General features: G+C 39.6%; 2 long non-coding RNA genes across 5 annotated transcripts; one reads left to right on the forward strand and one right to left on the reverse strand.

Moving 5' to 3' along the window:
• The first annotated feature begins 6,435 nt into the window (after positions 1 to 6,435).
• On the forward strand, positions 6,436 to 75,866 carry LOC116584711. Its single transcript, XR_004283297.1, has 4 exons — positions 6,436 to 6,491; positions 12,776 to 12,879; positions 74,465 to 74,513; positions 75,712 to 75,866. It is a non-coding gene; the product is annotated as an uncharacterized LOC116584711 (long non-coding RNA).
• On the reverse strand, positions 48,230 to 95,344 carry LOC116584710. 4 transcript variants are annotated; one of them, XR_004283295.1, is made up of 4 exons: positions 95,210 to 95,344; positions 88,980 to 89,120; positions 78,219 to 78,279; positions 73,087 to 74,247 (listed from the first exon to the last, which is right to left on the reverse strand). It is a non-coding gene; the product is annotated as an uncharacterized LOC116584710 (long non-coding RNA). The 4 variants fall into 4 exon arrangements; XR_004283293.1 differs by lacking the exons at positions 73,087 to 74,247; positions 78,219 to 78,279 and adding exons at positions 82,773 to 83,208; positions 86,938 to 86,972; XR_004283296.1 differs by lacking the exons at positions 73,087 to 74,247; positions 78,219 to 78,279 and adding an exon at positions 48,230 to 49,624.
• Between the last annotated feature and the right edge of the window lie 48,835 nt (positions 95,345 to 144,179).

Below are 144,179 nucleotides of genomic sequence, written 5' to 3' on the forward strand. Positions count from 1 at the left end.
ACTCTCACATGGCTGAAAGGGGCCATCTTACAACTAGAACTTTTTTCCTTGGTGTTACATGGATGGTAGTCAAAATATTTCAGGTACAGGAAATATTTTAAGTGATAATTGGTATTTCATAACATAAATTCTCTCCTACTTCTAGCAATTAATTTTTACCACTTCCAGCTGAAGTTATAGCATTTCTACTTTTTCAATTGTGGGTTGTTGTTTTTTTTTTTCTGTCAATAATGCATGGAAGTACTTTCCTGTAGTAGCCCCATCTTGGTTGCAGTGTGTGCTCATTCTGTGCAACATTTCCTCTAATGAATGGAGCAAACCTGTGAGCAAACACAGCACTAAAAAAATATATGAAGTCAGATCTGTGGTCCCAAAATAATCACAACGAAAGTGATTAATAGTTTGTTTTAATGAGGTAACTGGGATTTAATAAGTTATTGATTTTTCTTAGCATCTTACTAAAATACTTTGGAATGTAAAAAAAAAAAATCTTCCACTCATATAGGGCAGTATTGATTAAACATGAATTCATACATTGGGATTCTGGATGCTTTGTTATCTCAGGGCCAGTGCATACTACCTGATTAGTATTGATTGCACTGTGGCCATCAGTGAATTCTCAAGGCATCGTTTTTTGTCAAGGAAGAATGAATTGTTTAGTGTGACCCTGAAATCACTTTGTAGTAGATCCAGAAAAAGTTGAGTTGTTGATGACTCAGAGCAAGAGGCCATGGATTTAATTTGTTGAACTGGATTTAATTTGTTCCAATGGTTTCAGTATTATAGTTATGGTTAGGAGATGTTCTCTTTTGATATTCTTTTACTTCATTTTTCTTACACATTTTCCTCTGCCCTGTATATTTCTTCTCCTATTTTCTGCTTGGCAAACTTCTACTCATCCTTTAATACCCAACTCAAAAATCATCTTCTCTGTGACTGCATTCTTGATCCCTTAGAAAGATTCTGTTCTCCTGGGTCACGCTTTGTTGTGCTTAAGTTTTCACTACTGAGTGATAAGTGCTAGTAATTATGTTTTATATCTGCTCCCTACTAAACCACGAATTTCTTTTGGACAGGGCTGTATATTATCTCTTATGAGTTGCTTGGCCCTTAAAATGCCCCGTATTTAAGAAGGTACATGGTTGGCAGTGTGTAAATGCTTGCTGCTGTTACATATTGGGTAGGTATCCCTTATTAACACTCAGAATCTGAAACTTCTGGTACCACAAGATTTAAATGGGCTTTACTGCCTTGGAATTGGAAGTTACAGGTACCATAATACTAAGTACCTTCAATAGTCACACCACCACCTCTACATACAAATGCATCACATTCGGTGCTGAACACTTTAAGTACAAAATCTCATTAATTTCTCACATTGGAGCAAAATCATTGCTCCATTTTAGAGGCAGAGAGAGACTTAATAAGTCATTTTCCCAGGGCCACATCGCTGATTAATGGTGAACCAAGAAGTCAAACCAAGTCCTCTCTGACTCCAAGGCCCATGTCTATAGTGTGATTTAAGAAACTCTGAGAAATGCCCATCCAAACCAGGAACCTAAAATTCCACCCGTAGAGATTTTTTTTTTTTCCAGTCTTCAAGGCTTTATAGGGGGAACAGAAGTGAGAATGTGAAATACACCCAAATAGAGTATTCTAATATTTTGGAAAATAGTTGGTGAATAATATTTTTAAGTTCCTACCAACTAACTTCTTAACATGGCTCAGTTGATAATGAGAAAAAGTTTTCCCTTTAATGGTAGTTCATATGAGAAAGAGGATACAGAAAAGAGAGCCAATGAGGGGCCAGAGAGAAAGGGGGTGTCTAAAGTTCTAAAGAGAGCAGAACATACTAAAGACCAAAAAAGGTGGTTGTGGGGGTCCTTTTTTGTTTTTATAAAGGCTGACCACCACTGAGATAATGGGGTAACTTTGCGTAGATCAAAATGAGGGGTAAATACAATGCCCATCCAGGACCTTATATCAACTTCCTATTGCTGTTGTAAAACCTAAACGCAAATTTAGTGGCTTCAAACAACACAAATTTATTCTCTTGTAGTTTCGCTGGGCTAAAATCAAAGTGTCTTCAGGATTGCATTCCTTCTGGAGGCTCTAGGGAAAAAACCCATTTCTTTGCCTTTTCCAGCTTTTAGAGGGCACGGGCAGTTTCTGCCTTGTGAACCCTCCTCTATCTTCAAAGTGGCTTCTAATCTCTGACTCTGACTCTGACCCTCACTCTCCTACTCCCTCTGTGACTTATAAGGACCCCTGGAATTACACTGAGTCACCTGGATTAACCCAGGATAATCTTCCCATCTCAAAAATCCTTAATCATATCTGCAAAGTATCTCTTACCATGTAGGGTGCTGTATTTATAGATTCGGGGAATTAGGATAAATAGACATCTCTGGGGTACATTATTCTGCATACAGTAAGTATGTTGGAGTGGAAATTAGAAATCAAGAGACAGTGTTCCAATCTTGGTGTTGCCATTGAGGAGCTGTATGCTCTGGGGCAAATCTCAATCTCCCTGGGCCATTGCTTCCTCATGGTATCTTTAACCTAAACAAGAGGAGGCATGACTCTAGCTAATTAAAAGCCAAACCTGTTTTACACACCTGCAGATGACACCATAGCATTTATTTAAGGGCGCTCCTGAACAAGTCATTAGTCCTTCTAATGGTGTTTCTGCAGGTTCTCAGCTGATTTTTGCTTACCATCCTACATTTACTTACACCTTGCCTACAAAGCATGTAAGTTTTCAATTTTTCATTTTAAATAGGGGGCTCCAATTCTGTAGCATGGCTGCTGTATTAAATATCCACAGCCAAATTGCTTAACGCCCAGGTTTTTTATCCCCTTCAAATTAAAGCTTTGAAAACACCCAGACTCCATGCTGGCTGAATGACACACACAGACTTTCTGCCGACTTTTGGGGGCAGGCGATACTGGTTCCTGTCAAGTTCTAAATCTGGATGCTTTTTTATAGTGGAACAACTAAAAGGAATTGCTGCCTTATGATATATAACTACTACTTATTATAGACTGATCCATTTTGCAGCAGGAAGGTGGAAAGCAGGGCTGGAGGAAGAACAAGAACCAGTCTTAAACCTGAGAGAAAGTAACCTGCTAATTGCCTTTTCCACGACAGCGTCATAAGCTTCTTTTTTTTTTTTTTTTTTAATTTTTTTTTTTGTTTGTTTATTTGACAGACAGAGATTACAAGTAGAGAGGCAGGCAGAGAGAGAGAGAGGGAAGCAGGCTCCCCGCTGAGCAGAGAGCCCGATGCGGGACTCAATCCCAGGACTCTGGGATCATGACCTGAGCCGAAGGCAGCGGCTTAACCCACTGAGCCACCCAGGCGCCCAGCGTCATAAGCTTCTTTATGGCAGCTTTATTTCACAGTGACCTGCCACACTGCTCTAATTTTTCTGGTGTCACTCATGCAGGTTTAAAACATGATTGGTTTTATGGCTTTTATTTGGGAATCTTTCAAGGTTTCACATTTGTGGAAGCCCTGAAGCAGTAGCCTAATCATCCATAATTTGGTGTTTAAAGGAATATTGGTGGGTAACCTGCTTTGGGCCACAAGTGCCTACACTGATCATGTCCTTATGCCTAGCGGGAAAATCTTCATAATTTCTTTTACGCTACAGTAAACCTCCACTGTCAGAAAACTCCATTGCGGGTTCCAGATCACTCCTGGCATCCTGAGATGGGAGAAAAGCCTTTCAGGCTTCATGATCAGGTTGATACTTAAACCTAATTCCCATGAAATGTACTTCAGGTGTTAGTAAACCCAGACTCGGGTCAGTGTATTCTGGCAATCTGGATTTACGCACTCTTTTTTATGACTCACGGTCTGGAAATGAAAAGCTCTGGACTTGGAGTCCAATCTCTCTCTTACTCTCTCTTTCTCTCCTTAGGATCTCAAAGCCCCTAACAGATGTTTTTAAAAGCCTCACTTTTGAGGACTGTTTTGGCCTTCTGCCACTGTGTGTACTTTTAGGTTTAATGAAAATTGGTGCCTCCCAAGCTCTCCTAAGAGGGAAAGCAGCTACTCTTGCAGTGAACTCGCTTTCCTCGCTCAGCCAGAACACAAGGGACTAGCAAGGGTATGTGTAAACACACACACACACACACACACACACACACACACACACACACACACACCTGCTTCACTGGGCTCCTTTCTCTTCCAGTTGCCTGGGTTGGCCTCGGTTTGGTGCATACCTGCTAGGGTTTATCACAGTTGGCGTTTCTCCCCCTCAGTGTGCCTCAGCATAGCCAGTGCTTATTTGAGCAGCAGGCGATTTTTCTGAAGTGACCTCTGCGGGGCGGGAGATTTATGGTGGCGTTTGCTTTCATTATGTGTCGAGGCTGCCTCATGAGCTTACTGCGTCGCTGTCAGAGGAAGAGCAGAACGCTTCCCAGAATAAGCCTCCGGTATTATCTTTGAACATATGTTCTTGATTAAATGAGAAGAGGAAAGTCTCTTCGTTTTTCCCATTTGGAGGTTAAAGTGGAGGGTTTGTCTAAAAACAGATTGCAGTAAATTGTGGGTTTATTTGAACAGTATGTCAACATTATTTACTCATGGAAAAAAAATCTCAAATTGATAGGTTTCTTTTAATTACCTCATCCTGAAAGCTGCTCTCAACAAACAGCAAATATTTCAGAAGCCATTTGGATAAGTCTGGAAATGTTGAATTACTGGAAACCTGCCGAGAATAATACCTTTGAAAATGTTTCCATAGTTCTGAGTATAAGAAAACTTGATTAGAAAACAGCTTGTCTCTGAGCAAACGGGGTATTTGCCTTCTGTGATCTTGCTGGCCTCCTTGTAAAAGATGGTTTGCAAGATTCTTGCCTAATACTGATCACACCACCCTGAAAAACAGGTACTCTTTTTTGGAGCTAGGTGTTCCAGTCCATCACTCAGACCAGATGACCTTGTTTAACCCCAGTATAATAATATGCTTCTCTTGGGTTCTATCCAAAGCTGAATGAAAGAAGATCCAGTAATTGGGTGAGTTCTGGGCAAGTCCAAAGAGCTCTTCCAGCAAATCCAGGCCAAAACACATTTTACCAGATAATGTCTTTTGACTTTATTGCATGGTTCTGACTAAATGAAAAGATGATCTGATAGATACAGCCATTTCCAGGGCCTAAACCTGTTTGGGGAAGTAACTGAAGGGAAGAGGACAAAGAGGTTTACATGCAAGCGAAGGACCCTTGTACACGTACACCCCTAGACTCATAGATTTTTAAAATTGCTTGTTTGAGGGGCGCCTGGGTGGCTCAGTGGGTTAAAATTGCTTGTTTGCTTTTTTTGTGTCTGTTGAAGGGATTGAGGTGGGGGTGCTTTATAAGGAGGTTGGGGTGGATTTAGGGGCCTACGCATGATGATTTATCTTAGGCCTCAAGTTCTTTGAGTATATCCCACACTTAAGGAAACATACTATGCAGCACCATTTTGTATTAAGTTTACTACTCTGAGACTTAGAAGCTGAGTATCTCATTAAGAGTATTTAATCTGAAATGCGCATATGCGGGGCTGATTTCAGGACTGCTGTATGTGCTGGTACAGTTGTTTGGTTAAATATTATTGTTAAATATTGAAATCTCTGCCAGTTGGTATAGCACTGCCTGAGATCCACTATCAGCATGAAGTGGGGGCCTCCAGGACTGTGGTGGGGCACTGCCACGGGTACTTGCACCTCAGGGTGAATCGTGGCCCTGGTTATATGTGCAGCTGCCGGTAGCCTGGGCCTCAGAGAAACAAACTCTCTTGTCCAGACCCTCTAGGCAGCCAGAGTGCTGAGCTCCCTTGGCTGCGGTTTAGGTTTATGTGGAGGAGGTCGGACAAAAGAGACTTGCCAGGGCAGTGCTCCCAGTCATGCCAACAAAAATCACTTTTTAAAAAGAAGTTTTGAGCCATTTGGGAGATCAAAGCTTCTTTCTTCCTACCCTTGCAACTCTTTTCCTCCACATACCAGTGTGAAGTCCAGAAGCCTTCACCGTGGAGACCAGATGTAATTCTAGTCCCGGCTCCAACACTTAATAACTCCATGACCTTGGGCAAGGGACTTAACCCCTCTACACTGCAGTTTTCTCATCTGTAGACTATTGATGTTGGACTCAATTTCTTCCAGCTGTAACAACAAATGATTTTCAGCCCTTAAATTTCTGTTTACTAGCCCATTCACCCACCCTATCAATGGATATGCCATTTTCACTTCGAGGAGAAAGAAAAACAATATCATCTGCTACCAAATAATGTTTGAACCCAAGTTAAGGTAAGAATGATGCCAAGTTCTCCGATGTGGCCTGAAAGAGGGAGTTGACAGGCACCGGATGCGGCCAGCTTATTCCACCCCTGCTTGCCACATCCGTCACCACAGGTGTGCTCTTTAGCTGAGCTCAGTTGAGAGAATTTCATGCTAACGAAGCTATGGCCACTGGTTCAATTCCTGCTCCACCTGGCTAAGGTCATTTGTCTTGTGGTCCTACCGTGGTGGCCACCTTTAAAATATGTCTTGTGGAGGGGCTCCTGGGTGGCTCAGTGGGTTAAAGCCTCTGCCTTCAGCTCAGGTCATGATCCCAGGGTCCTGGGATCGAGCCCAGCATCGGGTTCTCTGCTCAGCAGGGAGTGCTTCCCCCTCTCTCTGCCTGCTTTTCTGCCTACTTGTGATCTCTGTCTGTCAAATAAATAAATAAAGTCTTTAAAAAAAAAAAAAAAAATATATATATATATATATGTATGTCTTGTGGAGCGCCTGGATGGCTCAGTCTGTTAAGTGTCTGCCTTCAGACCCAGTCATGATCCCAGGGTCCTGGGATTGAGCCCCGCATCGGGCTCCCTCCCAGCTCACGGGGAGCCTGCTTCTCCCTCTCCTCCCTGCTCATGCTTTCACTCTCTCTCTCTAATAAATAAAAAAAAATCTTTTTTAAAAATGTGTGTGGCATGGAGCACTGGGTGTGGTGTATAAACAATGGATTTTGGAACATAAAATAAAATTTTTAAAAATGCTATGATGTCAGGAAAAAAAAAAGTATGCGTTTGACTTGTCAAGGGTCCCTAAAAATATGTGGATGGGTTAATACAGATCCAGTATTATTATTAGGGAAAATTATCTCAACATAGGCAAAACAGTGTCATTGGGTTGATACAGAATGACATTGTGTTGTTTATGGAATTTGCAGTGTTTTTTTATTTTGTGCCAAATCTTGAGTATTGGTAGCTATAATTTATATATTGTGTTATTTCTTTGTGATTTTTTATGAGTTTGGTCTTTTTTTTTTTTAAAGATTTTATTTATTTACTTGACAGAGAGAGATCACAAGTAGGCAGAGAGCAGGCAGAGAGAGAGGAGGAAGCAGGCTCCCTGCTGAGCAAAGAACCCAACATGGGGCTCCATCCCTGGACACTGGGATCATGACCCTAGCCAAAGGCAGAGGCTTTAACCCACTGAGCCACCCAGGCACCCCGAGTTTGGTCTTTCAAATTGTAATTTTTATATCTTGGGGGTAATTTTGGAGTGAGAAGAGGAGGGAAAGTTTCCACCTCTTCCATTTTAGAATAAATATCAGTCATAACTTCAGAGCTAATATCTAGAAACTCATTTTATGGACTTTTTAAAATCAACTTTCCCCTACATTGAGATTGTTCTTGGGTAACATTATGGTCATCAGTCATCAGGTCATCAGAAGATAACTAGGACTAAAATACCATGATACTTTCAGATGTCTGTTGTTGGGAGGATTGTTTTATGCTTGTTAGGAACTGAATTTATAGATACATGTGTTAGAGTCTGTGGTTTTCTAGAAGTTTGAGCTCTGGCCTAGCTTTATGTCTAAGTGTTTCAGTGCCATGGTCTCGATTGACAAAGGGTTGTGGTAGTTTTTTGGGTCCCTCTTTTAGAAAGTGAAATTTTTAATCTGGATTCTTATCTCATTTCCCTATCTCACTTTGGTTTCTCTTTCTATCCCCATAAATGAAAATCTACCGGTCTTGAACCTCAGCTTGGTTTTAGGAAATACATTCAATTTTTTTTTCACAAGCAACACTGCAGACACTTAATGAAAGAATTTAATCTGAGAAATTTAATACTCTTGAATTAGGAAATTCTGGGAGTTGTCCCTATTCAACCCTTTCCTTAAGAAGAGCTAAAAAATTGATAAATGCCACTTCCAATTTCATGTATTAAATTCAATCTATAATAATGCCAAAGTACAGTTTGAATAGATTATTGTTCCTTCAGCAATTTAACCTCCTCAGGATCTCATGCTGAGGGTTTGTCAGTCATTGTCATGATTACATTTTAGCTTTGATCCTGACTTTCCTATAATGCTAAACTTACCAGCCAATCCACTCCCCCTCTTCCTCACTTGTTCATACAGGAACCTGCAAGACCCGTTGGTAAATCAAAGCCAGAGTCACCAAGAGTTAGCAGTGAAGGAAGAGTCTTCACCTTGGGAGGAACAGCCAAGTAGTATGGGCAGCATTTGTTCCCAGGATTCCTCTCCCCATGGGGATTTCTTACTTATGCTATTGTCACCACATTAATTCCTGTGGAATTTTCCTCTTCCAATAATGTTTAAGCCGAAGGCAGACCCACTCCTTAATTCTCCAAAGCACAAAACATTATCTGTAACCAAACTAGAACAAAAGTTTTAGTTCCCCTAAACTTTGGGAAAACAAAAAGGAAATAAATACTAAGGTTTACATAAAAACAGATGATCTGGTTTGCAAGGTTCAGCTCTCTGCTCTCTTTCTACCTCCTTTGGAGGAAATCTTCAATTTCTTCCACCAGGCCATGGCCTTAGGCCAAATCCCAAAGAAAGATGATTCATTCCTTCCTACCCATCTCACAGTAACTTTTTCCAGCCAGAGACCCTTTTCCTTCGATGGCACATATTGGGAATGTCCACCCCTGCAGGACTATGTTCTGTGGCTTCCACAAGATCAAAGTGTACCTGGATTAGCCCAGCAGACCCCTGAGACCTCCAGGAAGAGGCTGGGGGTGGGTTTGGGTACTGTAGGAAAGTCAGGACCAAACCCCAAAGGCTTTCTTTTTATGAGGATCGTCACCCTTCTTGTGTTTACAACATACTTGCTAGTGTTAGGATTTTTGTCAGTATACTTGAAGAAATTAAAAATTAACAAGTTAACAATAACTAAAAAAATTGTTTCTATGATATAACAGCTCATATTGGTTGCATTTTTGCTTCTGTTGAGCAGAACAATGTGTTTATCTGACTTACTCTCTTCAGGCCTCTAAAGACAAAGTTCTCCCTTTTTTCAGTAAGTACTTTTTTGTTTTGGTTTGTTGTTACCACCACATATGTCCCACTCCCAGCAACTGTCTGTTTGCCATTGAGCTCTTTGGGCCATCTGATGGACATCTTAATAATAGCCTTCATATTCAGATGTAGCCAAGATAGATTTTGCACACTGTTCAAGATTTGTTAGGACACTTGAAAGCTTTCTCTAACATGTCAGAGTCCTACAGGACCCTGGTTGACAATCACTGTACTACAGTATTAGGATAAACTAAACAAGATCAGAATTTTTATACTGTATATTTCTGATTAATCTTGTTATATAAACTTGTTTCGATATGCATATAATAGGTATGCAAAAAGGTATTTACATTCAGATCTACAAGTATGTGAATTTAGGTGTATGCTTATGTTTTATATAAACAATATGGCAAGGAAGTCTGGCCAAAATACAAAGAATTATAGATGCCTTTCTCAGTATGGGCCCTTGGGTTTTGTGGTGTTGTGACTACTTCAAAATAAAGGGAAATGTTTTGCTATGAATTTCCTGTTCCTGGAAAACTACATGGTGGAAAAATCTCTTCTTGCCTCTTGAGAACTATCTGTGTGCCAAAGTAAGAAGAAGCCCTTGAAAAGATTATTCAAGTTCCCCCTACATCTTCTCCTCACCCCCAAAGTCTAATAATTTTTTAAAAAGAAGAAATGGAAGAGCCCTTGTCACTAAACTTCTTAGCATTTAAAATAGCCAAAATGCATTGCATGCAACTGTGTCATGTTTGGACCCACACCAACCATGAAGATACTTTGTCTTTTTTTAGGAAGTAAATTACATACAGATTACCAAGTGTATTCAGAAAAGTGGTTTCCTTTTTGCTTTGTCTGAAGTACTTGCACATCAGTTTTAACCATGCTCTGGGTCCATAGACATATTCTTCAGCTTGCCAAACTCCACCAACCTCTACTTATTTGCTAGAGTGGCTACGCTGTATGGTTGGCTGCTGGGAGGGCAAGACCACTGAATCTGGGGCTTGGAAGGAACATTGAGATGGGTCATAATATGCCCTTATTTTATAAATGAGGAGATTGACTGGCTGGCCCGAGGCCCCGAGCCAATCTGTAATACACTAAGAGCCAGGCCTCCTCAGCTGATTCAAGGCTGTAACTGCTATACCTTGGGTGAAGCCCTTTCAACACTGTCTGGTGCTCTATAAATAGAAGTTATCCATGGAAGGCTGAGGAAATCACTGTTGCACTTCATCCGTCAAAAGTAAAGGAATCGTAGGCAGCCTGGGTGACTTAGTCAGTTTTTTAAGCATTCAACTCTTGATTTCAGCTCAGGTCATTATCTCAGGGTCATGAGATCAAGTCCCAAGTGGGGCTCCATGCTAGGTGTGGAGCCTGCTTTAGATTCTCTCTCTCTCTCCCATTGCCCCTCCCTTCCCCTTCTCTAAAAAACAAAAACAAGAAAACCCAGAATTTACCAAAAATATGTCTGCTTCAAATGCAGGTTTTAGGGTAAAAAGGTCTCCTTTCCTTCACCCAGTCCCCCACTCTGTCTTTGTGAAATGACTGAGAAAAACAAGGACAAATGCACCTGGATGGCTCAGTTGGTAAAGTATGATTCTTGATCTTGGGGGTCATGAGTTCAAGTCCCAAGTTGGGCACAGAAATTACTTTAAAAAAAGAAGGAAAGAAAAGAAAGAAAATATAAGAACACTTCAGCCTTATTACTTATTAAAAAAAAACAAACATAAGAATTTAAGATTTCTGATAATCTAGATACAAATATATAATTCTTATAGAATAACTTCAAAATAAGCATTTGTTTCAACTAATATATACTTATAAGAGGAATTTGGCTTAAAATTAGTAGTTCGGGGCGCCTGGGCAGCTCAGTGGGTTAAAGCCTCTGCCTTCGGTTCAGGTCATGATCCCAGGGTCCTGGGATCCAGGCCCGCATCAGGTTCTCTGCTCAGCAGGGAGCCTGCTTCCTCCTCTCTCTCTGCCTGCCTCTCTGCCTACTTGTGATCTCTTTCTGTCAAATAAATAAATAAAATCTAAAAAAGAAAAATTAGTAGTTCAGAGAATGAAGGATCTTATTAAAAGGACTTCACATTCTAGGTTCATTATCTAATTCTATAAAAAAAGAGAAAATACAGTGTTTATTTTATTATATACTTTTAAAAATATATATATACAGTGTATTTATTATATAATACAGTGTTTATTTAAATATTGTCCAACAATATTTTAACATTACCATGCAACATTCTGGGGCCCATTGATATGTGGTGATTTTCATTTATATTAATCTTAAATTTTCTTCTTTCTTTAAATATGTGCTGTTTGATATTGTGATCACAAAAAAAAAAACCAACAAAATAAATGATTTACTCCCCTAATTCTGAGACTAGCTTTCATAACTCATTGTTCTATTGAACCCCTCACTTACCTTTTATCCCTTCTCCTAGTGCATCCATATGATCGAGGTTCAAATATGCATTATTTTCTCAATAAGTCAGAAAGAAATCCTCTAGAAATAGAGGCAATAGAGCAGAGCCACTTTTATGACAAAGATCCTTAGGAAGCACCTTTTGCACTACCTGGGTTATATCAGACATCTTCTAAAGTATACTTCCTGTGGGTTTGATTTGGGGTGTGGTATCATAAGTCTATAAAAACATGAACCATGAGATTTGTTTTTAATTTGTTTGGAGACCATATTTCCTTACTTCCTTGTCCAATGCTAATTTCCATGCTGCTTCATGGAATCATACCCAAGTTTATGCAGAATAATTTGAGACAACTATGAAGTAGGGTCAGCATGCTTGCCTTTTGGGTGAGAGTAACTTGTTTATTGAATGGCCAAAACTCAATGAAGTTTTTTCTTCTCCTGTCATTATCTGCAAACATGCTTTTAGATCTCCTTTCCCACACATAATTTTCTAGTCACTCTCAGGTGTGGTTTAGAGGTCCCCTTAAGTAAAATCTGCCTGTTTCCATATCAGGCCTATCCCATAGCTTTGGTGTCCCTGAGAAGGAAAGAACATGGTCTTTTCTTTTCCCTTTTCTCTTTTTCCTCTCATTTGTTACCTTTAGTTCTTTCTTCTCTGTGTAGAGCCAGGGAAGAGGGATCAGATGTAAATGTATTTTACCTGTCAGTGTTGTTATAATCTCATCTCTGTTCTCTTAGGCTTCTTCCAGAGCACTTGACTCTGTGACTGACTAACTGTATGACCCACAGCAGTATTCCAAACCGCTAGGGTCTCCCTGTATGCTCCTAAATCCTGAAATATAACCTATTCTTCAGCCCACAACCAGTTCTTGGATTATTATGAGCACCTGCCTTCAGAGTAATTTTGTCCTTCATGTATATGCACCTACTTGCTGTTTTACTTTCAAATCAAGAGCTTTGTTATTTTACTTTGGCTTTGTTTTTTCTACCCTAGGTGCTTATCTACCTGTGTAATTAAAATTTTGTTTCATGCAGGATCAAGTTGTCGTAGGATTCCCCAGTGTATCAAGTCTGCTCTACTGGGGAAGCAGAAGTTGGACCTTTGAGTGTGGGAAGCTTTACAAGTATCCAGGTGGGAAGTAAGATGACCATCTCTTCTCATTGCAGGCTTGCCTGTCCCTATGAATACGTCTCTTGGAGAGAGGGGTTAAAGATCTCTCTATTTGTACATGGTCCTTTCTGATAATCTATTTAAAAATGTCTAGTCTTGGGGCACCTGGGTGGCTCAGTAGGTAAAAGCCTCTGCCTTCAGCTCAGGTCATGATCCCAGGGTCATGGGATCGAGCCCCACATTGGACTCTCTAATCAGTGGGGACCTGCTTCCCCCTCTTTCTCTGCCTGCCTCTCTGCCTACTTGTGATCTCTGTCTCTCAAATAAATAAAATCTTAAAAAAAAAAAAATCTTCAAAAAAAATAAAAATAAAAATGTCTTGTCTTTGGGGCACCTGGATGGCTCAGTTGGTTAAGCGTCCAACTCCTGATTTCAGCTCAGGTCATGAACTCAGAGTCATGAGATCGAGCCCCACTTAAGATTCTCTCCCTTCCTCTCTATCACTCTGTGCACATGTGTGCATGCACTCTCCCTCCCTCTCTTGGTAACTGATGGACTGTTTTTTCCATGTTTTATTAAGTCTTCTTTAAAAAAAGGTTTTGTGAGTACTTGGTACTTACTGTCCTCAGTTTTGGGGCCTTAGCCAAAATTCTGAGACAACAGGAAATGTCCCATCTTGTTCTGTTACTTAGAGCATAGTTGGTCCCTAGAGTTTTTAGGCCATAGTTCTTCGTCTCATTTAGGAACTCCAAATACCATTTAAGCCAGTAAATTTCAGCCTTCCTAAAGACCTGGACTCTACCATTGATTGAGTTGTCTGGTGAAAACTTGGGTTGGTAAAACTGGTTATATGTTTACTTGAAGTTTCTGGTGCCTTCTTACAAGGTGTAAGGATTTAGAATATAATGACCATGGCATATTTAGAATCTTTAACATAATTTCTAGAAAAGGAAAATCAGAGCAGTCCATCCTACAGTGTTTCCAACTTGACTTTGGACTTCTCTCAGACAAGACTCTTTTTTTTTTTTCCCCTAAGAACATTCTTTTTTGTTTGTTTGTTTAAGATTTTATTTATTTATTTGGGAGGGGGCGGGTAGAGTACAAGCAGGAGGAGCAGCATGCAGAGAGAGATGGAGAAGCAGGCTCCTGGCAGGGCAGAGAGCCTGATGCAGGGCTTGATCCCAGGCCCTGGGATCATGACCTGAACTGAAGGCAGATACTTTACTGACTGAGCCACCCAGGTGCCCCCTCTGCACAGCTCTTAGTTTCCTAGTGATTTTTCCTTTTAGATGAAAGGTAGCTCAGGTTAATGGCTCCTATTTAAAACCAAGACAGCCTTGACTAAGACAGATAGCCCTCTAGTTTGGTAGAATTTCTTACAGTAATTTATGTGATTTTTGTAAACGTGGTTATATTTTGATTTATGTTTTGAGAGGAGGAGAAACAGGAGTAGTGGAGAGAGGTTTACTGCATTGGTCAGAGTTCTGAGTTACAGACAAAGACTCCACTGGAGTCAGTCTAAACAGAAAAGGAAAATTAAAAGTATATTAGGTAGTTCATGGAATCTCTGAACAGAAGAGGCTTGGAGGTTATGTGACTAAGAACAAATCAGCTAAGTACAGCACATCCAGAAGAACCACTCAGTTACATTATGGAATTATTCTTAGAGGCAACCGTGATGTTAGGAACTGAGAACAGAAATGCTTCCACAGCAAAACCAGGAAAAGCCAAAGACGACTTCTACCATATTTATTAGAAGAGCCTGTCTCACTGTAGGTTCAGCCACTGCCTCAAATTACTTCACCTCCAAATGAGTGGTGCCGTTTGTACCTGAAAGGAGTATACAGGTTAACCAGTGAATCTGCAGGGACCCGGGGGAAAAACGAGAAGGTCACAAAAGGTGGATGCCTCATACCTGGAGGAAATGGCAGGGACCCGTGAGTCTAACCAGCAATGGGTTCCAGCATAACCCCTACAAGACCAACCAAGATTAACTATACCTTGTGGATACCAGCAGAGAGCACTCAGAGACCAGACCAGACTCATAAAAAAAAATCTGCTAGTGGGAAGACCAGAATTCCCATTCCTGACTGGGTCACTCTTTAGAGGCCATCTTGGGAAGGAAGGAGAAAAGAGCCCTCTTGAGGGATTTCAGAAAATCAGCCCTGAGGGGAGATTTAACTTTGCATTGATTGAATATTTACCTCAAACAGAGAAAGTTAAACTGAAAGAGATTTTTTCTAAAAGCAGACTGAAGTTTAAGTTTTTAAAAATTCTCTCTGCTGCTGAGTGGGAATAGGGCCCCATAGCAAGTTGAGATCCATCATAGAAAATAAGGGAGAACAACATTTTTGCTCATCTGCGATGTAATGTTTAGATTTCAACCTCCCTGAATGTAGACTGGGAATACCATAAGCTCCTTTGGAGAAGCATCTGGTGGTGGTTTAGATATCACTTGGTAGCATGATGAGAGTCAGGAAAGGACAAAGGTAGTCTTTTCCTGTTTATTGAAGCTGACATTGACATTACAAGGATTCCAAGGTTTCAGTGGGCCTAGAGAAGACCAAGAGCCTACTCAGCAGGTTGAAGGGACTCAGTGCCAAAGCTGAGGGAGTAGATGGTTGAGGTGGAGAGTTGACACACCTCCACAGAATCCTTAGTGTCCGCAGGCTGTAGTAGAAGTGCCCTTCTGTCCACTAATGACCACTCTCTCATGGCATGAAATAGCCAGCTACTAGACACTGCCAGTGCTAGAGACCAGCCAGGCGAAGAGACCAACAAAGAACAGACTATAGAACTTCCCAGCTATACTCTCTTATGGTGATGTCTACTACATGCACCAGCAGGGCCTCTGTCCTGGACACAAGGACATGACTGAGCATTTACCCAAAAGAGACTGACTTTATTTGAAGGAGACTATTTACACTTGACATGAATAGATCCTTTTAAAATTGGCAATTTTAATTTTATTTCTCACAGTTCCTCATAGTGAGGAAGGGCATGAACTCTGGAGCCAGATTACCTGGATATGAATCTCCTCCATTTGGGAGCTATATGGCCTTGGGCAAATAACTTAATTCTCTAACATTGGTTGCTCATCTGCTAAATGGGGATCCTAATAGCTCCACCTCCTAGAACGTGTGAGGTTTAAATGGTTGCTATATATCAAGTCATTAGATGAGTTCCTGGAACAAAAACCAGTAAGGGTTTGCTATGATCATTTCTCTACACAGGATGACGGTTCATGAAAGAAGTTAAAATCTGTTAGAGAGAGTTTTTAAAGCTCCATGTTTGCTCTGTATCACCTATGCTTTGCAAATTTTGGGCCCCACCAAGATAGATACTTGGCTCCAACAGAGTCACACCTAAGAGACGAGCCCCTGGCAATAGTAAGTCAAAAGTCCTGCTTCCTTCCAGAGGCTAAGCTCAGAAACATAGGCTGCAGAAGTCTGTTACATGCACTCATTCACCCCTCTATAGAGTGATTTTTATCTTTTAGCATTCAGGGCCATTTTTCAGCCCAGAGACAACAGATCGCTTCCCTGCCTTGGTCTGACTGCCTATTTTAGCTACTATTCTTTCATCTTCCACAACTGGGTGACGTTGCTCTCTGAATTTTTATAGCACTTCAGGATAAGGGAAGCTATTGTTACCAGAACAATCTTTAAGTGCATTGTTCATTCCTTTGAACAGAGATTTGTGGTTGTTATTTTAAAATGCTAAACCTTTGGGGCAGTAGTGAGAGTTTTAGGAGAATAAACTCTTCAATGTATAATGAGAATGGATCTGTGCCATTGTAAAGTAGAAGAATCCTTGTGTCAGTTGCTATGGTACAGCCTGGTGTTAACAAAACTCAGGTCAGGCTTTTGTCTTACATGGGCTGAGGCTAACCATGCTCCCTGCTCCCTGGCAGCAGACTCTCAGGAAGCCACCTATGGATTCAGATGAGTATTTACTCATTGAGGAGCTAGTGAAGACAAGTGAGGAACCCACTGTGTACCACCATTTGCTGAGCACTTGTCACATACCAGCATCATACCAGGCACTCTGCATGAGATCTTGTGTGAGTGTCCTAGGGCTCTGAGAACAAATTACCATGAACTTGGTGGTTTAAAACAACAGAATTTTAGGAGCTGCTATGACCTTCAATGGATAAATGGATAAAGAAGATATGGTCCATATATGCAATGGAGTATTATGCCTCCATCAGAAAGGATGAATACCCAATATTTATATCAACATGGACGGGACTGGAAGAGATTATGCTGAGTGAAATAAATCAAGCAGAGAGAGTCAAGTATCATATGGTTTCACTCACTTGTGGAGCATAAGGAATAACACAGAGGACATTAGGAGATGGAGAGGAGAAGTGAGTTGGGGGAAATTGGAGGGGGAGACAAACCATGAGAGACTGTGGACTCTGAGAAACAAATTGAGGGTTTTGGAGGGGAGGGAGGTCGAGGTTGGGTGAGCCTGGTGGTGGGTATTATGGAGGGCACGTATTGTATGGAGCACTGGGTGTGGTGCATACAAAATGAATTTTGGAACACTGAAAAGAAAAGAAAATGGGGGGAAAAATGAAGTTTAGGAGCACCTGGATGGCTCAGTCTATCCATTGAGCATCTGGCTCTTGCTATTGGCTCAGGTCTTGATCTCAGGTTTATAAGTTCAAGCCTGCATTGGGCTCCATGCTGGGTGTGGAGCCTAATTAAAAACAAACAAATAAACAAAAAAGTGTATTCTTTCACAATTTGGGAGACAGAAGTCTAAAATCAAGGTATTGGGAGGGCCATACTCCCTCAGTAGGCCCTAGGGGGGGAATTCTTCCTTGCCTCTTCTGTTCCTTAGGATGTGTTTGCATCACTCTAATCTCTTGCCTTGTGGTCACATTGCCTTCGCCTCTTCTCTGTGTCTTCTCCTCTTCTGTCACTTATAAGACCAATCATTGGATTTTTTCCCCCAAGATTTTATTTATTTATTTGAGAGAGAGAGAGAGAGCGAGTATGAGTTGGGGCAGGAGGTAGGGGCAGAGGGAAAGGGAGAAGCAGACTCTCGACTGAGCAGAGAGCACAATGTGAAACTTGGGACTTGATCTCTGGACCCTGGGATCATGACCTGAGGAGAAGACAGATGCTTAACAAACTGAACCAGCCAGGTGCTCCAAAGACAGTCATTGGACTTAGGACCCATCCAGATAATACAGGAAAATCTCATCTTGGGATCCTTAACTTAATAACATCTGCAAGATCTTTTTCCAGATAAGGTCACATTTACAGGTTCTGGGAATTAGGACATGGATATATCTCTTGGGGGACCACCACTCAATCTACTATAGGTATCTCTGAAAGTCTCACAATTACACTCTGAAGACATCATTGTCTCAAAACTCAACTTCAGAAAGTTTTAAGTTGCTTAGGGCTATGTTCCTTGTTAGTGACAAAACTGATTTAAATACAGGATTGTATAGTTTCAAAGCTGTTCTTCTTTCTACTGTATCATGCTAAAAATAACAACAGATACTTACAGCTGTTATTTATTGAATACTAACTATAATCAGGTGTACTAGAAATATTATTTCTAAACTTTGCAACGATCCTACAAATTAGGTCTTTTACTCACAATTTATAGATGAGGAAACCAAGGATCAGCTAAATTAAAAGGCTCCAAGTCATACATATAGTAAATGGTTTGGCTGGAATTTGAAATCAAAGGCAAAGCAAGTCCAGTGCCACTAGAGAAATCTTCAAAGCACTGAGGAAACCTACAAACAGGTTAGCAGCATGACTTTTAGTAGATGAAGGCGTGGCTAAGTCTCTTAGGCATTTAAAATTTCTAAAACATTTAGGATCAGTTTAATGCTATCTGATGCGGTGTGGTTTGGGCCTTTTTCCACACTGTGAGTGAAGCAAAGATTTGAGGCTTTTTTTTTTTTTTTCCAGCCCTTGAGCCAGTCTCAGTTGTCAAGTTCTGTCCATGCTTTGACTTCACCCAGTTAAAGAGGACTGCCTTTAACTTTACAGAAAGCACAGTAACCACTTTGAAAAGCACTTTAGTATTTTCAGAGTTCTATCTCATTTAGTTCTTCAAACAGTCCCTGAGGTTAGCTGGGTAAGTACTATTATCTTCATTTTCCAGTCAAGGAGACCAAGTTTCAATGTGAGTTGTTCTCAGCTATTTGCTTCGCACAGAGGCAGAAGCAACTTGAGGCTGACTGTTTGACTGGAATTCTAATTCCTTTTTCAGTGCACCAGGCCTATTTTAGATTAGAAAAAAAAAAAAATCCAAGGAAAAAAATAAGGATAAATTTGGCTAGTGTCAGCTTTTGGTCGGTTAAAAAGTAGGAAAAGAGTCTCCTTTCCCTCTTCAGTCTTGAGGGGGAACAATTACATTTTGGCACTGGTACTCAAAAGTGATCTGCAATTGAGATTTTTTTCTTACAGAGGGCTCTTTTGTGACCTTATTGTCCTTGCAAACAAGAGAGCTTAAGTGTGCTCCACTATGTCCAGATTAGTGTTTATAGTCCCATCCTCATACGGATGATGAACTTCATGATGCTGAACTTGATATTACACTGTTCTGAACCCCTCTTCCAAAGACTGGGTCCATACATGCCAAAATTTTATGACAAGTCATAGAATTGAAATGGGAAAAAAATGTAATACTGAAGACACACTAACTCAGATAATTTACAGGAATATTTTTTAAAAAAATTTTTAAGATTTTATTTATTTATTTGACAGAGAGAGAGCTCAAGTAGGCAGAGCAGCAGGCAGAGGGAGAGGGAGAAGCAGGCTCTCCACCAAGCAGGGAGCCTGATGTGGGGCTCCATCCCAGGACCCTAGGACCATGACCTGAGCTGAAGGCAGCCGCTTAACTGACTGAGCCCCATATATAGGAATATTTTTAAGCCAATGGTTCTCAGTCTTCAAACTTGAGAGGGAAGAGATTTTCTAAATAATGTTGCAGGAAAAAGAGTTTAACTCAAGGAACATGATTGCCCACCAAAATAATTATTCCCTAACTATGATATGAATAAATGCTCTTCTTTTCTCTTGAATTATTATTTCCAACATAAAGCATAAACACCTCCTTAGATATCATGGTCACGGCTCACTTATAGGACCTTCAGAAACTCAGATAACATCTCCTACTTGCTCTCCTACCCAACACTGGCTGAGATTGACCAATCACTTGTCTTGGTAGCCCCTTGACTCCTGAACTCTCAACTACACACACACACATCACACACACACACACACACACAGCCAAGCCAACCAGCACTCACCTAGAATTGTCAGCTCTTCCTATAACATCCAGACTTAGATGAAACACCATACATTAGGCTGTGGAATCTGGTGACTTTAGGAACTGGGGACGTCACTTGATTTCTGAGGTAATTAATTCTCAGTGGGGCCAATTTTGACCAACAAGAAATAGGCAGTGGGAGGTAGCTGAGAAGTAGACTCCCTCTTTTTTGTCCTTCCCAAGGAATACTAGAGCAAGGTTTTTCCTTGTACCATATTTCAAGATGTTTCATGGCCAGCCAGGAACAGACCTGCTGAGCTACTCACTTTGCCTCATCATGGCTTCTCACAAGTTAGACGCTAATTCTGACAGGCATCTTTCTTTGCATTACTTCATATCCTTCCTGCTGTTCTGTCTTTCTTCCTTGCCTCACTGGCCTAGGTTTGTATTACCCAAATAATGTATCAGTATTTTAATCCTTGTTTCAGGCTCTGTTTTCTAGAGAATCTAGGCTATTTCTTATTGGTTTGTTGTAGAATGTCCAGTGTGTTGGTATTCTCACTTCCAGGCTCCTCCTTTTCCAATTTAGTCCAACAGACCCCTGAAGCACACACTGCATGTGGCATTCCCCTACAGGGGACTCCATTGTCTGTAAAATAGTCTACATTCCAATCATCTGGCATTAACAGCCCTGTGTGTGTGTGTGTGTGTGTGTGTGTGTGTGTGAGTGTGTGTGCTCTCAAAGTAATTTTCCAATTTTATTTTCCATGATCTTTCATTTATACACCCTGTTCTCTGGCCAAACTGAACTACTTGAGGCTTTTTATTTTTTTTTTTTTTGACCCATATTTTCTGAGTTCCCTGCCCTTAATCATGCTATTCTGTCAATCTGTAATGTCCACACTTACATCTTCTTTCCACATGTTTAAATTCTATCCATCAAGAGCAAGTTCAAATGTCACTTCCTTCTCAGATTAACCGTCAGTTCCCTTCTCTTTGCCTCCAGCCCACAAAATTTCAATAGTGTCTCTTTTCTGAACATCCCCTCATCCCCGCCCTAATCATCTTGTCTATGCTTTTCTTATGGTACTTCCTACTTTTTACCTTACATTGTAGTATTTTGTTATATTTGTTTTCCCCAATTAAACCATAAGCTCCTTGAGGGCATATCCGACTTATTTACCTTTGTTTCCCTGACACATAAAATGGTAATGTGCACATTAATTGGTGCTTAAGAAAATTTCATGAAATGAATAAACAGTCCATACATTATATAAAAGCCTAGGATTATGGCTTAAAACCAAGTAAATTAAAATATTTTTTATCTCAAGCCCTAGGTTCTTGGCTTTTCAGAGATATACAAAAGAAAGAAAAGGCCACAGAGATGCTTCTATTTGTAAATCAAAAGGTCAAGAGATATTAATAGTGAGAATGCTGTGGTTTTCTGCCTGGGGCCATCAAACAGAACATGCCATAGCATTTTGCTGACCTTGGACAGTTGGCTAAAACACATTACCAAATGATCTATCTTCTTAAGAAATAATTAGTCTACAAGTTTCCTGAATAATTATTCCTTCTGAAAATGGAAGAAAATTTTGATTAAAAAATTCCAGGCTGAGGGTATCTTTACAGTTCTTTTATGGCATTATAAAGTCTAACAGGTTAAAGCCCACAGCAAAAGAATAACTACACAGAAAATGTATCAACTATTTAAGCATACTATTTATAGTCACTCTGTATTAATCATTTCTAAGATAAGTGAAATCTTAACAGGAAGAGTAGGCAAAAACATTGGCTGAGTATTCCTCTTTTTTTTTTAAGATTTTTTTTTTTTTTTTTTTTTTTTTTTTTTTTTTTTTTTTTTTTTGAGAGAGAGAGAGACAGTGAGAGAGAGCATGAGCAAGGAGAAGGTCAGAGGGAGAAGCAGACTCCCCGTGGAGCTGGGAGCCCGATGCGGGACTCGATCCCGGGACTCCGGGATCATGACCTGAGCCGAAAGCAGTTGTCCAACCAACTGAGCCACCCAGGCATCCCAACTGAGTATTCCTCTTGTATGAAATGACAAACTATGAAATTCAAATATATTTTGGAATCTAATTTATTTATTTTTAATAACAATTAAACTCATTCAGAAATTTAGTAGCATTGGAAAGGTAAATGAACACACTAATGGGCATTATTATTTTCCAGAAAATATTAAAACTATGGTATTATATGCTGACCTCTGTCGGATAGTATTTGAGATTAGGAAAACATTTTATTAAAATAAAGATAAATTTTACTTAATACTTAGTATGAATGGAAAATTAAGACGTTCCACTTTATACCACATAGGCATAATGATGTGATCATACATAGTTAAATTTTATTGGTAGAAACTGACTATATTAAATCAGTAGAATTGGGTAAAGAACACATGGTGGCCAAGACACTTGGAAAAGTAATCACGGTGAAAAGAAAGGGATGGTCAAATTTTCATTCTTATAACCACCAGAGAGAGGGAAGAAATGGGGTTTAGTTGGAACAATAACAGAATATGTAGAAATGGTTGGGCTGGGGATCAAAGAGGATCCAATGAGCCCGTGAACTCAGGAATTTATGGACAGATCATTGTCTCTCATTCTCCCATTGGCACCATCATGGCCAACATAAGCAACCCAGGTGTTTGTGGGTCTGTGTTGCCGTACTACTCCTACCTACAAGTGTCATCCACTTTCATGGGAAACAGCACAGCTCATTCTTTTCAGGGCCCTTTTGTGGGCTGAGCCCTCTTGGGAATCACTACGATAATCTGCTGCCCCAGTGGTTCTCCTTCCCTCTGCTAGAAATGGACAGGTCCCTCCCAGAGGAGTTAGTCCAGGTTTCTCCTAAAGGAACCACACGACTTCAGTCTGGGGATAAGCTCACAAAGGCCCAGTTCTGATTAATCCCCTTGTGTTTTATAACTTCCTCTTAAAATGGTCAAAACATTTTTTTTAAGAAGATACTTCATTTCTTATAGTTATGTACAAAGTTAGTTTCACAACCACTTTTTTTTTTCTAGAAATTCAGAGAGAACACAGTATTTGAAACCGTTTCAGTACCTCCTTGATATGCTTTTTTCTGTCTTTTCTGATGGTCACTCTCATAGGTTCTCTGCAGTGTTTATCATACAACCAAATCAATTCACTAAATTAAGTATGCTCTGTGTGAGATGCGAGCAAAGAAAAACCTACTGGGGACAGAATGAGTGCAAAATAAGATATGACAATCCTTTTACCCTAACACAAAACCAAAAATTAATATCTTGAGTTTCACTTATTGTGGTTCTTTTTAAAATTCCAGAATATTCTTTATGGATTAAATAGAGACAGTGCCAAGGTTCAAAATTAGATTAAAGACCAAGAATTCTAAAAAGTAAATCCAAATAAAAAGTATAAGCTACTGATAGAAAAGAACTAAGAAATAGTTGGGCAGCAGCAGTCAGATAATTTTGGTGAATTTGTAGGGTTTCTAATTTTCTGGTTGTGTTTGTCTTGTCAGTAATAGACCCTTTGTAGCAGAAAAACCCAGGTCAGAAAGCACAACCCCCACACAAAACTGTCAGTGTAACAAGTTTTCATTATTCCCAAAAGAGTGAGATTGGCTGAGACCAATTTAAAACTGGTAGTCATACTATTGAAGAAAGTGCATTCTAAGAATGCCTCACAGAGGGGCATTTGGGTGCCTAAGTTGGTTAAGTGTCTGACTTCGGCTCAGGATATGATTTCATGGTGCTCAAACTGAGCCCTCTGTTGGGCTCAACATGGAGTCTGCATGTCCCTCTGCCCCTCCCCCTGCTCATGTGCTCTCTCTCTCTTTCAAATAAGTAAATAAAATCTTAAAAAAAAAGAAGAAGAAGAAGAAGAAGAATGCTTCAAGGAGTGACTCTTCTATTATGTCTGTGAGATGTTTTTCTTATGTATGCACTTTATTTCAGGATTCAAGTAGTCAGTCAGTGAATGTCTAAATCTACACCTCCACAGAATCTGGTCCCCCAGAGAAGAGTAAGAATTAAATATTAAACAGTGGGTAATAATGCTAATCTCAAAGAGTGTCTAAAGTTTAATGTTTCTTACTATGTTCTAGAGTGCTTGTGCCAAATACCTGTCCAGTAATAGTTACATGGGCAAACCCTTATGTGCTCCTTTAGTTGTGATGCCTTCCAATTGTACAGCTCTTTGAGAAACACTTTCGTTGAAATAATCTCGTTTAAACCTTATAGCATTGCTCCCTGCATGTTATATATTATTATTATATTTTCACAAACGAGATCTAAGAGAGTAGGTGATTTGCCAAAATCTCACAGCTAAATAGGTGACGGAGCGGAGACGTCAGCTATTGCGTATGACTCCAAGTTCAGCACATGCTACAGCCAGAGTCGCCCCCCATATAATTACTCTCAAGACATAGTCTCAAAGGAATGCTCTAAAGGAGCCAAGATGATGGCCAACTAGGAGGACCCTAGGCTGGTCTTGTCTGTGGAACACAACGAGATAACTACCAAATCATCCTAAATACCCCATAAATAGGCCTGAAGACTAACAGAACAAACTCCACAACCTCACCAAAGAGGGTAGAAGAGCAGAGATGTGGTTTGGGGCAGAAAGGGGTCAGGACTGCTACAGAGGAGAAGGAGCCATGGTCGTGGAAGCAAGGCAGAAACAGAGAGAAAGAGAGAGAGGAGCACACAGGGGAACCCACAAGGAGAACATTTCCCCAAAGCCATTTGCTGGGAAAAAGAGAGGGGCAGATTTCATGAGTTCTTGGAATAAGCAGGGCTTCAAGCCTAGAGTTTGAAAGGTTTATGGGCTTAGCTGGCCTAGAGCTCTGAGGGTCCTGCCCCGCTCCAGAGAGAAGGCAGGCAAATACCCTGAGGGCAGACGCCATAGGAACAGCCAACTGAAGAACGCGTCTAGCACACAGCGGGGGAGATCATTTGCCCTTCTTGGAGGAGTCACTGAGAAGTAGTATTCCTGAAGACGCCTCTCTGGGCGCACAGGAGCGGGCTGGCCCCACTTCTCTTCCCCACCCCCAGCAGAAACACAGATGCACCAGCAGGAGGCAGCACTGAACCAGCACAGACTGTGTCTCATGCTCCCACCAAACCCCACTTCCCAGCTCAGTGAGAGGCCCCAGAAGAGCAGCGCAGGCTCCTGCCCCTGTCACCTCCCTCAAGATGGCGTTTGGAAAGTCAGCAGGCTTGGCTGGGATAGAAGCTGCAGGGCTCTGTGCCTCTCCTGGTGAGCGGACGAGGCAGGTTAATAAGCCAGAAGCAGATGGTGTGGAAACAGTGATCTGGAAAAGGCCTGGGACACACCTGGGGGAGATGATTTGTTCTTCTCAGAGGGCTTTCCTGAGAGGCAGCAGGCTGGGTACAAAAGAGGTGGCCAGGGCCATTTTCCTCCCCTGCCTGTTAGCATCAACTCAGAGCCATCTGGGGTAGTCAGCCGCACAGCAAGGACAAAGGGTGCCTAACCTGCTGACACCAAGTCCCAACCCCTTATAATATGGTGGTGCTGCTCTTCTCAGTCAAGCTTGCCTCAGTCCCAGAGTGGCCAGCCCCGTGTCCAGAAGAGCAGTATGAGGCCCTGCACAGGCTGCGTCCCCTGACTAGAGAGTTCTGCGGGGTTGCAGTTCTAATGCAGATAGCGTCAGGTCCCATTTCATGAGCAGAGCAGAGCTCACCTCGTCCAAACTTGGGCCACATTCAGACCAGGGACAAAACACTGTCCACAGCAGGCCAGGAGAGCCTCTGCAGATGACCGGCCCGAAGGCTAGAGCAGCAGAGTGCACACAGCACATTCCAGAGATGTTAGCTCAAGTGCCAGACTCGAGTACTGCATACCCTCTTCTTCATAAAGCCATTTCTCTCCAAAGTGGGAAACAAATGGACTTTTCTTGCACCCAGAAGAAGGCAGATACTTAGACAAAATGCTAAAATGGAGAATTCATCCAAATGAAAGAAAAAGATCATGGCCAGAGATCTAAGTGAGACAGATAGAAGTAACATGCCTAATGGAGAATTTAAAGTAACAATCCTAACAAAATTCACTCGGATTAAGGAAAGAATAGATGACTTCAGGGAGACCCTTACCACAGAGATAAAAAGAGTTTTAAAAAAATCAGTTGGAAGTGAAAAACTGAGATGGCAAACAGGCTTGATGCAATGAATGCAAGGATGGAAGGAGCAAAGCTCTCCAAAGACATTTGGCAAACCAGAAGGGACGGCATCATCTCTTCAGTGTGCTGAATGGGAAGAATACTCTGACCACAAGTGGTTAAGATTTCATATTTTTGGTGCTTTTGTAATATTCCATGAGACAGACAGATAGGTAGATCTATCTGTCTGTCTCATGGAATATTACTCAACCACCAAAAATATGAAATATATATAAGATATATATATTATTAGAGAAGATGTGGGATATATTATATAGATAATAATATTATCTTCTTTGTCCACTCATCTGTTGATGGACATCTGGACTCTTTCCACAGTTTGGCTATTGTGGGCATTGCTGCTCTAAACACAGCGGCGTAGGCATGCCTTCTATCACTATGTTTCTGTCCTTTGGGTGGGTGCCTATTAGTGCAGTTGGCTCATAGAGCAGCTCAATTTTTCACTTTCTGAGGAAATTCCATACTGTTTTCCAGACAAATGTGGAAATTAAGAACAAAACAGAGGATCATAGGGGAAGGGAGGGAAAAATGAAATAAGATGAAAACAGAGGGAGACAAACCACAAGACATTCTTAACTCTAGGAAACAAAGTGAGTGTTGCTGGAAGGGAGGTGGGTGGGGGCATGGAGTGACTGAGTGACGGGCCTTAGGAAGGCACTTGATGTCATGAGCGCTGGGTGTTACATGCAACTGATGAATCACTAAACTCTACCCCTGAAACTAATAATACACTATATGTTAATTAACTGAATTTAAATAAATTTTTAAAAAAGAATGGGGAAAAAAACCTGCAGACAAGAAGACTCTATCCAGGAAGGGCACCATTCAGAACTGAGAGATCAAGAATTTCCCAGACAAACAAGCACTAAAGGAGTTTGTGGCTTCTAAACCAGATCTTAATTATTACTGTCAAATGGGGTTCTTGTCAGTTCCCATTCTATTCTTTGTCGGGTGATAATTATTACAAAACTTCTGTTTTGTTTTGTTTTGTAGAATCTATTTTTTCTGTTATCTAATAAATCTTTTTCTCTCTAAAAAAAGGAAAAAAGAACACTGAAAGGAAAGTTTTATATATGTATCTATCATCACAAATAAAAGGGACTTTAGTACCTAAGAGACGTCAACAGTTTGGTGGAGACTGCCCTTAAAATTCAAGTGACATAACCAACCTGGTTGGAAACAAAAGTAAGACGACAGAGGAATGGGAGTATAATTTGAGAAAAACCAAGTGGTTGCTTTTTACTGCTTGATTTTAATTTTTTTTAAAGCCAAATATTGGGGTGCCTGGGTGGCTCAGTCATTGGGCATCTGCCTTCAGCTCCAGTCACAATCCCAGGGTCCTGCGATTGAGTCCTGCATCATGGGAGAGCGAGGTGGGGGTGGGGGGCTGGGGGGGGTGAGGGTTGGGAGTGTTTGTCCCTGCTCAGCCGAAAGCCTGCTCTCCCTCTACCACTCTCTCTGCTTGTGTTCACTCTCTTGCTATCTCTCTCTCTCTCTGTCAAATAAATAAATAAAAATCTTTAAAAAATAAAGCTAAATATTGGGGTCCCTGGGTGGCTTAGCAGGGTAAGCATCTGACTCTTGATTTAGGCTCAGGTCATTATCTCAGGGTTGTGGGATGGAGCCCCATGTTGGGCTCTGTGCTGGACATGGAGCCTGCTTAGGATTCTTCCTCTCTCTTTGCCTCTGCCCCTCTCCCCCTTCAAAAAAAGCTTAATGTTTAGAATTCTTTAAAATCATGTGAAGTTGATACTATAGTTTCAGCACAATGTTTTAGAGGTCTCAAGAATATTGGTTTGTTTTCACCAGCAGGGGGCAGTAGGCATCCCTCATTGGTTTCTTATGCATCCTATAGGGGCTCCCCACCTCCAAATTCCCCATTTGAGAAGTCTAAGGAAAATGGACTGAAGTGTGCTGACTTAGTTTAATTCTTAAAAGTACTCCTAAATGTCTGGAGCACTAAAGCTTTCTAGCAGAATGTATCCGAGTATTGAATTTCTCTACAAATTTTAGATAAATTACAGGAATTGGGGAAAAGAAATTCAAGAATGTGCAATTAACTTTCATTATTCAAGATCAGAATAAGCTGTTTAAATACTTTTTATTATTGGAAATTCAATTTGGACTTATCTCTAAATAAGGGATACCAGGGCCTGCCAGGGACATTGATGGTAAATAGTCTGCTCACTTTCTATAGAGAATCCTTTTCCCTCTACCCTCCCCCGCCACACACACATGCAAATGCTGAATAAAGAAAATCACAAATTTATATCAGTCTGGATAGTTGAGTTATGAGTTAATTATGTCAAGGCTAGCAAAAATGGCGGAAAGCCTAGATGGTACAAATTATGTTGTGAATAGGGGGAAAGCACGAGGAATGTAAGAAGCAGACATAGCCCCCAAAGAGGTGGTATGCAGATAAACCTACAGCAGCCTGACCTCTGAAGAATCCTGACCCTTCCTTCACATCTTCAGCCTCTAACCCTTCACTTTCCATACCTCCCCAAATACAATCAGGTAAGATGTAAAACCTTAAAACGCACAGTCTATCAGAAAGTGCTGATGTGTTTTAAGCTCCTGAGAGAATTTCATGCAGAAACAGGCTAATACCGCAGGGCTCTTGGTTCCCAGGCTATGAGCTGATCCTGAAGCCAAAACTTAATTCACAGAGAAGTCTCAGCATCTGTCACAGAAGCATTTTAAATTGGAATGTGTGGTGCCTGAAGGCCTCTTTCCCCCATTCATTGGGGGCAACAGTCTCCAGACCTGGGCCAGACCCATCACTGTTACCTTTTAGGAGAGCTACTTAAAAGTATGAGAAAAATAAAAAGTAGGGCTTGCTCACCAGAAAGATTACAGGCTCTTTCAAGTGAATCCTGATGAGGAGAAGGTATGGCTTTAGGCTTATGGGCTCTACATAAGGCCAGAATTATTACAGGTGGAGGTTTAAAAGTGCATCTAAAGAACGGCAAATGCATTCTGTTGGGGCGGGGGGAGCACTTTTAATGTTTGAGTGGGCATTAGCACCGTGAATTAGATATAATCTAAAACAAAGACACTTTCTTCTTTAATATGCCACATTTGACATCTAATGTTATTCTGTCTCTGGGAACTGGATTCTGAGTTTTACAGATTCCCCCTGCCAAGTCCATACCCCCTAGCTACCCCAGTGTGACACTAGTGCTCTACTGTCCAGATATGTCAGCATCACTGAAAGAATGCCCTAGCATCCAAACCATTACTGGTAAAGAAGATCTTGGAAATCAGCTAGCCACTGCAGGGGAAGCAATTGAAGTTGTTAACTTGATTTCTAACAACATAGAAAAGGGCATTTCCTTTGTCCTCAATTGACCAAAAATGCTTTTAAATACTCAAGCGGGAACAGTTTTGCAAGTGACCAGTATGCTCATGGTTATCAATTCAAGTCCTGTTTCCCAGGCTGGAGAAGCCCATGTGTGCAGTTGCCTTTCTGAAGGCATACCTCCTGCAGAAGTGTTGACAGGAAAGAGGAGGAAGGGAAAATAATGTGACCTGCTTTCACCAGGAAGCTTCAGATCATTTCCCTTTGTCTCTGCGCCTCTTTGGGAGATTTTGATCCAGTCTGCTGTAGTGAGAAGAAACTCTCAACATTAAAAAAAAAAAAAATCCTCAACTTTCATTTTCCTCCTAAGAAATGGAATTTTATTTCTGGATGACAAGGGCTTTGGAAGGCCATGGTGTGGTATATGAGTGATCCTTTCACAGCTGTTGAACATCAGTAGACTACACATCCAAAGTATAGAGATAGCTCTTAAAATATCAGCCAAAGAGTTTAGAGAGAGAAGTATGTCTTTAAGGAACGATTGAATGTTATTGAATCTTTCAAATAATGGTGTAACCTTGGTGACAGGGCAACAATCTTCATGGGCTGTATTCAGACAGAACTGAGTTCATGGAGACAGCACAGGGGGGTCTGACATGTGGGGCCCCTGTTAGTCATTTATCTATTATTAGTATTGTCCTACACCCATTATCTACTTTTTCTCCAGTCCCTCGGCTACTCAGCAGAGATGCTTTAAGAATGTCTATAACTTAATCTCCTGCCTGGCATGACCTAGAAGTACAGTTGTACAGTGATGGGGGTTAACTAAACTCTTAAGAAAAGGTTCTATGGACACAGAGGTACAAAATGGTGGAGGGACACTTCCCTTGATGACAGGGAAGAAGAAGGCTGAAATCCCAAAGTGCTTTCTGACATTTGCCACCCACATAAATTGATGAGTTAGTTATTAAGGGCCTTTCTGCTTAATTAGAAATCCAACCAAAGACCCTGGTGTCATAATTTATTCTCCTGCAAAATGATGTGACCCAGAGGTTCTAGCCATAACCACAGAGGAATTGGAGGTTGGTAAATGACACTCTGAGTAAAAACTTCAAAGACACAGGAGGGGTAGAGGGAAGAAAATGTATCATTAATAAACAGGATGAGGCAAGTAGACAAACATTCACCTATGATGTCACCTGCTTCTACATGATGACATATTACACAGCCAGTTTCAGAACACTATCTATCATAGGATTCCATTTTTCATTACTTCAGCAATGTGAGACACTAAATTAATGTTTCATTATTCTTAATAGTTAAATTTAAAAAGAGCCCAATTCTGTTAGTTGAAAGCCACAATGAGTGAAGTACATGGTAGGAATGTACCCTGGTTTTCTCAAATACTGCCCTGTCAATGGGTGCTGGCATTGGTCCCAGTTTTACAAACATCCTTGTTCATGGAATCTTACATATCAAAACTTTTAATTTTCTTTATTTCAAACATACAGGGGGAAAAAGCTGAAAATCCAAAAACACTGAAGTACCTAATATATTTTTTTAAATAGTTGTTAACATTTCCTCATATTTATTTCAGGATTTTTAAAAATGTTATTTATAAAGACCTCTTCATTACTCTTTCATTTCACTTTTTCCCCTCCTTAACCATTATCTTTAATCAGCTACATATTGTTCTCAACCACATTTACCATGTATATATAGTTCTGTGTAATTTTGAAATTCATATAACTAGTCTCATACTTTAGGTATATTTTGCAATTTGTTTTTTATTCAACATTGTATCTTTTAAGACTTATCCACATTGAAACATGTAGATCCAATTCTTTAATTTTGACAGATTGACTCTACCACAGTTTATGTATCTGATATTTATTTATAAAATACCCTGTTACTGGGGCACCTGGGTAGCTCAGTGAGTTAACCGTCCAACTCTTGGTCTCAGCTCAGGTCATGATCTTGCGGTTATGGGATTCAACCTGGCATTAGACTCTATGTTCAGTGCACAATCTGCTTCAGATTCTATTTCCCTCTCCCTCTTATTCACTCTCTCTCTCAGATAAATAAATAAATATTAAAATCTTTTTAAAAATACCATGTTATTCATATTGTTCCCAGTTATTCACTATTATAAACCATGCTCCATTAATCCTCGTTGTACAAGTCTTCTGAGGTTCTAGTTGGTGTGTATATCCAGCTATGAAGTTGATGGGTCAGCTACTGTGCTTTTCATCAACTTCACATGGTATTGCCAAACTGGTACCAATTTGCACTCCTATAGCGTATAAAAATTTCTATTTCCCCACATTTTTACCAGTATATTTTCATCTTTGTTAACCTTTGTAATATGAAACACTATCTTAGCATAGATTTTTTTTTTAAGTAGGCTCTATGCCCACTGTGGGGCCCTTATCATAGCTTTTATTTCACAGATTTCTAGTGAGTTAAGCATATTTTCATATATTGGCCATTTGGTTTTCCTCATCTGTGAATTTATATCCTTTGTCCAATTTATTCTGCTTGGGTTGGTTATGTTTTTCTTATTGATTTGGAAAAATTCTTGGTAGTAGATTGAATTGCATGAAATTGCCATTTTTGTAGCTAAAAAATTACTGATTATTGGCAATTTTATATAGATAAAACAAATATTTCTTGACATTAAGTTTCTGCTCCTTATATGAATGACAGCTATCTTTTGCCAGTTTATAGCTTTTCTTTCAAATGTGTTCTGGACATCCTTTGGCATGTAGAAGTAAATATTAATAGAGCCTGTTTATCAACATTTTCCTTTATGTTTCATGCTTTTTCTGTGTCTTATTACAGGAATCTTTTCCTATTCATATGCCCTAATAGTTCTGTGGTATAAATTTCCCAGAAGTGGGATTTCTGGGCTAAAGGTATATGTGTGTGTTTAAATTTTACTTAAATTTCTAATATCAATGTGTGAGTGTATCTCTTTCAAAAAACTATCTAATGAATGAGAAGAAAAATATCATTGTCATTTTAGTTTACATTTCCCTGAGAACTAGTGAAATAAAGCATCTTTTTATGGGTTTAATCATCATTTGGATTTGTTCATCTGTGAATTTTCTATTCATATTGTTTGCCATTATGTCTGTTTCATTGTTTATCTTTTCATATTAATTTGTGGAGTTGTTTGCATTTTACTGATATTAACCCCTTATCTGATGTATCTATGCTAGTTTTCCCTTCATATAGCATTTGTTTTAACTTCATCAATCATATGTCTTTCTACACCAAAATTTTTACATTTTTATGTATCATATATACATCTCTTCTTTTATCACTTATAAATTGCTTTTTTAAGTTTTTATTTAAATTTTAGTTAGTTGACATACAGTGTAATATTGGTCTCAAGTGTATGATATAGTGATTCAACACTTCCATACATCATCTGATGCTCATCACAAGTGCCTTCCTTAATCCCCATCACCTATTTCACCCATCGCCCCTACCTACCTCCTTTTTGGTAACCATCAGCTTCACTTCTAAATTTCTTGTTTTGATATAAATCATATAAAGTTCTCTCTGATCCATAGCTTATACATACAGTCTCCTAAAATTTCTTCTGAGGTTTTTGTTTACTTTTGAGTATTTAATCTCTCTTGAATAAATTTATCTATTTAATGTGAGGTAGATAGATGTTCAAATTGAAAGAAATAATTTTTACATCACTAGGTATCCGGATACATAAATAAAATCTTACCATGTTATATCATATCACATATATATTACATGTTTGATTTACTCCACAACTCATAAAGCAAAGAATCATCATATGCCTTTAATTTTCTAAGTTCATTTTTTTTTTTACAATTTTATTTATTTATATGTCAGAGAGAGAGAGACCACTAGCAGGGGGAGTGGCAGGCAGAGGCAGAAGCAGGCTCCCCACAGAGCAGGAACCCCATGCAGGACTTGATTCCAAGACCCTGGGATATATAACCTGAGCTGAAGGCAGTCACTTAACTGATGGAGCCATCCAAGTGTCCCTCTAAATCTATATCAATGAGATAGTCCCCTCCATCAGAGTTGTTGAGAAAACTAATCACGGTCATCTTTCAGGGAACTCCTTTCATCCTTTTAGGATCATAAAAGAACTCTAGGGCTTGTGATTAAGGATAATTGGGGGTGAAGTCCCTGATTATCAGGCAGTTGGGTTTATCTCTGGAGTGCTTGGTCTTCGTGCCCGCATAATCTGTTTGTGGATTGGCAACTCCCCTGGCAGTGTCTAGCTCTCCTTGTGCAAGCCTTGGCACTACTATTTTTAGTGTCCCATTTGGGGTGCTGAGTTCTTGGCCTACCTAGACACACACATCCATCACTACCGGAGCTCCCACCAGCTCCTGGGCTTTAGAAACATGCAATATCCCATCCTGCTGTCTTCTGGAAACCAACACTTTCTCCAGTCCCACTATCTTCTTATTCTCAGAGTACACAACCTTGATCCCAGCCTAAATTCCTGTCTTTGGACCTAAAAACCAATATGTTAAGAATAGGGGTGGTAAGGGGTGAGGGTACATTGGAGTGGTGGTGAAGAGAGTATAGACTTAAAAAAAGAGAGAGAGAGAGAGAGAGAGGGAAAGAGTATAGACTTTATAAACCGAGTCCTGGCCAGTCATTCTCTGAGTAGGAAATCTCACTCTTTAGATATTCAGTAGCTCATCTCCCATCCACCAAGAATAACTAGTATGCCTCTTCTGAAACAGCAGAAGCTTAATAATGTGATTGAGTTTTCCTATCTTGCTGCATTAAGGTATAGACAACTCATATATTAAAGCATATATTTTATATCTTTATACATATATATTTATGATATATGTTTAAGACATACATAAAGTCTGTTATATAACAGATATTTTATATATAAAATGTATATAAAGAAGATCTAAAAGATGTATACCGAATCTTTTTTGTGGCTATCTCTAGAGGTTGGGAATTATGAAAACTTCTTTTTTATTATTTCTATATGTTTTGAATTATTATTTTCATCTTTGCAGTTAGAAGAATAAATATATTTAAGAAAATGTCACAAAATGTTAGAAAGGATGTTGGCAGCAAAGTGAAAAGCTTCTAAACAAAACTTGTAAAATCTTTCTAGATATTTACCCTCAGAGACACCCTTTTCAGATACTTGGGGCAAGGGAGCTATGATGACTGGGCAGTGACAAGAGAGAAATGTCTTATATATTCACAAAAGCTGTTAGAGATAATGAAAAGATCCCTGGATTCGCAGTCAGGCGATGTGGGTTTTCATCCTGGCTTTGCCATGAGAGAGCTGTGTAATTCTGGTGTGTCTCAAACTCTCCCGATTCTTTCCTAACACTAGACAATCTCCAAAGTCCCTTCTGCTCTAGAATTTCATAATAAAGATGATTTAAAGAATCTTGGTTGGTGGCTATGACTCTGGTGACAAGTATCATAGTGTAACTAGCCATAAAACATTCAAATTAACTCTTCTTTGAAAGGGTAGATATATCTGCCTGTCATTCTTTTAGCCCTTCCTGATTTGCACAGACCATTGAACTGAATGCTTACCAGAGCTGGAAAATGCCCCGCTGACTAGAGAGCTGGGATTTTGCTCCCAGTATCATCAGGAGCAAAAAATAGACTGCCACCAGACCCAACAGCTGAGCTGCCTCCTTCTGGGCAGGCTGCCAGCATGTAAGTACAGGGACACATTCGCTGGGCACTGGGATCTCCACAAACATGCTCGCCTCTGCTCACTCTCTTTCCTTAGGCCCTCAAGGCTTGAGCAGCTATGCGCCTCATGTCCTGCTCACTGAGAAAAGCCACCTTGGTTCCATCTGGATGGCTTTGAGACACTCTTCTCCACAGCTAATTGCATTTCTGTAATAGATTTGTTCTCAGTTTCTACCTTTTAATAATCTCACTGAGCTCTGCCCTAGGCAGCACAAATGGTTTTTCAGTCTCCTATCTGACCTAATTGAGGAGTCCTTCTCAACAAGGTAGAAGAAGGATCTATTTCCACCTTTCTAACACCAAGCCCAACCCACCTTGCTGTTTGCCTTTCTACCCGGGGCTTCTTAAAAATAGCATTTTGGAGAACTAGACTGGGGATAGCAAAAGATAATGCTGCTTCTCTATAAGAGAATCAATAGGCTTTTATCCCTAAAGATGAAACTGCTATTATACTGGGTGGTTTGGACTAAAATCATAGGATTTTAGGTCAGGTAGAGTCTCAGTATCACATTATCTAACTAAATTTCCATATACTCTATTGGTTCATGTTAAAGCATGAATATATAACCTGCCCCAGGTCTTGCTGACCAATCCAGCTTATGAATATAACATTTTAATTTATTAATCAACAAGTATTTACTGAACATTGTGCCCTACTTAATAGTGGAAGACAAGATAGAAAGTGATATGATTCTAGAGTCACTTATAGAGTTAGAAATGCCTAGAGCCAAGATGACAGAAGATTCAGTCTCATTCTCAGACACAGAGAGGTATTAAGCATAGAATTAAGAAACTGAACTTCTCATTTCTCTTGTCTTTTGGTAAGTATGTTGCATATCCAAGCAAACTGTTGTGTTCTTTCAGCCCACTGAAAAGAGAGCCATAGGAATGACAGAACGAAGAATGGGGTCCCACATGCATTTCAGTTATGAAAACTCAGTATGTATTTCTTCCAGTATAGAGAGAGAACCATTTTAACGGTGCTGGTGATTCTTTCTGCCATTTCACTTACTGAAGGTATGTTTGAGAGAGTGTGACCTGGGAGACAGGTGTAACTGACTTATAACGCATTGACTATTCCTGTGAGCGAAACTGAACTTTGTTTTCTATAACTGAACATAATTTAACTCTCAGGCCCTCATTTCTGTTACAATGTAAACATATTGTTATGTCAAAAGTAACTCAGTCTCCTCTAGTTTAATACACTGCCTGTTTGGGTACATAGGTAGGCAACTGCTGGATTCTTCTCCATCCTTCTGCCCTTTTGTCCAGGAGAGACCCAAGTTATGCGTCTCATCTGAGCACTCTTCTCTGGTCTTTGCTGACCTCAGTTGAGATGTGACTTTTTCCTTCCTAGTGTCTGGGCATTGTGACAATATCCCACTGCGGATGGTTGGCAGTCCAAGCTCCAGATCCACTCTCAACACATTGTCTTCACCCAACTCAGGCATCTTCTGGTCTTCTAAGCATGTCTGCACCTTCCCTGGGGGACTCAGGAATGCTCAATTGCAGAGAGTGAGGCTACTTTCAGATCCATCCCCATAGACACTTCGATGCATTGACTCAATGGTTGGGAACTGCAGGGCCATTAGAATTATTAAAAGCAAATGTAACCCATCAGTTACTATTTCAAAATAGCCTACATATTGATCTGCTGTTCTCTCAATCTGTCCTAGTGTATCAGATGGTGAATGTAATTCTAGTGTTATAAAGATGCATTTTCATCAACAATATTGCCCCTAAATGCAAGTCAACCATTTAATTTAGTACCTAACCAAAGCTGGAGGGAACAATGGCTGAGTTAGATTTATTTAGAAACGGTGTGTGTTGGTTTCCAGCATGGTGCCCTCCTAAGGGAATTTCAAAGCAACTTTTGCTTACTCATGATTTTCACCTTATATTCTGATTTTATAAATGTTTTGTAACATTTTAAAGATGTAATGCCACAGAATCTGTGGTTAATGACTTCGTTGCTAAAACAGGGTGCAGTGCTAAAAGAAAACTAATGACAGCAGTGTTCTTAGAACATTTCTAGAAGCAGAATTTCTTTGCTGGAGTTCAGAGAAACCCATTTAAGAAGCCCAGAAAGATGTGATCTATATCAACTTGCTGGAGAGCAGTGGCCTCCCTGTCTTGTCCTCCGGATCCTAGCATGTATCATTGTACTTTGCACATACTGGGTGCTTAATATATTTGTTGAATAAGTCAATTAACAAACTTCCAAACAGCATTTTTATCTCAGTGGAACATAGAATATGCTGGTTATTGAAGTAAAATCGTTCAATTTGAGCAAAGCTAGTGGAACTTCCAAGGAACTGTTCATCAGAGTCTGTATGTCATGACAGAGATACTGACTTAAAAAAAAAAAGAAGGCTGGGCACCTGGCTGGCTCTGTTGGTAGAGATGTGACTCAATCTGCAGGTCATGAGTTCAAGCTCCATGTTGAGTGTGAAGATTACTTAAAAAACAAACAAACAAACAAAAACACTATTTTTAAAAAAAGAAAGAATAGATCATATATTTCCTGGATATGCTGGATACCCTGGACTGGACTGACTCCTTTAAATTTACAAGCCAGGCAAACTCCCATGATGCCTGGCCTTTTGATTTTATATTAAAGAATTACGTTTACTTCATACAGAATATTCTGTGATGCCTAACATTTCAGCCAACTCAACTCACAGAAATACAGACACAATCCTTAGAAAAAGCCTCTGAGTAACCCAACATAGCTCGAGGTGTAAATGATCCCCCCTTAAACTCTCATTCAAAGTCATATTCATGCTTATATGCCTTTAAAGACCTACTTACTGGGTTGCTTGACCCACAGAAATTCGAAGAAGCAAACCTCAGAGGGATGGGGAAGGCTGCCAAAGCCAAGCACACCAGCCACTAAAGATGTGGCCGTTAAAGGAAAAGGAAGTAAAACTAAGGCCTCGGCGCGGAACTGCAACTCTGCTTCCAATGGACATTTTTTCCTAATGCAGCTTTCTTTCCTTTGAGGCACCTTCTTCTCTATATGGTTCTGGTGTCATCTTTCCAAGTGTAATACCCCCCAACTCCAACCACTGCAGAGGTAAGCACAGAAGTGATGCTTAGCCCTCCTCAGAACTCGGAGAAGCACAAGCTGGCACCAGGAGCAAGATGCATCTAAACCTTGCTAGCGTAGGAGGATGTTCGTGTGGCACAGCGGGTGGCCCCACAGAGACACTTGTGGAGGTTCTCTATGACAAGCAGTCAGGCCAGTTAGGAAGAAAAGGTGTTTCGATGTCCCCAGGCCCACGTGCAGTTCCAAAGCTCTCATTCCTCTTTTCCAGCTGAAATGAAAACTGGGATTACTGATGTTTTTCCCCAGGCAGTTTTCAGTAGCTCTTGCCATTTATACCTCATAGCCCACATCAGGTCCAACACCTCTGGCTTCAGATCACTCTGTTATATACCCACCCACACTGCTTGTCTGTCCCCGCCTCTCCCTGGCAGCCCTGGCCTGTCCTCTAGCTTGACTCCCACAGCCACCTAGCCACACTCTGCTCTCTGTACCCCATGCGTGGGAAGACCTGCTCCCCCACTCCTATGACCTCCTTCTTGCTCACCTAGATCACAGAATTTTCCCACGATACTTTCAGTCCACATTCGTTTTTCACCTTCTCTATCTTCTGTTGCGCTTTTTGCCCTTACCTCATAATCAGCAACTTGTTACCTACTGCCTCCCCCATCACTCGTCAGCCTCTTACCCTGCTTTATTTTTCTGTATAACACTTAACACCTTTGACATAATATGTGCGTGTATGTATATACATGTTCTTCCGGGCTTTTTGGTCTGTTTGTCTGACACACTAGGAGGATCTAAGTGCACACACGGAAGCATCACCTGCCATCCAAGGCCCAGGGCATTGCTGTGACTTCAGATACATTGAGGACCATCAGAGAAAGTAGACTGGTTTCTCTTCCTCTGCAGGACAAGGCCTGACATGTCTTGGGACCTGTATACCTCACAGGCTTTGAACTAAGCCACTAGAATGCTCAGCCATTCCAGATTCACTTCTCTCCCATTTCTTAACTCCATAATACTTATAACCACCAACTGCTGGTGAGTCCTTGCCATAATGCCAGCAATTATTTACTGCTTTGCATACATTTTCTCAATTAATTCTTACTTGAGGCATAGACTATCGTTATCTTCCTTTTACACAAGTGGAACTCAGGCACAGAGAGATTAAGCAACTTGTCCAAGGTCACACAGTGAGTAATTAGTGGGATGAGAGTTTGAACCCAGACAGACTTCTCCAGAGTCTGCTCTCTTAATCTCTTTGCTCTGTTACTGCCATGTTGTCTGGTTAATATTCAGTGACAAACGCTCTAGCACCCAGATTAGCTTCCTGTTTTATGACTAATCTCTGAAGGTAATATTAGATGACATGATTAAAAGTTTAAAACAAGGGGCACCAGAGTGCTCAGTTGGTTAAGCGTCTGCCTTTAGCTCAGGTCACGATCCCAGGGTCTCGGAATCGAGCTCCGCATCGGGCTCCTTGCTCAGCGGGGAGCCTGCTTCTCCCTCACCTTCTGCTGCTCTCTCATTCTCTCTCTCTCTTAAATAAATAAATTGAATATATATATATATATATATATATTTTTTTTTTAAAGTTTAAAACAAAACAAAAACTCACAGCTGTAATTGAGTGGTTCTTCAGCTACAGTGTACAGGGAACACAGGCAACCGTGCACTACCTGGACCCCAACACTCTCCTGGTCCAAACTCCCACAACAAGCCCAGGCCTATCTATGTTTGAAATCTGCTTTTCAGTTCTGCATTTGTGATTTTATAATGACTTCCACATGCATTAGCATCCTATTAATTGGCTAGTATATAGGAACAGTTGTCTTATGAAGGGAAGGGATTTTTTTTTCTTTTCTTTTCTTTTCCATTAAAACCACGGTTCCACAGAATGAAAATACTTAATCTAACGAGTGCAACCTGGAAAGTAATTTCATGGGCTGTAGTACTTTGATGGTGATAATTCTTGGATGTCAAAAGGATAAGGACACAGTTTTCTGCTTCTAATTTTATTCTTAGAAAATGATGATATTGAGCTATCCATAGAGTGCCCCTGTAGATTAACTCCAGTTTTTCTTTTGTAGAGGAGATTTAAAGGAAGTCTTAATCTGCTTTATATTTAACTCTTATCTCCACACTCTGAATTAAAAATAGAAAGCTGGACTCTAGCTAGTCTCACCGCCACAGACTCTCAGAAGGTTGAAGTTAACCCTGGGGTAAGGATGGGCCTCGAGCCACTCACTTTAGTTCTCTCTCTGGTTTAGCACCTCTCACTGACGTTCCCAACAGCCCCTTCTTTCTAATTTTCAACCCAAGAACCTCATACTAACATGTCTGAAATGAGCAGTTCTTATTCTGTGATTCTTGAATGGCATGTAGCATGCTGATCAGGTACTTTTCATTTGTCACAAAACTTGATGAATTCTGAATCCTTTCAGAATCTGCAATCTTGGAATGTTCTGCCTCCTTTAATTGTTTTCTCCTGAATCCATACTTAAGGTGGGAAGAGAAATAAAGAGTACTTTGATTTTTTTTTTTTTTTTTCCTTCTGCAGCTGGTGAAAACTGCTCTGGAGTACTTCCTCCTCCTCCCTTCGCCATTTCCCAGCACCATGTCTGCACCCCCTCATTTCCCTTTCCTTTCTCCTACTCTTTGCCCTTCCTTTTCCCATCTCACTTCTCCGAATCCTCTCTTTTCTTCCCCTTTTCTCTCTTCCCTTGTTGCACCAATGTCTGAAGCAGCAGGAAGGGCAGGAAGAGTTTAGGAGTTGAGGGGATCAGGAGTCAGTGGTTCCTTCTTACCAACCTGCCAGTCTCCTTCCTGAGCTTCAGAAATACAGTGGAGGGTCACCGGTCTGAGAACTAATAATCTAGTCAGTCTAGGGACGCCTGGGTGGCTCAGTTGGTTAAGCAGCTGCCTTCGGCTCGGGTCATGATCCCAGGGTCCTGGGATCGAGTCCCACATCGGGCTCCTTGCTCGGCAGGGAGCCTGCTTCTGCCTTTGCATCTGCCTGCCTCTGTGTCTGCCTGTGCTCGCTCGCTCGCTCTCCCTCTGTCTCTGGCAAATAAATAAATAAAATCTTAAAATAATAATAATAATAATCTAGTCAGTCTAGATCAGAAAGGGTAAGATGCCTCTATAGAAATTTCTACAGTTCTGGGTTTCTGGCATTTTCAACCCGGTGAAATTAGCAAGCCTGATGAATTGTAGGATGTATAAGGGCAGGGGGAAAACCAACAGCATACATCTGTGTATGTTATTCCTGCCCTCAGTTCACATATACTCTCCCTCCAGCATGTTCTTCCTCCTGGTCTCTCCCCAGTAGCATGTTTTCAAGTCTAGAGTCTTAAACCCAAATACCAAAAGGAGGCTATTTTATGCTTTGTTAATTGCAAAAAAAAAAAAAAAAAAAAAACCAGCTCTTAGGGGAAAAAGAGCCTTTGTATCTTTTCTCTATTCCTTCTTCTTCACCACCACAATCATGAAAGTATCAGTGGAAACCACTTCCTGAGTGCCTGCTGTGTGCCTGTGGGGGTTCTGAACGTTCATTCAGAGGAAACAGAGCCCCTCGAATCGTGGGGTCACACAGCCTTTTGAACAAGTACCAGTGGGTTCCAGGACAGTGCTTTTCAAATGGGATTATTTAATAGAACATGAAATTAAGTTAGTTGTGAAGACTGGCATTTTTAAAGAATTAAGAGCATAGAATGGAATGGAATGGAACAAAATAAAAAAAAATTAGAGGATATTACATGCAGTAGGAATAAGTATTATTTTGTGAAAATTTGGTTTTAGTTAAATACACAGCTCTACCTATCTAAAATGGAGAGTCTGGTGGTGCTTACTGATATCTGGGAGCTTCTCTATATTTCCCAATTTCCTTTACAACCAGCAGTATGACTGAGATCTGGCCGCAGGAGTATATCCAAAGGGAAAATGCCACTTCCAGATCCGGCACATAAACTCTCCCACATAGGCTTCTCCACTCTTTTGTCCTGCCGTATGCCAGCTGAATGACGCCAGGCAACCTTGAAGCCACAAGCTGTCAGAGCCACAACATGGAAGCAGCCTTGGGTCCCTGAGTCATTTGGAGGAGGGCCACTCACCAGAATCCCCTGACAAGGGATATCAGCTTTGGGCTTTAATGTGAATGAAAAATAAACTTCTACAATATTAAGCCAGATTGTTTCACCTACCCTCTACATATGTATGTGCACTTGGCTTATGCCATAGTACGTATTTCTTTATCTACATTTTGGTTGAAAATATTTGAAAGCCACTATCCTGGATACTGTGTTTCAAAGGTGGTTTTGGATCAACTATAGTTGAATCACTTGGTATGCTCATTATATATGCAGATTTCTGGACCCTATAGAGATCTACTGAGTAAGGAAGGATCTTAGTGTTGGGGCCCAGGAATGCTTAACCTGCTTGACAAACCCCACAGATGAACCTTATGAACACTAAAGTTTGAAAACAACTATTGCCCTAGCATGGTAGAAACATACTTTCTTGGCAACCCTGGGACTGGTTTAATCCACCAAGCTTTATACCTATTTTTTTGGTCACTGTCCAAAGTGTGAGTTTCTCCCTATTCCCCAGCCTATCTCTCTATATAATCTTATGACAATAATGCTCTATAATGATTCACGTAATCCTTCGTTAAGAACACCTCCCAATCTTTTCCTCCTTCCTAAGCACTTTAACTGTCCTCTAAAAAGCTTATTGTGTAATTAACAAACATACTTATCTCTGAAACCATTTTCCTGAACATTTTCTTAACCTTCTGGCTCTCCCCTGAGTTATCTGTTCTGCTTCTCAATGACAGCTGTTTATTTCCCACATTTTATAGAGAATTCTGAGGATTTGCAAGTGGAACTAGTACCTTCATGAATACTCACAGCCACTTCCCAACCATGACTGCTCTACTCTTTTGGATCAGGCTATATCAATTAATATGTTTTGGTTACCAGTAAAAATATATCCAGGTAGATAAGTGATAAACAATAAGGAGATTTAAAATCTCACATTATAAGAAGTCAAAAGTTTTAGTGATAACTGGCTATGCAGCAACTTTTTTCATATTTCTACTCTATTCTCCCCAGCATGTTGAGTTTTATCCTCAGGCTTCTTCCCTTATGATCACAAGATGGCTGCTGCAACCCCAGGCATCACATCCTCACAGCTTTATCAGTATTAGTTTCCTATGTCTGCTGTAACAAATTATCACAAACCTGGTGGCTTAAAACAATAGAAATTTATTCTCTTCTCTCTCTTCCGGCCTGTCTCTCTCTCTCTGCCTGCCTCTCTGCCTACTTGTGATCTCTGTCAAGTAAATAAATAAAATATTTAAGAAAAAAAAAAAAAAAAAAAAGAAATTTATTCTCTTACTGGTAGGAGACCAGAAATCTGAAATCAGTATCATTAAGCTGAAATCAAGGTGTCAGCTGGGCCATACTCCCTCCAAAGGCTCTAGCAGAGAATCTGTTCCTTGCCTCTCCCAGCTTCTGTTGGCTGCCCATATTCCCTGGCTTATGGCTACATCACTCCAATCTCTGCCTCCATCTTCACATTGCCTTCCCCTCTCTGTGTATCTTCTGTCTGTATCAAACTTCCTTCTTCCTCTCTTTTGTGAGAGACATTTAGGGTACTTGTCATTGCATTTGGGGCCCACCTGGATAATCTAGAATAATCTCCCGATCTCATGATCCTAAAATTAATCACAACTGCAAAGATTCTTTTCTTAAGCAAGGTAACATAAATTCTAGGGATAAGCAAACTAGATTTTTCTGAGGGCTGTTATCCAACTTACGTGTATGTCCAAAGGTAGAAAGGATATTTCTCCTTATCTATAATTTCTTAACAGGGAAAAAATCTTTCCCAGGAGCTACCTGTCTTAGTCTATTTGGGCTAGTATAACAGAATACCATATACTGGGTGGCTTAAACATCAAATGTTTATTTCTCACAGTTCTGGAGGCTGGAAAGTTCCAGATCAAGGCACCGTAGACCCAATGTCTGGTGAACACACTCTTCTTGGTTTTCAGACTGCTGAATCCAGTTGTATCCTCATATGGCCAAGAGAAAATTTCTCTCTCTTGAACTTCTTTATAAGGGCACAAATCCCATTCATGAGGGTTCCATCTTCATGACATTAACTACCTCCCAAAGCCTTCACTTCCTAATACCACCACATTGTGGGGGGCAGGTAGGATTTCAACATATGAATTTTCAGGGGACATAAACATTCAGTCCATAACACCCCCTACACTAGCATATTGCCTCCTTGTTCTACTGGTTGAGGCTGGGTTGTGAAATCATGTATGTGGCCTCTTTGGGTGTGGAAGACTCTATCAGTAAAAAAGAAATGATGAGAGACTGTCATTTTGATTGATGGTGTGTTGATTGGACACCATCGATGTCTGCCTCCAAATTCCTGTTCTTTTGAGGCTCCTATCTTTAGAGCGCTCTCTGTCCTTCTGTTTTTCTCTTTTGTTTTCTGCTCACTTCTCCTCAGTATTGAAGACTTCAGCATTTGTGTCAGAGTCTTTTTCTGTGGTCCATCTAACCACTAGCCATTCAGTTCTTTGACCTCTTCATGTTCCAATAACCATCCCCAACTCATCCCTGCCTTCCATTTCCACAACTTCTCCCTGGACCTGGATAACACCTGAAGCTGCTCCCTCCCTGAAATAAAATCTACACAAAACTGTCCCTCTGACCACATCCTTCCATCTTTCCAGCTTACTCATTTCACACCTCCTCTCTCCTTTCTACTTAGCCAGCAGCTGTTCTTGCCTCGAGTTTCTTCCTATTCAGAATATATTGCCCATATTTTTAAGTTACTGTGATCTTTGGTTCTTCAACTGAAGTCATTTAGCAAAACGCCAGTCCTGGATGTATCCTACTATCTGCTTGCTCAAATTTTTTTTCATCATCTTTAATTCCCACTCCTTCACTCTCAGCAGATAACTTTACTTCATACTTCACAATTAAAATGGAAGACACGGATTTAAAAAACAAACAAACAAACAAACAAACAAAAAAAACCCTCCTCAACTTCCCACCACTACATTTACCTACATTTACTTGTCTATGTCCCGAGATGCTTAATCTTCTGTTCCTGTTAAAGTAGAGTGGAACTTCTTCTATTAGAGGGCAATCCATCTGCTTGTTCACATGGAAATGTAACTAAGTTCTAGTCAATGAGATGTAGGTGGTATTGTAGTATAAAAGACTTTAGAAAGTGTCATTAAAAGATAGTGTCCTTTCCCTATTCTTATAGTCCCTTCTTGCATCCAGATCCCTGGAATATGGATGTGATCACTGGAGTTCTTGCAGATGGATTTTAAGAATGATGCCCATTGAATTGCAGAGGAGTGAAACAGAATTACATTTACCTTCTTTAAATCATTCCAGAGGTGCCTGGGTGGCTCATTTGGTTAAGCATACAACTCTTGATTTTAGCTCGGGTCATGGTCTCAAGGTTGTGAGATCGAGTCCCAGGTTGGGCTTCACACTTACTGGGGAGTCTCTTGAAATTCTCTCTCTCTCTCTCTGTGCTTCTTCCTCTGCTCGCACACTCTCTCTCTCCCAAATAAATAAAACTTTTTAAAAGATCATTCCAATTTCTAACTCAAACAGGTGCAACTCTTCTGTTTCTAAAACTCACACTCTTAGGATGTTCTTAAAATTTTGTTACACTAAAATTACTTCATTTTTATGTTAAAAGAGCTATCTCTTTTCCATCCTTCATATATATCACAAAGTCTGCTTCCATTGACTTGACTCTGGAAGATTCCATGTCCCATTGTCCTTTTCCAATGCCTGGCTTTCCTCTCCACGACAAAGGTGATAGGGTTTCCAGAGTAGGGTTGGGTATGGAAGAAAAAAATGTAGCCCCATTACCCATACATAATTCTAGTCAGTTTTTCGTAATATTTGTATCATCCTCTCTATCCTTATTATTCTCCCTCTTGTTCTTCTTTTGTTGCTTTTGTTTCTATGCTCCTTTTACCTTGTTTAGAAGTTGACCCAGAGGAGGAAAGATACTAAAACCATACATCAACATCATCAAGCTTTCATTCCTACCTCCTGTATTTTCTTTCTGCTTTCTGACTTAGAGAAAATATTAAAAGTAGAAAGAGCACTTATTGTTTGATAGCCTTCCACAGGGACTTTGAAAACATCCTCTTTTTTTAAATATTTTACTGATTTATTTAACAGAGAGAGACAGAGAGGCAGGCAGGGGAAGGGGGGGAAGCAGGCTCCCCGCTGAGCAGAGAGCCCGATGTGGGACTCGATCCCAGGACCCTGAGATCATGACCTGAGCTGAAGGCAGAGGTTTAACCCACTGAGCCACCCAGACGCCCCTGAAAACATCCTCTTGAAGGAAAATACAATCGGATGATTTGTCTCAGAGTCTGAGCTGAGTAGAGAAATGTTCTTGCTAAGGGTGGCCAACAAGGAAGTATGAGTAGATGATTAAACTCTCCCAGCCCTGTCATCATCTTTCACTTTGCTGCCCAAGTGGCAACTCTGAGAGACAAACATGATTTGTTTATTCTCTTGCTTGAAACCCCTCAGTGGCTCCTTTCCAACTTCACCTTTCACCCTTGGCCCTCCCCACACCCTGTGACTCCAGTTAGCTTGATTGCTTATAGTAGTCTGGGCTGTTTCACATCTCTGTGCTTTCTTCCTGTTGCTCTTTTCTAGCCTGACCTCCCACCTCAACCTTCTAACAAATACAAACCCATTCACCTTCAAGGCTCAACCCAAGAACCTCCTAGTCATCTGTGAAGCTTCTTGTGCCCTTTGACCTCCATTCTCCCAACTGACCTTTCCCTCATTTATCCCCCTCTAAAGAAGCATTTTAACATGTGACACCCTCTATTACAAAATTATTTGACACGTTTGTATCCTTTAATTTAAATTCAATTAATTAACATATAATGTATCATTAATTTTAGAGGTAGAGTTCAATAACTCATCAGTCTTATATAATACCCAGTGCTCATTAAATCATATGCCCTCCTTAATGTCCATCACCCAGTTACCTCTCCCTCCACCCCTCCCCACTCCAGCAACCCTCAGATTGTTTCCTACGATTAAGAGTCTCTTATGGTTTGTCTCCTCTGTTTTCATCTTGTTTTATTTTTTCCTCTCTTCCCAGATGATCTTCTGTTTTGTTTCCTAAATTCCACATATCAGTGAGATCATATGATAATTGTGTCTCTCTGGTTGACTTATTCTACTCAGCTTAACACCCTCTAGTTCCATCCACATCATTGCAAATGGCAGAATTTCCTTTTTGATGGCTATGAGATATATATATATATATGTATGTATATATATATATCTCGCCAAACTATGGAAAGAGCCCAGATGTCTATCAACAGATGAATGGATAAATATTCGCACAGCTTCTTTATCCATTCATCTGTTGATAGACATCTGGGCTCTTTCCATAGTTTGGCGATTGTGGACATTGCTGCTATAAACATTGGGAAGCAGGCGCTCTTTCGAATCACTACCTTTGTACCTTTGGGGTAAATACCCAGGACTGCAATTGCTGGGTCATAGGGTAGCCCCATTTTCAACTTTTTGAGGAACCTCTCTACTGTTTTCCAGGGTGGCTGTACCAGCTTGCAGTCCCACTAACAGTGTAGGAGGGTTCCCCTTTCTCTTCATCCTTGCCAACATCTGTCGTTACCTGACTTGTTCATTGGTCTGAGATGGTATGTCATTGTGGTTTCGATTTGTATTTGCATGATACTGAGTGATGTGTATCCTTCTGTTTAACCATAAGGTCACCAAAAGCAGGCCTTTTTCCGTACTCATGTTTTAATTGCCCAAGTAATTCATGAACACTTTCATTTTGTAAAGGAATCAATTAACACAGAAATATAACATGAAAACCCCCTTCACTTCTAACCCCTAAGTAACCCTCCCCTCCTCATCTTATTTTTACTTGAACCCTCCATGCCTAGTTCAGCATCTGGCACACAGAAGCCCCCAGAACTGTGCTTTGAATAATGAATGAATGAATGACTCTCCTTCCAAGGTTATTCTTCTCAGCCAGTGACACATCTGATCATAAATCTGAGTTTAAATAACCATTCACAGCATGCAGCTTCCTCACTCCAAGGTAACACTGTATGTGCTCTCTTGTGGTTTATTTTTGCTCATTCACTGTCTGAGTCTTCAGTCTCCTCTAGGTCCTGTTTACTTTGACTATTCAAAGCTCTGCTCCTCTGCTGGAGCAGTTTACTTTGGGAGGAAGTTTTCCCCCTGCCTGTGCAGTGTAAATTGGTTTCTAAACAATCTAAACAGTCTCCATTAATATTGTACTGTAGAACAAGGCAGGATAAAATATTCAAAGTAGCAGGAGTTACTTTTTAGGATGATTGAATATGATGAAGGAGCCAAGGACAAAGGGTAATTTATTCCAAAGGAAGTCAACACCTTTGCTTTACACTAGCTCTTGCAGTTAAAAAATAGGGCTGGTAATTGGACTTGCTTTATGAAAATCTCATTAGCATTAGCATATAACTAAAATGCACAGCTCCATAGTTAATTGCAATCCTGTACTGCAGTTAACAACTACAGTGATGACATTTGCATATTGCACATAAAATTAAAAATGCATGTCAGATAGGTGCTCTTTCAGAAAAAAAAAATCCTTGAATAACATTGCATTCACTACAATAATCAGAAAGATTTTGAATTTGAATGGAAATTATATGTATAGTATGAGCTTTAGAAAGACAGAGGAGCCTGATCAAGGAGGAGGGAATCTAAATCTGAAACATCACATAGGCAAAACTCCAGCAGCTGGAATCTTCTTCAAGGGCAGAGACCTGTAATACTGAACCGTGTGTGCTTTGTAGAAATACAACCCTTTCGTCTGAAAGTTTCATTTCATCTCCCAGGCATCAGTCCCGTCTTGTTGCTTTTCCTCCAGACTGTAAGCTTCTTGAGATCATGGGCTTGATCTTTTAAAATCTTTATATCCCACAATGCTTAGCATGTAGCAGGCACTCAGTTGTTCCAGGTGTGAACCAACTCCACCCTCTCCAACTGAATCCGGTAGACACGAGGGACTGGAGTGAAGTAGAGTGAAGTGGTTGTTCACTTTCACGTCCTGCAGTCACTTGCCTTGAGCCAGTTACTTCAACTTCCCTGAGATTCCTTTTCCTCCCCTATAAAATGGTTTCTGCCTTCAAGGTTTCTGAGAAGCTTCAGAAAGAAAATATGTAGTACTTAGCACAACACAGTGCCTGGCATATAGCAAGTGCTATTATCATTGTAACTGTTGTTTTGGGATTAAAGATCACGGGAAAATGAAGCTTTCAGGTATCTGTTTCTGTTTTTGCAACTTTTCCCATGTTGAAGCTGAAGTATAAATCACTTTGTATGCCAGTTCTAATGCCAGTCAACTACCAGATAGATCAAGGTTACCATGAGTAACTACTTGCCACAAGGGCAAATGAGGCCCTGAGAAGAGAATGAAGGGACCTGAGACAGAAATACCACTCTCAAGGTGGATGATACAAGAATCCATTATCAGGCTTTGTACAGGAGACTCCTCTGTTGACCCTAAATTGCCTGCTTCTTGGAAGACAACAATGTACCAGGAACCGGAGTCAGCGTATGCAGTGCATTGTGCTAGGAACTCAGAGACACAGATGACCTTGGATGTGGACCTGACTCACATACAACTGGAAATTTTGGACTAGAAATAAAGTAAGGATCAAAGCTAGAGTTAAAGATATGGGTGTCATCAGCATGGAGAAGAGTTGGAACACTGGACACAGGTGAGCTCCCAGTAGCTGTTTACTGGGGAGCACCACCACTTAGGGCATGCAAGAGGGAACCCATTATCAGATTCATTATCAGGCTTTGTACATGAGACTCCTCGGTGACCCTAAATTGTCTGGTTCTTGGAAGATAATCACAGTCCAGGAATGAAGCTGATGGTGCCAATGAAGCAAACAAGGAAGGAGAAATATGGGAAGAAAAAGGGCAGAGAGGTCTGGGAGGTTGAAGGAGAGAAGAATTTTAATAGGTAGGTGGTAGTTACCAGACTTAGCTCTGTGCAAGACCAAAGAGGGCCACTGGATTTAGCAATAAGGATGTGACTGATGATTTTTTTAAAAAGATTTTTATTTATTTATTTGTCAGAGAAAGAGAGAGAGAGAGAGAGCACAAGCAGGGGGAGGGCAGAGGGAGAGGAAGAAGCAGGCTCCCTGCTAAGCAGAAAGCCCAAAGTGGGACTTGATCCCAGGACCCTGGGATCATGCTCTGAGCCAAAGGCAGACACTTAACCTTCTAAGCCACCCAAGCATCCGTAGTGATTCTTGTTTAAGAAGGAAGCTGCTATAGAATGGTGTGAGTGAGAACTTGCCATCAAGGTTAGGATAAGAATGAAAGGATGGGAAGGAAATGTAGGAAAATGTAGACTATGCTTTGGCAATAAAAGAAAAAGCTCAGCCAGCAGCTTGAGGGCATAGCTGAGTTGGAATGGAATGTGTATAGTACTGGAGAGAACTAAAGTAGGAGCCAGTGAGAAAAGAGAAAGAGAAGATATGAGACAGCTGGAGGTGGTGATACCCTTGGAACCAGCTCAAGTCCCAAGCTGTACAGGATTCTTGTGAGCTGTGTGTTCTGTTCTGTGGGGACTGAGGTCAGGACTTTCTCATTTGGGAGAGATTCCCCTTTTCTTTGGCCCTGTGCCCCTGGTGCTCACCTGTATCCCAATACGTATGGAATCATAATTTTCAGTTTTCTCATCTGTGTCCTCCTTTGATGGTAAAATCCTCAGCTGCAGGAAGCATGTCTTATTCATATGAGCATCCCAGTGCCTAGTTCAAGGTCTGGCGCAGTCAGTAAGGATTATTGAACTCAACTATATAGTCCCTCATGGCCAGTCTGTTCCATTAGCTGGAGTTCCCAGTGATTACACAGCCTCTTTATAAATCCTCCCACCTCTGCCCCCATCTCACATACATCTGATATTGAGGTGAGAAAAGACTAGGTATAGTTCACTCCCTTCCCCATACTTGCGGAACAGACCAAAAAACATGGGAGCCCTGTCTCACCTTGAACTAAATGAACTGTGTGAGGTACCTACTGAAAATAAAGCCAAAAGGCCAAAATCCTGTTCTCTCCTAGTTTTCTTTAGAGAGTTTCTCCCCCAGAGTCTACTTCTCTCCCTACTCTTTCTCTTCTGGCTAGTCCGTGGTTTTTTTTTTGTTTTTTTTTTCTTCCCTCAACTATCTAGTACCTGTTTCTATTTCTACTTTTAAAAGCCTGTTTTTAGACCCAAGCCTTTCATTTGCCTTTACTCAAAGGCTTTCTGCAGACTGACTATCTCTAAGAAAATGATCTTGAACCATAATCTGACAATTGAAGCTGAGCCAACCTTTTTCACCCCTTTCAATGTTTTTCACCATTTTCATCCTGTGTGGGTCCAGCTCAGACAAGACCCCAAAACACAAAAGCTTCTGTTAAAGAACAGACCCCGGGGCCTCCAATTGAGAGCGATAGGCCTTCCTGGAAAGGGATAGAGATGAATCCGTGAACTCAAAGCTGTGTGCCAACTGTCCTGATTTTTCTTAATAAATCAATAGTTGCAAAGCTTTCCAACTAGCAACAAAGAAACCTCCTTTTTCACTCCTGCTTAAAAAATAATTTTTTTTTCTTCCAGAAATTTTTTACTAGTAATCTCTTTAGGTCTAACACCCTACCATTCAGTCTGAACACTTTGGCTTCCCACATATTGTGGGATTAGGATTGGCCTGGCAGCAACCCAGGGGCACAAAGAGGCAGGCAAAGTGGGGTGTAATTCTACTCCTCTCACTGCCTTCTCTGGGGGGGCCACTGCACACCCACCATCCTGTGAGTCAGTTTGCAGATCCTGGGGTCCAAGAAAAGGAAGCATTGTCTCACAGCTATAAATCAAGAACTGTGTTCGTGGGATTTCATTTTCCTGCTTCTCACTCATGCTCGTTCTTGTTTTCCTGGCACAAGGGCATTTGCGCCTAGAATGGCTGCTTACCTCAGCTGACTGCTATTTGCCGGTATCCAGCTCATTTTGTTGTTCTGAAAAGCCACACAAAGGAAAGAGTTGGTAATTCTTACTGATGCTACATTAAACTTATCTATGCTAAATATGTCTCAAACACCCAAACTGCCTTAAAACCTCAACGAAGCTGAACAAATGACTCACTTTTAGGCATGCAGGGGCGGGACACACACACACACACACACACACACCCTGATCACCTAACTACACAGTTTTTGTCAGCATTGCTCTACCAGTGACTTCCATTTTCAGCTTCTTTGGAGTCTTTTGGTTTCTGCCCAACACAAGGCTCTGCTTGTTCAGTAGGGTTCAAAATTCAGTGTGGAGTGGTTTGGGTGGTGGGGGTAGGATACACAGCGCTCCTACCGTCTTTAAGCGGAACTGCAGGGAACCGAAGGCACCAGGCCAGCCGCCTCTTGCACCTGATGGGTCCACATAGAGCCTTTCCTCTCGCTTGCTCTGTGAGCCTACACACTCTACCTCTTTCTCTCTGCTAACGCCTTTGCTGAAGGAGATCCACCCCATTTCCAAAGATGCTGGTGTCTCAGTCTAATGCTGTTTTCTAGCAGCTCATGGCAACACAGTCATTTGAAGCATATACCTAAAGACAGTCTTCTGCCCACCCTGCTTCCTCTGCAGCTTACCAAAAGGAGCTCCTTGTTTATGCAGCTGTCAGCCATTTCCCATAAATGTCTGGCCCAGTGAACTGTGTTGTATCAGGCATGGCTTTAGTACCAATGGGCTGGCCCTCCGCCAAGTCCTCATTGTTGGCGACTCCATCTTGCTATTGAATGCTAAGTATGAGTCATAGGTGATTCTGGTGAAACTTTGGGCAGGTCCTGACAATGAGGGCCGACCAAGCCACACAGGGAGAATGTTGCCTGACCTCCTCTCTCTAGACCTGTGGATACTTCTGAAGCTCGATGCCATGTTAGTACAAACAGTACAAAATGCAATTCAGGTACTCCTGTGCACTCACCACTGGGCTGGGCTGTCAGAGGCAAGGAAGAAGTATATGTTGATTTCTGTAGGAGCTATGTACAGCAGCCCATCTTCTTAATCGGGTTTCACTTGAAAATAAATACCTCACTGGATAGGAACACTTATCAAACCTTTTTGGAAGAAAATTGTTGCTTTGTGTAGGCTGATGTGTAATCTTTTTTTTTAAGAATTTATTTACTTATTTGACAGAGAGAGATCACAAGTAGGCAGAGAGGCAGGTAGAGAGAGAGAGGAGGAAGCAGGCTCCCTGCCCATCAGAGAGCCCGATGTGGGACTCGATCCCAGGACACTGAGATCATGACCTGAGTCAAAGGCAGAGGCTTAACCCACTGAGCCACCTAGGCACCCTGATGTGTAACTTTAATAATCTTATTGTTAGTCCTGAGTACCGTGCTACTTATTCAAAATTGTCCTTCATCTTCTGTATGTATTACTGTATTTATTCAGCAGCAGCTGGCGAATGACTGTATCACTAGATAATGCCCACATTTTGAGAGGTTAAATTTCCTAGAAACCAGTTTCTAAATTTCATGAATCCTTGCTTATACTTTTTAAAGATACTGAAAATGGATATTATAAAACCCTTTCTTGCCCGGTGGTGATGAGATCAGACAGACCTCCCCTCGAGGCTGACTAAAACTGTCATACAACTTTGGGGTAGCCTTGGAGACTTGGAAACATTTGAGGCATGCTTAGTCACCACTACAGATCAATCCCATGGGTCCCATCACCACTTCGGTGAGTTGGTAGTACAATAGAGAGGTCACCGTGGTAAGGCCTGGAATGAGGGCCAGTCACAGGGCTGTTTTCATGGTAAAAAGAACAATAAATTGCTCCTAGTTATTTTTTTGTTAGAATGAATTTTCTAATGGAAAATGCTCCTCCACTAAATAGGATTTTATCTGTACAAAACTGTAATGCTTTTGACTGTCAGGGTCAGTTCCCATTGGCATCTGAGAGCTGAAAAATGACATCTGTCATCACAAGAGAAAAAAGTATTTCTTCTTATGTTGGTCAAAAGCCAAGTCGTTAATTGCCAACCAATAAAGATACAGCCAAGGGGAAAAGAATTATTCAGAGTTTTAATTGCCCCTGAAATTCCAGATAGAAACTTTTACATTCATTTACACCTTAGGTAGCCAAAAAACTCTAAGGGATTAAGTTCTTTGGCCAACCCAGAATTTGGTTTGTCCAGCATTCCCTGAAAATGGATCATTGGCTGGGATTTGTACATATGTTTGTTTTAACCTCATATGGATTATAATAAGATGAATATATACATACACAGACATATCAGTCTGATACATTAATCATAAGTTACCAAGTTATTCAAATTATTTTCAAAGATGCAAAATTTATGTGAGGGTAAAGATATTAACATGTAAAATGCAAAAAATATTTCCTAGCTATGTGCTACTTTATGTCAACTGAATACAGAATGTAGCTTAAGAAAATCATAATATATAAATTAAAATGAGATGAATGGGGTACCTGTGTGGCTCAGTCAGTTAACCGTGTGCCTAGGCTCAGGTCATGATCCCAGAGTCCTGGGATAGAGTCCCACATTGGCTCAACGGGAAGCCTGCTTCTCCCTTTCCTTCTGCTCCTCCTCCTTGCTCACATGCTCACTCTCTCTTTCTCTCTTTCCTCCTCTCATAAATAAATAAAAATATAAAGAGGTAAAAAGTGTTGACCAGCTATATTAAAAAAGTCAGCAATTCAAGTTGTGCAATTTGGGTTATTTTTTCTTTTCACCACCTGAGATTTTGTTTATAGTTTCCCCCATACTATAAAACACTGATAATGTTTTCAATCCATTATTACCTTCTGGACTATAATGTAAATTCTTATGTGTGCTTCAATATTTTTTTTAGAAATCCTTCTTTGGTTTGCTTAGATTGCTATTCAGAGAGTAAGAAGGAATATTCCTTGTGTTTTTATTAAAGCTAAAAGTTTTTCTTTTAAAGATTATTTAATTGAGAGACAGAGAGAGAGCATGAGTAGGGGGGGGCAGAGGGAGAGGGAGAAACAGGTTCCTCGCTGAGCGGGGCTGGGGGTTGGGGGTGGGACCTCAATCCCAGGACCCTGGGATCATGACCTGAGCCTAAAGAAGATGCTTAATTGACTGAGTCACCCAGGCAACCCAAATTTTTTTTTAAATATGAAAGACTAGAAAATTCCTGAGTTGCCTCAGGTTTTGGTCAGAGGAGGCAAAAGAAGAGTGGAAAAGTCTGGGATGACAAAATGGTTGTGGTGGTAGGACCACTCATAAGAGGACACTGAGAGGTTGTCTTTGATTTTAGTTTGTATCTTAAAGAACATTTCACTTTGTTTCAGACAAATAGATTGACAACTTATATTTCACAGTATAGCATATGCAAAGCACTGAACACTTTTCCTGGGACATGCTGACTCCACACTGGGATGCTAGGAAAGAGGAGTACCACAGATACAGGGAAGGCAGCGTGGCCTACAACATTTTATGTTGTGGTTTCAGAAAAGAGATCTGATTCTTTGTTTTTCCCATCCAACACTATAAATTGATTCATTCATTGATTCAGCAAGTATTTATTGAGAACCTATTATGCTAAAATAGTCTGGGAAATAGGCTTTTATGAATTGTGATATGTGACAGACTAGTATTCATCATTGAATTAACAGAGGATTCTGAATTACCAATCAATATAAATAAGCCAGGAATAGCTTAGAACTTTCCCTGAGGCATGCCACATAACTCGGCTATATAGAAATTAAAATGAATATGCATTTTGCTATCTGGGCAAATTGCTAGTATGCACATTGCTACCATGCATTTTGTTGGATGAATAGGCAAAGAAGTCCATCAATAAAGTATAAGTCTTCAAAACTCAGGTGCATACTTTTTGTGATGTAGGCAAAAGTGGATTTGTTTATAGAAGGCTTAAATCAGGAAGGACTGGAAGGTAGGGACCAGAGTGTCATGAGTTTACACGATCAAGAAGGAGGTGAGCTTATGATTCAGAAATTCAGAGTCAGCACCACCTAAATAAATCTGGTCTTAAAGGAGCAGCTGTTTGACTATGACTCATTTAAGATGCATTGTAAAATCAGAAGCTCTAGGACTAGAGCTTGAAGACAGGAAAAGTAACTACAAACGGAGTAACATTTAATAGCTGGCTCCTAGTAAGTATTGTCCAAGGGAAGCTTGTTTTTTGGTTGTCATCTAGGTATGTTTCTTTTGAAATGTGAATACAGTGTTCCATCTCACAAAACCAAAAAAGCTCCTGAAATGGGCCTATTTTCAGGATGTTGTTCTCTTGAATCACTGATGTTATGCTTAGCATAACTGGTAGGGTAGGGATGAAGTTCTTCTAAGAATGAGGAAATTTACATGCAAAAATCAAATTGATATAAAGTGGTATCATAAAATGAGTGGAAGAAACATCATGAGTCAATGCCTGGTGGCTAAGGTATGATTTAAATCCATAAAAGGCAGGTGCTATCTAGGAAATGATCTGATAGCTGGTCTCTTATGAAATAGACAATGATTTTTGTACTCCTCAACTCCCGTGTATAAATGGTGGAGCTAAAACCAAAGGAGCTTGGAAGTTCAGAATTTTCAATGGCAATAGTCATAACTGGAGAAAGAAAACTTTTTTTTTTTTCTGAATATGCTAAGAGCCAGTATAAAATAGCATTGTTTCACTGCTGAATGCACCTACATCATCCAGTGGTTTCTGTTATGTATGATTTAGATACAATTCTATTGCATTGTGAGAACCAGCTCAGATAAACTCTTGGAATATCTCCAATTTCTACAATTCCCTTGTGAAAAATACATATTATAAGCAAAAAAATATTTTGTATTTTGCCTAAGACTGTCTCTGTTCAGTGATTCCATTTTCTGCTTTAACTATTGGGTCAGTTTCTGAGATATTGAATAGCCAGATATATAATGAAAACAAAATATGGTTAACATTCTTTCTAATGGTTCCCCACTTAAGGACTATGGACTATGGTAGAGATATGAGACTAGGATAGCAAGAGTGTTTCCATCATACACATTGTTTACATTATAAGTAAATAATATGCATATGTTTATGCTCTTATTTTTTGATAAGAAGTAGTGTGGCAGTTATTAACTTTAGAACATTACTGGGTTTATGGAAGCTCTTATCATTATATGTTTTCTCACTCAACTGAACACTAAAAATTCAATTACAATAAAATGGAGAGTCCTCAAAAATTTTTGACTGGGAAAGGAGTTCTCAAACTTGTTACTGGAACAATTCTGGTGTTAGATACGGAAGGACTTCCTTGAGGTTAATGTTTTTCCTATTTTTTCCTGTGGGAAATATCAATACAAGATGCAGCCAGAATATTTTAGGATGTTCTGGTAATATATCTGTTTCCACAAAAATTGCATGCCTATGTTTAATTATGTTACCCTTAAATAAGGGAAATTATAATTCTATCCATTTGAGGGTGCATAATCTTTTAAAAACACATTTAGATATAAGCCATATGTTAAACTGAGTAAATCAGGTGTTGAAATAATGTGCTTTACTTTCAAATAAATTACACTGGTATTTTTAAAATTACAACAAATCAGTAGCAGCCAACGTACATCAGAATACATTATCAGGTTCATAGCTCTACTGGAAGAAGATACTGGTTTGGCACTTGGTGACTTGATAGGATGTTGATAATGAGATAATACTTACAGTTTAAGGGCCAGGAGTGTGCCTTTAACCGATGAGTCAGTATTATCTCTCCACTCAACCGCTGGCACCAGTGTTGGCCAGCTGACCCAGGAGATGGGTTGTCCAGTTGACTCTTTAGTGGCACCTCGACTCCAGGAGTTTAAACATCTTTCTTTGGACCATGAAGATTATGCACCAAAATGATTGGCAGCAGTTTTAATCTGCACCCTCTCTTCTTCCACAGCAATGTTCATTCATTCTTTCTTATATTGAAAAGTATTTATGATGTGCCAGGAGCTATGCAAGATGCTGGGGATACTATGGTGAGGAAATACAGTCACAATCAAATAATCACACAGCCAATATGTAGTTACAAACTAAGATGGGTACTGCAGGAAAGGAGAAGGGCCATGATTGAGAAGACTCTGAACCCAGATGAGGACTTAGAGAAGGCTGCCCTAGGAAGCTTGGCTTGAGTAAAATCTAAAGCTATACCAACAGAACTGGTAATTGATAACTGTGTATGATTTCATTTAAAATTAATTAAAAGTAAATGAAATATAAAATTCAGTTTTTTAGTCACACTAGCCACGTTCAAATCCTCAATAGCCACACATGGCAAGTGCCTACTATATTGGACAGTACAGGTATAGAATATTTTTGCATCACTGAACAAAGTTCTATAGGACAACACTGGTCTAAATGATGAAAAGGAATCAACCAGTAAAGTGGTAAGCAAAACCATTTAGGGTGGGAAAAGGCCATGTGCAAAGAATGTATTAGTGAAAGAGACAGTTTACAAACTAAAAAAAGGCCATTGTGGCTGGAAAGAAAAAGAACAGTATAAAATGAAACTGGAAAGGTAAGTAAGATAGCTTTGGTCTCTTCCCTGAGAGTAAAGAGATTTGTGTGGGAGGTGGGAGATGGGTAGTACATGTTGAGAGAGAAGAGTTTCAGAGGGTTGTAGAGAGGGAGTCCAGGGAACAACGGGAAGCTTGCTAGGTAGGCAATGTTGAGGAACTCTTTGTTTGGTGACCATGGATTCATAATGACACCAATCTTTTCTCCAAAAAGGCAGCTCTGGTGTAGAAATAGAGAGAGAGAGAGAGAGAGAGAGAAAAGAGGGTAAATGCAGAGTTTGTGGGCTAGGAAATTCAGGCAAAGGTGTTACTGAAATGATAGGCCACGAGATTTTACCTGGATAAGGAAACAAAACATGAAAAAGAGAACTGATGGATTGGTAGAAAATGAAAGAGGTTAATGGACTAAAATCCAAAGTCAGGTACAGAAGAATCTTAGCGGGAAGGACAAGCTGAAGGAGAGGCAGGTATGGTCAGAGAGCAGGATGCTTGAATCAGTAACTTTGACAGTGGAGCAATTGCAGATGATGACAAGATCCAGAGTGGGCAGTTGAGATGAAGAGAAGTTAAGGCCATTAGAGATGGGAAGATAGAGACCTGGAGGCCAGACTATCGTATGGGTCAACTCTGAATTTTGAAATCACTGGGATTGAGAGGAGTACTACTAGGAGACTAAAGAGTAAATGGCAGGCCCATGGATGAAAGCTACTAAGAGGTGGAAAGGAGGTACTATTGGGGGGTGTGACACTGACTCAGAGGAGAAGGTTGTAAGAGTGTAATAGAGTAAGGGTCTGGAAATGGCAATAGGGGCAATGAAACACCAACTCCTCCTCTGCTTGGTGTGTGAGAATAAACAACCACAATTGTGGTCTCAAATATGAGAGGTCCACAGGAGAGGTGGGGTCTGCAGGTTTAGTTGGAGCAAGAAGGTGAAAATACTCTTTAGAGAAGTGGATGATATAAGAGGGCTTGGTGAATATGGAGCATATGGAGGGCATAATGGCAAGTTTCAGCAAGTGAGGAGGAATGGAGGACTCATCCAAAGAATAGTAGGAGAATAATCATGCTAAAGGATTGATAACTAAGATGAATTATATTTGAGCATTAATTGATTAAAAAAAAAAGTCGACAAGCATAGGAGTGATCACTGGCCCTAATGGTCCATGGGTTTGGCTCACATGGCCTGATGTTGGGGTGTTTCTGCAGAAATTTCTGCACATGCCACTGCTCTGGATGTTCTTGAGTCAGAAGCTGCATTTTAACCCCTTTACAAGTGTAGCTTCGGTCCCAGAGCCTTTCATTTTAATACCTGCTGGGTATGGGCAATTTCACAGGTGAGGAGTTAAGAGTCCCACAAATAGGGGATAAAGGATCCTATATGAGGTGTTAAGAGACCTCAGAGGATGGGTGTCATCCAATCCCAAAGAATAGGGTATGGGAAATCCTAGAAGACATGTCTCTCTACTCAAACAGCCTGGGGTATGCTGGTCACAGGAATCTGCAAGTGATATATACCATATATATATATATTTTGTATATAGTGCTGTGGCTATTACAACTCAAGGATTTAGGATTTACTCTGGGTTATCATATATAAGATTCTCAACCTTTTTGAGTCAACAACATGTCCTCATTTGTCCCTAATTATAGATCAGAGGATCTTATATCAAATATAATCATTGAGCTTTGAAATTTAAGAACTCTGGTTGCAGCATTATCTTTGATTTTTAAATTGTGAAAACTTGCATGAGCTGCAAGTTATGTGCTATTTTTAGTTAGTTCTAGCAAAAAATAGCTGGAGGTCCTATCACAAGATTAACAAACATAAATTATTGGGAAGGTTATTTATTATTTTAATTATGTGATATTATCTTTTCCCACAGACAAAACCAATCAAAATAACTAAAATTGAATCAGTGAAAATAAACAGATTCCCAAAGATTATGTGTTGTTAAAAAAATGTCATGCATTCATTAAATTTCTTAGATGTTAACCAAAAAGAGTTAGTGAAGTAAAAACATAGTGGCCCCTCCTTATGGGTTCAGAATCTGGCTAGTAGTGGACAGAATTCTAGAAATCATTTCATCAATGCTCTCACTTTCTAGAGCAGGAAACTGATACTTAGGTCTGGTGCAGTGACCATTTCCAGCGACTTTAACCTATACTGACAAAATGTCTGGCAAGACTTTGATAATAACAGGAACTGGATGGAATGACAACAATATCATAAGCATTAAGTCCCCAACATTAGAACTATAGCAGTGTCTGGTCCAGTATTAGAATCCTCTTAACAGTAGATTTGCCAATGGTCACCTGCTGTTCCTCGAATACTTGCTTCCCTGATGGGAAGTTGGATTCTCCCAGAACAGCCCATTCTGTTATGAGGTAGCTATTAATGTTGGAAAAGTCTTTATACTGAGTTGGTGTTGTGATGCCTATGACCCTCGGGTTCTACTCTCTGGAGCCAAGACCTCCAGTGTTTGCCAATAGCAATTATGTTTGATCTAATTCTCTTCTTTTCCAGGAAAGACGTCTCTAGTTCTCTGAGTTACATGTTATATGTGGGGCAAAGGTGAAGTGAAGAAAGGAAAGAGAAAATAATGTGCTGTAGCTTATTATTAAAACTCCAGGAGTTTAGATTTATTCTGGGTCATCACATACAAGCCTCTCAACCTTTCTGAGTCAACAGTATGTTCTTCCTAGTCCCTAATTGCAGATCAGAGAATCTTATGTCATATATAATCATTGAGGGGTGCCTGGGTGGCTCAGTGGATTAAGGCCTCTGCCTTGGGCTCAGGTCATGATCCCAGGGTTCTGGGATCGAGCCCCGCATCCGGCTCTCTGCTCAGCAGGGAGCCTGCTTCCTCCTCTCTCTCTCTGCCTGCTTCTTCTGCCTACTTGTGATCTCTGTCAAATAAATAAATAAATAAATCTTAAATATATATATATATATATATATATATATATATAATCATTCAGTTTTGTAATTCAAAAGCTCTGTTTGCAGAATATCTTTAGTTTTTAACTTATGAAAGGAGTAGATATACTGAAAAGAAATCAGATGCTACAAATTGTAATATGAAGGGGAGATTCAATGAAATACGAAGTAAGATTTTTATTTGTAATGACTGTGGTCTGAGACACTTAATATCACAATCTATAGACTTCATGTTGCAATAAAACACAATAATACTCAAGATATTCCAGCTTTGTAAGAAAAAAAAAGATTCTTAACAGTTATCTGTTTCTTTAAGAAAAAGAAGGAAAATACCCCTTCCCACCTCTTCAAATATTAGTTAAAATTCCAGGGAACAGGGGCACCTGGGTGGCTCAGTTGGTTGAGCATCTGCCTTGGGCTCAGGTCATGATCTCAGCTTCTGGGATTGAGCCCCAGGTGGGGCTCCCCACTCTTCCTCTGCCCCTCCTCCTCCCCTCCCCCTTCCTCTACCCCTCCCCTTCCACTGCCCCCACCCCTGATCTCCTTTCTCTCTCTCAATCTCTCTCTCTCAAATAAATAAATAATCTAAAAAAAAAAAAAATTCCAGGAAACAACTGGTATGCTAGGATACTCTTAGCTAAGATTTAAATTAGTTTTTGGGGAAGTTGTGCATGTGTCATTTTCGGTAGGTTGCAGACCGTAAAAATGTAAATTTACTTTGATTTATTTTATTTTTTAAAGATTTTATTTATTTGGCAGAGGATACAGCGAGAGAGGGAACACAAACGGGGCAGTGAGAGAGAGAGAAGAAGTCTTCTGGCTGAACAGGGAGCCCGATGCGGGACTCGGCTCCAGGACCTTGGATTCATGACCTGAGCCAAAGGCAGATGCTTAACAACTGAGCCACCCAGGCACTCCATGATTTTTTTTTTTTTTACTTTAATTTAAATCCTAGAAGGCACTGTTTTTCTTTACTCTCTAGAAAATATAGCCCATGAGTGGTGCTGAAGGGAAGCAGAATTTGTCACCCCAAAATACATCACTTTGGCCTTGAGGATTATTCTGATCTGAAAGCAATCAAAACCCAGCAGATTCAGCAAAATCTCTTTACCTCCATGTTAATAGCTTAAATTTAAATTGGAAAGGGGGCCATGTCAGGAAGAGAGCTATTACCATAGATGGACGTTTTACCCAAGAAACTTATCTGCATAACAGGGCAATCTTTGTTTTCTAGACATCTCTTCTGTCTTTCTCTGAATGGCCCTCCTTCCCTTGGTATCCCAGACTCTTCCCCCTTTCTTCAGCGCTGGATGTTCTATAGGCTGCCTTTTGAACTTGGCTGACTTTTGAATCTTTATACCTTTATGGGGCTCCTATATGTAAATAATTTTGTTTGTTTTTCTTCCATTAATCTGTCTAGGATCAATTTAATTATTAGACCAGCCAACCTATAAGGGAAGAAGGGAAAATTTTTAGACCTCCACAATGCTTATTTAAATTTCCACTGACATAATTGTCCTGATAAATTTAAAATATAAAATTACTTATTTTCTAAACACAGAGACAAACGAATACACGCATTCATCTGACAAATCTAGCCACACAGATGTTGATGTTTCTTCATAGACTAATTTACTTACAGGCAAAAGTAAAACACAGTCTAAGAAACCAGAGACAAATAGACTTGAAATGAATTTTGTTACAAATTGCTTTGAGTCTGGTGGGATTTTCAAATTCTGACCATAACTAGATTTGGTTCTATGTAAATCTGCTGTTAAAAGGCTTCACTATGTGTAGACCAATAGCCCTTAGTCACCCACCCATTACATGTCATTTTTATGGTGAGAACAGGAGAAATGTGAATTCTATTTATTAGATTGCTCATGGGAAGGAGTAGGTTCAGTGAAAACATTTTTGCTAAGTGTTTGCTATTTTTTTACTAGGATGATAGTGATGTTAAACTTGGGAGATGAGTGTATGTGCATGTTAAAATTATATTTGGCAATTAGGTTATTTTACACAATAAACATTCAATTTTTTTAGACTCCACTACATCCTAGGCATCTTGCCAAATGTTAGAGAGAGTATGAAGATAAGATAGTTCCCATCCCACACTGTGATTGGTGAAGAAATAATTATGATACAGCATGCTATTTTATAGGATGTACGAAAGGTTATAATATAGCATAACATATTGTAACATAGTAGAAACATAGTAGAAAATTTCAAATACACGTTTCCTATTGAGCAAAGACTTTGAAACAATATACATTGAATCATGAAGAAAAATTTAAAATCAGGGATGCCTGGGCAGCTGCCTTCCTCTCAGGTCATAATCCCAATGTCCCTGGATTAGGTCCCAAATCAGGCTCCCTGCTCAGCGGGGAGTCTGCTTCTCCTTCTGCCTGCACTCCTCCTGCTTGTCTAACAAATAAATAAATATAATATTTAAAAATAAGTCAACTAATGAAGTTTAAAATATTTATGGGGTGCATGGCTGGCTCAGGGAAAGACCATGTGACTCTTGATCTTGGGGTAATGAGCTCGAGCCCCACGTTGGATGCAGAGATTAATTAAAAAAGTAAACTTTAGGGGTGCCTGGGTGGCTCAGTGTGTTAAAGCCTCTGCCTTCGGCTCAGGTCATGATCCCAGGGTCCTGGGATCAAGCCCTGCATTGGGCTCTCTGCTCTCTCTCTCTCCCCCTAATCTCTATCTGCCTCTGCCTACTTGTGATCTCTCCCTCTGTCAAATAAATAAATAAAATATTAAAAAAAAAAAGTAAACTTTAAAAAGTTTTGTAAAATGAAATGAGCCAACCGTTTTACATGTTTCTTACTTTAAACAAAGTACATTGTTTCACTCTAGTTTTCTGTAAGAGTTTTCAGAGAACTTTATGAGAGAGATAATTTGGAACTGGACGTTAAGGAAGTGAAGATTTTCTGAGAAGGAAAGGAACAGAATAAACTTCAGCCATAGGGACCTGCATAAGCAAAGGCGGGAGGCTGTGGTGTGTTTGGGGAGTGAGAAGCACTAACCTGCTAATTGGGGCATTGGGGGGTGGATGGTAACAGTTTTAGTTAGAAAGGAGTCAGAGCCAGGTTGCCAATTATCTAATTACATCCTCAGGCAGTGGAGAAATAATAGAGGGCTTTTCATTTTGTTTTATTTTAAACTTTTAATTGTAAATAATTTCAAATTTACAGAAAAGTTGCAAGTATAAATAGTACAAGAAACAGCAATATATATCCTTTAACCGGATTCACTTATTGTTAGTATTTTGTCCCACTTGCTTTTCATTTGATTTCTCACTCTCCTTTTAATAATGCATACATATGTATAAGTGATGCACACATACACATATGTATGTCTATGATGCATACATACATATATGTGTGTGCACATATATGCACACGCATTTTTCTCTGTACCATTTAAGAGTAATCATGGCCCTCTTCTCCAGAATACTTCTGTGTTTTTCCTAACAATAGGGATACTCTCTTCACAATCATAGGATGGTTATCAACTTTAAATTTAATCCTGATATAACACTGTTTATCTAATCTGGAATTCACATGCCAGTTTTGTCGACTGAAGTTCTGACATCATTTATAGCGTTTTCTCTCTTCCAGTGAAGGATCCATCTTAAGATAAAGTATTGCATTTAGTTGTGGTGTCCTTTTACTCTTTTAATCTAGAACATTTCTACGGTCCTTCTTTGACTTTTATGACATTGACATTTTTTAATAATATAGCCCCCCCTTCTTTTTTTTTAATAGAGGAAGCCTCATTTTGAGCAGAGAATTTTTACAGGGGATTACATAATCAGACCTGGGTTTTAGAAGAAGTCATTCTAGAGGTAATGTTAAGGATGGACCTGAAGCTAAGAGAGTATTGTTTTGGTAATGAGATAGGAAGCTATTGTTGGCCAATATTCCCATGTAGACTGGCAGGAGTAAGAGTCTGGATCTGACCAGGATCCCTGGAAGTTGGGGCAGATGTAGGACCCAAGAGAAAGGGATTCAAAGTCTGAGTCCTAGGTAATGTTGCTGTTAGAATGGTGTAAAATGTCAAGTCCACAGAGGCTGATGGAAAAGCAAGAGCCTGATCTAAAACAGTGGACTTGAATTTCAGATTATAGCATAAATCAGATTAGATAGTGGCATTCCTTCTGAAGAATAATGTTAAATGCATAGTTGAGCTTACAACCATGAAAAGTAAATCCTTGAGCACTAAAAATTAAAAGGGAAGAAAAATACCAAAAACTAGGCATGAACTGATCTTTTAGCAAACTTGAGGGGAGATTTCTGGTCTTGAATATGACCTATGAAAGCCCACAAAATGCAGGAAACTCAACTGGCCTTGAGTGCCAGTGAAGTAGTTAGAACTGAGATCCTTGCATAAAGCCAGGATCAATAAGGGCTATACCCTCCATAAAAGAAAAAAAAAATCAACTAGGGGCACTTGAAGGTGATAAGGATATTTGCCTTTCTTGACCTGGGCTTTGCGTGGAGGAAAATAAAGAAGCTTTGCGTAGGTTTGGGTTTGAATTTACACTGTCTGAATGGTCTAGGAATCTTTCAGCCTAGAAACCCACATAAAAAGACCCAGTGAGTGATAACACAGATTTGGCCCATAGAGGCAAATGGAAAACTGCTTGGAAGTGTCAAATAATCCATGCAGGATTCCTACAGATACAGCCTTGCTGAAGAGGACCTCAATCAAAAACTATAAGGTACATGTAAAGGAAGGGAAACTCCACCATGAATAAGAACAGAGAGACAACAAAAAGCAGAGTTAAAATCCCAGTAACTTCAGATAACAGAACTACAGGTTTAAGACTAGGAAAGTGAGCATGAAAAATAAAGACCTAAAAGAATTAATTTAAACCATAAGAAAAGTATAATACTTGAAGATTAAAAGACAGGAATACTGGAAGAAGAGAATACAGATAATCAGGGAGACAGAATATTCAAGGAAATTATAGCTGAGAATTTTCCAGACTAGTTTAAAGACGTGAGTTCTCAGATTCTGAAAGGCATAATGAGGCCCAAATGAAAATAGATACTTAGACACATTGTGGGGATATTGTAAGAAAAAATAACTGTTAACCTATAAATCCTTACTCTGATAATCATTAAAAAGCATGAGAAAAAAGAACCTCCCTGGACATACCAACACCCAACATAAACATACATTTATGTATATATACAGTTATGTGTGTGTAGATACATATATGTACACACACACACACTCAACTCAGTAACAATTTCTGAAAGACGTACTTCAGGAAGAGAAATTTTACCCAGACAATTTTAGTGCAATAAAGAATAATGAGCTAAGTAATTGCTAAATATGTAACTGAATAAATATAGGATTAAATAACAATATCTAATTTTCGGTTAATATAGAGAGAACTAAAATTCAGACAACAATTACATATAACAAAGAAGGGATGATCAAAGTTAAAAGGGTGTAAGTTTCTTGTGTTTTAAAAATTGGTAGAGCAATTGATTGACTTTAAGTGTATGACTTTGTATGTTAAATTTGAGGATAAACACAAAGAGAATAGTTACCACCGGAAGCATTAGTGAGGGGAAATAGAAGAAAACTATAATTGATCCAAAAGAGAGATGGAAATAATTTTTTTTAAGATTTTATTTATTTATTTAAGAATTTATTCATTTATTTGACAGAGAGAGAGATCACAAGTAGGTAGAAAGGCAGGCACAGAGAGAGGGGGAAACGTCCCCACTGAGCAGAGAGCCCGATGCAGGGGCGGATCTCGGGACCCTGAGATCATGACCTGACCCAAAGGCAGAGGCTTAACCCACTGAGCCACCCAGATGCCTCTTAAGATTTTACTTATTTATTTGAGAGAGAGACACAGAGAGAGAGAGGGTGTGAGCATGAGCAGAGGGAGGATCAGGGGGAGGGGAACAGAGGGAGAAGGAGAAGCAGACTGCCGCTAAGCAGGGAGACCAACATGGGGCTCCGCCCCAGGACCCCGGGATCATGACCTGAGTTGAAGGCAGCCACTTAACTGACTGAGCCACCCAGGCACCCCAGAAAGTATTTTTTAAAACAAAACAAAACCAAAAACCAGGCATATAAATGGACTAAATGCTCCAGTTAAAGGCAGTTGGACTGAGGAAAAAATAAATCATCTTTACAATCTTTATAATAGGAATACCTAAAAATTGAAAGCATAATTTGAAGTAAAAGAATTAAAAATAAAATAGGCAAATTCTAAACAAAAGAAATCTGGTTTCTATATTAATATCAAACAAAATATTCTTTAAAGAATGAAATATCATTGGGGATTAAATAATAAGAGGAACAATTCTCAGGACAATATAACAATTTTTTTAATAGATTTTATTTTTAGATACTCTCCACATCCAATGCAGGGCTCAAACCAGCAACCCTGAGATCAAGAGTCACATGCTCCACCAACTGAGCCAGACAGGCACCACTGCAAAGTAACAATATTTAAGTAGGGCTAATAACATAGCTTTAAATTATATAAATCAAAATTTGACAGAGTTATACTGGGGAGACAGGTATCAAAACAAGCAATAAACAAGTTGACTGGAAATGAGTCCCTTTGAAACCACTAATTAGAGATGTTACAGGCACTTGGATGTAACTAGTATCTAAGCTGGGTTTAGGTCTAAAAATTCAAAAGTAGAAGAATGTATGACTCCAAGTTCAATAGATTCTGCACTTCTTTTTTTTTTTTTTTAAAGATTTTATTTATTTATTTGACAGACAGAGATCACAAGTAGGTAGAGAAGCAGGCAGAGAGAGAGAGAGGAGGAAGCAGGCTCCCTGCTGAGCAGATAGACCAATGTGGGACTCGATCCCAGGACCCTGAGATCATGACCTGAGCTGAAGGCAGAGGCTTAACCCACTGAGCCACCCAGGCGCCCAGATTCTGCACTTCTTGAGGGAAAGAATTTTACTCAACTTTGAAAGACCCTGGTGCCTATCACAGTACATTTCACACATGCTCAGTAAGGGTTAAATTGAACATATTCTCATAATACTGATTTTTTTTAAGGATGTACACATTTTTAGTTCTAGAGATTAATATTTACTGAATGAATACTAAGGGGACTGTAAGAAAGCTTGGAGATATGGTTCCTGCCTTTAGGAATATAGTAATTCACTTGGGATATTGAAGACTCCAGTAACTTGAAAAATTAAAAAGTAATAATCAATTGTCCATAATCAAGTTTTAACTACTATGGTATTTGAATGAGAAGAGAAAGAGAGTTCACCAAAGATTTGAGGTATTGGAGAAAGCCAATAGAAAATGGAAAGCACATAGGTGCAGTTTTAGCTGGTCCTTGAAAAATGGGCATCTTTGGTTTAAAAAGAGAGAGAAGAGAATATTTTGATTTGAAAAACTGGCGTAAATGTATAAAGGCAGAAAATATTGTACATATTTGTGTGACATTGATGATGCTAGTTTCAGTGCATACAAGTACTAAAGAGTGGTGAGAGAGAAAGCCAGATAGAGGATCATACGCCCTTCAGAGGATCTTAAAGTTGTTAAGGGTATGGAATTGCTTTAGGAGGTAATACAGAATCATGGTTTCTTAAATTGGTCTGACACTAATCTTTCTAAGCTATTTCCATGAATAATCTGGAAGTGGTATGTAAAAGGAGTAAAACAGGAAAATCTGTTAAAATAAATTTAAAGTAATCCAGGTATAAAATCATCATAAGGGCAATGTACATCCAGGACTAAGGTAAATCAGGAGAATGGGGAAAATGGGATAAATTTGAGGGACATATCAAAAGAAGAAATGACAATATTTGGCATCAGATTGATTACAAGCAAACAAAACCTTGCTTTTCCTTCCCCACCCTACCCCTGCTTATGCTCTCTCTCTCTCTCTCACCTCTGCCTCTCATAAATATAAAAAAAAAAATTTAAAGAACATTTTATTTGAGATAGAGAGAGTACATGAGTGTGTGGGTGGAGCAGAAGGACAAGCAGACTCCTCGCTGAGCATGGAGCCTGATGCGGGGCTCCATCCCGGAACCCTAAGATCATGACCTGAGTCAAAGTCAGATGCTTAACTGACTAAGCCATCCAGGAGCCCCATAAATTCATAGAAATTTAGAGATGGCAAGAACGTTAGAAACTATATGCACAGACCTCTCTTTTCAGAGATGAGGAAATCGATGGACAGAGAGCTTACGTGACAAGTTCATGGCTACACTAGTGGTTAACTGAGAAAATGCTTAGAATCCAAGGAGAGATACCCTGTGAGCATGTAAAATTAGGCTGCTGGAGGGAAATCAGTGTTGGGTAGATACCTCTGGAGAGTCCTCTGAAAGGCAATTGGAGAAGTGGGAGTAAATGTGCTCTTCAAAAGAGATATTACATAGGGACAAGAGAAGAGAACAATGGTAAAGTTACAAGGAATATTCACTATTAAGGATTCAAACTGGAGATGGCTCCCAAAGGAGTCAGGGAATGTTAGATCAGGCATGAGGGGCAATTGGAAGTGGCCAGATCAAAATCCTATAGTATGTTGCCCTTAGGATGACTTCCGTCTTCTGTTATTTTATTTTGTACAAAACTGTATCCTGCATTTTTATGTGAACATTCACCATATAATCTGTCAATATTTTATTTCATGTTGATTTTTACCCATGCATGGTCTTTTTGTTTGATTATTAATGTTTATTAATTTTATAAGCAAGCATAAACTAATGTTTCATGTTCAAAACATTGACAATAGAGGCACCTAAATGGCTCAGATCATTGGGCGTCTGCCTTTAGCTTGGGTCATGAGCTCCCGGTCCTGGGATGGAGCCCCACGTTGGATTCCCAGCTCAGCGGGGAGTCTGCTTCTCCCTCTGCCTCTGCCTCTCCCCCATTTGTGCTCTCTCTGTCTCTGTCTCTGTCTCTCTCTTAAATGAATAAATAAAATATTTTAAAAATATTGACAATAGGGAACCTAGGTGGCTCAGTTGGTTGAGTGACCACCTTCAGCTCAGGTCATGATCCTGGGGTCCTGAGATCGAATTCTGAATCGAACTCCCTGCTTGGTGGGGAGTCTGCTTCTCCCTCTGACCCTCCCTCATCTCATGCTCTCTATATCTCTCTATCCCCCTCATTCTCTCTCAAATAAATACATTAAATTAAATTAAAATACTGACAATAATCTACCTCTATACCATTTTTCCATCCCACATCCCTCCCTCCCCACACCTAATAAAACCACTGTTCTTTGCACTTTTATATAGTGTTATCACTACATGTACACACATAACTACTAAGTAAATTCTTTAGTTCCTTTTTAATTTTAAAGTTGGAAGTAATCTTTGGAACTTACTTTTTAAAAAAGGTTTATTTATCTATTAGAGAGAGAGAGAGTATGTGAGCAAGGCAAGGGGTAGAAGGAGAGGGAAAGAAGCAGACTCACCACTGAGCTTGGAGCATCCCACAGCCCCACCATCATTACCTGAGCTGTAATCAAGAGTCGATGCTTACCCGATTGAGCCCCCAGGTGCCCCTGGAACTTACTTTTTCACACAGTATTATGTTAAGAATCGTATTTTGAGGGGCGCCTGGGTGGCTCAGTGGGTTAAAGCCTCTGCCTTCGGCTCAGGTCATGATCTCAGGGTCCTGGGATCAAGCACTGCGTCGGGCTCTCTGCTCAGCGGGAAGCCTGTTTCCTCCTCTTTCTCTCTCTGCCTGCCTCTCTGCCTACTTGTGATTTCTCTCTGTCAAATAAATAAATAAAATCTTAAAAAAATAAAAAAAGAATCGTATTTTGTGGGGTACCTGGGTGGTTCAGTCATTTGGGATCTGCCTTTGACTCAGGTCATGATCTCAGGGTCCTGGGATCGAGCCCCTTATTGGGCTCTCTGATCAGGGGGAAGCCTGCTTCTCCCTCTCCCACTCCCCCCTGCTTGTGTTCCCTCTCTCACCGTCTCTTTCTCTGTCAAGTAAATAAATAAAATATTTTTTAAAAATCATATTTTGTGTGTAGTTGTCGTCCATTTTTACTGTTAACAGCATTCCATATGTGACTATGCCACACTTTATTTTCCCGTCAATGGTTATTTAGGCTATTTCCAAATAGTTTAGTCTATTTTAAATCGTGTTACTATGAACATTTGTACATGTCCGCTAGTGTATATTACAAGGACTTCTGTGGGGTATATATTTGCTTATACTGATTTAGAAGTCTTTCTGTAAAGCATAGTACATTAGAATGGCATTAGGCAAATGTTCTGATTGTGGAAATTCAAGTTTAAAATAATCAACATCTTTTCCTAAGAGGAGTTGATTCAAATACCATCCTAGGGGCACCTGGGTGGCTCAGTGGGCTAAAGCCTCTGCCTTCAGCTCAGGTCATGATCCCAGGGTCCTGGGATCGAGCCCCTCAGCAGGGAGCCTGCTTCCTCCTCTCTCTCTCTATCTGCCTGCCTCTCTACCTACTTGTGATCTCCCTCTCTCTCTGTCAAATAAATAAAATCTTAAAAACAAACAAACAAACAAATACCATCCTAGGAGTCTTGTATAGCATGCACTCAAGATAGGGTTATTTACCAAATGTTTTCTTGGGGGCCAAAATTAAAAGCAGTAGTTGATGACGGATTTTTGTCCCAGTGACCCAATTTAACATCAATGTTATTTTCAGGATACAAAAGGAAAACTGAGGACCAGAGGCAAGGAAAAGAGATACCAGGTTAACTGAAGCTTTGGATTGCTTGGCAGCTAGTCCAGAATAATTCACTTTCATCTCCTTTGAGGGTCTTCCCCTATCTAGCAACCCTCCTTGTGTGAGAGTGAACAATATGAACAAAGAGAACCAAGGAAAAGGGCTCTGTCAGATTTCTTCTCTCGGAATCTGTTGATTGTCTGCTAAGAAAAGTTTCTTACTCTTAAGGGGTTCTGAGCTTAAAAGTCTTATCTCGTTGTGAACATGTAAGAAAGAATCCTTTTCTGCATGTGTGTACGTGTGCACACACAGGCATGGATGTGTAAGGGAAAAAACACTGGACAGGCATAGAAGCTATCCTGCTACTCTATTGTAGTCTTTCTTTTTTTGAAGGATTATAAAATCTTTTTCACTTAAATGAAAATCATCCCTATACCTTAAATAACAATAACTTTATTGCTGAAACTTCCCATTCATTTTTACTTGCAGCAATTACACCTGAAACCATGCACATTATTTAGTGAAATTACCTCATTTCCTGCTTTAAGCAAGTATCTGAGACTTTGTGCCCAGTAACAAAACTGTCTACCCCTTTTCACAGCTACCTCCCATGGTATCATGATGGAAGGGAAGAAATGATTATATAAGTAGGTATGTTTGTGGAAAATGAGGAACATAGAAAGGGCCAATGGATTATGAGTGCTACATGTATCTTACTGTCTTAAGTGGGGTCTTCTTTGATAGGAGCTCAGGGGAAAATCTTGTGGTCTCTAACTTCTAGTCATTCCCATTTTTCTTTTCTCTCTGGAAAATAGTTTTTTTTTAAAAGTTAGATAGTATACAAATGTCATTCATTTAGATGGAATACAGTGCCAATGGATTACTGATTATTCCAAGCCCACACATAAAACATACATAAGAAAAAATATTGTTCCTGAATTGCAATGTGTGTTCTACAAGGAAATATTAAAATCAAGATAGAAACAGCAGAGGTTCTTCCTTGTTTGGATAGTACTTTAGGACATAACAAGGAACTACAGCCCTTTTTCCTCACTATGTCAATTGAGGATGCATTTCCTAATTTGCTTACCCTCTCCGCACCACTCCCCCCACCCCCAAAGAGCTGGAACTAAGTTCCATCCAATTAAGGTTCGTGCTTGCAAGTACATTACTATAGAGTCAATATTATTTGGAAATTCTATATGTAATCTCTATTCAGCATTTATCTAAACATAATATTAATATTTAACTTTTATAAACTCAGCCCTATAAAATAATATTATCATTGCATGTTTATTCACCTCCAGTTTTCCTGTAACAAAATATTAAAATTTGATTGTAAATATGTAGAGAGTAGAAAAGGTGAATTCCTCTTGTAAAAAGAGCATTAACTAGAGCATTCTGATTCCCATTGAGAATTAGTGTAGCAATTTTTCCATAGATAAAAGAACCTCTTATCTTATGAAGAGCTGCATTAATTACAGCCTGAAATTCTGTTTCACGCATCTTCTTTTAGAGCCAAAGAGAGAACAGAAAAAATGTGTGCTGTTGGAAGTCTGTACTCCCATTTTTCTTTTTCTTCTTCGAGAATAGATTTCTCAAAGGTAAATAGTACACAAATGCCATGAGTTTAGGTGGAACACAGTGCCAAAGCAATACTAATTATTCCAACAACAGCAGTAGCTATAACTCTAAAAGCAAAAAACAAATTCCAATGTTATGAGTAACTTTGCTGATCATAATAAAAGAAGATGAAATTTGATGTCAATAGCAGTATGAGTGTAGGAGGTAATTCTATTTCGTTTTCTTTTCAGACAAAACAGACACGGAACATGGAGATACAAGCAAATGAAAAAAAATCAGGTAATAAAGACTATAGAGATATCTATGATCTACAATGAGGCCAAAAGCTTTGGTTTTAGAGCTATAAAAGGCAGTTTCCACTTTCTATAATCTATATTAAGAACCTTACTTCCTTGTGTGTCAACTATACTCAAATAAAATAAAAGAAAAAAGACCTATACTTCTTATTTCCTCCCATCACCCTTATTGGGTGATGGTGACCAACCAATAAATAGACACAGAGGAGGAAAGTGAGAATAATCTATTGAGCAGACATTCACTATACTATCAATACTATTGTCCATGTAGAATTTACCAGTACCTGCTCCCTGCTGTCTTTGCACCTCTTCATGACCTTCGTTCCCTTTCCTATTTAGCACCAACCCTTGCCCAAGCTTTGTCCAATGACTGGTTTGTGTCAAACTGTGTGTGTGTAGGTGCAAGCCTGCTATATAATGGTGCTGCCTATGAGCTCAGGTGTGGGGAAAATTTCTTTCCTCATTTATTCATGCATCTATAAAGAAACCCAGGATATTCTTATGCACTGTTACTATAGACCATGTTTTCCATACCACCATTCCAGGAAAAGAATCAGGTGAAACGAAATACTTAGAAGATAGTAAAGAATTAAAGGTAGCAGTAGATAAGCATAACTCTACAAGAAAACAATCCCAGATAACAGTCCTACTACTCTTCTGTAAGAATCCTGAGATAAATAAACATATTAAATCTGTTAAAATACCTGAACCCGATATACGGAATTGATATTCATCAAAGTAATGCCAGTTTCCCTTTAATAGCTTGCAAAGGGTTCACATTTGCAAATGATGTTACCTGGTATGGTAGGAAGGACACAGCAGACCTAGTTTTGAATTCCAGATCTGCCATTTATTGGCTGATGACCTTGCCCAAGTACCTTTCTAATTCTCAGTGCTCTTCTACCATGCAGAAAATGATACTTGCAGAGCTATCGGTATGCTTGGAGATACTGTATAAAGTATCTAGAATGGTACCTGGTACTTACGGGCTGAAAAGCCGGGAGCTTTTGTTGTCACTGTTATTAATCATCATGGCACACTACTTTTTTCACAAAATCTTTAATATTATAATGAATATAGAGACCCTATTAACTTAAAATAATAAAATAATAAAATGCCTTAAATTCAGAGACCATTTTTGATCCAAAGTACTCAAAACCCATTTCTATTTGTCTGCTTAGTTCTATAAAGGGAAAGATATGCTACCGTGGAGAACATGAGGCCATCCAAGTACAGGTACAGGGGTAGGACAAGAGACCACTGTCCGGCTAGAGTCTGGCTGCCCTGCTTCCACCAGTCAATCCAGACTAGGCGAAGAAGCAAAATGGCACCACGAGGAAGGTGAGCAAAAGGAAAAGGATCAAACTGATCACATTTTAGGCCACCAGGGATGTCTTAAGTGATCCCAAGAAAAACAAATCACTTCAAGTCACCTGAAAAAAATAAAGAATTTTGGAAAATGAGCAATTTACATAGAAGCTAAGAATTGAAGCAAAGATTTGGATTCCTCTCAAAAATCATTTTTAAAAATTTTTGTCCAGAATTAGCCCAGTCATTGCTTCCGTTCTCAGCTTTTCTCAAGCAGTAGAAACAGAGCCAAACTTAGTTCCTTCAGGTTTCTTGTTGGCTGCAAAACGATGAGGCCCTTCATCTCCTCCCTGGTGTTGCAATCCTTTCTCTTTGCGATTGCCTCATCCACCACCTGCCTCACGCCAACACTTTGCCTACTATTTTCTTTTCTGTCCCTCCTTCCCGTGTGGCCACTTGGCCGGCTTGCCAGCAGTGGATTGGCCAGGAGCAGCGGGCTGTCATGTGACCAAACCCAAGCGGCTGTAAAGCACCTAATTCTGAGTTTTCCATGACGCACCTGTTGTGGTCACATTGGCTCCCGAGTAAATAAATGGTCAAATCTTTTCCGAAAGTGGTTTTGACAAAGAACAACTTAAGCTGCCAAAGATGTTGACACCGGGGCTGTTATCTGGGAGAATGAGTAAAGCAACCCCTTGGAACAACAAGAACAGATAAGGCCCACCTCTTTGTCCCCTTGCCTTTTTACATTGATATTCCTGTGGAAACAAAGGGAAAGAAGAAAAGGAAACAAAGGCAGATCTTTAGTGCTGGCTGTCCCAGGGTTGATTAGGATGCTGATCTGTGTGGCAGGTTTCTAGGTTCTCACCCAACTTCTTGGCTGCGATTCAAAGGATTTAACAGTGCGCTTTGTAAATAGTAGTGTACAAAGCCGGTCTAAAAATAGTACATTTCCAGGGTCTGAATTGGGTGAGTGGAATGAGTGGCAATGGCTGTGTTGTACAAGACAGATTACAAGCGAGTTACTCCATGGTACTTGATATGCAGGGTTATTCACATGCTTCATCTGGTTTGGTTAAATAATGCAAACACATTTACCAATGTACATGATCATTTTGTTTATTTGTGCTCTGGAGAGCTTTGTGTGTTTATGACAGACAAATGTACATGTTCTATTTTCTGACAATCAAACAAAGCTCTCCCGGATGAGGTAAATAGCTGAGTTAAATAGTGGAGCCGACACTCCTGAGAATCGCTGATGTGACACTCTGGTGGTTGTTAATGACAGGTTTCCTGCTGCGCTTGCTGCCCTAAAGGATTTTTGCTGAAGGTGGGAATCAACAAGAGGCTCTGACAACTAGTGGGACTGCTAGGTCTGGCTGAAATCTCTCCTGAAGCCATGTGTACAAAGGCTTGTGCCTCACTGGAAATTTTTAACTGTGACAGCAACTGGGCTTGTTCTTCCTCCCCCCAACTCCTGTGGCCCGGCTGTATGGGCAGCAAAGGTGAGGTGCTCGTCCTTAGAAGAGAGCAGACATTGCAGATGACAACTGTGGAAGGCAGGGTTGCAGAAGACTCAGGGGCAGGGAGAGGCCAAAAGGAACTTTAAGTAGGAATATTATTTTCTGGGGCGCCTGGGTGGCACAGTGGGTTAAGCCTCTGCCTTTGGCTCAGGTCATGATCACAGGGTCCTGGGATCAGGCCCCTCATTGGACTCTCTGCTCAGCAGGGAGCCTGCTTCTCCCTCTGCCTGCCACTCCCCCTGCTTGTGCTCTCTCTCTCTCTCTCTCTTTCTCTTTCTCTTTCTCAGTCAAATAAATCAATAAAATCTTAAGGAACATTATTTTCTGAAATGAAGGTGCTGGGAAAGTGTTTTGCAGTCTTTTGTAGGCAAAAACCACCCCACCTACTGTTTTCAGCCATAAGTGGTGGTTCTTCCTATGTACCTTGATGAGAGAAATTTTCTCATACCAAAGTACAATATAATTATTTCCTACCAAAAATAATCATCTCTTGGGCAGTTTGGAGACTTTATTATTTAATGCAGTATGGAAACTCTTGGGCAAAGCCTTCAGTCATTCTGGCAGGTTGGTTTCCAAAAATTTTAGATGGGAACTGAGAACAGGAACAGTGCTTGAAGTAATTGGATTAGGGAAATACATTATCAAGGACAAAAAAAAACCCATCATATCACTTTGGCAAACATTTTTCTTACCCAAAGTTCATGCCTTTAATCTGCTACAGTAAATGGGGTCTGACAGTCTCTACGAGCATACATGGTGGCACTGCTCTCTCCCCTCCTTATGCTCTGTGGCTTTAGGAAACTTATATAAATGCTAACTCCCTGGTTTCCTCATCCATATAACAGTGAGAACAGTACTCACCTCATTAAGTACATTGTTGTGAGTATTCAATTAGGTAATGTAAGTAGAGCAGTTGGCCTATGGTAATAAATGAAACCATGGTCATCACAATGAAAGGCAATTAGCAATCCAAGGCACAGCCTCTTACCTGCCTAATAACATCCTATTCTTTCTAAATGGGTATCATCTCACAGGCTGAACACTGTGCAAATGTCTAATTCCTTCTGAGAATTACCACCACCATCATTATTATGATTATCCTGGTTGTTGAAGAATGAACACTTCAGAAAGCATTAAGTCAGACTTTCCATTACCTGTTATTTCCCTTTTTATCACCATCTACATGATAATGGGGGGGTCTCTTTTTAGAGTTTCTTTTTAAAGTTTTTTTTAGAGTTATCTTGGAAGATAACATAAATCATTATTTTAGTTATTTTGGATTTTTTCAATCTGTCTTTTATTTCTTATGCTAAGGAATTATGATTTTTTTCAATAAAATAGGTATTTACTTACAGCCCCAAATAGTCTGGGACACAATATAAATTTCTTCTCTTGTTTGAACCTGAATTTTTCAAATGAATGAGAGAATATAACTGGATAGTCTTTTTGGGGTACACACCCTCAGACATGAGCAAAGTGAGTTCTGAAAGAGCCTGATGTAGTTATGGAGAAGTGAAGAGCCAAATAACTTCCTAAATGTCATGGTCACAGCAAAAACATGTTTATAACTTGTTTATAAACTTAAGAAGAGCACTATAAATGGAAAAATCAAATTGTGCAAAACAAAATATAGATGATACCTCTGATGGTAAATATTTTCAAGATTTGCTTTCAGTATCTGTACTACAGTGCCTTTTTTTTTTTTTTAAGATTTTATTTATTTCTTAGAGAACAAGAGAGCTCATGCACAATCAGGCAGAGGGAGAGGGAGAAGCAGACTCCCCACTGATCAGGGAGCCCAATGCAGGGCTCAGTCCCAGGACCCTGAGATCCTGACCTGAGCCAAAGGCAGATACTTAACCAACTGAGTCCCCTAGATGCCCCTATACTACAGTGTTTTAAACTTATTCTAAAAAGGAACGCTCACTGTTACTACCACAACTTTTAATGATTATCATCCAAAGTTAACTAAGTTCCTATAAACAGAATCTTTTCAGCCAAATATATTAAAGTATTAGAATTGACCCATTTATAAAATTCTCACATCACTATACTTAAAAATCATATCAGAAAGACAAAGGATTCTCATAATTGTCCAAGTTGTCCAAGTTTAATTTTCACTGGACCAACTGAATGAATTCCTTTGCTTCCTCTGCAGACAGGACACAATCTTGCCTCTCAGGGGCTTTGAGGGATAAAATGTGCAAACACAAAAACTAAAAGACTGACATTTCTCTTTCAATTGAGATTGATTTTCTTTTATAAGTCTATCTACTAATGTGCTGACTAGGTTCTAGTTACTGAGAGGGATTAAAAACTATACCTGTGCTCATAAGTCTTGTTTGGGAAGAAATTACTTTCATCTAAGAACCACTCATAAGTGTCCAATTACATTTAACCAGCTGCTAAAATAATGTCAGCAATCACCAAATGTATGAACAGTCAACCAAAGGGTGGGCTGGTGTGGCAGGGAAATGGTATTTGGTACAGGTAGATGGTGGTGGTTATAGGGGCTGGATTGTAACACCCCAAATTCATACGTCAAAGTTCTAACCCTCTAGGACCTCAGACTGTGACTGTATTTGGAAGTAGGGTCTTTAAAGAGTAATTAAGTAAGATGAGGTCATTAGGTCGGGCTCTAATCCACTATGACTGGGGATCCTTCTAAGAAGAGGTTATTAGGATACAAACACACACAGAGGAAAGACCACATAAAGACACAGGGTGAAGATGGCCATCTACAAGCCAAAAAGAGAGGCTTTTATGTGAGTCTTTGGTACTTTATTATGACAGCCCACATAGACTAATGCTATGACCTTGAAGGAAGAGTGAGATTTGTTTAGGTAGAGAAAGGCAGCACATGCGTTCTACACTTCTTTGTCTCCTGTTATTAAATATCTTCTTCTTATTTGCACTTGACTTTCCTTGTTGTTGTTGTTTTTCAAAGATTTATTTATTTATTTATTTGACAGAGAGAGAGAGAGAGAGAGATCACAAGTAGGCAGAAAGGCAGACAGAGAGAAGTGGGGGGGAAGCAGGCTCCCTGCTGGGCAGAGGGCCCAACGCGGGGCTCTATTCCAGGACTCTGAGATCATGACCTGAGCTGAAGGCAGAGGCTTTAACCCACTGAGCCACCCAGATGCTCCTTGACTTTCCTTGTTTAACTCCTTGGTTCTACTTAGAGTTAGAATGTCAGGAGATGGGACGCCTGGGTGGCTCAGTTGGTTAAGCAGCTGCCTTCGGCTCAGGTCATGATCCCTGCGTCCTGGGATCGAGTCCCACATCGGGCTCCTTGCTCGGCAGGGAGCCTGCTTCTCCCTCTGCCTCTGCCTGCCATTCTGTCTGCCTGTGCTTGCTCTTTCCCCCACTCTCTCTCTGATAAATAAATAAAATCTTAAAAAAAAAAAAAAGATGTTTTAAAAAAAAAAAAAAGAATGTCAGGAGATGATGGGGAGAAGGGAGATGGGAAGGGAATTGGGAGAGGAAAAAGAAGTACAGAAAAAGACTGTATGATACCGATAACATATTAGTTTCAGAAGAGGTGATCAGATAAGGAAAAGCAACAAAAAGCAGCAACTATAAAAACAGTGAGCAGTCCTAAAACTAAAGGGTGGCTTTAAGAATAAGGAACTACAGAGTATTTAATAAAATTATAAAAAATCTGAAATTTATCTGCACTTAGTAAATAAGTCTTCATTGTTCACTTGTGTCCTCTTGATAAGTTCAACCTTTATCTTTGTAAATAAATTCCAATATAGCATTATAATTAATAAGTTTTTTGATAGTTATAACATCCCAGGGTTGCCTTCCTGGTTCATTATTTTTGCACTGTTGAAATACAGTTTCTTTTTACAATGGATGTAATGACGTAAATATAATACAAAAGCATTTATATCAGTAGCAAAGACATGGCTGGTCTATTTAGTCAAATAGGACTTGCTACTCACGTGATTCTCTTACTCATTAAATATTCCTATTGATTTAGGGGTTTTCAATTGGTTGAGAAATACAGTAGAGACAATGACAATAGAAGAAGATAAAATGGTTCCTCAAATCTAGGCTAATCTAGGAAAACCCTGAAACTCATCTAATATATTTTGCCATCCAGACATAATTTGTTTTCAGTGGTGATGTAAAGAAATGCTTTAAAAAAAGAAGTGCTTAAGTGACTACATGTACATTGTTGTTTCTTAAGGAAAGAACATATGTTTGGTCTAAGTTCCTGAAAGTGTACTTCAGTCTCCGTAGAGAATTTATAGAAATCTGTTTCTTTCATTACAATTTTGCAAGTTGTATTCAGGAATGGGCAGGAAATAGAATTAGTGAGGAGAGTTTTTATAGTCTGGTCTAAACTATTAAGAAAAGAGGGTACCAGGCTCACTTAGTTGGTAGAGCATATAACTCTTGATTTTGGGGTTGTAAGTTCAGGCCCCATGTTGGGTGTAGAGATTACTTAAAAATAAAATATTTTTTAAAATTAACAAACAGGGGGCGCCTGGGTGGCTTAGTGGGTTAAGGCCTCTGCCTTCAGCTCAGGTCATGATCTCAGGGTCCTGGGATCTAACCCCGCATCAGGCTCTCTGCTCGGCAGGGAGCCTGCTTCCTCCTCTCTCTCTGCCTGCCTCTCTGCCTACTTGTGATTTCTGTCTGTCAAATAAATAAATAAAATCTTTTAAAAAAAAAAATTAACAAACAGGGATGCCTAGGTGGCTCAGTTGGTTAAGCATCAGCCTTCAGCTCAGGTCATGATCCCAAGGTCTTGGGACTGAATCCAATGTCCACCTCCCTGTTCAAGGGGAAACCTACTTCTCCCTCTGCCTGTTGCTCCCCCTGCTTGTGTTCTCTCTTTGTGACAAAAAAATAAATAAAATCTTTAAAAACAAACAAACAAACAATTAAGAAAGGTATTTAATGTGGAAAACATTTCTTCCTTCAGAACTCTTTTTTGTTTTCCCTAGGCCCAAAAGTCGTGGCCTAGTACCTTCAGAGATCCCTCCCAGACCACAGCCTGTGGGCTTACCATGAGAGGTTCTTACCTGGGTTTGTTTATAGCCTCTGTGGGTGTTATCATGCTCTTCCTCACCTGCTGGCCCTGCCCTGCATGCTCATCCTTTTTGACCCTTTGGCCCAGATCCATGCTCTCCATTTACTCCCTTGGTCTGAGTGCTTTGGCCTTCCTCAATTCCTGGACTGCTCTTATCCAGTGTCACTTTGATCAGCATTCTATAATTAGGGGACTGTCTTCTCTACTCTAGTGCCCATCCCTGGTTTCTGAAATCCTAGCCTGGGCCCTCTACTTCCCCAGGAGAGAAAGGTGAACATGTAAAACATCTTGGGTGCTTTTCTTTGTGTGTCTGTCAAAAGCACAATACTCAGCTCAGTAAACATTTATTCTTTGAAAGAAAGGAAAGAAGAAGGGAGTACTGGTTTTGTCCACAGTTGCTACACTTGGGAATGTGGTTTGCAACAGTAGGAAAAGGCCAGCTATGTCTCTGTAGCAATTCTGTTCTTAGTATGTTCTTCAAGCATTAGCCCCAACCATTACCTTCTAACCCACTTGCTTCCATACAGAACACTTTTCTCCATAGAAGGATTTTTCTTGCCATCATTATCATCAGAAACAAGGAATTTTCCAAGGGTGGGCAGATAGATTTCTGAGAACACAGCTAGAAGCCAAATATAGGAAGATTAAGGAAGGTCTCAAAAGTACACAGCTTGCCTTATATATCCCAGTGGTGTTATTATCGCCAGAAACTATGTTGACCCTATGATTCCCATTTCAGTAGTCAAAAAAACCCCAGAATAATTGGAGCAATTGTTCCCAACTCTTCTCTTAGATCATCGTATCTAGTAAAAAGGAAGGAAAAAGAAAAATTAACACCCACATTATGTGACAGATATTGAGGTAGGTATCCGTGCAAAATGTTTTAGAACATCTACCCAGCTCGTAGGCATCCCCTCAGCTATACCACTCACCACAGGTGACCTTCTTCAGCATGTTTATGCTCTCCAACCCTACTGCTCTGCCCCGCTGTCCCCAGCTGCCATATAGTCATGCACAATGAACTCCTGTTATAAGTAAGGTAAGGAATCAGACTCTTGGTGAGACTTCAAAATTGAGATTATGGGATTCCCATTCCCTCTGAGTTGGTGTCTTAGAAAGGGATATGTAGACTCAAAAGCTATGGGTAGTCACACTGTGTCAGCTCTGTTGGCTTAGAAGAGAGAAGACAGATATGCAAAGTGAAGCTATAATGGCTCTTGATGATAATCTTTTATGTCTTGGTTCTAACCTCCTTATAAGGCTTAGCTAAAATCTTGACTTTAAGAGTCAAGAATAGAATATCATTACCTTATAATTAATTCTCTGGTCTCTCACTTTTTTTCTTAAACTTGCTCAGGTTGGTTTCTGTTACTTGGAATGAAAGGAATCCTACCTAATAAAGTGACACACATGCTTTCCCTTATTTAAAATGATTTCCACAAGAGATCTCAGAGGTGTTTTTTATTTTGCAAATGAGAGAGAACTGGTATTAACTAAGTTGTATAGACTTTCTGTATGTCTTGTGCATTTCAGGAATGGCATTTGAACTCTAGATTTGTGACTACTAAAACCTGGGCTTTTTCCACTTGGCCCCTATCCCTTTGGAAGAATTCTGACAGCTGCGAGAATCCTCCCCCATGGCCTCAGATGCTGAAGTTTTGTAAACTTTGAGGTAATAAAGATTCCAGGTATCACCATCACTGTCCGCCCCCCTCTCCCTCCTGCTATTGATTCCCTGGCACAATGCCAGTTTCTGCCTGACCCACCCCATTGGGAACACAGACTGTGCATTTTTCTAGGGCTGGAGAAGTCGTCTCTGGGCTCCACAGGGAGCAAGGACCCTCCCCTAAAAGCAATAAAATCAAATCCAAGAGATTGTACATCCTCTGGATATGTTTCTGACCTCTGTCAGTCAGCAGGGCCCTAGGGCATCCAGGCTTGTACTGCAAAAGATCTCCCTTTGCATAACATTCACAACACTCCTTCCACTGGAAAATTTGACCAAGAAGGGTCAGTCTATTTGTTCCCAGGAACAGAAGGTCCTTTATCCTTCCACTGAGAGCAGGCTGCACCAAAGGCTGTGTTTTATTTATTTGGTGATTAATTATTTGGAATCTATCATTCAGATCCTTCCAGGGAGGAGAAATTTCTTCCTGTGTGAGGCCTGTGGTCTGTTTGCCCAGGGACATGCTCTGCAACTCCTGTCTTGCCCAGGCCCTTTGGTACCATGATGTTTGCTTTAGAACCTGCTATATGTTGAAGACATGGATATATTTCCCCCAATCTTCCTAATGACGTGGGTCCTAGTTAAATGACCTATTTTGTGCTCAGAAACAAAATTTATTGTCTTTCTGGGGATCCTGAGCCCAGGAACTGGGGTTGAGTTCTTGGTTTTAGTATTTTCTGTCTTCTGAGGGAGATCCAGTATAGCTCCACAGAGATGGGAACTGATTTTTATTTCCTGGATGATGATTTAGAACACCACTGGTGATGGCAGGAACCACAGTAGTCTGCCCAAAGTTTAGAAAAGTGAAATAACAGGAGCGCCTGGGTGGCTCAGTGGATTAAAGCCTCTGCCTTCGGCTTAGGTCATGTTCTGGGATCAAGCCCCGCATCGGGCTCTCTGCTCAGTGGGGAGCCTGCTTCCTCCTCTCTCTCTGCCTGCCTCTCTGCCTACTTGTGATTTCTGCCTGTCAAATAAATAAATAAAATCTTTTTTAAAAAAATAAATAAATAAATAAATAAATATATAAATAAAAAAATAAGTGAAATAACAATTAGAATCTGGAGACCTCGCTCCACTCTCATCCTGATTTTCAGTTCTTTCTCCTTCCTGTCAAATCTCTGTAACAAAATGGTGGGCAGTTCAAGAATCTAGATTAATTGTCCATGGCGATAGTTTCCTTAAGTACCATAGGGAAAAGTAAAGGATACTAAGATTAACATTAGGTTAATCTCACTTTAGTATCTGGCACAGAGTAGTCTCTGAATGAATGTGAAAAGAATGAATTTACAATAAGAGCTTACAGAACATTGAACGAAAAAAGAATCTATACATCATGATACTCAATGAGAGAGAAAGAGAGAGAGAGAAAGGGAGATCTTCTTTATAGAAGAATGGCAGCTAATAAAGCAGAAGGGTTGATAGAAAAAAGTCACTACTTTGTAATACCAGTGTAATGATTGGTCCAGGCAAGGATCATCAATAAATGCTAATGCCTCTGGGTCAAGGACTGTTGGGAAAGAAGTTATTCACAAGTCTCAAAATAACAATCTTTGGGACACCTGGGTGGCTCAGTGGGTCAAGCCTCTGCCTTTGGCTCAGATCATGATCTCAGGGTCCGGGGATCAAGCCCCACATCGAGCCCAACATCGGGCTCTCAGCTCAGCAGGAAGCATGCTTCCCCCTCTCTCTCTCTGCCTACCTGCCTCTCTGCCTACTTGTGATCTCTGTCAAATAAACAAATAAAATATTTTTTAAAAAATCAACTACCAGTTCACTCATTAATTACCAAGGGGAAGGGTGCCTAGGTGGCTCAGTTGTTAAGTGTCTGCCTTCCGCTCAGGTCATGATCCCAGGGTCCTGGGATTGAGCCCCACGCTGGGCTCCCTGCTCATCAGGGAACCTGCTTCTCCCTCTCCCACTCCCCCTGCTTGTGTTCCCTCTTTAGCTGTCTCTCCCTCTCTGTCAAATAAAGAAATAAAATCTTAAAAAAGAAAAGAAAAGAAAAAAATACCAAAGGGGAAAGAATGCCTTACTATAGAGAAATATAGCAAATAATATCTTAACAACCACCATCATTACTCAAACACCACCAATAATGGACTGGTGATATTATATGCCTCTTGATATGAGGCAGTCTGAAATATATAACATTATCACCTATTAATTTTTTGTCAAAAGTATTTAAACTGAATCTAATTATAAGGAAACAATCACACAAATTTAGGATGGTCAACATTCTACAAAAAAATGACATGGACCTTTCAAAAGAAGTTAATTTTGTGAAAAAAGAACAAGTTAGAGAGATGGTTCTAGATCAAAGAAGTCAAGAAGACATAACCAATTTCAATGTGTGAAACCTTAATGGATACCAGATTTTGAAAAAATTTATAAAAAACATTCTGGGGTCAATTAAGGAAACTTAAATTACAGAATATACATTAGATGCTCTTAGGTAGAATTAAATTTCTTATGTGTAGTATTGATTCTGAGGTTATACAAGAGAGTGTTCTTGTCTTAGGAGATACATCTTGAATGTAAAGATAAATTGTCATGAAATTTATTTTCTAATGTTTCAGTGGTAAAAGTATATATATAGTACCTAAAGTGTGTGTGTGTGTGTGTGTGTGTGTGTGTGTGTGTGTGCTGAGAGAAAGCAAGCAAAATTGGAGCCCAATGTTAACAACTATCAAATCTAAATGAAGAGCATACATTTACTCTACCATTCTTTCAACCTTTTTGTGGGTTTGAAATTTTCCAAATAAGTAAATTGCAGGGGGAAAAGGATGAAGAATAGACTGACATTCACCTTATGAATGAATCAGAGCCTGGGTAGTTCTTTTCCTGAAATAAGAGAGAGAAACTGGGAAGCTGGGGCAGAATAAACAGGCAATAGAATCACAGAATATCATAAGTTGAAGTTCTTTAAAGTCTAATATATAGACTGGTTCTGAAAAATGAGGGGCGCCTGGGTGGCTCAGTGGGTTAAGCCTCTGCCTTCGGCTCAGGTCATGATCTCGGGGTCCTGGGATCCAGCCCCCCCAACCCCGCCACCGCCGCATTGGGCTTCCTGCTCAGCAGGGAGCCTGCTTCCCACCCCCCTTTCTCTGCCTACATCTCTGCCTAGTTGTGATAGCTCTCTGTGACAAATAAATAAATAAAATCTTTTTTAAAAATGATCTGCAAGAAAAAGTTTTCTAGTTAAAAAAATGAGGGACAGGGCACCTGGGTGGCACAATGGGTTAAAGAGGTAAAACAAGATCCCAGGGTCCTGGGATAGAGCCCCACATCGGGCTCTCTGCTCGGCAAGGAGCCTGCTTCCTCCTCTCTCTCTCTCTGCCTGCCTCTCTGCCTACTTGTGATATCTGTCTGTCAAATAAATAAATAAAATCTTTAAAAAAAAAAATGAGGGAAACAATGTCTGTGCTTTATCTTCCTTATCCTGAATCACAACGAATACCGTTAGTATACCAAAGTTCTCAGTAAAGAAATGTTTGATTTTGTTTAATGTCACAGTTTTTAAACTTATTTGACCATGGAACCCCCTTTAAAAAATGTTACCCCTATTAGTTTCTTTAGAAACACTGTTCCTCAGAAGAGAAGTTATAGAAACCCTGATCTAACTTAACACCCTCATTTTACAGGTGAAGAAATGGAAACTCAGACCAGCTGATGTCTCAAGGTCACAGAGGAAGAACTGAGCCCAAAACTCAGGTTTGGAAAAAAGGTAATGCAAAGATAAGGCTTATTGATATTCACGGAGAAGGAGAAAGGTTTCTTATAAAAATCATGTGGATTGAAATATTTAACACTATTTCAACCAAAGAAAACCCCATATTTTATCCCATTTATAGATGTTCTACATATAGGATCTGTTTTGCAAACATGACACCTTTGTTTATAACCATGGAGACATATGTTGTTTGCTCCTAATATTGTACCATACGTGAGAAAATGAAATGCCTTCTATCTGTGATGCTAATTTAAGTTTCATCCTGTTATAGGGACTAAATATTACATGGAATTGTGATAGAATTGCCCTGTCTTAAGTTACACTATTTACTCTAACAGTTGTGATAGGCTAAGGGGGAAAAATTCCCGCATTTTATTGCTTTACAAGCCAACCACGTTGAGAACATACATCTGCTTTAAAACCACACAATTTCTTTTCCAGTGCCCAAGCAGATTTGCTCTGGGCTCACGCAGTTCTCAAACGGGGCTGTGTCTCTGATGGCTGCAGTTTGCATTCCGATCATGAGCACAGCCCTGGTGCAGGACGGGCAGTCTCAGTCAACAGATGTCAACTCCCCTTGTAAAGGCGCTGTTCTGTCTCACAACTGGCAAAGAGAACTGAAGGAGTTCCCTTCCCTTTATGGCTTTTATCTCTCTGGTTAATAGGGGATGATGCTTAAAGGAGGCAATTCTTGAGCAATAAATCCAGACTGCAAATAAAGCAAGGGGAGAGGGAGGAATATTACAATGTAAGAAGTTTCCTTTGTTGACTATGTTTAATTGGGATTCCACACATGAATGAAGAAGAGAGGAGATTCTCTCCCAGGGTGACTGGGAAGGGGAAAAAAGGTGGGTTTCCTCTGGCTGTCTGCTTTTTAATGTGCAAATGAGAGCTTTTCCCAGCCCAAGAGAGTTTGCAGTTCTGAGTACAGAGCTGGTGTCTCAGTGGGTGCTCAGTAAATACGAATTGAAGAGGATGGTGGCTTTGAGGAGTGGGCTCAATTACATTCTCTTAGGCACAGCCCTCTAGCGACACACATAAAGGTCACTCTGTCTACCCCAGTGAGCCCTTTGAGTACGGAGAGAGGTCTTCGTTCCCTCATTTGTTTTCCCTCTTACCTGAAGTTCTCTCCAACCCACTCCGCCTTCTGCACTCAGAGGCTGATGAGAACAAAATGGGGAAGAGCAGAACCAACAGCTGCTATAGCCTCACTTCTTGTGCAGCCTCCCTCCGTGGAACTCCACAGTATCCTCCTTGAGCTGGCGGGAAGAGAAGGAGACTAGAAGAATAGTCTGGAGAATTAGTTGGGGGCTACAGCAAGAGACATGGTATGAGAGACTGTATTTTCATTCCCAGAAACTCAACCTTTCTGACAGGATTACACAACCTGCTGTTCCTCCTGGGGGTGGGGAGTACACAATTTCTGCACCTTTGATGTTTGGCTTGGGCATGTGAGGACTTCAGCCGATGACACGTGGGTAACCTCCGCCATGCCTCATCTGAGCAAAAGTTTTAAGAGCCTACTATGAACTGAACGTGTTTCCACCCAAAACTCACATGTTGAAGTCCTAACCTCCACTGTGATGATATTTGAGGGGGGGCCTTTAGGAGGTAATAACATCATGAGGGTGGAGCCCTCATGAGAGGGATTAGTGCCGTTGTAAGAGGAGACATAAAAGAGATGACTCTCTCAGCCATGTGAGGACACAATGCAAATACGGCTGTCTGTAGGCCAGGAAGCAGATCCTCACCAGACACTGAATCCTTGGTCTTGGACTTCCCAGCCTCTAGAACTGGGAAATCTGAAGCCACCTACTCTATGGTATTTTTGTCGTTGTAATCTGAACTAAGACAGGACTATTGTATGTTTCCAGCAGCTTTCTTGCTATTTTTCTCTTTGCTTTAAGAATGCCATGTCCAAAAACGGCAAAGGCTCTTTCAGCCTGGATCTGGAATGAAGACATGAGGCTAATGTCATGCACCTGTCTTTTTTATTACAGATTCCAGAAACAAAGCCTTTGTAGTTGTAACTGAGATTTGAGGGCTGTTTGTTACAGCAGCAGAGCTAATTTATGCCATGTGAGTGAAATAGGAAAATGAAGTTTGTGACTTCAGTAGTCCACCAGTTCTGGTCTTTACCCATCAGGCTGCAATTTGTGATGAAAAAAGAAAGCTCTGCAGCCTTTGTACATACTGTTTTGACCCTGCCCACAGTACTCCTTGAACTAAGCAAAACATAGTGTGTTGTATGATAATCCAACTACTAACAGGTCCCAACAAGCAAGGGGCTTTATGTGAGGGTAGGCCCTCCAAAAATAGAATAACTTTAACTTTCTCCAGAGACTTTTATGAAAGGCACTGTATCTTTCACTTGTCTGGGTAGCAATCCAGATCAATATCAGTGCCTCCGCCAGTGCTGTAGGCACTCATAAACTTCCAAGAGGAACTGGAGGCTCTCATAAACTTCAAGAGGGGCCTATAGCAGAGTAGCATGATGACATAGAGAACTTTGACTCCTTTGTGCTTTGCCTTAGTATATACGATCTTTCCCCAAAGCATATGGCTATTATAAATTATAACTAAATAGTGGACTAATATCATGAACAGGGAAAAAGTACCTCAAAGTGAAATATTCATTGAATATTCATTTGAACTTGCATTCAAATATAGCTTTGTGTTATTAGGGATAATTATTTGTTGGTTTAGCACCATGCCTTTATGAAGATGGTTGCTTGAAAATATTGAAACACACAGCCTCCTTCAGAAACTCTTTGACTATAAAATTCTCATGCTCTTGTGAAATTTAAGCAGATTACATCATACCACTAGATTTTGTTAGTTATCATAAAATAAGGAGTTCAAGCCAACAGATGATTATAACTGACAACAGGAATGTAACTGTGAACTTTAAAAATATGCTAATGCTTGTCCCTGTATAAAAATATTAGCCTAAGTTCTTTCTATGGCATATGTGTATGTGTTTATAATCTATTTTTGTAAGAGTGTAAAAAAAATCAGCTCCAAAAATATCACTCTCCCCTTTGACATTTATCAGCGATAGCAATAATGTCAGGGAGGATTAGTATACTGAAGAAGTACAGAGATGCTGCCTAAAGCATATCTTTTGGTTTTATTTTAAAAGAGTGTTATATATCCTGATTCCTGCCCTAATTTTAATGATATTTTAGATCAAATTCATATATAGTAGATAGTGACTATGTTGAGGTCTGGCATCTGGCCCTATTCTTCTTTGTAGACTTGAGAACTTGCATAAAGCCCAGTGAATAGAGGGCCTTAAAAATTATTTGCATGGACAGATAGAGAGATGGATGGATGGAGAGATGGATGGAAGAATACATAAAAGAATAGACAGAAGGGTCTCCCCTCCTCCCCAAAAATGAAATGAGGAAAAAAGTTACTGTTTCTGTGTTGATATTAAATTAATCTATTTCAGAAAGAAGGCCATATTTTCTTTTACTAGAAATAAGATAAATATAAATTAATATAAATTAAATTATGATAACCATTACCATAGCAATCAATCGGAATATTGATTTCAAGGCATGTTTTGCTTTTAAGTGCTCCTCTTCTGTTACTCCTTAGGGTCTTGTTGATGGATGATTTTCTTCATCCATCCAGCCCCCAGTGATTTTCCTTGAGAACTCTTCCACAGTGACCCACTACAAGATAGGGTTTTACCAACTAAGGAGGGCACATGGCTTGGAGTTCCTTAGTTACTCTAATGGAGTCATGAGGAATAGATAAGTTTCTGTCATGTTTCTATAATTCCTCTTATAGGAACAAGGAAATTTAGATTGGAATGTGGTTTTCTTGGTGAGACATTATGAAGTCTATAATTGTCTTTTTTTTTTTAAAGGTTTTGATTTCTTTTTTTTTTTTAAGATTTTATTTATTTTTCAGAGAGAGAGTGGGAGAGAGAGTGAGCACAGGCAGACAGAATGGCAGGCAGAGGCAGAGGGAGAAGCAGGCTCTCTGCTGAGCAAGGAGCCCTATGTGGGACTCGAGCCGAAGGCAGCTGCTTAACCAACTGAGCCACCCAGGCATCCCTATAATTGTCTTAATGAAATGTTGATTCCCATACTCCTAGATCTGTTAGGTTTTAATTATCAACTACTTGTTTCATCCATGAAAATAAGAAACTTCCAAAAGAAATTTTCACTTCCTTCCTTTAAAAATCCTATATTGGGGATGCCTGGGTGGATCAGTCCTTAAGCATCTACTTTCAGCTCTGGTCATGACTCCAGGGTCCTTGGATCAGGCCTGCATCTGGCTCTCTGCTCAGCAGGAAGCCTGCTTTTCCCTCTCCCACTCCCCCTGCTTGTGTTCCCTTTCTTGCTGTCTCTCTCTGTCAAATAAATAAATAAAATCTAAAAAAATAAATATTGACCTTGCACTTCTCTTTAGTTGTTGCCCTAGTTCTCTAGCATTTGATCCCAGTCACCACACTTTCCTTCTTGAATTTGACTTCTCTCTTAGCTTTTGTGACCTCACTCCTATGTTCTTTTCCTATTTCTGAAACTATTCCTTCCCACAGTCTGCTGCTGGACTCTGTCCATAATTCACCTTCTTTCTTCCTTTCTTCCTTTCTTTCTTTCTTTCTTTCTTTCTTTCTTTCTTTCTTTCTTAAAGAATTTACTTATGGAGCACCTGGGTGGCTTAGTCCTTAAGCATCTGCCTTCCGCTCAGGTCATGATCCCAGCGTCCTGGTATCGTCCTGGTATGGAGCCCTGCATCAGGCTCCCTACTGAGCGGGAAGCCAGCTTCTCCCTCTCCCACCCCCCGCTGCTTGCATTCCCTCTCTCTCTCTGTATCTCTCTGTCAAATAGTTAAATAAAATGTTTTTAAAAAATTCTTTATCTTTTTATGTCTTGGTTGGTAGAGACTCTCTGATTCCCCTGCCTGGAATTTGAGAAAACCATTCTCCCAGAGTTTAACCAACAGTACATTAAGACATTAAACATTCCAGTTGTTATACCCCAATAACGGGTCCGTGATTAAAGGAGCGAGACTGATGATACAAAGCGAAGGTCAAGCAAAGTTTTATTTCGCACCAAGCATCAAGAATCTAACCGAACGGTCGGGGACGCACCTCTTACAAGAGAGGGTGACCCTTCTCTGTTTCACAGTTTAACTTTTAAGGGCAAAGGCCATGAGGTCGGGCCTGGCCACGCACAGGTGGCCAATGAGATCATAACACACACAGGAAACTCCCCAGTGATGCTAGGTGACCAACTGAGTTACAGTTTACCCTAGTAGACATCTGAACCAGCCTATTACACTTTGATTGGGATTGGCGCCCAAATGGCGGGGGCCCATACTCCTCGGTAACCAGGGAGACAGTACGCATCCCCCCACTGACCGGAAGTCTCCAACTGGCCTGACCCACCTTTGTATCTGGGCTTTGTTACCTGAAGCTGGTTTCCGGGACTTGTCTCCAAGTAAATCCCCTGGGGGAAGAGGAGCAGGGACAGTTTCTAAATAGGTCCTTACTCCAGTGCTTATATTATGGCAGTCATTATGCTAGACTGGAGTATACAGAGACATCTCCTACCATGAAGGAACTTGCATTGTAAGGGGGAGGAGGACAAGCAAACAAAGGCAAAGCAAGGGTGACATTTAAAAGTAAAACACCGTTGAGTGTAAGGAGGAGGGAGAGAGTGATCCTGAGTGAGAACTCTAAGAAGAGGCAGCAGCAAGCTGGGCTTTAAAAAACAAGTAGAAATTTTTTCAATGAAAACGGGATAGTAGGAAGAGAAGTATTCTAAAAGCCGGTAAAGTAGGAAATTGTTCTAAGCTTGAAGGAAAGGGAATGATATGATGTGTTAAAAACTATGTGTGTGTGTGTCTGTGTGTCTGTGTGTGTCTGTGTGTCTGTGTGTCTGTGTGTCTGTGTGTGTCAGGGAGGTGGTAGAAGAAGAAATAAGAAAAGTAAATTGGGACCAGCCCACGAAAGCAGATGTTTGTTTCATTTACTTGAATGAAATGTGCTTTGTACTTCCTGTGAGAAGGGTAGGCCCCTAAATTTCAGGGCTGACATTCACTTATGTAGTTACAAAATAATAGAAGTTGACATTAAGTTGAAAAAGTGCAATCACATGATTTCCTGCCATACACCAGAGAAATTCATAGCAGTAAAACAAGTTATTTAGTGAGCCAGTACGTTGTAGATTCTTTTCCAAGTCTCATTGCTTCCCTGGCCAGCCCTGGACAAAAATGCAAGTCAAGTTAAGAAGAAAAAGGGGAGAGAAAAAGAGAACAAGGGGAAAGGAGAGCTGGAAGGGGAGAAGAAGATTAGGGCAGAAGGGATTCACAACTCTGTTGTTCATGTACACTGTTCTCCTACTGAGACTTTAGCAGAAGAGGAAAGCAGATTGATCAAACCATTTTAATGAGCCTTATACTCCTGCAACTCCTGCAATCCTCACCAGAAACATAAAATCTGGGCTTTCCAATAAGAGGTGGATATTTTTACTCTACTGGCTTTACAGGGACATGAAACACGATCACCATTTTCGAAGATAGGATTTACCTGAGACTGACTGGTTCAGAAAATGCCTCATTAGAGAATCCATCTCTTCTTCAATCCTTGGATAAGGAAAACAACAAAACTTTCTATAGGGGCGCCTGGGTGGCTCAGTCATTGAGCATCTGCCTCTGGCTCAGGTCATAATACCAGGATTCTGGGATCGAGCCCCGTTGGGTTCCCTGCTCAGCCGGAAGCCTGCTTCTCCCTCTCCCACTCCCCCTCCTTGTGTTCCCTCTCTCACTGTGTCTCTCTCTCTGTGTCAAATAAATATATAAAATCTTTAAGGAAAGAAAAAAAGAAAGCTTTCTATAAAGAACATCAACAACAGCTTATAAAGAGACTATGAAAATTTGAAAACATTTTAAAACCCAGATTATGCGTATCACTGAATCAGAAGCTAAATCTTACAAAGAGATAATATATACTGTCTGAAGGGATTAGAGTTTGAGAAAGGGAACAGGCTAATGTCAATGATGGCTGCCATGATGGACATGAAAACCTAGATGATAGAGTGAGAGAGAAAGCTCTGTGTTGGGGTTACTATCATCTGAAGAGGACATCTAAAGAGGAAAATGAATCAGAGATTGGTCTTCCATGAGTTGCTATCTAAAAGGTTGGGAATAACATCTGTGCGAAATGGCTGTCGGTGAATGAAGAAAAGCCATTTCCCCTTTTTGTGATAAGCAGTAATGTGACACACAGGAGAGTATACCTTCTTTTCATAGCACTAGGTTTGGTTTATCTGAAGAAACACTGTTCGAACTGAAAAAAAAAAGAAGAAGAAGAAGAAAGTGCACTTACGGGCTGTGTAAATGAAGAAGCTTGCACCTCAAATGGTTCAAGAGGATTTGTAAGTAAAGCTCCAGAACCCAGACAGAAACAGTGACATTAACATGGTGTATTTAAAGGAGATGAAATCCAAGGGAATTTGCCAGATTCAAGAGGAACTCCTCTGTGTTCTATCCAAGCTGAACATTCCATTTTTACAAGGGCTCCTTTGTTGTCATGTTTATACACAGACTAATAAATGCTTGACCTTTTTTAGTGATGAAGGAACAGTCTGTGCCTCAGGAGCGTATTATTTCAAGAAGCACAAATGAAGAGAAAGACCAAAGCCTTCTGGGACAGATGGACTAAATATTTTGATATTAGAACCACATGGGGAAAGGCAGGGACTGGGAAACAGAAATGGAGGCCTGATAAGGGAACCTGGAAACGGCATCAGTCCTCTCAAATGTTTCCAGGGACGCCAGGTGTGTAGGGCACCGACACCAACCTCACATGGTGAAGGGAGCAAAGTGAGATAAACATTATCTTGATGCATAGTAAAAATGAACAATAAATGAGAAAAATATTTGTGATCTGGCAAAAGTGTTGATTTCTCAACTTGTGATGTCTGAATGAAAATGGACTGGTATTCATCCCACCTTTACTTTCTACCTAGAATTAAGTGGTGTGTATGAATTAAGTTACTTAATCATCACATTGACCCTAAGATGCAGGCACTACTATTTCCACCGTCATCTTTTTTTTTTTTTTTAATATATGGATACAGAGGTTACAGATAGGGTAAGTAACCTCTCAGAATCACAGAGTCTTAGAGTGGCTTTAACCCTATTTGGTCTGATGCCCAATTCCCTCCCTTACTCTGTCCCCCAAATGACTTGAGCAGTCACTAACCTCTGGTCGCCCTCCCTACTCTGATGCTACTTCCTTCTCCACTCCCATTTCCAAACAGGAGCTGCTGATAAATTAAGAGGGAACTCCAGAGCAGCGGAGGTACCTGTGTAGTTGCCCTTAAAGTACCTCACATAATTGTGTGTCTTTGAAATGATAAGTCACTGGTGATTGTTACAGTGGCATGGGGCATGCTTAGACTGTGGCATCTCATGACTACGGACTGTTTTATCTAACATCATATTGTTAACAGTCTTTTCAAGAGGAATGAATACTAACTGAGGACGGTGACAGAAAAGTTTATTTTAAAAACTGAAAATAACTTCAGATTCAAAAAGCAATGGCCAAAGACCAATGATGAAATATGGGACTCCAATTATCGAACTGAAACCACAGGTATCAAAACTGCAGCAGAAAGAAACAGTGAAAATGGGAAAGCCCTAAGTGACGTGAAACCATCGTTCTCGCTGTTGGGCATAATGAACGCCTACCTGCATTCCGTGCCGCGGGATGCACAGTTTTGGTACCTCCGAGACTGTTCGTAAAGAGCCACGTGGAATGGGACCGATAACAGCTCTGCTCGAGGACAGCAGTACGGAAGGGGTGTCTGCCTGGGAGTCAGAACCAACCTGTCCTCCTTCCCCCTTGTCCCCGCCAAGGAATCGAGGTGCTCGGAACTTGCCTCTGTCTCTCCCATCCCCCGCCCCATCCTACTCCTGTTTTCAGAAGCAATCAGATAAACTCATTCATTCTGTAAAGTTTAATGTGCAACTCTTCCAAGGGCGGGTGGTTCTAACTGAAAATCAAGCCTCTGGACCAAGGTGCACAAGGTTTCAAATTTAACTCATTATATTCAGGAGTGTAAAAAACCAAGAGGCAGCTTTTTGTTGTTGTTGTTTTTCATAAATGATCTAATCCTACTTCTCCAGCCTTTTCCACACTGGGTGATATGGGGTGGGGGGGATCTTAAAATTGCCATTTAAAACCATCTCAGTCTCTTCCAGTTTCAGAGAGCCTTATTTTGAGCAATTATTCAATCACTTATAATTTATCACCTGTATTAGTTTTCTGTTGCTGCTATTTAAAAAAATGAACAAAAATTTAGCGATTTAAAACATGAATTTATTATGTTCCTGTTTTAAAGTTTACGAGCCCAAAAATGGGTCTCAAGGTGTCAGCAAGGCTGCTTCCTTTCTAGAAGCTCCAGGGGAGAATCTCTTTCTTTGTACTTTCCAGCTTCTACAGGCTGCCTGTATTCCTTGGATTGTGGCCCTATTCTTCCATCTTCAAAGCCAACAACAGCCGATGGGGTTCTTCTTACATCTCATTTCCCCCCCTCCCCGATCTGGCTCTTCTGCCTCTTCCACATTTAAGGACTCTGATCACACAGAGTCTGTCCAGATAATCCAGGACCATCTCCCTACTTTAAGATCAGTTAATTAGTCACCTTAATCCATCCACAGTCTTAATTCCCCCTTGCCATGTAAAGTAATTTTTCATAGGATTCAGGGATTAGGATTCGGATATCTCTAGGGGGCCATTATTCCACCCACCATATTACCTTTTTGAACTTGTTTCTCTCCCTCTCGCTATTCCTTCCTAAATTGGTGCATGGGTGCATACAGGTGGGGAGAGAAGGCCTCACACCCAAGAGCTATTATCTCTCCTCTGGATCCTTGCTGGGTTCTCCTGCAAGGTGCTAGACCAAGCTTGTTTCTGGCCAGACAGGATCCCACGGATTAAATCTGTGACTTGTGAATTTGTGTTTGTTACAGTTATCTTATGTATAATAAACCATCTCAGAATTTAGTGGCTTTTAACCATTAAACCAACAATTGCTTTTCATGAGTCTATGCACATGGTTTAGCTGAGCTCACTTATGTGACTATATTCAGCTGAGAGCTTGGCTGGGACTGGAATGTCCCAGATGACCTTTATCCTCCACAGTCTTTCTCCTCATGTCCTCTCATCATTCAGGAGTATGATTTGAGTTTCTTTACAGCAAGGCAACTGGCTTCCAAGAGAACAAAAACAAAAGCTGCCAGGCTAGGGCCTCATACGTGTTCCACTTTAGCTACAATCACTTGGTCAAGACAAACTGCAAGGTCAGCCAGACTCAAGGGGAAGGAAAACAGACTCCATGCATTTGTAGATACAGGTAGGAGAGGAAATGACAGCAACAATATTTGCAGGCAAACTTCCATATAATCTGTTCTCTTAGCTTGATCAGGGCCTGAGACTCTGGCTTTGTGAATCCTGAATCCAGCTCCACTACAAATCTCAGTAAGTCAGCACTTTTCTCATTCTAGGAAGGGCTCTATGCTTATGACCAACCTGGGGCAGTGTGCCCTGAAGCCCTTTGCCCCAGGGTCACTGAACTTCTACTGTGGTAATCCCCTGGTAAATGTTTCAGTTGGCCCCATTATCTACATTTGCAGCCTCAGAACTAGTTGGAAATCCTGGGCACTTTGAGAGCTACAGAGCTAAAGGAAGAGCTAAAAGAAGCTTGGGAATCCTAACTTAGCTCCCTCCGATGAGCTGGGCTGTGCCACCATTTTTGCTCTGCTGAACTTCTTGGCTACAGTGGAGCGTCTTGCATGGCGGTCTCCCCCTGGAGCTGGACTTAGAGATACAGCTTGCCTGCTGATGAGTTAGGCAAGTAAAGCATTCCTGATCTGAAGGGAGGTGTACAAACTCTCTCTGCTTTTGGATTTCTCCTCAAATCTGTTTCATTGCTTCTTTCTCTTGGATTTGTCCCCAGAAGGTCAAATCAGAGCATGCATGGCTAACTGCTTGATTCTTCTGATCTCCAGAACCAAATGACTTTCCTCCTTTCTCTTTTGGGTAGTGGCTTTTATCACTTTGTAACTCCCTTACAAAGGTAGCATTTGTCTGGTCCAATCTTTTGTTCTTTTAATTTAAAAAAATATATATTTTATTATTGGAGAGGGTATGTGCTATGACGAGTGCTGTGAAATGTGTAAAGCTGGCGATTCACAGACCTGTACCCCTGGGGATAAAAATACATTATATGTTTATTTAAAAAAATTAATTAATTTTTAAAAATATTTAATTAATTTATTTATTTGATGAGAAGGAAGGAAGAGAGAGAGAAAGCAAGAGTTGAGGGAGGGGTGGGGGGAGAGGGAGAAACAGACTTCCCACTGAGCAGGGAGCCTGACACAGGGCTTGATCCCAGGACCCCAAGATTTTGACCCACGCTGAAGGCAGATGCTTAACCAATTGAGCCACCCAGGCACCACTTATCTGGTCCACACCTTAAGCTGCTGGGGATGATAATGGGCAAAGAGGGAGATTACACATAAAATGGATGACTATTTCCCAAAACTCCCATCCACATTAAGAAATTAATCTCTAATTAGGATAATTAAAGCATCACTCATTCAGGCTGATAGACTGGAAGCTCTGCCCTGGAGTCTGCCTGTACTGTCACTGCCACAGCCATTTCTCTTTGGAAGGTGACTGTTGCCTGTTAAGAGCTCCCAGGAAGCCAGGGCATAGGGGAAGGTGTAGAGAACCTCTTCATGCTCCACCATTGTGTTCTTTCCACCACCAAACACATACATGCCTATATACATATTCTGAGAGTCTCTATCACTTGGGCTTTCCAGAGACAAGTCACCCATCCTGCTCACTCCTTAGGGCTTCTCTCTCCTTCAAGCAGCAGGAGCCCCAGCTACTGCTGATGCTGCCCAATAAACTGACATCAAACGTAAGTTGCCAGGAACTGGAAGTGAAGGTACAATTTATCTGCGACACAGGCAGCATGTTTCCCAAGGACTCTATCTGTTCTGCCTTTGTTCGGATAGTTAGAAAATGCATGACTTTAGACTTGGTAGTGTATAGCTGGGAAATTCAACTATGGTTATACCCATTGCCTCATGTATATGTGTTAATTGTATTTCTTATGAAAATCCTGCCTCATGTTGTCAGTAGACAAAATTGTCTGCTAATGTGGAATATCATTCCACAGCATTTTCAACATTCTAGAGGGCTCTAAACTTCTGACATTAAATGTTAAAGAAAAAGAAGAATATGACAACTCCGTATTGCTTAGCTGTGGAAAAGACGTTGATGCTATAATGTTCCTAGAATGTGTACACCAAAGCTATCCAGCCCTGCTTCCAAATTAGGTGGTTTTGGTTTAAAAGACTCAGGAACTATTCCTGTGACTCTTCAGTTCTCCTGGGATCTGGAGACATGTTGGGGATGTGTGGATTTTCAATGCACACAATCCTTCATAGCCACATGGGTGAGAGGACCAGAAGCTAATAATAATTGGATCCAGGCTGAACACAAGATGGAAACCTAGGAGGTGAGAGTCAGAAATTGATAAGAGGGTCCGGAGAATTCTGTCCCCAGCAGAGACCTGCTCTGAATTATACTTTGCTAAGAAGAGGCAACATGGTGTTTGGCAAACACCATGGGTCAGGAATCAGAACACCTGGTTTCCAAACCCTACTGGGTCAGGAATCAGAACACCTGGTTTCCAAACCCTAGTTCTGCCACTGACTACTCATGTGTACGTGGGTGACTCAATGTCTCTGAGTCTCCTTTTCCTTGTCTGTGAAATGAAGGAGGTCGAGCTGCACCTAGGTCTTTATGGTCTACAGTTCTCTGACAGTGTGCTCACAATAATTAGGCACTAGTGAGAAGAAATAGAAGACATAAGGTTATACTAAATCTTGTTCACACTATTGGTTGCTGTTGAGATCTCTGACATGCCAAATGAGAAATAATCGTAAGAGTCCATTAAGATCCAAATATCCTTTCTTTTTGGGAGAAAAAAAAAAAAAGCTAAATCAGAGAACAGAACTGTGTCTGAAATCAGGCCTTTTACTCTTTTACCTCAAGTCTATAGCTGCTGGCCCTTGGAAGGAGCAGAGCACATACCTAGGCAGCTGAAGGGACGGTAAGTGGTCTGCTTCTCACTCTGTGGTCCCCCAGACCACGTGGGATATCATGTGGAAACTGGAGGAGAGGGGCAGTTCGTCTTGTAGGCAGACAGCCCTAAAGAGAAAGCCCAGAGGAGCTAAGTAAGCTAAGCTAGATCAGTACTTTCCTATTATCACTAATCAGATTAGTATCTTCACATTCTTTAGGGGAAAGATAAGGGAGGGAATTATAAGAACAGGAGTAACATTTATAATTCATTCTACAGGAGAAAAATTCCCATTTTGGCACCAAAGTTTTTGAATGTTAGAACTAAAAATAGTGATTTTTCCTGCAAGAGCCCCCACCATTCTTTAATATGGAGGTGTTTAGAGGGGAAGAAGACATGACAAGTGGCAAGCATGATATATAGAAAGGAAGTTTGGGAGACATGATCTCAAATACCAGGTCATTCATAATGAAAGAGCAGCTTATAGCTTTTGCCAACCCCACCCTCTTTACATTGTTCTGTACTTGGTGAGAAGCTGAAAGTTCATAAAAATGACTGGAGAATTTTGTCATTCACGGACTTAGTTAAAAGTATACAAAATCCAAAGGACAATGGCCTGAAAGAGACATAGATTAATTATGAAAGAAAGAGAAAATGAAAAGCCTCGATGTTTATTGAGTATTTCCTATGTGTCAGGAACTGTACTGGGCGCTTTACATACATGAATTATCTACTATCATTGCAATGACTTCCTTATGAAGATAAATATATTGAGGCTTAGAGAAGTAAAACAATTTTTTTAAAGACTTTATTTATTTATTTTATAGATTTCATTTATTTATTTGACAAAGAGAGAGGGAACACAAGTAGGGGGAGAGGGAGAAGCAGACTATCTGCAGAGGAGAGAAGCCAATGCAGGGCTTGATTCCAGGACTCTGGGATCATGACCTGAGCCAAGACAGACATTTAATAACTGACTGTGCCACCCAGCCACTCCAGTAAAATGGTTTTCAAAGGTCATGTAACTAACATGGGACAGAATCGGGACTAGAACTCAAGTCTTGATACTCCAAACTCAGTTTAGAAACACTTATATCCAAGGCAAAATCCCAAATAGCAGAGCTGGTATTTGGAGAATATTAGAACACATAGGAAAATTGAGAAGTTTGGCAACATAAAGCACCAAGAGAATATTATATTCCATAAGCCTAAAGCTCAGTTCAGTGACCCCTGGATCAGAGTACAAGGTGATGGTCGACTTAGCCTAGGTATCGGAATTCGGCTCCAAAATTAGATCTGATAGATGATATAATAGGCAAGGTGGGACAAAGGACTAAGGAAGCGCTAATTGTGTCCTACACAGAAAGTGGTAGGCCCACAATGAATGTTTTCAGTGATAAGAACTAGGATGAGAATAATTATTCCATATCCAGGAAATAACAGTAAAGATGGATGAGGATTAGGAGTTCAAGATGTAGGCTTGCTAAAGAGGGACTCTGTGGAGGTTGAGCCAAAGCCTGAATTGCTGACCAAGGACCACTCTAGTACTTGCTAGGTAAAATCACAAAGTGGTTAATGGTAGTATCTGGCACCAGGGAAGCATGAACTAAAAACAGAGGAGGCCACAAAGGGCTGATAGTTGTTTAAAAACAAAAAACAAAACAAAAACCAAAAAACAAGAAGAAGAAGAAGAAGAAGAAGTCACATCAATGTCAGCTTCCTAATTTGAACAAAGTACTGTTCTACTTAACATTTGCTAGACAATGCTTCCTTACTGTCTCTGGAAGTAACTGTTACAGTCTCAGGTTCCATTATAATGCCAAATGAACACATCTAAATTAATACCTTGCCAATCTATATCATCAGAAAATGAAGTGTCACAAAGAAGTGAGTTTTCCAGTGAATTGAAGCTTCCACCCTTTAAGGACCAAGCTTTTTAAAAATTGAGCTATTTTATGGAAATTGAAATAAAATGGATTCCATTCTTGGCCTCATTAAACAGAATATATTGAACATAATTTAATATGTTCTTAATGGTTCTGAGTTCTTGCAGTGAACATCAACTATACTACTGGGCAGTGATACAAGATATCCTCAGGGGGTTGTGAAGTACAACAGTGTCTTACTGCAGTCATTCCTGAACCCAGAGGTGCTGTCTATAACCACCATGGTGGCTTCTGCTCTTACACCCGTGTCCCACATATGTCCTAGTTTCTAGTCTTTCTGCTGTAAGTGGTAATGTTCCTAATATATCATTTTTAACCTTTGTGTGAACTTAAAGTTGTTGTGGAAATCAGTTCACTAATTTTTATAAAACTGCCACCATATTTATATAGAATTCCCTATCAGCAGGCTATCATATAAAGGCTCAGAGATAACCTGTGCTTCTGATGTAAATAAACTACACAGACTTTATGGGAGAGAATTTCCTTGATGTTTGAATATCATTTATAATGGTGCTTACCTAAATTCAGGACTGTATTCTGAATTCAGGACTGGATGCTTATGACTTCTGGTGTCTGGTCACCAGACTTCAACATTATTGAAGTTTGCAAGTTTTGTTGTTCTTTGTTTTCAAAGAAGACACACTCTAAGCGTCTCATATTATTCACAATTAAGTTAGTCCAGAGAATAAGTGCAAAAGGATGAAATCCCATTGTATTAGGTAGTCTTTGCTGTGTAACAAACCATCCCAAAATATAGTTGCTTACATAAACATTTCTTGTCTCTTGCTATTTTGTGGTTCACTAGACAAGTTTCCTAGTCTGGGCAGGTTCTACGGGGGCTGGATTCACATGTTTGGGGCTCAACTGGAACAGATGGGGCCTCTCTCCATGTCATCTCATCCTCCAGCAAAAAAGCCCAGGTTAGTTAACATGATAGAAAAGAGCAAGTGAACCTGTTATACAAGCACTTTTTAAGCCTTTATTTGTATCATGTTTGCTCATGTACCAGAGGCCCAATCAAGTCACATGGCCAAGTCTAGATTCCAGGGAGAAACGAACTCTATTTTTTTGATGGAAGGGACTACAAAGTCATAGAACAAAGCAGCTTGCATATGAGGGAAGGATTTAATGCCTATTTTGCCATCTACTATATTCACAGCACTTATGTCATGGTTCAGCATGTACACCTTATGGAAACTCCAGCTCTGCTACCCCTTTCATATACTGAGCTAGTAGTGCTCTTCTTCCTATCACCATCTTGGAAGAGTGGCTTTTCTCATCAGCTCCACTTCCTTCTGGATTCACTTCTCAGTTCTTGCAAGCTAGTTCTTATAACAACTATTCTTGTAATTAGTTTAACTAGCTACTTCTCAATCATCAACGAATTCCTCCTATCTTCCTTAAATATTTTAGTTCTTAACACATTGTTTTTTAAAAGTAACTTTTTAAAAAATTATTTTATTTTATTATTAAAAAAAATTATTCAGGGGTGCTTGGGTGGCTGAGTGGGTTGAGTATCTGCCTTCAGCTTAGGTCATGATCCTGGGGCCCTGGGATCGAACCCCACCTCAGTCTCCCTGCTCAGCTTCTTCTTTCCCTCATGCTCTCTCTCACTATCCCTCTCTCTTTCTCTGAAATAAATGAACAAATTTTTTTTATAAAGATTTATTTATTTATTTGAGAGAGAGAAAGAGTGTGAGCAGGGGGAGGGGGAGAGGAAGAGGGAGGAGAGAATCCTCAAGCAAACTCCCTGCTGAGCCCAATACAGGGATCCATCCCAAGACCCTGAGATCATGACCTGAGCTGAAACCAAGTTAGCCACTCAACCACCTGACTCACCCAGGTACCCCCCAAATTTTTTTAGTTTTCTTTTTTTTTTAGATTTTATTTATTTATTTATTTGTCAGAGAGAGCACAAGCAGAGAGAGCAGCAGGCAGAAGGAGAAGCAGGTCCCCACTGAGCAAAGAGCCTGATGCTAGACTCGATTCTAGGACCCTGGGGTCATGACCTGAGCTAAAAGCAGATGCTTAACTGACTGAGCCACCTAGGCATCCCTTTTTAGTTTAGTTTAGTTTTGTTTTTTTTTTAACCCAACATAGATGTTGAACTCATGACCCTGAGATCGAGAGTTACATGCTCTGTTGACTGAACCAGCCAGACACCCTCACAATTAATCTTTCTTGAAACTCACTTCTTATAGCTTCTATTATAAGTAAATATTCATTTTTCCCTTGCTCATTGACTGCTTTGTCAATTTTTTTCCAGAGTTGTTATTCCCTGTATGATTAAAATTGGGGTTTTCGGGGTGCCTGGGTGGCTCAGTGGGTTAAGCCTCTGCCTTTGGCTCAGGTCATGATCCCAGGGTCCTGGGATCAAGCCCCGAATCAGGCTCTCTGCTCAGCGAGGAGCCTGCTTCCCCCTCTCTCTCTGCCTGCCTCTCTGCCTACTTGTGATCGCTCTCTGCCAAATAAACAAATAAAATCTTAAAAAAATAAAATTGGGGGTTTTCTCCTCATCCACCTTCTCTTTCCTACATCCTCTCAGTAAATCCATTTACTTCCACAGCTTCATTACAAATCTCTAGCTAGATGATTTCCCAATTTATATCCCCAGTTCCTAAATTTATTCTTTTTTTAAAATGTTTTATTTATTTATTTATTTGACAGACAGAGATGACAAGTAGGCAGAGAGGCAGGCAGAGAGAGAGGGGGAAGCAGGCTCCTTGCTGAGCAGAGAGCCTGGTGTGGGGCTCAATCCCAGGACCCTGAGATCATGACCTGAGCCAAAGGCAGAGGCTTAACCCACAGAGCCACCCAGGCACTCCCTAAATTTATTCTTAAATTTTCTTCCATTTTCAAGTGATCCATTGAATATTTCCACCCAAATATTTTATCTAGAGTTCCTCTGAAATCTATTTTGACCACAAACAAAGAAGATCATGCTGGAAACTATAATGCCTTCATAGGCCATAGGACATTTGATTCTAGATTTTCCTTCAGAGAAAAGGGACTGGGGGTGCTAGAGGCAGCGTGGGGCTAACATTTGTTGAAAGTTTACTTTATGCAAGGCATTGTGGTCTTAGTTGACAGAGGTGAACGTATTCTAGGATTACTTCCAAATAATAGATAGAGAGGCCAATCAGATGTAGATATGGAATCTGCACAGGTAGCACAGTAGACAGCCACTGATACCCAAGGGAAGGTTTCAGTTACACCAAAGGAAGTGAGGCTGGAGAAATCTCTGTTGGAAAAAATAACAGGTGTCTCAAATGACTTTCTAAGAGTTTCTGCTAAAAGTATCTTAAGGTTTCCAAAAAATAAATAATCTTCCCTTAAGAAAGGTCTGGTTTCTTACCTTTAAATGGATTATAAAATATAATTCTAGGGGCACCTGGGTGGCTCAATCAGTTAATTGCCCGACTCTTGGTTTCAGCTCAGGTCATGATCTTGTGGTTGTGGGATTCAGCCCTACACTGGCCTCTGAGCTCAATGTCGAGTCTGCTTCAGATTCTCTCTTCCTCCCCTTCCTCCTCCCTCTCTCTCTCTCTCACAAATAAATAAATAAACTCTTACAAAATAATAATAATAAAATGAAGTTCCAGTTCCCCTTTTTCCTCTAAGAAATTAGAGACTTCTAGGCCCAAACTAAGCTCCTGGCAATATTTCTTATGTTCTATGAGTAAATTTCACTCAACAAAAATAGTTATAAGATCGGCACGTTTCTGGTTATTTCCTATGCCAGATTCCTTGATTGAACTCTTATTGATAGGCCAGGTGCAGACTGAATATGTTTGTAGACATGCCTACTACTATGGCATTACTCTTCTGAGGGAACTCTGATGAGCATAATTAATCAAGTTATCAAGCTTGATGTGAAATAGATTTTTTTCTTTTTTGGTGGAACAGATTCTGAAAATAATATGAGAGGTCACTAATGGCCCAAGAATAATTTCTGAGACTATGTTTTTTAGGATAATTTTTTTTTAAGTTTTTTTTTTTTTATTTATTTGAGAGAGAGAGAGACAGAGTCCAGAGCCCCCCACATGTGACTTGAACCCACAACTGTGAGATCATGACCTGAGCTGAAACCAAGAGTTGGATGTTTAACAGAATGTGTCACCCAGACACCCCAGGGTAACTTTTAAAAATAAAATAAAGAAAATAAAAATAAATAAAAATAAAATAAAGTAAATAAAATAAAAATTGTGTTTTCTGTGTTTTCTTTTCATATCAATAATGCACATAGAATTTTCCAAATGCCAAATAGAACATGGTGTGATAGAATGCAAGCTGATACGAATGAACGAAACCCCATTCTTCAAGAAGCGGCAACCCACTAGCTTGCCATATGGCTTGAATTCTATTAATTTATCCCCTTCTTTTATTTTTTATTGGATTGCATAAGAATTTGTGAGAGTTACTGATTCTTCCTTTTCTTTTTTTTGGTTTGTTTATACTGCTGTAATATTCTTGTAGGGCATTTGTGATAGTTCTCATTGACCGTATTTTCTGAGGGCTCATGCTAGGAAACGGATAAATTTAAGTATTGTGTATTAGGTATGAGTTATCGTACTGTTCATGCCTCTTACTACATTGTCTTTCTTATTGTCAATGGCTGTAAGTATCATCGTTAGTGAATTTGGCTAACAGTGTTTGAGCAGATGAGATTTTAGCTCACTCTTTGATAGCTGCATTGGCTCAGTCTAAGCTAAAGTCTTATTTTCATTAAAGGGAGCAGACATGCTGAGGAAGAAGGTGCTATTTTTACATAGGGACTTTTTCTACTGAAACCACATGATAACACTATGCTGTTAAAATGATCTCAAGCATGCTGAGTTAGCTGCAGAAACAATATGCGTGTTGCCAAAATCAAGGCAGTACTATTCTAAGCCTCCTCTAAGGTCCTCTAGCTCTCCTTGGTGGTCATGAAGAGGAGACTGGGGAGGAGCTGGTAGGAATATACAAATTATAGGTAAAGTGAAGGTCACTTATGGTTACCTCCAGGAGATTATCCAAATTCTTGGTTATTATCACTGATCATTGAGATACAAAAAGTTTTGTTACTCAGATATTTGCATATTACTCTTACTGGTTGAGTATTCTAGATTTTTTTTTTTAAAGGTAAGGATAGCATAAAGCAGTACTAAGCCTAACTTTAGAACATTAGAAACAGAAGAGGTTTAGACGGAGGCCCTCCAACTCCAGTAAAACAAAGAGCAATAATAATCATATATATAATTATAATATAGAAATATGTAAATATAAGTATAATGCTATACTTAGCATTTTACAAAATTATTTTATTTAATCCTTACAATAATCTTGCAAAGCAGCTATTATTTTCATCTACAAAAGGCAACGCTTTCTTTTCTTTTCTTCCTTCCTTTCCTAATAATAACTGTTGCTTTTTAAATTATACTCAAGCTAGAAAGTGATTGAGCTTTCATTCAAGCCTAAGTATAACTACCTAGCTCCAAAGTCTATGCTTTTTCACTAGGTCATGCAGCATCTGAAAGGATGACAGAATTAATAAGGAAACTGGACCTCTATCATACAGTATTTTTATTTTTCATACTTCCGCCTCCATATTGAATTGTTAATGAGAGCAAGTTACAACACACCAAAAATGGAAAAGTAAAATTTCCCTTCTTGGTGGTCTTCAGTTGTTAAATGTAAATCACCTTGAAATTCAGCTTTCCTTGTCTTCCAATACTGGAAAATTCTTTCCTCAGCTACACAAGAATTTGAATCAAGTACTTGGTCACAGACAGGTTTATACTTGACAAAAAGTCTTTGGGGAAGCTCTTGAACAGATAAAGATGTTAACATATAGAAATTTGCATCACTTCCCTTCTGTCTGTATAGCACACTTCCTTTTGTGGCCAATGTATTTCCCAGAGACTTGAGCAGATTTGGGATTTTAAATGAGAGCGCCATAGCCACTTGACAGGGAAGCCAGAGTTTACAGCTACCAGAAGTGAATAGCTCTGGAATATGGCAGAGGAAGGGAAGATGATGGGGCAAAAGTTAGCATCCTGATTTGGGGAAGACATTGGGAAAGAGAGAAGAAATGAAAGATCTGGGGAGTCGCTGCCAAATATGTGAGAAATGAAGAGAGATTTATAGAAAGAAAAATTTAAGACATTTACCAAGTTATTAATAAAATCCCAATTCCAGAGTCATTTTCCTTAAACAATCTGCAAAAAGATATTAACTGATGTTCAATTATTTTTGGAGACTGAACTGAAGGGTTTTTTACTAAAACTAGGCTACCAGGTGGATTAACTTTCTATGGGCTTTACTTTCATAGAACCGTGAGATGTTGAAAATATTTACAAAGATACCAGCAACAAATATGGGATGGATATAATGAGAGAGCCTGGAATCAGACATAAGGAAATCTGGCCTTTTAAGAACTAGGGAACTAATTAGCATTTTGCAGACTCTATGCCTATGCAAGCAGGATTGTATTTACCTACGAATGTGTATATACTGTCCCCAAGAAATCCTTCTAATGGTGGGAAGTAGGAAAGGTAGGAAAAAACCTTCTGCTTTCTAGGAGGATATTCTCTCAGATCTTTTTTTTTTTTTTAAGCAAGAGAAGGGATCTTTATAACTGCAATTGACATTGTCCCGGGACCTAACAATCTTTGATTCCAGGCCTCAATACTGCAGAAAACCCATCCTCTCTCAAATACTTCCTTAAATTAGCCAATTTCTTTAAAACATTATCTTGTAAGAGTTCTTAAAGGATCCATTTTAGCCTCTTTCATTTTACTCTTTTCCAGTTGTGCATGCCTATGGTGGTATTTATTGCAAAAGTCACCAATGTGTCAATGATTCTATGAAAATTGATCCGTGCACACTCATGTTTAACAAGATTTTTAACAGCTTTCTCAATCTTTGTTCATTCATAGTTAATCAAAAACCACTTTTGATTTATTTTCATTTCATGTGAAGTAACAGGTATACAGAAAGTTAGAGAAAGAAAGTCTTAGACATAAGGTTCAGTTTAACAGAAATGTATGAAAGTCTCATTTTGCAACAAATTCCAGAAATTGCAATAATTTCCAGGTCTTAGTTTCTTTGGAATCAATTCTAACAGCTTTTGAATAGCTCCACAGTTACATATTTCCCACCAAAATACCTTCTCCAGAGAAATTTATCATAAATTTCATTTATATTTGGTAAAACTTTCTGAATTTTTTTTTCTTGGCAAATATCAGAGAAAATGGCTAAATGGTAGTGAGTATTGCCATTTATTTGATCTATTGCTTTAGGGTGAATGTCCAGTCTTTGGTGAAAATGAGGTTCAAATATTACTCTTTTGATGTCTTCTGGCAATATAAGAGCAGCATCTTTGCTCATTTCAATAGCTTCTATCTCCCTAATGGTTTGAAATGTCATCTGTTGACTATAGTCTAATAATACTTCACATAAAAAATTTCCAATAATTTGTGAGTACATTTTAATAAAACCACAACTTCAGCAGAACGTACTTATTTAGGTAACTACTAAGTTATACCACCGATGTTGTATTTTCTTGATATATTTTTGGCTTTAAAAAAATGAACAATTTTAAAAGAATAAGTTTTTCTCTTAAAGATGACATTAAAGTCAATAAAATATTTTGCATATAAACTAAAATTCTCATGGAAACAGAAGTACCACACAACTAAAAACAAATGGTCACACAGAATGGCAGAATTGAAGTAACTTGAGTTCTATTACTTCATCTTTAAAGTTTCTGTGCTATTATTATTTACTACACATCAAAATTTTAAATGCAGACCTGAAGTACCACAGGGGTTTTTGGACTTACTATTAAAAGAAACTTGTGGGGGTTGAGTCCATGTGTATCAAAGGCAATCTGGGTAATAAGTTCTCTGAATTCATTTCTATATAGAACACAATGTTAATTGAGGAGAATGTGCTAAATTGAAGGTTTACTTATATTTTAAAACCCAACAGTAACTGAGAATTTAAACTGACAAAAGATTTTTTTTTAAGGGAGGATGCTTTTATTGCTGACATTGTTTAGAGTTGCAGAGAATGGTGATCATAAAAAGTAGATCAACTCCTAATTTTACTATAGTTTTTAAAGTCTCTAGACAAGGCTTCCCCTTACTGTCTGCATTGGTAAGGCCGACTTCATGGCTCTGCTCTTGATAAGCTCCTGGTAAAGTATGCCTGAAGGATTTCTGCCACAAGCAAACTGCAGGTAATTTTGAAATTAACAACTAAATAAATATAATGAATATAACAAATAAATATAATATAATAAACAACTAAATAAAATAACAACTATAATAAATTAGTTTATTAACAACTGTAATTAATATAATGGTACGTAAAACTTTTTAAAGATTGAGATAGTAATTTAGTGATAAAAATTTTAAAAAATAATTTCTTCATTTTCTACACAATGTATTTATAATACATATTTAAATGACCTCACAAAAACTTGGCTAATAATTATTTTCTCAGTTTTTAAGACTTTAGTCAAGTTTTTGTGAGAAATGTCATTTAAATGTGTATTATAATTATGTTGTGTAGGGTTGCGGGAAATGCTCCCTTTGACTTTCCAAGCATCCATCTCAGTACATCTCAGTGGAATCATCTTTAAGGCATTTCTAACCATCTACTATGTGTTTTGTGAATGAGAGAACTGTCTTCTCCCTTTACTTCCCACAGTCCTCCTCTCTTCCCCAAACCTCAGGGGATTGCTTGGAGATTAACCTACACATCTTTTTGCATTTCTATTATCTCCACAACAGAATATAAGGGCTAAACAGTAAACGGGGGTGGGGGGGACCATAAATGCTTAAATTTTTTCCGGGTCTTTGTGAGCCTAAAGGTGTCCATGGAGAGACAGCTTGCTCTGAGATGAATCCCATTTCTTATGCAATGGTAGGTCTCGGGATAAAAACAAAGGGAACTGATACTTCCCTGCATTAAAAAGTCAATGCAAACTACCTCCTTCTGGGGAAGAAGCAGCTCTGAAATTATGCTGAATATGTAAAAAAAAGATTTTGACTCTACTGCTTCTGAAAATTAATTTTTCTCCTTGGAAAATGGTGTGTGGGGTGTGTGTGTGTGTGTGTGTGTGTGTGTGTGTGTGAGAGAGATACATCAGATACCCACTGGACTACTCACAGGGATGTGAAAGATATCTTCACCACACACCTCGTAATGGAGGGAAAACTTGAGGTGGTTCAAATTTGAGAGTTAAAGCTCTCCTTCAGCTGTCCTGCGCTGGGACCCATGATATTGCGCTGAACAGAATACTCAGAATACTTTAGAAAATATACTGCTGGAGATTGCTGGGTCCTACTAATTGAAGGGCAGGTGAAAAGAGAGATGAATCTTAGGGTGAGACCAGATCCTAGGGGTTTTGACTTCTTTCTCCTCCTTCTTGTTCTCCTTCTCCTTTTTTTTTTTTTTAAATTAAGATGTATGCAAAAAGACAATAGATTTAACAAATCTCTGTGCACCCATCACCCATTCACAACCTTTGACTAATCTTACCCTCCTGACTTACACACAGAACTTTAAAATAAATCCCCAGCATGAATGATTTCATTCTCAACTAAAAAATGATGACTTTTTTTAATGTGACCGTAGTATTCTTATCTTACCTAAAAAATTAATAAAAGTTTCTCAAACTATCAAATATCCAGTCAGTATTCACATTTTTGATTGTCCAATGACTGTCTTTGGTTTTCATTTTCTACATTTGTTTGTTTGAATAAGGATCTAAATAAGGCTTATACAATGTGAACAATTTATCTTTCCAATAAGTCTCTTTTAATTTATAGGGTACTCTCTCACCTTTTCTCCTCCATTGGGTGGTTTTCTAAAAGGAAAGTTAAGTTTGCATTAAGGAAATGTACATAAAAACAATAATATCTAATAATTATGGGTGTGGTAATGATTCCTTAACACAACATGTATTTTGTTTCCATGTTATATGAAGTATTTTACACGTATAACCCATTTAATCCTCATGACAACTCTGTGGATTAGAAACTATGATTTCCCAATTTTGCAGTTGAGGAACTGGGGTACAGGGTTAAATGCCTTGCCATAATAATTTCTAAGTGGTGGAATTAGGATTTGAATCCAGCTCTTAATCACACACTGCTTCTTAACAGCTAACATTTATCTAGCACTAAACTAGTTTCAGGCACTATTCTAAGTGCTTTACTTAAGTTAATGCATTTAAACCTCACGACATCCCTGTGAGGCCAACAGGATCATGGTCCCCATGTTGTAGACATTAAGCCAAGGCACAGAGAATTTAAGCCTCTCAACCCTGTGATTACACAACTAACAAATCATAGAGCTGGGATTTAAACTCCTTTGTTTCCTGCCACAACCTGGGCTCTTAAACATAGGTACTTGCTTTCCTTGAAAGTGGTACATTCTCAAAAAGCTGGAGAACTAAGTTAGGACCTGGAGAGTGTCTGAAGAAACCTCAGACGAACTTTAACTTTCAAGCTTTTCCTTGGGTTATAGGAACAGTCATCTATAGCAAAACAGCCTAGAAATTTCCTTTTACTGTGGGCAGCTGGGACGTACATGAGAAAGGCCTATGGAAAAGCAGCTCTCAGATGGACTTCTCAAGAGTAGAATCTTTTTTTTTTTTTAAGATTTTGTTTTTATTTATTTGACAGAGTAGGCAGAGAGAGAGAGAGAGAGAGAGGGCGAAGCAGGCTCCCTGCTGAGCAGAGAGCCCGATGCGGGCCTAGATCCCAGGACCCTGGGATCATGACCTGAGCCGAAGGCAGAGGCTTTAACCCACTGAGCAACCCAGGCGCCCCTGAAGAGTAGAATCTTGAGACTGCTCAACTTTGCTCCAAAATCCTAAAGGATGAAGCCCTTGAAGGGGTATGAGGAGGCAGACGCCGACCTTAATTACACTCTTTGTTGTTCTCTCAGCTACTCTCAGCTCATCTTTTCACCTGCTCCCTTCCTTCTCGAGACACTTCACGATTCAGATACTTTAGGAAAACTTTAAAAGCCATGCCATTGTTCTTGATATTATTCTCTTCCTAAATCCACTCTAAATATCAGCTCAGAACATTTATAAATGACTTGATTCTCTTCAGCCCTGGAGACCCAGTTAGTGCCCAGCTTCAAGACTTCATGAGGGATAACACAGCTTCACACAGCCCACCTCAAAAGATCATCACTGTCCCATACATCACCCTTCCCTTCCTTCCATCTTTTCTCTCAGCTTTTCCCTTGCATTTTGAATACTTGCAAAGACTTCTATGGGTAAGCAATGGTTGCACTTTTTTTTTTTTTAAGATTTTATTTATTTATTTGACAGACAGAAAACACAAGTAGGCAAAGAGACAGGCAGAGAGAGAGGAGGAAGCAGGCTCCCCGCCAAGCAGAGAGCCCCATGTGGGGTTCGATCCCAGGACCCTGGGATCATGACCTGAGGCGAACACAGAGGCTTTAATCCACTGAGTCCCCAGGTGCCCCTGCACTTGGTTTTTTTGTTTTTGTTTTTGTTTTTGTTTGTTTAACTCCTTTTTAAAATTATATGTAAAGCCACTTTGTGTCCATCACAATTAAAATGAGAAGGGACAAAGCCTTTACTAAACCAAAGGCTGCACTTAGGTCCTTAGAAGTTCTGCAGAGTCAGGTTTAGTCCAGGTGAACCTCACACATTGTTTTACCTTATAGCAGAATAGTCAAGAGGCGGATCTGTCCACTTTGGAGGTGGAGATTTGTTTCAGTTCTGGAACCTGGTGTCCTTTCACAGTTGCCAGAAAAAATATGAGGCGTCCTAGAGGAAAAAAAAAAAAAAAACACAACACATTATTAATGGCTGCTGAAAAGAATTAATACATATTTAATTGATGTTTGCGATGTTAAAGAATGATTTTTTTAATTAAAATCAAGTCTCTTGTACAAATATGAAATGAGCCCTGCCAAAGATTTTATAGAACTCTTTCATTAATGAGGAAACTGGTAAGACCAGTTTAAAGGAAAAATCTGAAGAACGGACCCTTAGATACTCAATAAATTGGGAATGAGAAAATGAAGTTGCTAATGTATGCAAAACTTCATAGGTCAATAAATGTAAAGGTTAGAATATTCTTTTCTGCAAGGGAAAATCAAATGCATCTTTACAAAATAAAACCCATTTGCATCTCTGTGGACAAGAATCATTTGCATTACTATCAGTTTCCTACAATTTACAAGAGTTGTAAAGTAGCCTGCCTAGTCAAAGGCAGTGAAAGGCATAGATCCCTATAAAATCAGATAAGCCCCAAAGGTCTTCTAGACTATGTCAAACTTGCCATCCAAAGGACACCCAGTAACCTTTTGGCCCTTTCAAAGTCTTTCACAGATATTCCTGACAGATTCAGAAATAAAAACTTATTTATCAGGTACAACAACCAGGAGAGATAATTTCCTGAATAGATTGTTTTTAAACAGTACTGATGTTCACAGAGGATCTCTGTTAGCCACTCTCCTGCCCCCCAACCGTTTTCCCCCTAAATTGTCTCTTAAGATGTCATCTTGAAAGATTTGAAAATGGAGTAATGTAGAAATCCTTATATTGTCTCCAACAAAGTTTGACTTTAAAAAAGTGAGTAGATCCCTGTTGGCAGGCGGATTCCTTTGGGCAGTTTCCCACCACCTACAGAAAGTTGATTTCTTAACTCCCCTGGTGTACTCTCAAAATCAGGCAAACTGAGGGCAGTCTCTATGCATATGTTATATTTAATGAATTGCATTGACATTTGCTATATCCAGCTTTAACTTAAAAATATTGGCCAGCCTAGAAACCTCACTCTTCCTTCCTGTTTTAGTGGCAGAGGCCATCCATGTTGGGAAGTACAGTGCCGCCCCTGAGCTAAGTTTCATACGTGAACCCTAGCATGTCTTCCCAGCCTCGGGGCTCCAGACGCACTTGAGGTCATGATCTATCTTACTGGCTCTGAGCTTCAGTTGCGCCGGTCACTACCATTTCCCCCCACTTGCCTAGATCTTCTTTTCAAATCAGGAGCCAGAAAATTTCAGGGTCACAGAGTTAAAGCTTCCAGGAATTTACCTTCACTCAGGGGCAAGGGAGCATGACATCAGCAGCCAGATATCAAAGTCCAGACCCAGTAGGAATGATTATCCAAGCAAAAGTGAACACAAGATATAGAAACCTCAAGCAGCAAGAGCCCTCTGGAAATAATTCTCAAGTGAAAGTACAATGAGATACTATCCCCCTCACAAAATTGGAAAATATTTTAAAAACTAAAATACCCAGTGCCAATGAAGGTGTGGTGTATATTGGTAAAGACATTTAGGAAATCAAACAGCTTAATGATCAAGAGCCTTAGAATTTCATACTTCTTGATCCACTAAGTCTTCTTCTAGGGTTAATTCAAAATACAGTGAAAAGTTAGTGCATTGAAAGGTGTATTCCAGTATTATTTATAATAATCAAAAATTTGAAAGCAAACTAAATTCAACATAAAGATGAATAGTAGTCATTTGTATATATTTTGAAATAAGATGTGAATATTGAAATAATGACTATGAACAAAATTTACACAGTAAAATTTGTGATTATAATATTTTTTAAAGTTTTTTTTTAATTTTTAAACATTTTATTTGTTTATTTGACAGAGAGAGCACAAGTAGGGGAAGCAGCAGGCAGAAGGAGAGGGAGAAGCAAGCTCCTGGCTGAGCAGAGAGCTGGCTGCAGGGCTCCATTCCAGGACCCCAGGATCATGACCTGAGCTGAAGGCAGAAGCTTGACTGACAGAGCTACCCAGGCACTCCTAAGATTTTATTTTTAAGTAAAAGTGTGGGACTTGAATTCACAACCCTGAGAACAAAAGTGCTCTTCCAACTGAGTCAGACAGGTATCCTGATAACATGATTTTTTTAACCAGTTTTCTTCTACCCTCTCACTCTCACACCCAGATTATTTGAAGCCAATCTGAAATATTATATCATTTCATATAAATATGTTTCAGCACATACTTCTGTATATTTTTTAAGATTTTATTTATTTATTTGACAGAGAGAGATACAGTGAGCAAGGGAACACAAGCAGGGGGAGTGGGAGAGGGAGAAGCAGGTTTCCCCCTGAGCAGGGAGCCAGATGTGGGGCTCCATCCCAGCATCCTGGGATCATGACCTGAGCTGAAGGCAGACACTTAACAACTAGGCTCGGGTGCCCCTCAGCACACACCTATAAAAGAAAAGATTTCCTTTAAAAAAAAAAGTTTACCCCTAAAAATTAATCATATACCAAACAAATAACTGCAACTATTTCATTTCCTCTTTCAGTTCTTTTGATCCTATAATTAATTCTAGTTCAACTGCGTCTTGCATCAGCATTCTGGATTTACACAGTTATTAACCAACTGCTTCTCCAAAAAATGGAGTCCTGGAAATCCTGACTCAGAACCCTGACTTTAGTACAGACTGAGAGGGCTTGTCAACTTAGAAGACTTGTATTTAGGACTACATTTTTTGAAGTATCAGTAGTTTGGAGTACCCAGTACAGTCCCCTCCTTGTGGTGTGAAGACTTTTTTTTTTTAAGATCCGATTTGTAGCTTGTAACTTATAGTAGAGCCTTCAGACAACCATCAGAGAAAAGCAGAAAGGACCCCTAAGACTAAATGGCTATGGTTAATTTATTGCAGTAGTTAGACTATCAGAATGGAGGAGAACAATGTTATCTAATGTGTGCATATTTCATAGGGTTTGATCACTGTATCTCCAAGGATAAGAAGGCAAGGACAGGGTGCCTGGGTGGCTCAGTTGGTTAAGCGTCTGCCTGCACTCGGGTCGTCATCCCAGGGTCTTGGGATCTAGCCCTATATCAGCTTCCTGCTCATCAGGGAGCCTGCTTTTCTCTTTTCCTCTCCCATTTCCCTGCTTGTGTTCTCTGTCTCTCTCAAATAAATAAATACAATATTTATTTATTTATTTATTCATTTATTCATTTATTTTACCTCAGGGTGCCTGGGTGGCTCAGTCATTGAGCGTTTGCCTTTGGCTCAGGTAATGATCCCAAGGTCCTGGGATCTAGCCTCCTGTCAGGCTCCCGCTCAGTGGGAAGCTTGCTTCTCCCTCTCCCACTCTCCCTGCTTGCATTCCATTTCTCACTGTATCTCTCTCTTTCTCTCTGTCAAATAAATAAAATAAAATCTTAAAATATATATATATATATATTTTTTTACCATAACTTAGGGAAGGTTGAGCATCCCTTTTGATTTGTTTGGACAACTCTTCTCATGCTAATCTTACCACAGTATTGAGCTTATTAAACAATACTGAGCTACCCCCAAAACCTAAAAATTCCAAACATTACCTTTTCTTATAAAACCTAACTATTCCTAACATTATCTTTTCTTATAAGGTTCAAAAACAAACATTTGTGATTTTCCAGAGGTTTCTTGGGAAACTCCAAGGTAGATTGACTTGTAAGGACATTCTGAGAATGTTGTTTTTTTCTAAATCTAAATCTTAGCAAGGGAAAAGCAATAGATTCAACAGAAGATATTTGGTCCATGACTAAGATAGGATTATGCATGCTTGAGAAAATATGTTTAGTTACCTATTCATTAAAGCAACAATGTAATATTTTAAAATAGACATAGAAGTACGTAAAACCATTTTAAGGAATCTTGGCTCTTTTACGTGTAAGGAAATTTTGTTCTTTTTCCTTAAAAAAATAATCACAGGCATGAGACAATCAACAAAGAAGCATAGAAATTTCCTCTGGTGCAATATATATTTCTGATATCTATATGTATTACACAAAAGGTAAAATATAACTGCTTATTTCCCCATTAAATAACTCTAAGATTGGTTTATAATTTTTTTAAAAGATTTAATTTATTTATTTAACAGACAGATCACAAATAGGCAGAGAGGCAGGCAGAGAGAGAGGGGGAAGCAGACTCCCTGCTGAGCAGAGAGCCCAATGCAGGCTCCATCCCAGGATCCTGGGATCATGACCTGAGCCGAAGGCAGAGGCTTTATCCCACTGAGCCACCCAGGTGCCCCATGTTTTACAATTTTAAGAGAAAAAGCCATATTCTATTTTTGCATTAATTCAATATTTTGCAATAAAGGAGTCCAAGTTCCTTTTTTAAAAAAATATATCTTTTGAATAAGCCCATCAAATCTGAGAGAACTTGCCAAAATTTTAATATATTTTATTGCTTCTTTTAAGACAACCATGACAAATATGGTTAATGTTCAGTAAACCTACAATTTTTCTGTATACATTCAAATTTTATCTTTTCCATATCCTATTTCGTATTTCATATCTGGAATACGCATTCTCCTTGAGAACAAATTATTTTGCAATCATTTGTTTTTCTTCATTTAATTATTGCTTAATACTATTGTCATTATTGATCTTAATATCTTAATCACACATAATACCCATAACTTTTAAACAAACTAACGCCTATTGTACAGAGAAACTGGGAGATGGGTAATTGATAATTGAGTGTTCTATACAAACATAAATAGACATGTTTATTAACATGATCCAAAGGTTTGCCACTCTATAGTACAATAAAATAAGAAACAAACATATATATATTTTAAAATTATATTAGTAATCAATGTTGTAGCACCCTATCTTAATAGAAATAATCTAGGTACCCAAATATTTAACATTAGTCCAATATTTTATTTTATTTTTTATTTTTATTTCTCTATTTTTTTAGTTAACATATAATGTATTATTTGCTTCAGGAGTACAGGTCTGTGAATCATCAGTCTTACACGATTCACAGCACTCACCATAGCACATACCCTCCCCAGTGTCTCTAACTCGGCCACCTTATCTGCCCCCCAACGCCCCAGCAGTGTTCCGTTTGTTTCCTGAGATTAAGAGTCTCTTATGGTTTGTCTCTCTCCCAATCTGATCTTGTTTCATTTTTTCCCTCCCTAGCCCCCATGACAACCCCCTCGCCCTGCCTCTCAAATTCCTTGTATCACAGAAATCATATGATAATTGCCTTTCTCTGGTTGACTTATTTCACTTAGCGTAATACCTTCTAGTTCCATCCACATCATTGCAAATGGAAAGATTTCATTTTCTTGATGGTTGCATAGTGTGTGTGTGTGTGTGTGTGTGTGTATATATATATATATATATATATATATATCACCTCTTCTTTATCCACTCATCTGTTGATGGACATCTAGGTTCTTTCCATAGTATGGCTATTGTGGACATTGCTGCTATAAACATTAAGGTGCACGTGCCCCTTCAGATCACTGCATTTGTATCTTTAGGGTAATACCCAGTAGGGTGATTGCTAGCTCTATTTTCAACTTTTTAGGGACATCCATGCTGTTTCCCAGAGTGGCTGCACCAGCTTGCATTCCCATCAACAGTGTAAGAGGGTTCCCCTTTCTCTGCATCCTTGCCAACATCTGTTGTTTCCTGACTTGCTTATTTTAGCTGTTCTGACTGGTGTGAGGTGGTATCTCACTGTGATTTTGATTTGTATTTTCCTGATGTCAAGCGTTATTGAGCATTTTTTTCATGTATCTGTTGGCCATCTAAATGTCTTCTTTGCAGAAATATCTGTTCATGTCTTCTGTCCATTTCTTGATTGGATTATTTGTTCTTTGGGTGTTGAGTTCGATAAATTCTTTATAGATTTTGGATACTAGCTCTTTATCTGATATGTCATTTGCAAATATCTTCTCCCATTCTGTCGGTGGTGGTCTTTGGTTTTGTTGGCTGTTTCCTTTGTTGTACAAAAGCTTTTGATCTTAGTGAAGTCCCAATAGTTCATTTTTGCCCTTGCTTCCCTTGTCTTTGGCGATGTTTCTAGGAAGAAGTTGCTGTGGCTGAGGTCAAAGAGATTGCTGCCTGTGTTCTCCTCAAGGATTTTGATGGATTCCCGTCTCACATTGAGGTCTTTCATCCATTTTGAGTCTATTTTTGTGTGTGGTGTAAAGAAATGGTCTGGTTTCATGTATCTGTGATGTCCATCTGATCCCGTGGGTCTTTTTATTTTTAAATCTTTTTTTAAAAGATTTTATTTATTTGATAGAGAGAGACACAACTAGAGAGGGAACACAAGCAGGGAAAGTGGGGGAGGAATAAGCAGTCTTCCTGCTGAGCTGGGAGCCCAATGCAGGACTCAATCCCAGGACCATGATCATGGATCATGACCTGAGCTGAAGGCAGATGGTTAACGACTGAGCTGCCCAGGAGCCCCCCCACCCTGTGTGTCTTTTAAAGGCTTTATTTCCTTGTTGATCTTTTGCTTAGATGATCTGTCCATTTCAGTAAGGGCAGTGTTAACATCCCCTACTATTATTGTATTATTGTTGATGTGTTTCTTTGATTTTATTATTAATTGGCTTATATAATTGGCTGCTCCCATGATAGGGGCATAGATATTTAAAATTGTTAGATCTTCTTGTTAGACAGACCCTTTAAATATGATATAGTGTCCTTCTTCATCTCTTATTATAGTCTTTGGCTTAAAATCTAATTTATCTGAAAGAAGGATTGCCACCCAAACTTTCTTTTGATGTCCATTAGCATGGTAAATTATTTTCCACCCTCTCACGTTCAATCTGGAGTGTCTTTGGGTCTAAAATGAGTTTCTTGCAGACAGCATATTAATGGGTCTTATTTTTTAATCCATTCTGATACCCTGTGTCTTTTGATTGGGGCATTTAACTCATTTACATTCAGGGTAAATATTGAAAGGTATGAATTTAGTGCCATTGTATTGCCTGTAAGGTGACTGTTACTGTCTATTGTCTCTGTTCCTTTCTGGTCTGTTACTTTCCGACTCTCTCTTTGTTTAGAGGAGCACTTTCAATATTTCTTGTAGGGCTGGTTTGGTGTTTGCAAATTCCTTTAGTTTTTGTTTGTCCTGGAAGCTGTTTATCTCTCCTTATACTTTTTATTTTATGATTTTATTTATTTATTTGACAGACAGAGATCACAAGTAGGCAGAGAGAGGCAGGCAGGGGAGGGGGAAGAAGGCTCCTTGCTGAGCAGAGAGCCCAATGAGGGGCTTGATCTCAGGACCTGAGAGCATGACCTGAGCCAAAGGCAGAGGCTTAACCCACTGAGCCACCCAGGCGCCCCTCTACTTCTATTTTCAATGTCAGCCTAGTTGGATATAGTATTCTTACCTGCATATTTTTCTAGCTTAGTGCTCTAAATATATCATGACAGTCCTTTCGGGCCCTCTAGGTCTCTATGGATAGGTCTGCTGCCAATCTAATATTTCTACCATTGTAGATTACAAACCTCTTGTCTGGAGCTGCTTTCAGGATATTCTCTTTGTCACTGAGACTTGTACATTTTGTTATTAGATGATAGGGTGTGGGCCTATTTTTATTGATTTCGAGGGGGGTTCTCTGTGCCTCCTGCATTTTGATGCTTTTTCCTTTCACCAAATTAAGAAAATTCTCTGCTATAATTTGCTCCAATATCCCTTCTGCCCCTCTCTCTCTTTCTACTTCTGGGCTCCCAGTTATTCTAATATTGTTTCATGTCATGGTATAACTTATGGCTCGAATTCTCCCCTTGTGGTCCAATAGTTATTTGTCTCATCCTTTTTATTCTTCATCATTTAGTTTTCTATATCACTAATTCTCTCTTCTGCCTCATTTATCCTAGCAGTAAGAGGCTCCATTTTTTATTGTGCCTCATTAATAGCTTTTTTTATTTCAACTTGATTAGTTCTTTTATTTCTCCAGAAAGGGATTTTATTTCTCCAGAAAGCACTCTCTAGGATCTTCCATGCTTTTCTTGAGCCCAGCTAGCACCTTGATAATCGTCATTCTGAGATCTAATTTTGACATCTTACTAATGTCTGTATTGATTAGGTCCCTAGCCATTGACACTGCCTCTTGTTCTTTTTTTTTTTTTTGACGTGAGTTTTTCTGTCTTGTCATTTTATCCAGATAAGAATAGATGAATGAGAGAACAAAATACTAAGTGTGTAGAAACAACCCCAGAAAAATATACACTAACCAAATAAGAGGAGACCTGAAACCAGAGAGAGAAGAAAGGAGGAAAAAAAAAATATATATATATATATATAAACATAATAATATAATAATGATATATAATAATAATAAAAAAATATAAAATATGTGTATATATATTTTTTCAGTTCTATACACCAGTCATATATATATGCCACCCCCTGTGGTTTCTCATATATATATATGATTGGTGTATAGAACTGAGCCATACACTTCATTTTGGGTATATAAAAATAAGGGTAAACATGTTGAAGGAATGGAATATGACTGTAATGATGAAAATTTAAAAAGATTCTAAAAATGAAATTGATAAGATAAGAAGTTGGTTGAAAAAAGAAAAAAAAAAGAGGAAAGAATGTGATCAGGCTGGAGACTAGAACAAAGCCATGTGCTAGATTTAGGGTATATTTTGATCTCTTAGGAGAAACTCTATGCAATATTTTAAAGAGATAAAAACCTATATGTATACAAAAAATAAGGTTAAATACAATGAAGGGATAGAATATGACTATAACAATGAGAATTTTTAAAGATTTTTTAAAAAGGTATTGATAAAATAAAATAGTTTAAAAAAGTTAAAATGGGAAAGGGAAAAATTAAGAAAAAATAGAATAAGAAAAAAATTTTTAAATTTATCTTTGAAAGACTAAAGAATCATGGGAATAAAGTTATGTATTATGTGCTGTATTCCTGCAGCCCTGAAGTTTTGCAGTTCTCATTGATTAGTGAACTTGATCTTGGCTATCTATTCTTTATGATCTTCTGGGGGAGGGGTGTGTTGCAGTAATTCTCAGATGTCTTTGCTGGAGGCAGAATTGCACTGCCCTTGCCAGAGACCAGGCTAAGTAATCCGCTTGGGTTCGCTTTTGGTAGCTTTTGTTCCTTGAACACTTTCCGTAGAGGTTTGGATGATGGGAATGAGAATGGCAGCCTTGCAATCTCTGGCCCCAGTGGAGCTAAGAGCTCAGGCCCCCACTCCTCAATGAACCTTCAGAGAAAAACAGTCAATCCTTCCCATCTACCTGGTCTCTGGCTGCACTCCATGCTCACCCAGCTTGTGACCAAACGTTTCTATCTCTGGTGCATGGCCCCATTTGGAGTCTCCAAATTGAGCAGATTCCTGCAGTGCACTCCCACGCCACTCCTCCTGAAGGAGGAAGGAGGGGGTCTCCCCAGATCTGTTTATGTGGTCCCTGCTCAAAGACTAATGGTCTGACTGTGCCTTGGATCATGGTTTATGGTAACCCAGAACTGGAGCCCCCTCCCCTGCTCTGTCTCTGCAGCAGGCTTCCCTGCTCTGATCCCTGGGACCTCTACTGCACTCCAGCACCCCCAGTCTTTTTGTGACCTTGCAGGTCTTGAGACCACACTGTCCCTGTGAGTGTTCCATCCTCTGCTTAGCCTCTGGAGTGAGGTCCCTCAGTGGAGCAGACTTGTAAAAGTTCTAATTTTGTGCTATGCTGCTCTACTGCATGCCAGGAACCAGTCCCTCCCCCATGGTTTCTCTTCCCCTATATGGCCTCAGATTCACTTCTCCCCATGTCCTACCTTCTTGAAAATGGTCGATTTTCTGTTCATAGAATTGCTGCTCTTCTTTTCTTTGATCTCCTGTTGAATTTCTAGGGGTTCAGAATGGTTTGATTACTATCTCGCTGAACTCCTGGGACCCGATGATATTTAGGTCTCCTAGTCCTCTCCATCTTGCTCCTCCCAGTAGTCCAATATTTTAAAGTTAACTCAGAGATATTAGAAGTGATAGTTCAGCTAATATACTATAGAACATGACTGGTAATAGCAAAAAGAATGTCAAAATCATAATTCAGTTTGCTTAGACACATAATTGTGTATTTTTAATAATCCTTAACATTATAAAAAGTCATGTTAACTCATTTCATCAATACATGAGTGCAGGAAGTTGCTGAAGTTCAAAAAACAAATCTACATCTTCTTAAAAAAAAAGTACAACTATATTTGCTACTACTCAGATCAGGGGAAAAGATACTTTTTTCTTAAACCATTATTAAAACTAGTCTGAAATATCCAAACAGTCATCTTAATAATGTGAATTTAGATTATGTATTATATATTACATGTATGTATTCAGATTATCATATAAAGTGCTTCTGAGTTAGGTCTTTTTTTTTTAAAGTAATCTCTACACCCAACATGGGGCTCAAACTCAAGACCCCAAGATCAGGAGTCATATTTTCTATTGACTGAGTCAGTCAGGCACTCCTGAGTTGGAAATTTCTGAAAGAGTTTTTTGTGAAAAGTCTAAAATGTTTAGGATATTAGAAAGTTAGTTTATTTTCTAGGAATTCTGGAAATATTAAACATATGTAAGCATACTGTAGGTATAAATAATTGGTTTATCCTCTAACTCAATTAAAACGGACTTTCTTTAACTTAAAAGACATTATAATCAATTTAATTACTGTCCTCCAGAGGTAAGAAAATATTTGAGATACACAACGAAGGATAAAAGCTTTTCTCAATTAAGCGAACTGGCTGACTTTAGCTCTATAATCTCAGCTACAGGTCAAGAGTAAACATAGAATCAAAAACTCACCAGTCCAGTTTTCAAAGGACTGGAGGCACAAATGTTTTCTAGTAGGCACATAATGGTTTCTTAATTTGTTCTCACAAGTAGATAAATGGACAAAGAAAGAGATGGACAAACTGGTTTAACTATCATCTCTTCTGTGACAGAAAATAGATCCCCATTATCTACTTGCAGAGATCATCAAATGGTCAGATCATAGAGCCATGTTCCCTAGAGTAATCATGTGCATATCAGAATTATACCTGTACAAGGTCCTTTCTTAACCATGGAATCAAGACCTGCTTAGCAGTCCTGAGTCTGGCTCAAGAATGTGACATGGTGCGAACCACAAGTTTTACAAGGATCATTTCTAGATTATGCAGTTGAGACCAGTATAATGGTTCAAAACAGGACATGGAACTACCAGGGACTGGACGCAGTTGTGAAAAGAGAAGATTCAGTTCAGATATACCAGCATTTATGTATGTATAGCTTTTACCTATTTTGTTGTGTAAATTTTCCCATAAAGGCTATCTTTTTTTTTTTAAAGATTTTATTTATTTATTTGACAGACAGAAATCACAAGTAGGCAGAGAGGCAGGCAGAGAGAGAGAGGAGGAAGCAGGCTCCCTGCTGAGCAGAGAGCCCGATGCGGGGCTCGATCCCAGGACCCTGGGATCATGACCTGAGCTGAAGGCAGAGGCTTTAACCCACTGAGCCACCCAGGTGCCCCCCATAAAGGCTATCTTAAAGCTACCAATACAATGCTACTATCCTAGAATTGGGAAGAGATGCATGTATTTAATTCTCACAAATGCATGTAATTTAATTCTCAGAAATGTAATTCTCACAAATTCTCACAGTATGATCTGTTCTAGGACACAACTGTGCCTGACCATAAGTTATTGAAAACAAAGTCAGAGTAGCAGAGTTGGCCAAAAAATAGAAAAAAAACAGAAACATAAAATCAGAAAAAACGAAATCTTTAGAAATGTGAGTTAGTCATTTGGGAGTCATTCTGGGAGACAAGTAAAGATGTGCCTGAGTTTAATCAAGACCATGCAATACTTGTCTCAGGCCATGTAGCTTAATGGCACCAGCAGGGTGGGTCTACTTGAGTATCTCAGTGGATCTTTCAAAATGGCCCCAGTACTCAGTACTTCAGAAGACAGCTTGTTCTATTTGTTAACATTTCCCACAGTTAGAAAGTTTTCTTACACTCAGCCAAAAATCTATTTTCTGTAACTTCTAACCAGATAGCTTATCATGTTCTTAGGAAATGAATGAAAAAATTGAATCCTTCCTTTATTCAATAAACTTTAAATACTGAATACAATTATCTTAGGACTTTAGAGCTAGTCCAACTCACTCGTTTTACAGATAAAGACACTGAGACCCAGAAAGGTTAATGACTTTCTTCAATTCATACAGCACTGTGATTTGTCATATTTGATAAGAGTCAGAGATGAAATTTTAAAGCTTCACAGTGGATCTCTCTTTGTTCTATAAATACCTCAGCTAAAAGGTTTTCAAGACCCCTCATCATCCTAGATCCTCTTCTTATCTCTGTTGAGACAATATCCCTCCAAAAGGGAGGCATCCAGAATTGAATCAAATGCCACAGGGGTCAAGTGATTAGTTCAGGAAACAGTGTGTGTTCTGAAGTCTGGATTTATTAATATCTTATTTACTATTTGAACAATCACTTCACTTTTTAATGCATGTCATTGTCAAATACATTTTTTTCAAAAGCTAAAAACATGATTTTCATAGAAATACAGAATGAACACAGGTAAAAAAAAAAAAACAAAAAAAAAACCTTCTCATTAGTTAGTGAAAGAAGCAATAGGTCAGTAAAGCTGATTTTGAAAACTTTTGAAGAACTGAGATTTGTATAGTCCATCAAGAAAGGCACATTGCAATAAGTTTTTTTTTTTTTTTAGTTGGAAAAAAATCTAGTTAACATCCAATAGAGCAATAAAGCATACATTTTGAGATTATTATTTTTCCCACCAAAGAGAAATTATTTGCATCTCTCTTAGGTAAAAACCAACAAGTTAAAGATACCTTCATAGTATCTGGGCTTTAATCATTAGTAAATAACAAAGCCAAACTCTTCATACTCTCCAAGAAAATGAAAAAGTTCCTACCAGGGGCCTCTTGAACAATGTATGACATAGAAAGGACATACAGTCCTCTCTTTTGCTCTATCTTCAAGCATCACAGAGGATTTCCTAATATTGTTTTCATATGAACCATTGTTTTGTCTGTCTCTAACAACCTGTTAAAATATCACAAGATAGGACTTTACGTTTATCTATATGAAGTTATTTCCATCTGTTATGCAGTTTATCTTCCTTCTATGTGCAGAATTCTTTTCTGCAATGTCTATGCAATTCTTTTCTGCAATGTTGAGGAACTCTCTACTTTGCAAGGTAGCTCAATTTATTTTTAGAAACTCTAGTTCTTAGTGAGGTATTCACAGAAATATGCTCCCTGTAGTTTTTACCCACTGGAGATTTGAATTAAGGCACAGACCAACCATGCAGCTCCTGAGCATTAACCAAAAAGTGATGCTGAGGGTGCCTGGGTGGCTCAGTCAGTTAAGTGTCTGCCTTTGGCTTAGTCATGATCCCAGAGTCCTGGATAGAGTCCAGTATGGGCTCCCTGCTCAGCGGGGAGTCTGCTTCTTACTCTGCCTCTGCCCCTCCCTTCACTCTTGTGCTCTCTCTGTATCTCTCTCAAATAAATCAACAAACTCTTAAAATAAAAATAATGCTAAAATATCCCTAAATTCAGTGGGTACATGGTGCCACACTTCCTTAATACTGAGGTCCTGTAAACCAGTCCAGCTACATGGAAGTAGATAGTGCTCCCAAAGGGGAAATTTGAAAAACATATATTCTTCATCTACATTAAGCCATCTTTGTTGAGTATTTTCTTTAAAGACTATTTACTTATTTGAGAGAGAAAGGGAGAAGACAAGCAGGGGGTGGAAGAGAAGCACAGGGAGAGGGACAAGCAGACTCCTGACACAGGGCTCCTTTTCAGGACCCTGAAATCATGACCAGAGCTGAAATCGAGTTGCAAGTTTAACCAACTGCAGGTGCCCCATGTTGAGTATTTTTGAGAGAAAAATTCATAAGTAGTTTAAGCAGAATAAGGATTAATCTTCCCAACTTCAATACTTGCCCAGTGAAATATAAAGATCTGTTCATCTGAAATTCGATAACTCAATAATGCCATGTATTTTTACTAGGAATAGGTGGTTTACTTTATTATCTGAATCACAAATGCTTTATTAGGTCATGATTTTTTCACAGAGATAATTGTCAAATAACCTAAGAATATTATATTACAGTAAGTATTGGACAAAACAAAAAAGTGTATGCCAACATAACGGTCAGATGAAGGAACTCTTACCTGTGTTTGGACAGAATACTTAATGATACCCATGTAAGTTCCCACTATTCTTACTTTGTGAGTGTAAGTGATTTATACTATGCAGTTGTGAGTCATATAAAAACCAGAAAAAAATTTCAAAAAGTGAAACAATTATTGTTATGTTACCACATGTAATGAGTCCTTTATTTTGAACATAAAGAACTACACATTTTATTAGTAGGAAAAAATGGTTTCTCCTCTTGCCAGATAAATGTTTAGCAAATACTGAAAGAACACAGGTATACATTGTTGCCAAATTTTGAGCTCTCATGTCTCATTCTGGTTCTGCTGATGGGTTCCAGTTCTAACATCTGGAGCCATACAAATTAAATTTAATCCAGTTTCCACACGACTGACCTGTGAGTATTTGAGAACCCCATTGCCCTGTAGTCTTCTCTTCAGATTAAATAAGCACACTGGGAGTGGCTTCCAGATTCGTCATTTTCATGATTGCCTTCCTGTCAAGCCCTTCCAGTCTTCTGTGTCCAAGTGTGACTCCCAGAATCAAACACAACATAACAAGTGTCTAATGCCACATTTGTAACAGTCAGTCATCTTGCTCAACCTGTTTTTTGCCGACTCTGTTAAATAACAAGGGAAGTTAAGGGAAAATAAACATCCCACATCCCTTTAATGTAGTGGCTTAGTCTCTTAAACTTCCTGGAGAAATTAAGAGTTTTCATGAAGCTCAGGGGCACCCAGTCTGGGTCTAGTGAAGAGACAGAAACCACACCAGTTATTTCAAGAGAGAAAATTTAATATAAAGAATAGTTAGCAAGGTAGTGAGTTGTTTTACCAGGTAACTGAAAGAGTAGAGAGAAATACTAAAGCCTCACAGAGTACTAACTGTAGGAATCTGTACCTACTTTGTGTTAGCCTACCTTGTGTTAGGTTCTAAGACTGGATTAAACCTGAAAGAATTTCACTAAGAGTAAATGCCTGTGTGAAAGGAAACTTGGAGGGAGCTGGGAGAGCTGTAAAGCTGAGATGTCTAAAGTGACTGAAGGAGAAAGGGACCGTAAAACATAAGGAAGTTTCTGCTAGCCCATAAGAGAGTTGCCAATCACAGGCGCTGAGCCAGAGTTGCCAGTCACAGGAGTCCCAGGTGTCCCAGGAATCTGCCTCGGTGGTCTGGCACGCTCAGTCATCATCAGGAATGGGCCAGGGGAGGAATGGTTTCAGAGCAGACACAGCAGTGGATGGATTTCAAAGAGCAGTAGTTGAGGTCTTGGGCTAATTAATCTTCGGTTTGCCAGATAAAATATAAGACATCCAGTTAAATTTGAATTTGGGATAAACAATGAAATTTCAGTATAAGCACATCCCAAAATATTGTATAAGATGTACTTACATTACAAAGTTATTTGTTGTTCATATTTAACTGGTATCCATCCTGTATTTTTATTTGTGAAATCTGGCAACCTTAATTATTCCCTCTATAGCCGAAGGTGTGTGAGGGTCATTCTCATGACTGTCGCACACTCTTAGGGCTAGGAGAAGAAAGGTAAGAGGGTGGAATTCAGAATTTAGAAGATGGTTCTGAGAAGCTAAAACTCAGACAGCAGAGATGAAGCTGGTCATACAGGTACTGGAAAGCTCTAAACTGGAGTCAACCGCTACCAGGGGAAGGAACTGCTGTTCAGGGATGAAGAGGCTTTGCTGGAATGATGCACCCCAGGAGCCGCAGGTAGACAGGAAGCAAAGAGAGAACAAACAAGCAGAAGCCCCTCCCTCTCCCTCCTCTGGTTTTGCAGTCTCCCTCAGCAGCCCCTTTGACAGAGCCTAACAAGGAGCCGCTGGCAAAGCAGAAATGCAGAGCAGAATATAATAGACTGGGTCTGAAATTGAAAGTAAAACTTTAATAACTGGCACACAAGCAGAAGATTTCCAAAGATCACACTCAGTTAGTGTAATGCTGAAAAATGACGGACTATTGGCACCATATGATTTCAACATGAGTTCAGACGTGATTTTCGTGGTTTGCTGGTGATAGAGTTTAGGACACACTACCGCAAAATATGGCATCTTGGCATATTAAATATTTTCAGCTAAGAGATCTTGAGAAATAGATGTTGGAAGGGCTCTCTGACCTTCTCCCCTAAAGCCAGACATTAGAGCCTCATGTGAGAGGTGCCCACCCCATACCCAGAGGAAAAGAGCATCTTTATCTCTAAATATGCGGGTAGTGGGAGGAATTTGAATAGATTTTGCTAAATGTCCCCCAGTTTATTACCCTTAGCTCACACTTTCTGTACTATCACATTTTCCATGACTTTCTACTCTTTACCAAACCTAGTATAAAAATGTTAAGATTTAACTGCTTTTTCAGGTCTCATGTAGGCTCCTGTGTCATGTAAATCTTACATTAAATAAATTTGTATTTATTTCTTTTTTCTTATTAATCTGTCTTTTGTTACAGAGCCCCAGCAGAGAAGCTAGAAGGACAGAAGGAAAAAGCGATTTTCCTCCCCTACACTGTTTTACCGGAAGATGCTGTTCACCCACTCCCATCTACCATCTCAGGTAGATTACAGTAATAGCCTCATGACTAGAGATGAGTTTACTCTCCTTTGAAATTCTCTTCTTAAAAAAAAAAACAAAAACAATGAGTTGGTATCTCCAAACCCATCATGAAGATTAGCAAAGTGAGGGGCTCTTGGGTGGCTCAGTGGGTTAAAGCCTCTGTCTTGGGCTCAGGTCATGATCCCAGGGTCCTGGGGTCGAGGCCCGCATTGGGCTCTCTGCTCAGCAGGGAGCCTGCTTCCTCCTCTCTCTGCCTGCTTCTCTGCTTACTTGTGATCTCTGTCTGTCAAATAAATAAATAAAATCTTAAGAAAAAAAAAAAACATTAGCAGAGGGATAGGAAAAAAATAGCAGTCCTGTATTATGAAGAAAATGGCAATAAATCTAAAAGATTCCAGTAAACCTCATAACCTAAGGAAAACAGGTATCACTAAACTGTAGTTACCAAGGATTCTAATTCCTTAGGACATGGAAGACATTATGAGGTATTCTAGAACATTAAAGAGGGGGATATGTCATACTTGTACATGCCTTATAGTTGATAAAACATTTTTCCAGACACTGCCTTGTTTTAAGCCTTGTATATGACAACACAGGGAGTAAGGTGTTTGATGACTGACCTCAATCCAGAATACAATGAGTAATCTGAAAGTTTTGAGTGAAAAGGTAATATCTTCAGATCCATGCCTAACTTAGAAGAGAATTTTGCCAGAGGGCAAAAGGTGAAAACTTACCATTAACTCACTCAAGAAATAATAAGACCCTAAAAGAAGCTAGTACCTAAAAGAAGCTAACACCAATCCAAAATTAAAGCAGTTTCTCCAAGATAAAAAGGGGATTTCAAAGGAGATAAAAGGTGTAAAATATTTAATGTGTCATAAGGGAGTAGTATTTAACTTTCAGTTTTCTTAACCCTTTTTGGCATTCCTGCTCCATTCACATCCATGCATTCACATGCAAATAATGCATATCAACCTTTCAAAAGTGAACAGATGGAAAGAGAAATAGAGATTCAGAGCATTTTGGGTGGGATTTATGTGATCCAAATGAATGAGAATAAAATGTAAATAGCTGGAAAAAAAGAATTTTCTGATTGTACAATAATTATTATTTTCATTTCAAGAATAGGGTTTCAAGAATAGAACAGTATCCTCTGCTAATTGCTTCCTATATTAGTTATCTATTATTGCACAACAGATTTCCCCAAAACTTAGTAGCTTAAAACAACAATAAACATTTATTATTTCTGTCAGTTTCTATGGGTCAGGAATTCTGGAACAGCTTAGCTGAGTAGTTCTGGTTGGGGGTCTCTCATGAGGCTAGAGTCAAGATATTAGCTGAGGCTGTAGCCCTCTGAAGACTTGATGGGGCTGGAGGACCCCCTTTAAAGGTTGCTCCCACATGTGACTTGGTTTGGGGGGCAGGGCTCGGGCTTTTTCCACATAAACCTCCCCCAGGGATGTGCTAGTGTTCTCAGGACGCGGCAGCTTGCTCCTGGGCATGCCTCCCAGCCTCCAGCAAGTGATCCAGGACAATGAGAGCCAAGCAGAAGCAATCCTTTTTGAATGACCTAGCCCTCCTTGCCACAGAGCATCATTTCTACCACAGTCTCTTCATCTCAAGCAGTTCACCAAGTCCAGCCCACATTCAAAAGGAGGGGAATTACGTTCCACCTCTTGAAAGGAGGGGTGTCAAAAATTTTGTGAATGTGTGTTTTTAAAGTACCACACTTCGGCTCCGTTGCGCAATGGATAGCGCATTGGACTTCTAAAATACCACACTTCTTGAACTTAAAGCAGGTTTTGGTGTTTCGTGCTGTAAATAAAACCCCCAATTTATTGAAGAACTTCACAAAAAAAAAGTGATCTATGCTGTTGGTTATCAGTTCTTTAGTCAAAAATTGCTTGTCAGATTGCTTTGACCTGCCTAAGAGTTCTGTAGTTACAGAGGAGAAAAGTATAATCTTGTAACCTAAAGAGGGGGAAAAACCCCCCTAAAAATCTGAACCATAGTAGTTTCATCATTTGAATTGTTTTCCTTAAATTTCCATAGATAGGACAATTTTTGAAATCCAAACTTTACTTCAGAGGAAGGGAAAAGTCCTCACTAGTTCCTAGGAGTATAAGCTGTGAGTGATGGAATTACAACAATTTTATACTTATTAGGAATCAGGAAGAATGTCCACATTTGGATAACTGAAACATCATTATACCCAAACAAGAAACATTTTTGCGTTAATGTCTGTCCATTTGGGTCACTATAACAAAAGATCATATATCAGGTACTTATAAACAAAAACTTGTATTTCTCACATTTCTGGAGGCTGGGAAGTCAAAGTTTAAGAAGGCAGATTCCATGTCTAGTGAGAGCCTGCTTGCTAGACAGCTGTTTTTTCACTATCAGCTCATGTAATGGAAGGGGTAAGGAAAGGGTGACCTCAGAGAGATCTGGAGTGTCTTTTATAAGGATGAATCCCATGCAGGTTCTGCCCTCTTGACCTGATCACCTCCCAACGGCCCCATCCCCTAATGCCATCACTTTTGGGGTTAAGATTTCAGTGTATGAATTTGGAGGGGGGTGGTCCATAAATATTCAGCCCATTGCAGTTTAGCTAATTGGAAAACCAAAAGAATCCTCAAGATGTTGAGAATGCTATCTGGGAGAAGAATCAAAGACCAGTTCAGTTATCTTAGTGACTTTGGTTGCTTTTCATCTTCATCGAGGTGGCAGTTAAATTTGGAATCCTGCCTTCTTTTGCTCCTGCTCCTGCTCCTGCTTTCCCTTTTGGAAGTCTGCAACTGTAGCTATTAGATCTAAAATATAGGCTACCCTTATCTTCTGCTTCTTGGTTTGATTCTTGACTTGTCAAAATTTATTTACATCTGAGCTTTAAGTCTGGAATTAACTTCAGGGAACAAAACCCAAGAAGTAAGGTGAGTATTGCTATAAAGCAAAATAATACTTTGCCAATAGCAGCAATATTAATAAGAACTCTCTCAAACTGGTGTCACTTCTTTCCCTCTGGAGTACAGGAGAAACATAAAATCCAGTGTCTATTGCTTTAAGAGAAAGGAAAGAAATTGTGTACTGTGGGGGAGGGTATTTAGGTGGGAACAGGAATTTGGTGCCTTTGGAACCTTAAAAGGCAGAATAAAATGAATTTAGAGAGACTGAAAAGCAATGAAGATCATTCAGCATTGGCAGAAAACGGAGTGTGTCTACTTGTAAATAGTGGGACTTGATGGCAAAGGGATTGTGATGTTTGATATAAAGTTGTAGGAGAGAGGCAAGCAATGGAAAAATTGAATACTAAGAATTTAAGAGCTTATGAATGGAGGGGATCCCAGAGGCATGCTCTCTCACCTAGCCTCCACACCTGAGTTTGTTCTAGAAGAATAAATAGTATTGATCCAAGTCACTTTAATCTTCTACCTCCACAAACCAACCTGATTTATAACTTTACATCATCTGTTGGCTCTAGTGGTATGATTCTCTCCTATTACTAATTAATAGCTCATAAAGAGCTCTATATACATCAGAGGCAAACAACTTCAAGAATCTATTCATAAAGTTTTGGCAGTTTCCACAATGAAGAAATTAAGGTTTCATCTTGATCTAAACCAGTGTCCTTCCGTTTGTCTCCAAGCCCTCAGGGATCTGCTTTCTCAACTTCAAGAAGTTCGGTTCTCTCCTTTTTTCATCGATTCCCAGCTCTTACTACCATATTTCTACTGGAAACTTCGAGAGAAAGTTTAAAGTCTGAGCCTCTAAGCAAAACTTTAAAAAATTACTTTTACCTCAGCTAACTTCAGTGAAGAGAGCCTTTCCTTTGTTAAGTCCCTTCACTCTGGAAGGGAAATTTGACAGTATTTTTAAAAAGTCAGAAACCCAATGTAGAAAGAAGAGAAAATGATAACCAATCACTAAGTAGACAAACAAACAATAACAAATATTAGCTTTCAGTATAACTGTTTCACAGTGTGGTGGAGTAACCTAACAAAACTCAAGAGTAACTTCCCCAGATTTACTGCTGAATTACGTCTGACCTTGGAAAAGTCACTTAATTTTCTGGGTCTCCCTTTATCTCTCGAATGAGAAACTTGAACCAATTACTCTAAAGTATGTTATAATTCTAAAATGACATGATTATATATCAACATGCCTCAAAAATCATTGACCACGTGATATTTGGCGCTCTCCTTGAGGCCTACCGAACAGTGTTCTGTGCCTGGACACGACCCCTTCTAAAACCAGTATGAAAACTGTTCCAAATGTGTCTGAGAAATAATCAGGCAATTGAGAGGCAGCTGAATAGTGGTTGGCTGTCTACTTCTTCATGAGCACTTTCCCCCTCCTAGACTTCACCACTTCTTTCCCTTTCTACTATCTTCAATGCTTCCCCATCCCAGATTCTTAATACCTCTCCAGGATTTAAAGTCACACAGAGAATCACATTACTTCAGAGCTATTCCAGATAGTATCACCTGTGGGTTCTGTTATATTAGACGGTGGGGGTGGCAAAATACCTTTCATGTTAAAAGTAAGGGTCGTCTGGTGGGAGAGGTAGAGATTGTTTTTGAACGTATTTAGTCAGTCCCTTTTGCTTCTCAAAATAAACATCTTTGTGCTCAGTGAAAAGCTTTCCAAGATGTTCACAAGAGAAGGGGAAATTCTTGCCAAAAACTGAAGCCCAGCCAGACAAGGATACTGAAATTTTGCTGCCTGTGGAAACACGTGGCCAGGCAGGACTCTTGCGTAAAAAAAACAGTAATCTGTGTTTCCACAATGGCAGTGTTGGTTTCTGGTGGTTCAGAGGCTTTGCTCAGGGTACCCAGGCACAGTGAATGGGATCTGACGACTATATCAACAGTTCCCATCCAGTTACATTTCACAGCATACCCTTGTCTATTTACAGGACTTAAAACTCGGCAAACCTTGGTCCTTATGGTTGGAGGGGTAAAGAGAAACATCTCTCTCACTCTTCTTACAGTTTTAGGTCTGCTTCCAATTCTTAGCAGGTGCCAAATTCCTCAGAAGATCTAGGTCCCAGAGCCCTCTCTGCATTTTACAATGTTGTGACCCTGGGTGAGACACTAAACCATCTCTGAGCTGCAACTTTCTCCCCTAAAATGGAGGCAATAATGCCCATTCTACTTTCCTTTGGGAATATTGTGAAGATCAAATGAAATAACATAAATGAAAATATTCCGTACAATAGAAAGTACTATGTAAACACAAGCTCTTTTTAATTATCAGGTGTCTCCTCTTTTTTCCTGCTCTTTCCTTTACCTCATCTGTCTCAGGTGTCCTTTAAATACCTTCGTGGTCTTTTCTTAGCCCCAAATTCTCAATGTGCTTAATGCTTGGCTTTTTAAATGTGGGTTGGTTACCAACCAGGAGACTGCATCTATGTACACTTGTTCTATCTAGCTCCCCATTCAGAGACCAACTACAACCTTTAGGAGAGCCTCCATCATTCCAGCAGTCATATTTGGAGCACTTAATGACACTGTGTCCTGTGTTAGGGACACAAAATTGAATAGGCAGGTTCAGACCTCAAGAAACAAATCAGATCTAAGCATCTCAGACTTGTCAACTAGGTAAGCAGGTCTATATAAGCTGTAGCTGAATCTTCTCTCTCTGTTCCATTTGGGGCAAAAGTTGAATTTTGAAGTCCCTCAATCCTGCTTTTCTGGAGGAGGCAGCTAACTTTATCCAAGACTCCTTGAAATTATTTCGCATATCCCTTTGTTGACTGACCCTCCTACTTCCAAACCTCCCTCTTTTTTATTCCTAATTCCATACCTGATTCAATGTTGAGGTTCCACCAGTGTTGGATTCCATATTAGGCAATGAGAACTGACTCTGCTTGCATCCACATAGTGGATCAGCTCTAAGAATTTAGACCACCTGTAGCAACATGACTTACTATTGTTCCAGGAAATTCTTGTCCAGGAAGATAAACTGGTAGAGCAATAAATATTTCATTGTTTGCATTAGGAAATTTCCAAAACCCAATTTATTTGAACAATAAATTGATCATGTGGGTAAATAACCCTCTTTTCAAAACAATAGATTATTACCCGGCCAAATATTCTGTTATCAAACAACTATTTCCTTATCAAGACTTGCTTCATGACCCTCTGATTGCATGTACATCAATCTCAAACTACTATATCATAAGCTTTTGCCTTTTTTTTTTTTTTGAGAGAGAGAGAGAAAGAGAGAGAGAGCATGAGGGCAGGAGCTGAGGTGGGTGAAGGGGTAGAGAGAAAGAGAGACTTCCAAGCAGGCTCCACACCCAATGCAGAGTCTGACACAGGGGTTGATCTCACAACCCTGAAATCATGACTGAAGCTGAAATCAAGAGTTGGACTTCAACCAACTGCCAACCAGGGACCCCAACTTTTCCCAATCTGGATCTGATCTTACTTTAAAAGACCCATACCCCAAACCCTATAAATTTCTGCCTCTGACCTCTTCTGAGATCTCCTAAGACTGTTGAAATGGCATTCTCCCTCTCTGCAGTAAGTTTAACAAATTTAGCCATGCTTGATCAATAGATTATTCTAGTGGTTTCTTGGGGAGTTTGCTGTTGAACTTGATACACCAATGAGCAAAGCAAGAAAAACAGGTTTTCTGTTTTATTTTATTTTGTTTAACATCTACCATTTCCTTAAAAAAGACCTCTACACCATCATCATGTGACAATTCAGAATTTTATTGGAGCTCTTTGTTCTTATTTTATGGTTTGGGATTGTTTTTATTTTGAATTATATATGAGATGGTAAACCATAATGACTTTATTGCTTGGAGCTTCTGGAGGATTCCATTCAGTCCTGAGTACTTCCAAATATCTTTCTGTCACGAAGCATTCTTTTTTTTTTTTTTCCTTTCTTTTTTAAGCACTTTCTTTTCCATCCTTTGTATTTCTGTTGTATGTTGGAAATTGATTAGCTAGTTCTCTTCATATTAAAGCAATTGGCTAATATTTGAGGAATTTAACTGGAAGTCTTTTTTTTAAAAAAAGAATTTATTTATTTATTTGACACAGAGAGAGAGACACACAGTGAGAGAGGGAAACAAGCAGGGGAGTGGAAGAAGGAGAAGCAGGCTTGCCGCTCAACAGCGAGCCTGAGGTAGGGCTTGATCCCAGGACTCTGAGATCATGACCTGAGCCTAAGGCAGATGCTTAACAACTAAGCTACCTAGGCACCCCTTGACTGGAAGTCTCGAGAGGGACTATTATCAGAGTTAGTTCACTGTTCATACTAAGCAAATGTGGCTTGTAATCTGGCTCTCCTATCCAGTTTGAAAACTGGAAGTTTATCAAAAATGTCACACATGGAAATGAGCACTTGTGGCACTTGTTTAAATTCATGAAATAGCAGTCATTTCAGCGAGAGGAGCTCTGTGAGTCAGAAGCCAATCTTACAGCTCAGTCTGAGCCCTGCCGAACTTAGCCTATTCTGAGTTTACAAATGGAGAAAATTGAAACCAACATAGCGATCATAATAGTTATCATAATCTGTGATGCCATGGATCATGATATCATGATACTATGGCTTGTATATTTCTATAAGCTTTTAGGCTTCAAAATGCAATATTTGAATTCTGTGCCCATCTTTTATTGACATCTAAAGACTTGCAATCTTTGTAACTATGCATTCCATGATAAATTGAATCTTAATTTTTTTTTTCCCTTGAATATTTCTTATTTTTCTCTTGGATAGCTTTTATTTTAGGTTTATTGCAGAAAATCCAAAGGTTGTTATGATTTTAAATTGGAGTACTTTGCATGCACAATTTGACATAACCTCACTTCCTGAGCAGGTAAGATCAAGATTTCTTGAGTATTTGTGTGCTCAGTAGAGTCCAAGATGCTTTTAAATAAATTATGTTGATTTAAACAACAACCATCTGAGGTGGGTAATAATCTCTCTGTTTTAAATCTGGCGAAGCCAAAACTCAGAATTTAAGTAGATTATTACAGACCTTGCAAGTAAATGGTAGAGTCAGAATGTAACCTTGATCTACCCTATTTTATTTTTATTTTTTTTAAAAAAGATTTTATTTATTTATTTGACAGATAGATCACAAGTAGGCAGAGAGGCAGGCAGAGAGAGGAAGGGAAGCAGGCTCCCCGCTGAGCAGAGAGCCCGATGCGGGGCTCGATCCCAGGACCCCGGGACCATGACCCGAGCCAAAAGCAGATGCTTTAACCCACTGAGCTACCCAGGTGCCCCAATCTACCCTATTTTAAAGACTGATCTCATTTTTACCTTATGACAGAGTCACAAATGTTTTTCTAACCATTTTTGACTTGTTTTTATTTTTAATTTCTTCATTGATAAGCATTTTTAAAGAATACATATGTAATAACATAGGGTTTTTAAAAAGCAAGTACTAACCCTAAAGAACACCTGTATGTACTGACATGCCTAACAAGAACCAGGATCTGACTTAAGCAAACAAATTGTTATCCTAGGGTGAAACTATGAATTAAACTCTAATTCATGAATTATGAAATTTGCTAATTTGTCTTCTCTATTTGAAAACATTAGTCTCTGTTTCTGATACATACATAGCTCTCTTAATGTAATTTTAAGTATTTCACCAATAGATATATTATGTATGTTATTTATCTTATCAAAAAGTTACTTTTCTAATCTTGAAATTATAATTTGTATCCTATTTTATTTCATTAAATAACCAAATACCAAAACATTATTTTTAAAATCCATTTGATTCAGTTAATATAATAGGAAACTTATAACATCTTTATATAAAAGAAGAAAATCTTTACTATATTCAGTACACCTGCATTTTTTTTTTAAACTAAAGATTCAAGATACTAAAGAGATGAAGTTGTATTGGAATATTTCTTTTTTTAATAAAATGTTATTCAACAAGCTCTATGAGTGGTCAGAAGGCATTCTCTTCTGCTGCTTGTTTTCATCTTATTCTTTTTTCCTCTTGGTCTGTTTTCTATCCCATTTCATTTTTATATCTTCTTACTTTTCAGGACATTTATCACATCCTAAAAATGCTGCTTGTATATCTCTAATCTGTTCATGTGTAGGGTAATGTCAGTGGCATTTTACTATTTCACAGCAGCAGTCATGACCAGACATTACACTTCTTTCTTTCTTTCTTTTTCTTCTGTAACTCTTTCTCTTTGTTTTAAGACTGAATAATAGAGTACCTATGTGAAATCAAATGAAAACTGATTTTTGGAAATCATGACCATAGTTTTCAGGGAAAAAACAAATCAGTACTCTGCTCCACAAGTAGTAAGCTAGCATAAATGCTACAATGAGAAGCCAGTGAAAAGGATGCAGCTTTGTTGGAAGAGAGCAGATTCTGATGGGCGTGACTACTTGAGAGACCTTATAGGGAGTGTGGAAAACCTAACTTTTCTTGAAATGAAGAATGCCCTTTGGGGATTCCTCACAAAAAACAAAGACTCACCAATCACTTGTGTGTTTCCATTCTACATACAGAGCAAGGTAGCAATCTCTTGGTTATTCTTTTTTTTTTAAAGTAGACTCTAGCCCACAACCTAGGGCTCAAGCTCAGGACCCCAAGATCAAGAGTCCTGTCTCTGCCGACTGAGCCAACCAGGCACTCCTCTTAGTAGATTTTTTTTTTTTTTTTTTTTTTTACTGTGGCAAAAAGCCTGAACTGATGACCTTCCAGTTGTGTATTTAAGATGATGTTTCTGGGGTGTCTTGGTGTCTGAGTCATTTAAGCAGCCGATTCTTGATTTTGGCTCAGGTCGTGATCTCAGGTTGTGGGATCCAGCCCCACCTCGGGCTTCACACTAAGCAGGAGTCTGCTTGAGGATTTCTCTCCATCTGTTCTGCTCTCACCCCAGTCACTCTCTCTATCAGATAAATGATCATTAGAAAAATAATAAAAGGATGTTTCTGAATGGGTAAAAGAACACAGCTGCTATCTTCAACTCAGGCATAGCATAAAAGCAAAGACACCTTCACTGGCTTCTGCATTTCCACACTAGCACTTCAGCCTTTCTTTAGTCTTTCACTCTGGTCTTCTTACCCTCTGCATTTTAAATGTTTGTGTAGTAAATATGATAAAAGGCTTAAGGGAAAGCCAGACTTTTGATGAGAGAAATATTATGAGTTATCAAAGTGCTAAATGATCCCTAATAATAGTACTTTGTATTTGTGGAATTTTTTTCACAGTACTATCAAAATTATCCATCCATTTGTCTATCAGTATTTATTGAAAACCAACTATATCCCAGTAACTATTGGGTGATGGGGAATACAGCAATGTACAAGACAGACAAGGCTTATGCTACCATGTATCTCATACTCCAAAACAGTGGGTGATGGGAAGGAGACAAATAATAAGTAGGAAACAGTAACTGAACAGAATATTTTTAGATAATAAAGGCAATAAAGCAAAGTGACATAATAGAGAATGACTCTGGACTGTGCCTCTTTCCAACTGGGTGGTCACAAGAGTCTCTATTTAAAAAAAAAGAAAAGAAAAGATGAGCAGAATATTTTAGACTTTGTGAAGAACTTTAAAACCTATCTATTCCACCTTACCTCCTAGACAAGGTATTCTTCTTATCTTATAGAGGAGAAAAACATAAGTTTTTAAAAATGATTTTATTTATTTATTTGAGAGAGAGAGAGAGGAAAGAGATGAAGAATGGATGGGGAAGGACCAGAGAAAGAGTGAGAAGCAGACTCACTGCCGAGCAGGGAGCCCAATATAGGCCTTGAACCCAGGACCCTAAGATCATGACCTGAGCTGAAGACAGATGCTTAAATGACTGAACCACTCAGGCACCCAGGAAAACCGAAGGTTTATGAATTTATCTATATTTATTGTTGAGAAGACTAAGACTAATAGAGGTTAAAGTCTTATCATCACAGGTTCGGTTATCCTAAATAGTGCCAGAGCCAATATAGCCATGCAGGCAATAGCTTAGCCATCAGACAGCTCCTTTGTGCCTTTTTTTTTTTTTTAAAAGATTTATTTATTTATTTTGAGAGAAAGAGAAAGAGAGAAAGTGTTCAGGGGGAGGGGCAGAGGGAGAGAGTCTCAAGCAGGTGCCCCACTGAGCTCAGAGTCCTACATGGTGCTCATCTCAGGATCCTGAGATCATGTCCTGAGCCAAGATCATAACCTGAGTCAAAATCAAGAGTCGAACAACTGAGCCACCAGGCACCCCTGTGTTTTAATTAAAAGACAGTACTCCTTTCTTAGGGCAAAAGCCCTAATGCACAACCTACCCAAACATACATAACATTCCTGTTCATGAAGCTGGTATATCTGGGAACAAGATGATCCCCTGCAAATCTGATCGAGTAGAAGAAAAAGTCATCTAGCAACAGGTGAGCTCTCTTCAGGGAGCATGCAGATAATTGGTGTTCCTTAGTTATATAAGTTAGGATGAATAATTACCTACTTGCTGGGGGAAGGATGTGGCGAAAATTTGGTGTACCTGTCAAGGTGAGTTTTACCTGCATGACAAATAGAGCTTTACACTGAAAAGGATAAAGAAATCATCAGTAGGGAACTTCCTAGGGAAATACAGGCTGAGTGGCTGGCTGTGTGCTCTGTTAAAATTAGTTCTCCTTTTAAAAAAGAAGCAAAGAATACATATTAGGAGGTAAGCAGTAGTTTCTGCCATGCCATTCAGCCCCAGATCTCCTGTGTCAGATCTGGAGATCATTAGTATCAGTATGTGAGACCTGAAAGAGCTAGTCGTAAGAGGCGTTATATTTGGGGGCTGGGACTACCACTTACTACCCATGTGGCCTTGAGCAATTGACATACCCTCTTTTAGCCTTAGCTTTTCTCCCTATTAGGAGAAAGAAGGCACTATCTAAGGTACAGGGTTTCAGGATGATTAAGAGGTAATTATAAAATAAAGCATTAACAGTATCTGGCATGTGAGAGGCACTTAGTGCATATAATTTTCCTTTTTCTTCATCGTTACAGTTTCCCTAGCTCTGCCTATTGCAGCTCCTTGTTTTTTATTTTTGACTGTGTGTTTTTTAAAAGTTCTTGAGATGGGTCTGTTTATCACCATCTCTCCCTGACCACTTCTCCACCAATCCCAAATTATGTGTTTGGAAACCTGCTTATGCCTCAAAGTTCCTGCACTTGAGCAGCTGGCTGAAAAGTCATTTATGGGTGTGATCCGGACCCGGACATGGCCTAAACAAAGTCCCTTTTGGGGTGGGATAGTCAGAGAACTGGTAAATTGCAAGGCTGCCATGAAGTAATGTTTGCAACCTGTGATTATCCAGATTGTGTCCAGCACAGAGCATTGGCCCAGGGCTGGAGATGGGGATGACATCTAGCTTGATACTCCCTTACTTCAACTGGGAAAGGGGGCTCTTTTTTTTTTTTTTAAGATTTTTATTAATTTATTCGACAGAGAGAGACACAGTGAGAGAGGGAACACAGCAGGGGGAGTGGGTGAGGGAGAAGCAGGCTTCCAGTGGAGCAGAGAGCCTGATGCGGGGCTCGATTCCAGAACCCTGGGATCATGACCTGAGCAAAAGGCAGACACTTAACCACTGAGCCACCCAGGTGCCCCAGGGGGCTCTTTTTAAGTGCTCTACTCTTAAGGAGCAATTCCTATGCTACAGGGGCTCTATTTCCTGAATCTCACAAAGAATTCTCCCTTCTGGCTTTTGCCCTGCAGGTATTGTCTTCCCTTC

The sequence above is a fragment of the Mustela erminea genome, chromosome 2, assembly GCF_009829155.1.
Source record: "Mustela erminea isolate mMusErm1 chromosome 2, mMusErm1.Pri, whole genome shotgun sequence".
Taxonomy (NCBI): Eukaryota; Metazoa; Chordata; class Mammalia; order Carnivora; family Mustelidae; genus Mustela; species Mustela erminea.